Source organism: Muscardinus avellanarius, assembly GCF_963383645.1.
Source record: "Muscardinus avellanarius genome assembly, chromosome: X".
In the NCBI taxonomy this organism is placed as follows: Eukaryota; Metazoa; Chordata; class Mammalia; order Rodentia; family Gliridae; genus Muscardinus; species Muscardinus avellanarius.
In genome coordinates this window covers 96,776,011-96,920,189 of record NC_137792.1, presented here as the reverse complement: position 1 = coordinate 96,920,189, position 144,179 = coordinate 96,776,011, and the positions used below count along the sequence as shown (strand labels likewise).

The 144,179-nt window shown below is 38.8% G+C and overlaps 1 protein-coding gene across 1 annotated transcript; it reads right to left on the bottom strand.

Moving 5' to 3' along the window:
* Positions 1–38,185: 38,185 nt before the first annotated feature.
* Positions 38,186–136,100, bottom strand: GUCY2F (guanylate cyclase 2F, retinal; the record flags this gene model as incomplete). The annotated part of the gene is made up of 18 exons (XM_080718965.1): positions 38,186–38,273; positions 38,363–38,451; positions 44,013–44,107; positions 47,884–47,982; positions 55,266–55,440; positions 58,789–58,981; positions 59,751–59,914; positions 62,172–62,320; positions 66,218–66,367; positions 71,819–71,975; positions 74,492–74,668; positions 87,763–87,852; positions 95,770–95,901; positions 101,786–101,882; positions 105,701–105,785; positions 107,389–107,743; positions 122,835–123,136; positions 135,404–136,100. The coding sequence occupies 18 exons, from the start codon at positions 136,098–136,100 to the stop codon at positions 38,186–38,188; spliced, it is 3,294 nt and encodes a 1,097-aa protein (XP_080575091.1).
* Between the last annotated feature and the right edge of the window lie 8,079 nt (positions 136,101–144,179).

Below are 144,179 nucleotides of genomic sequence, written 5' to 3'. Positions count from 1 at the left end.
TCCTCTCAAACTAGTGATCCCAACTGAGGGATCATTGGAATAAGCTGGAGTTGTCTTATTACAATAAGCTTTCCCATGAATTCATCAGTAGATGCTACTAGCTTGCAACTACTTCATGTATTTATTCAATAAGTATATAATATGTATTGAGTATCCACTATGTGTGCATCATAATGCTAGAAAATAGTCATACTCAGGAAAAGTGTTGGTGTGGGATTAGGAAAGGCTTATTGAAGTTGGTATAGAAGTTGGGGAAAGATGTTCTGGGCAAAGAGAATAACTTCTGTCAATTTTTCTTTGCATCATTCTGTGCTATTTTTTCCTATTGACTTACTCATAGACATTAAAACTGGTTGTACATATCTCTAACTGCTAGCACCTCTGTAGCTGTGACATCACTGTGAGTGTCACCTTTAACCTAGGAGACCATGATATATGTCAAGATACAATATCTAGTTCTAGCTGGGCATGGTGGCACACGCTTGTAATCCCTGGGCGTGGTGGCGCACGCTTATACTCCCTACCCTTGGGAGGCAGAGACAGGAGGATCGTGCTGGTTCGAAGCCAGCCCCCCTGGCTTAAGAGACCCTGTTTCCAAAAATAAAAAAAAGTATAAAATAGGTGTGGGAGTATAACCCGGAGGTAGAAGGGCTTCCAGGAATTCCAGTACTACAAAAAAATAGTTCTACTCTATCATACATAATAGAGGTGATTGGCCCATTCAGAGGTAGGCTATTTGCCATGTGGGCCCTCTGAGTGATAGGGGAGGCTCTTTGTTTTACAAGGGGTTTCCTGTGAGCTCCAAGGGTGGTCTTGAATTCAGGAAACCATTAGGCCATATTTCTGCCCATGCTTTTATTTGTTCATCCTCTAAGTACAAATCTTTGCATGACCTAAGAATAGCTGTTCCTCAGCCCCTCACCAGGCATGGGCTCTGTGGGAGGTCTCTAGCTAAGCACAGAATTTGTTTCCCAAGATGGAATTTAGGGGACTCTGTGAGTGAAAGATGGAAGTCTGGAGAAATGTAAAATCTAATAAATATATTAGATTTAGTCTAAAATATCTGGCCATGTGATATGTGAGTCACGAGGAAAAATCCTAAGTCCCCAAATAGTTCACCATTGAATTATGCCATTAAGATCCATTTTTTTGAATTAAGCATGACTCTCTTGCCCTTTTTTAGAGTGGTGGGGGAAATGCTCTTAAAACATACAGTTAAGATGATTAGAAGGGAGTATGTAGGAGTGCTAGAAGCTTGGGAGACAGCCAGAAAATGTAAGTTTGGGTCAATGAGGTCAAAACTCCAAACTCTGGGAAGGGCAAGCTCAGAGCTTTCTTTCTTGTTTGTTTTCTGTATTCAGTGTGAGAGCTTGGGCCAGAGAGCATCTGTCAGCCTCAAGAAAGAATAGAATCATGAGTGCCCTTGCACTTGTATTTGTAGGATAAAGATGAATATTTGTTGAACAGGAAGCAGCTGGACACATAGGAAGAAGTGATGTGAGAGTCCATTGAGGGAAGAAGACGAGGTTTGGGTAAGCCATGGGCTTGTGCTAGTGTAAATTGCAAGTATCTTTGGGCTTTTAGCACTTGTGAAAAGAAGGAGCTCTAGAGAGAAGACTGAGGGGAAAAAGTGGAGATCATATGTTGTTAATTAGGAAAAAAGGAATGAGAAGAATGCTAAGTGTTAGCTTAAGCTCCTTTCGTAGGTTGATGACAAGCCACAAGTAACATTTAAGATGGGTATTTTTGAACTCATCTTTCTGCCCCTCTGGGGCAGCGCCAGCTGTATGGTAAGGAAGCAGATGTGGCAAAAGAACAGGATGTTTCAGGCTTTGAGTTTCAAAAGGCCAAATGGAAGTGGAGATCTGGTCCTTTGGTCTTCCAATCACTGAAGATTGAAGGGTTTGTGACTCTCTTGGGCTGTATTTCTCACCCTGAGTAGGGGCCCCTGTTTTTTCAGGTGTGAATACAAGAGGAAAGAAAAAAGATCAGTCAAGTTGAGTAAGCCCTGTGAGGAGAGACTATGGGATTTCTCAGGTACAATTGCAGAGATAAGTGGCCACATTGGGGTCTGCTAAGAATCCTTTGGTATTTTACTGAAATTGTCACTCAAGGATCCATTGAGACAATCTGTAGGTCTCCAAGCAGGGAGAAGGTATCTTCCTTGGACTGAAGGCTTCTAGATACCTAGCTCTCACATAGATGGAAAGAAGAGAGACGCCTGACTGGGTATGCCTCCGCCTAGGGAGAATATAAGGAATTTTAATGATTTCCTGTGTAAAGTCTTGAGGGCCCTTTGGTATCCAGTATAAACAGAAGGCATTTCAGTTGATTGGATTTATGTTCCTGAAATCAGAAAAAGAGGCCAACATGGTCCTCTGTTTAGCTCCATTCCATGGGATTAGAAGTTGGAATGCAAGGAGTTGCTGCCTCGGGTTTCATCCTACAATCAATGGCTATTCTTTTTGGCTGTTGTCTCAGCTACTCATGTGTGTGTGTGTGTGTGTGTGTGTGTGTGTGTGTACACATTTGTGGCATGTATGTTTGTAATAGCTGCCTCAATTCTTGGAGAGATTAATGGCTGAAAGAAAGTCTGTGTTCCATGGTTCGGATGAGTCACACAAGAACTTCCTTCAACCCTGCGATAATATTTCTGTTATATATAAGGATTTGGATTATATGGGTTTGGACATCCATTTCAGAAAATCTTTTGCATAAGAAGTACAAAGGGCATCCACAACCTTCTGATTATTATTATTATTATTATTATTATTTTCAGTACTGGAAATGGAACTCAGGGGCATTGTACCTCCGAGCTATATTCCCAGCCCCATTTTTCATTCTTTATTTTGAAACAGGGTCTCACTGAACTGTAAAGGGCCTCACTAAGTAGTAGCTGAGGCTGTCTGCCAACTGTGATCCTCCTGTCTTAGCCTCCCAAATGCTGGGATTACAAGCATGTGTCACTACACCTGGCTCTTCTGCTTTCTATTTGAAGTTCAAGCCTGTAGAGTGTAGATCACTTTATCTCATGCTCAGTTTTACCTTGTCTTATGCAAAGAACTTGAAGGCCCTAGAATCTTACTGGGCCAGTCAACCAATTAGTTGTATAAGCTAAACAATTCAAATCAGAGAGCCAACACTTGAGTAAGTGTGTATTTACTAGGTCTGCCATACACATGATGTCTTACACAAGGAATCATATTTTATCCTTATACAACCCTGGAGGTAGGGAATGTTTATTAACCTCATTTGAAGTTCTGTTCCTCATTTGAAGAAAGTTTAGTCATTGACTCAAGATAAATGCTAATTAGTGGTAAAATCCAAATAGGAATTCAAAATTCTCTCCAAAGCTCATGACCCTAAACGTTATTTGAACTGCCTCTGCATGGATACTTTTTTACTCTGATCCCTGGATCTTCACAAAATAGGAAAAGTACCTTGAATGATATTTAGTCTGCTTTCTTTAGCAGGATGTTTCAAGGACAAAATGAGAGGATAGCTAATCCATTCCATGAACATTGGTGGGCGAGGCATTGTTCTAGAGTCTGGGTATTCAAAAAGAAAGAAGATGAGGTTCCTTCCATCCAGGAGATTACCATCTGGGGAATCTGCCTTGAAATTTTACCATCTGCAAAACTCACTTGAAAAAATAAAGCACTATACAAGTGCCTATTTCCTATGATACAGTTTTATTGCATGTACAGAGAAGGAAAACTAACAGCTATAGGTATAGAACAAGCTGGAGGAAAATCCCACATGGCTTTCAGCTGCTCCCTACAAAACTTGGCAGCCAGCTGTTGCCAATCCCCATTGAGAATGAAAGGAGAGGAAACAGGCAATAATTTGAAGTGTGACCATAATGTAATGTGACTGCTGCTTTTCGCAATCATATTAGGATGTGCACATCCAAGGGAGTGGTGTCCCCTTCAGACTAGCACCTTGGGAGGCTAAATCCCTGTACATTTATTGCAACGGCATTGCCATTGCTCAAAATGTTTTTTGGAACTCCTCTTTAGTAATTGAGTTCAGAGCCTGCGGCACATTCTTTTGAATATCCTCAGTGGCGATAAATCTTTGTCCTTTGAGGATAGATTCGATTTTAGCAAATAGCCAAAAGTCATTCAGAGCCAAGTCCAGAGAATAAGGTGAGTGATCGAGCATGGCAATCGAGTTTTTAATTAAAAAAACCTCACTTCCTGTCTTCTTTCCTTCCTCCCTCTCTCTCAATCTCTCTCTCTCTCTCTCTCTCTCTCTCTCTCTCTCTCTCTCTCTCTCTCTGTGTGTGTGTGTGTTTATGCGCCATGAAGACTACTTTTCTTGTGTAACTACATAACTCAATGCAAACAGAGCTTAAATGACTCCTACCTAGCCAGGTGTGGTGGTGCATGTCTGTAATTCCAGTACTTGGGAACATGAGACTGGAGGATTGCAGGTTTGAGGCCAGTCTCAGCAACTTAGTGAGATCCCCAGCAACTTAATGAGATCCTGTTTCAAAGTAAAAAACAAAATAGGGCTGGGAGTGTATCTCAAAGGGAAAACACCCCTGAGTACAATTTCTAGTATCAAAAAAAAAAAAAGACTACTGCCCAAGGTCACGAGACTAGGTAAGAGGTGAGCTAGGATTAGGAACTATGTTTTCTGTAAATCGCAGCATGAGAAACTTCAGCTAACAGAAACTTCATGATAACAAAGGGACCTAAATAATTGAAAGAGAAAAGCAAAGGACTATAGGTTCTTTATCCTCAAAGGTCTTTATGTACCCCTCCCAGAAGACATAAGTACAGATATTAGCAGAAATGCCCTGTGACTTGGTACTTTTTTCCAGACAAATCCAAATGGGAATAGGCCAATATCTCTGAAAACTGCCTTTCCAACTAGGTTATAAGTAGGAGATAAGAACTCTCCTATTCTCTACTCACTCTAGAAACAAAACAGTGAGACTATAAGCGATTCAGGGTGAGCAAAATCGTAAAGCAATGAAATGTGTATCTTTGGCAACCTAGAGATCTGCCCTTCTACACTCGTTACCACCTTTTCCCTACTTCCCTATTCTTCAGGTAAGGAGAACAGTATCTGTTTAATGAATTCACATTAAGGAGTTACATAGTCGCTCTCCATTTTATAAAGAGGACACAAGACTGTAATTAATCTAAAAGGAAAAAGACTGGACTAGCAGAGGATCTTGACATATCCATGAATAAGATACTTTGAGAAAAGGCAAGGGTATGCCAAATTACCCAAGACAAGTAACATCCACCTTTTTTTTTTGGTATGAAGATATTATAGGCTGCTTTCCCTCTAATGTTCTTTTCTGGGGGAAGGTTGTTTTGCTTTGTTTTATCAGATTGTTAAGGTGTCTATTCCTTAGCCCAAACATGCAGCTCTACTTTTTAAATAATACTTTTATTGGTACATTGTAATTATGCATCATAGCTTGATTCAAAGTGATATATTCATACATGCACACATCACTTGTGCTTCCCTCCATATCCCACCTGTCCCCCTCCCTGTACATGTTAGTGTAACTGCATTGGTAACTGCATATATGAACATAACATTATTTGAACTGCTTCCTTCCTTAATTCTCTTTTTACCCTTCCTATCTCACTTCTAACTCCTTTCCCACTATTCCACTGGTTTCTATTTTAAAAAGTGGACTTTGGCTGGGCGTGGTGGCACACATTTGTAATCTCAGGGTTTGGGAGGCTGAGACAGGAGGATTGTGCAGATTCAAAGCCAGCCTCAGCTACTTAGTGAGGCTCTCAGCAACTTAGTGGGACCCTGTTTCCAAATAAATTATAAAAAAGGGCTGGGAATGTAGCCCGGAGGTAGAAAGCCTCTGTGTCCCACCCCCAGTACCACACACACAAAAAAGAAGTAGACTTTGGACTACAGAATTTTCAGAAGTGTCAAAATTTCCCGTAATAGGAGGAAAACATTGCCTCATTTTTAAAAATGGAGTTTAGGGTTGGTGTGAGAGACAAACAGGGGGTGGAGTAGCCTGCTCCCATATGACCCAAGGAATTAATAGCCCTGTTCAAGCTAGACCCCACGTCCCTGGCTTCCCACTACACTGGGTCTCTTTTCTCCAGGTCAGCAGTTGTTTTCAGAAATGCCCAGCTTCAAAGGCTTTTTGAAGTAGGTCAGAGTTTGCATGTTAGTCTCTATTGATACTAGAAGTTCTTGTATTTATCAAGGAAGGAGGCAATGAGAGAAATGTCAGAATCCTATGCCACTTCCAGAGTCCCAGCATTTTCTCTCTTGAGGACAGTCTCCTTGGGAACCCAGGAACACTCTTTTTGAGACCGGACACACAGCATCTCTTCCACAGCAACTTGAGATTGTATTTGTTATGGAATCCTCCATGTCCATTATTGGAGAAAGTTTTCCACCAATTATATTTCCACAGGGCTCATAGCACATGGTCTTGATTAGAAGCAAGAGCAAAGCAGAGTTCCCCCTGTGAAGATCTAAAAGCCACTTGAGATGCAGCCAATACTGTTCCAGCAGCCAGTGCCTGCCTTCCAGCTGCTGCTTGGTTGAAATTCAAAGCTCAAGGAGATGACACTTAGAGAGCTAGATAAAGGTACAGAAAACTCACCTGGGAAAGAGAGCCCCAGGAGGACCTGAGTTAAAAAAATGGTTGGTTGTGGCTTCCTTCAGATTCTGTCCATCCCAACTCCAAACTCCAATACATCTAGGCAGAACGGATTGCCAGCCCATGCCATTCTGGGGCTCCATGGTGAGACTCGTTGGACTCAACTTCTACCTCATGTTCAAAATCTTTCCAGATGACTTTAGCTCACCAGCATGCCTCCATGGCTTCTGAGCTCTTTCTATAAAAATATAGTTGCTCACAATTAAGTGCGCTTCTCCACTATTATACATAATTTTTTCAATTTCAACCAGTGAAGTAGCTTCTTTCTCCTCAGCTATATTATAAATTATTTAGGTCAGAACCTATCTCCTCCTTCAATACCATACTCAGGAAAGGACATATGGGTGACAAGCACATAGAAGAACCTGGACAGGACTTAAAACTACAAATGGGTTCCGCTTGGTGTTTGCTGGCTTTTTTTCATCCAGATTACCTCTCTGACGTACGCATCCATGATGGACAAGAAAAACTGCAGGAATGGCCAGCCCCTGAAGAATCCATCAGAGGTAAGGCAGTTTGAGAATAAATGAATCCTTTATGGGGTGTAGCAATGAGACCAGATAAGTTGGGCACAGGGCAGGGAGACAGGCTGTAAGAGAAGAAAGGAAATGCCTCTGCCCATTTTCATCTGGGTATTTCCTTGACTGGAGGAATATCTGTTGGAAGAGGGTAGTTAAGAATAATCTAACTGCTTTAATCCTAGTGCATGCTAAATTCCAGATTTGGGTCTTATAGTTTTATATTTTTATTTATTTTTTGGTACTGAAGATTGAACTCAAGGTTAATCTGCCTCTGAGCTGCATCCCCCAGCCTTTCTGCTTTTTATTTTGAAACATGGTCTTACTAAGTTTCTGAGGCTGGCCTTGAACCTGTTATCCTCCTGTCTCAAGTTCCCAAGTGCAGGGATTACAGGCATGTGCTACCACATCTGGTTTCTATATTTCTTATCTGGGAATATGTAGGCAGCCAACTTTTGCTGTTGTGACTTTTTATGTGAATGTGAGGTGGGAGGGGGATAGGAAAGAAAGGTGAAAAGATCCAAGACATTTACAGGAACGTGTGTGTGTATTTATATATTTGTACTTTAACTTTCACACTGTGTCCCAGATTGTATGCTACTAGACAAAGTAGTGCCCCTGTTGCCCCTTCTCTGAAATGTCAGTAACATATCCTAATCTATAGAGTTTCCACCACCAATAAAATGGCCTAAGAATAGTCAACTGCCATATACTAAATGGAACCACATGACCTATCAATCAGATAGGAATCAGGTTGTTTTTTCTCTGAGATGCAGAGCATGAGTAGAAAAAGAGCCTAAGCTATATGCTGAGAACTGGAAGTAGGCTGTCTACACACAAGCTGGAGAAAGAAGCTGGTTCCTGTTTTTTTGTTTTTGTTTTATTTATTTTTTAATGTCTTGAGTCTTTAAAACATGTAGAAAATTAAGAAGTGTTCTGATTCTTGAGGGTTTCTGCAGGACTACTAGGAAACAGCTCAGACAAAGATTTTTTAGGCAAGTGGCACACACCTCAGTGGAATTTCCTTGCTATTTTCATTCGCCTGGCTTGTCTAGGCCAGCAGCTTGTATTATGTCCTTCCCTCAGGCTGAGGCTCTGAAATGTCCAAACTACATTCAGGTTCTCTATAAAGCATTATTAGAAATCTTGGAGGCCTGAACCTGTCTCTGCCTCCATTAGAGAACACACAGTGTCTCATGTAAGACTGCCTATTGATCATGGCCTACATCAGCTGCAAACCAAGAAGCAATGGGCTTGTAGCAGTATGGTGGATAGAAGTCAGATAGCAGGGAGGACTTTCAAACAATAATTAAGGGCATTTTCTCAATAAATTTAAATGTTCAAATGAGGGTGCTGTAGCATCTCTCTGGGGTGGTTTAAACTGTTTCTCAAAGTCCATTCTTGCCCTGGGATTTTTGTCATCTCAAAGCACCTTTCTCTTAGAGGCCCAGAGGGAAAGCATCATTAAGCCAGGAGACCTGACCCCACCTGTCATGGCCCGCCCAGATCCCTGTGTACTTTAGATGCATGTTTCAACCCTGATGACTTTGTTAAAACACATAGCTGCTTGTCAAATGTGGAAGGTAATTTCAGGAGTAATTTCAAGTGTGGGCTGGTAGGTGCCCTGGTGTCAAAGATTCCTGAAATCTCTCTCTCCTCTCCTCTCCTCTCCTCTCCTCTCCTCTCCTCTCCTCTCCTCTCCTCTCCTCTCCTCTCCTCTCCTCTCCTCTCCTCTCCTCTCCTTTCTTCTTCTTCTTCTTCTTCTTCTTCTTCTTCTTCTTCTTCTTCTTCTTCTTCTCTCTCTCTCTCTCTCTCTCTCTCTCTCTCTCTCTCTCGGAATTGAACCATCTAGGGGCATTTCACTTTTGAGTTATACCTCCGGTTTTATTTTATTTTCAAACAGATATCACTAAGTTGCTGAGACTGGCCTCAAACCCATGATCCTCCTGTCTCAGCCTCCCAAGTGCTAGTATTATAGGCATGTGCCACCACACTAAGCTCTATTGGTATCTTTTTTCTTTTAATAGTTACACACACACATACACACACACACACACACACACACACACACACACACACACACACACTTTCCAAACAGAATACTACAAAGAAGCTGATGATAGAACTACGCCTTATCACTGAGGGCAAAAGGTAACGGGAGACAAGTTTAATGTTTTCTAAATAAAATAGTTTCCAGATGACAGTACTAATTACATAATCTTGTAGTTCTGAAATAAACAGAACTTTTATTTCTTTTCTGTCCCTTAAAGATGTATCTGTTATATCCTTCAGTGTCACGAGAATCAACATGATTCCTTCTGACTTCCTGAATGTCTCCTGGATGTATGGAGTGTAATGGGTCTCCACTGCTAGTTTGTGACATTTTACCTAAAACCGTAATGAGTTACAAAGACCCAGAAATCTGCTGGTGGAAGTCTCCAGCTGGCTCTGAAATTGAGCCAGGTAGCAGTTTTATCTAATAGGTAACACAGTAGGATTTAAGAAATTCAGTAGTGTGTCTCCCTTCGGGTCACTGAGTTGCATAAAGGAAATTACCTAAACACTTGTGCAAATCTGCTTGAGTGGTATTACTTCATCTGCTTTGCTTTCTTGGAATTGTCCTCAAGTCCTTTTGGAATATGTTTAGAGAGAAGGATAAGGCATCCCAGGGCAGAAAGGGCCTCCTGCTTCAAAAGTTCCTGGCAAAATTCCAGTGCACTGAACATCAGACATAGTCATTCTGGATGTTTGACTGAATGAAATATGATCATGACATGGCTTACACTCCGAAGCAATGGTTGCTCCCTTTTATTTCTCCTCCCTCTCTCCTTCTCCCTTTACTCTTATTCAGCCCTTTCCTTCCGTTGTTCATCCTTTCGTTCTATTTCTTTTCAACACCTCATTTAGGATCAGGAACCAAAGACAGTTCTTGGAAATCTGTGCTGCACCCGGCATAGCTGGGTGAAAACAAGTGTGCTTGCTTGGCTGCAGAGACTCAACTCATGCATGGCATGGAGCAGCCTAGCCTTGAGGCCTGGCTAGGCCTGCCTGACTTGTCTGCTCAGGGAAAGCCTGCTGTTCTTCCACTCTGTCCTTCACAGTTCTGGCACCGCTCAAGGCAGAGCGTAGCAGCTGGCCCCGTGTTCTTTGGCAAGGTAGTACTGTTGTAATAGGCCACAATGAGGTTTTCCTCAAGCCACTATACAGTACCCTGGGAAACTGTGTATGGCCCAACCTAGCTGAGAATTTACTTCCTCTTCAGACTTCATCAAGAAGTTGTAAAATATTCAATGACTTCATTAGAAACTGGAAGCAGTACAACTGCTGTCAGGCCTAGAATACTTACCATAGGAAGCTTTCCAAACAGGAAAAATTTCCTAGGTTAATGAATGGCAGTAAGCTCAGCAGTTTAGGGAGGAAGCAAAGCTGGGAAGAGGCAGTTAGTCAGGATGGGTAATAGGCATTCCCAGTTTCTACTGACAACAGTGCCACAGGAAGTGTCCTTAAAATGCAACATGCCCAGGAATAGTGATGCACACTGATAGCCCTGATACTTGGGAGGCTGAGAGGAGTATCACAGTTTTGAGGCCAGTCTCAGCAGTTTAGCTAGTGAGGCTCTCAGCAACTTAGTGAGACATTTTTGCAAATAAAAATAATAAGTCTGGGGGGTTAGCTCAGTAGTAGAACACTCCTGGGTTCAATCCCTAGTAACACACACTCACACATACATACAACCACACACACACACACACACACACACACACACACACACTGAAGAATGTGAACATTAGGGAAACATTATGGGACAGTCTTGGTTGCCTGCAGGTGGTATTCTGGGTTTAGAGGAAGACAAAAGCATGAGAGTGGATGTTTGGCAGGTTGAGAGATAAATGCTCATCTGTTGTGTAGAGGACAGTGACCATTCTTCCATATTACATTTGGTGCCTCAGATCAACAGGGGAACCTGAATTGGTCAGGCTATGATACCTAGCAAGAAGGAACTATTCTTAGGGTAGAAAGTAGGAAAATTACATTCTACTATGAAAGATCTGAGGACAAATAAACTCAATGATCTGCAAAATTGCTCTGTCTCAAAGGGTCGCTGAATATTAGCATGTGTTTAACCTGGGAGGAATTAATACATGAGCTTGATCTTACAAAGCACAACTGTTCTCTCCCAAAGTTGCTCTATCCTTCTAGATGGGAGAGCCAATTCAACGAGCGCTAAAATTGATGTTTTTTCTCACCTGAAACAGGAAGCATAGAGTGCCAGACATCAGCATGTTGTTCTGATCATCCGACCACAAGCCCGTCCTATATTCATCATATCCATTTTACTACTCATTTATTTTTCTACACTTAACTTCAAAACCGTCTTCTATGCCATCTGTCTCTCTTTAAAGGTATGTCTGTACTTCTAACCATTTGTGAATGGTACATGTACTAGTCAGAATAAGATATGCCATGCTACAATAACAAACAGACCCTTAAATCGCAGTGATTTGACACATATAAAGGTTCTTTTATATACACATGACATCTGATGAAGGTCATCAGGGATCTCTTATACCTTTAGGAATGTGGGAATCTGAGATCTTTCCATTCTGTGATGACACCTTCTTAATATAAGGCTACAGAATGGAAGGATCCCAGATTCCCAATTTGCTCAGTGTAGAAGAAAGCTCTGATGACCTTCTTAAATGTCACGTGTATATAAAGAATCTCTATTTGTGCCAAATCACTGAGCTTTAAGGGTCTGTTTGCTATTGTAGCATAGTATATTTTATTCTGTTTTTTTTTCTTTTTTTTGCGGGTCTGGGGATGGAACCCAGGGGCACTTGACCTCCGAGCTACACCCCCTGCCCCATTTTTTATTCTTTATTTTGAAACTGGGTCTCACTGAGTTGCAGAGGGCCTCACTAAGTAGCTGAGGCTGTCCGCGAACCGCGATCCTCTGGTCTCAGCCTCCTGAATGTTGGGATTACAAGCATGCACCACCACGCCCGGCTTATTCTGGTTTTAAAGACCAGGCCAGAAAGTAGCTTGCATCATTTCTTCCACATCCATTTGGCAAGGATGCAGTCACATGAGCCTCATATAACTGTGAGGAAGAGTAGGAAATACAACATTATTGTAAGCCCAAGTAGAGATAAAAGCAGAACTTAGTGAATATATAACAATGTTTTTACCAAAGTGTATGTCTGTGGTTTTTGCCAAACTTTATTTTTGTTCTACTTCTGAGCCCTATTTTATGTTTTATTTTGAAACAGGGTCTTACTAAATTGCTGGTGCTAGCTGCAAACCTACAGTCATCCTTTCCTGTCACAGCATTCCAAGTACTAGGATTAAAAATGTGCACCACTATGCCTAGCTTTGTGCCTAACTTTTGCATCTTGGGTAGGTCTCTTGGAGGAGCACATTGTTCCTAATCCTCATTCACAGAAGGATAGGTATAACTAGATAGCAGTGGACATAAATATCACCTAAGAACTAAACTAATTAATAAAGAGTGGCATCTCCAAGGCCACGATAGTATATGTAATCTGTGCCTCTTTCTCTAATGATAAAATGAGGATGTAATGATTCTCTTGTGGTGATGTCAAAAATAGAAATCCCATATGCCTGAGACAGGTGTAAAAGGTGGGGGACACCATGAGGAAAGTCTTCGCTTTGAACTTTAAGGATTCTGGACCCCAGGCTGGACCCAGAAGCCTTCAGGCTGACTTCTCAGGTAGTCCCTGATATAAGGGCTAAAAATAGCTTCCTGGGTATCACTGTCAGTCTGAGTGTATGTATTTTCCTCCTCAGAGGACACTGGATTTATTTCTGGGGCTGGAACCCAGGGGCATTCTACCTCTGAGCTACACCCCCTTCCCTATTTTTTATTCTTTATTTTGAAACTGAGTCTCACTGAGTTGCAGAGGGCCTCACTAAGTAGCTGAGGCTGTCCGCGAACCGCGATCCTCCGGTCTCAGCCTCCCAAATGCTGGGATTACAAGCGTGCGCTACCACACCCGGCTTGATCTTATTTCTAATAGGCTTGGATAAATGGGATAATGACCCAGCTCTTCCCAGCAAAACAATAAGTGCTTCATTATATAGCCATTGAGAGCTCTGCAAAGCTGTTTTTTTAAAATATTTTATTTTGGTGGTACTGGGGATGGAACAGAGACTTTCTAACTTTGGGCTACTCCCAGCCCTATTTTATACTTTATTTGGAAGCAAGGTCTCACTAAGTTGCCAAGAGCCTCACTATGTAGCTGAGGCTGGCTTTGAACCTGTGTGATACTCCTGTCTCAGCCTCCCAAGCGCTGGGAATACAAGCATGCGCCACCATGCGCGGCTTGCAAAACTTTTTTTAAGGGACTGCAATAGCTAATACTTATTGAATATTTTCAATATGTTAATTGCCTTACATTCATATCCCTATCTAATCTGCATAAAAATCCTCCCAACTTTATTAGTTGGGAAATTAAGCTCAGAGAAGTTAAGATGTTTGCCCATGATGGCACAGATGATAATTGATAGAGCTGGAGCATAAAATCAGGTCCCTCTGGCCTATGATGTTTATCTAGGATATAGAGTGTGAGGAAAGGAATAATTGCAAGAGTAGGCTCTTTTACTTTTAATGCATTTTTCCCTTGCTCTGTTCCAGCTCCCCCCTCTATTTGAATTCTCCCTTCTCTCTACTCTTCTTTTGATAGCACAGTTACAGCAATGCCTAATGAAAGACACCAATTTGGTTTCAAAGCAACCTGCACACCATAGTAACACCCACACAGAGACAGTTTCTGGGCCAAAGGTAATCTTGGATATAACAAACAGGCAAATTGGTCTATTAGAACAATGGAATATATCTAGAGAGCCACGGGCAATTAGTGAAGTGACTTCGGGTTCTCAGCTAACAGATCCCAACATGAGCCACTCTTTTGATGATATAACACACACAACTATGGAAAAGTGCAATCCTGAGCTTATCTTGCACCATGTAAAAAGGAAGAACAAGGGGAAGAGGACCCTGTTGCCAATCCGGCAGGGATCATATAGGAAACACGCTAGTAAGCAAGGAATGGGCTGCCAGGGAAACTTCCATTTGCCTCAAATCAAGCAACAGCCAGTGAATAAACTAAGGTCAGTTCAGGAGAGGGTTGTGTTGTTTTGGGGAGGATATCAGAGCTACATGGGGCTGTGGATAAGTCAAGTCCAGCTCACTCATAGTACCAAGGAGGAGACTAAGGCTCAAAGAGGGGAGGGAAATTGCCAGAAAGCGCTCATCTGAATAGGGTTACAACCAGGACTCAGACTTGGAGAGTTGGATTCTAAGAAGTTTCTTTTTACCTAGTCAATGCATGATGTGGGAAACTATTACTAGGAAAAGGAGGGATGTTCTATGTATGTCTGCACATTTGGAGGGATGGGGAAGGAACTATATTTAGGGGAGTTTACTGGTGCTATCGTGCTCTGTCCAGAAGCTGTACCAAGTTGTTGCTGGTGAACTCTCTATTTGTCTATGCATTAGACACTCCTGATTTTAGCATAGCTTCATACCTCAGAAGGATAATGGAAAGAACCAGCCTTTCATTTTCTTGCCCTTTTCAATCTGGAGTTTAGCCTTATTTCTTGCTGTTCTTTTGGAACACTGACGAGCATCACCCCAGACCAACCTGTAGGTGCCTTTATAAGGTTGACATTGTCACGTGTCATGCAGGCCAGAACATTCTGAAAGTTAGCATGAATACCATTTCCAATCTGCAACCATGTTTATACTGGTCTTAGTTGAAAAGACGATATTGCAATATGTTTTTATAAATTAAATTTACTCTAAATCTATTCTGTTCTTCCTAATTTTTTGGAGTCAAAGTGTCCCTTGTAAATGAAAGGGTAGAAAATTTCATTTGGAAAAGGTTTCTGTTTATTTTATAGAATAAAAGCTGGCCATCCTAGGCTATCCTCAAATTTAGTCATTTTTCCTCTTCCATAAAACTCTGAACTCCGAGGAGCATTGGAGTAATGTACCCATCATGTTTCCACCAATTTATCTGCCCCCTTGCTGGACCTTATTATCTCTATTTGATGCTTATTTTCTCAACTTTGCTTCTTTTTCTGAAAGGTAAATCTTCAGATCCACTGTCAGATATTAGTGATGCTAATGCTAATCACTGCTCTGTTAAATGCTTAATGTGGTGCCTAGGGGAAGGCGCACACACTATGCATGCTTATTAATGTAATTGTGGGTAGCCATAGTACTATTAATAAGTTAATTGTCTCATGATGTGAATCTCTATGCCCCATCCCCCATCTGTCTAGTCATTGGCAAGATGAAAAGAAAAAATTTTTACATTGGGAAATGTAAATACCCCAAGGGAATTTTATAGCGGTAAAGAGGGTGTTAGAAAGCTACTCAAGTATATCAGAATATCATGTTGAATACCTAAAATTTAAAAAATATCTAATATATCTTTTAAAAATAAAGGTGCTCAGGGATTTAACTGTATAAAGTTAATTTCCTTCAGATTCAAGCTAGCAAGTAAGACAAATACAAAACCCATAGAAGCCGGGCGTGGTGGCGCACGCTTGTAATCCCCGCGCTTAGGAGGCAGAGACAGGAGGATCGCGCAGGTTCGAAGCCAGCCGCGCTGGCTTAGGAGACCCTGTTTCCAAATAAAAATATAAAATAGGTCTGGGAGTGTAGCCCAGAGATAGAAGGGTTTCCAGGAACCCCAATACCACCAAAAAAAAAAAAACACATAGAAGACTATAAACATGAAAGTTATAAGGCTAAAAGACCAGTCACATGACCCAAAACCATCTGAGCAGCTGTAAAGAGGACAAATGGCATGTCCATGGTCTAATGAGATAGAAACTGGCATATGCCTTAATGTTTCCTGAGCTAGGATAAAGTTCATGTAGGGGTGACTATAAAATTTTTATTTCCTTCTAGTTCTGTAATTCTGCGGGTCTATCCATCATAGAATATCAGCTACAGTGATATTTAGAACTTCTGTTTAGGCAAGTGCCTTTTTAACAACATGTTTCTTAAACCAGTGAACTTTATAAATTTCTGAGTTCTAAAAACCCTAAACACAACCTTACAGGGGTGTTTGGTAACCATTCAGTTTCAAGAAATAGGTGTAATATTTTTTTTACAAGGACTACTTCTTATTGTACAGGAGTTTGTTGTGGCTGTTGTTTGATTGATCTGGTTTGGTGTCGAGGGCCAAAGTCAGAGGAATTCAACATCTTAGCTACATTCCAAGCCATTTTACTTTTTAATTTTGTTAGTAATGGATTCTAGGGAAGCTGCAAATAAAAACTCACGAAATCAAAAGTAACTTGGCAAGATAATTTACTTCGACAGGATGGTGTACAACCAACATAAAGCCTGGTAAGCAAGCACACTGAGCAGGCAGTCCACTCAATTTTCATCCCTAACTTAATCCTGCCTCTTTCTCTGGTTGGCTTGGGTTCACAAATGCAGAATTGGCTATTTTTCTAAGACAGACAAGAATCTAAAGCAAAGTTTGGCAAAGAAAGTACAACTCTGCAGTGATTTGGCTTATTTCTATGACAGGAAGAAGTTTTGAAGCAAAATTTAACATTCTAGAATATCCCTGGTTAATTAAAGATTATATGAACTAAGATGCTAACTAACACTCAGGAAGACTTGGAAAGCAGAACATAAAGACATGTGTACACAGTTACAGAGTGAAAATGAATGCCTAACCTATAGTAACAAAATGAAAAATAGTACACCTGCATGTAATTTTACTGTTTCAATAGAAAAGATTATTTTTATTCCTAATGTTTTGAAGCAGGGTCTGGCTTAATTTCTGAGGGTCTTGCCAAGTTACTGAGGCTGGCCTTAAACCCATACTCCTCCTGTCTCAACCTCCCACATACTGAGATCACAGGTGTATACCACCAGGCCCAGCTCTGTGTAGGAGTTTTAAAGTAGGATACAAAAGCTAAGATACTTTGCTTTCTCAGATTCTCAGTAAAATAAGACAAAGAATCAAAGAGTGAATACTTGCAAACATACTAAAAATCGGACTCTAGTGACCCTAGTTCTGAAAAGCAGACATCAGTGAGTAAAATTCCTGTATCCTATTAGCTTTTGGGTTCTTTCTCTTACTGCTGGGGTTTCCATTGACCTTGTCACAACCAAATACCTGACCTCCACCTTTGCATTGCTTCTTCACTGACTACACAAGCAGCTTATGAACATCTGTGGGGAAATGGCAAGAAAAGATTCTCCCTGTTACAAGAATAGAGGGTGCTTTGGATGAAGGAATAAATGTAAACATATATATATATATATATATATATATATATATATATATATATATATATTTCCCATATATTTTTGACTCAGGAATCTTCATCCAAACTGCCTTGGTTAGCCAAGTTATAACCCCATCATGTGTGCATGTTATTTATCTTGGTTATAAATAAAGCTCTTCTACTAAGAACTTTCTATTGACTAACTCGACTAACTTGACAGTCTCTCATTTCTGGGAGACCAGATTAAGGCAAGTAGCAGAGTAAAATGTTATCCCAAGAAATTTAATATCTTATCATACATATTGGTCTTTTATCTTCACCAACTATGATGGTTAATCTGGATTGTCAATTTGACCAAATTCTGAAATACCTAAGATTATGTAACTTTAGGTGTGTTGATGAGATGATTGGCTTATGTAATGGCAGGTTCAAGGGGAAGTCCTGTTTAAAATGTAGGTAGAATTGTTTTGATAGGTGCAGGACCTAGAGAAAAAGGAGAAAGCTATGTGAAGACATGCATGGTTCTTCTTGAAAAACCTTGCATCTCCTCTTAGTTGGGATATCAGCAGGACTCTCACTCACATTTTTTCCAGAGAGTTTCTTGGCCTTTCCATCATGGACTGGGACTGCATTATTGGTTGCTTCTATTCTGAGGCTCCAGCTCTTGGACTTCTTGACCATCTGCTGGTTCTTATGGCTCTCTGCATTCAGGTAGCCACTTGGGACTACACTGCTTTAAACTGTAAAATATCCTTTTACTATATACATATCCTGTAAGTCCTTTTACTCTAGTGAACCCTGTCTAACACAACAAGATACCTTATCTTTCATTCTGAAATGGAGGTTTGATTTCAGTCACAACCAAGAAATAGAAAGGGAAGCTAAGAGTGTTCATTCCAAGATCAAGGCTGCTTTGGTATCATTCAGGGGTATAAATGTGCCACATACCATTTACCTAGCACCTCATTTATGGGTATGCAAAAATTTATCCAACATATCCAGTGCTACTACCCAGTATAGATCTTAAACAGCCATGAGAGCCTTTTCACCTTCCCTGATTATCTGATACTTTACAGTATCTGTCATCAGGACTCAAAATTGAATTCTCTAGAATTTTTCATGACACAGTTGAATTGCCTGAACTAAACCGTACCTACAAAATTATCTGCAACTGTATAAATCAAACCATATAAAAGAGTAAGCCCTGGGGTGAAGACTGAGAGATCAAAGGGCATCTTTCCTGCTTTAGTTCATACACATATGTATTATTGAAAATTTGTGGATAACTGCATGTCTTTGTAATTTTATTTGAATGTAGATTTTATGCCAGATTAAAATTGTTGGATAAAGGAGGCAGGCTAAGGCTGTAAGTAAGACACCTGAGAGAGTAAGCCAGAGATTGGAATGGTCAGCCTGATGCAAAGCAATGATGTCTCCTACAGGTTGGACAGGGGCTAGAAGCTGCTATTGACTCCTGGGATCACTGATGGACTTGTTTAATTATCACTGCCTCATCCTCACCACTCCTAGAAACAAAGGAGCAAAGTAATAGGTGGCCAATGAAGAGCTGGAATAGAGTAAGTTGTGAGCTGAGAGAAAGAGGAAGTCTATTTCATTTTCCCTTTCCCAATTTCAAAGCCTACTCGTGTGTGTGTGTGTGTGTGTGTGTGTGTGTGTGTGTGTGTTACTAGAGGTTTAACCCAGGGGCATTCTACCTTCAAGCTATACCCATAGCCCTGTTTTATTTTTTATTTTGAAACAAGGCCTTGCTGAGTTAGTGGGGTTCTTGCTAATTTTCTAATGCTGTCCTCAAACCTTTGATCCTCCTATCTCTACCTCCCAAATACTGGAATTAAAGGCCTGCACCAACCTTCCCAGCTAGAACTTACTCTTAAGTTATATTAGACCTGTATGTCTTAGGGACAGAGAACTCTTTATGTTGTCCTCTTTCTCTCCTTTATTCACAGTGTACTTTTAGCATTTACTTACCACAACTCTACCACCTTTAAAGCTCAGAATTCCTCTTGCATCATGGAATAGACAGTACTCTTTGTGGCATTAGCCAATGACTATGCAGTAAATTTATTTGAAATTTTGGAGAAAAGCATATTTGTTTACATATTCATCAAAGTAACCATGCCAGTGTGCAGTCCCAATAGATATTCCCAGGTCATAGATATAAAATGAATAAGAACCTTTGTACATATAGACTATAGCACTTTTCACATAAATTTAATTCAAAGACCTTATCAATAGCTTATTGTTCAGCTGTATTGGACTTGGGCTTGGGGGGAGTGCACATCCAACAGAACACCAAGGTATCTCGTGACTTCTAATGACTTGTTCAGTGTATGTTTGTAGAAAGCTAGAGAACAGTAGAACAAGACGCCTAGAAAGAGGGCGACAGCTTATTTCATGGGTCTAATAATCCTTAGGCATTAGAAAGACTGATGACTGGCAAAATCTTGAAAGCAAAGGGGGTTTTAACTTGGTTCATGAGGTAACTGAACCCACTGTGTCATCGGTCTGAATCCCTGTCTCATATGTGCAGATCAACTCCAGAAAAAAGTGCAAGTTTTGACAAGGAGAATAGAGTAAGATAAAGTTAAACAAGCTTTTTGAGCTTTAGTACATTGTGCCAAGGAGTGAGATTGGCTAGTTCCATGAACTAGTAGTTTTATTTGCTTTTGATCTCTAGGGGCTTATCTTAGTTTTGGAATAGACAACACATATTTACATGGGGTTAAGCCAGTAGAAATGGTTTACATTAGAACAACTGAACTCAGTAGTCTGGTAGGAAAGAAGCAAAAATCTATTAACTTCTTTTCCAAGGACTTTCACATACATTATTTCTTTTGAATCTTTCAACATCCCCATGAGACAGGTAAAGAAAAGGCAAATATTCTCATTTGACCAGTGAAGAAACTGAACCCCAGAGAGGTAACATGATTTGTCTCAGATCATAACAAGTTAACGACAGAGCTTGCAGTACAACCAAGATCTCCTGACTCCAAGAGCAATGCTCCTTGGACTATATCATATTATCTTCTGTCATGCTTTCTTTATTTTTTCCAAAATATTTATTGAATGTCTCTCACATTGAAATCATTATTCTATGAACCAGTGATAAGACAGTGACAAATAGCAAATGTTTTTTTTCTCTCTCAATGTTGTGTTCATACCCACATCCTGGTGCATATATGGATAGGGGAGAAAGAAAATAAGAAACTAAACATAAAAGATAATTTGTCAAGTGGTGTTTGGTCCTATAAAAAGAAAAAAAGTATTATGAGTGCTGTTTTCGATAGGGTGATTATAGGAAGAAGTATTTTCCACTGAGGTGACATTTGAGCAGAAACTTGAAAGCAGAGAGTGAACAAATAAAGTAGAAGCAAAGTATTTAAGGCAGATGGAATGGCATATACAATGATTGAGACAGGAGTGTGTGTGGTGTATTTAAAGAACAGTAAAGAAGCCAGAACACATTTTGAGTGCCATCCACATATGTCCTATTGCATTTGAAAGCAGACAACACCACCAAGCATGGTGGAGCATACCTGTAATCCTGGTACTTGGGAGGCTGAGACAAAAGGATCACGGGTTTAAGACCAACCTCAGCAACTTAGAAGGACTCTCAGCAACCTAGTGGAATCATGTTTCAAAAATAAATAAATAATTAAAAAATAAAAAGGGCTGTGAGTGTAGCTGAAAGGAAGAATGTCTTTTGGTACAATTGCAGTAGGATAAAAGAAAGAGAGAGGGAGAGGGAGAGGAAGAGAGATAGAGAGAGGAAGAAGAAGGAGGATGAAGAGGAAGAGGAGGAGAAGAAGAAAATAAAGACAACACTCTTTTGCCTTCGACTGCTATGCATGCTCTTTCAGAACATGGGTTGAATTTAGGGCTACTGTGACCCAGGGGTCTTCAGTTAGTGTAACTAAATTGCACACTCAAGGCAGAAATGGTATCTCCAAATACAGAGCAGGTCTCTAACTCTGGGATATCAGTGGCACCATCAGTCAGGGGCTGAATTGGACTGGACTACATGTATATCAACTCAATTCAGGCTTAAGATTATTTTGAAGTTATGTGTTAGTTTGAGTTCAGTCGCTTTAGAAAATACACAAGATGGGTTCCAGTCTGAATCAACTCACTGTATGTAAAGGAAAAAACCCAACAACAACAAACACTGGTTCAGGTCACAGTTCAGTGAGAATATTTGGCTTCAGTTGGTCTTGGGTTTAGCAAATGAGTCTGGCTAGTTTTAGTGTTTGATCCCTGATTCAGATCCATTCCAATCCCAGTATTCAATATCCATCATAGGCCTTCACTGCAGAAGAAGACCTTCTTAAGTTCTGATAGTATCAGCGATGTGAATCTTTTTATAAAACCTGATTCAATAGTTTGTCCTGTGTTGGATTTTTGGAAACAAAACTTCTTTATGAGGCTGAAAGTTCAGTTAACAGCAATGTGGTTTAATGGTTGATTTTTGCTTATTTTATTTTAAAATTTGAGTGAATTTATTTCCACCTACTGGATCAGACAAAAACCAGGAAGCACAGACTCCAGTGGCTAAATACACTTCCCGCCACCCACCCTTCTGTGTTCTCCGGCAGCTGCCTCATCCATCAAGTATCTATTGAACCAAATCTGAATGCTAAGAAACTGTTCCTTCAAGTGGAAAATAAATTTCCAGAATTCAGAATTCCAAATAGTCCAGTGCCTCACAAAGTCCACAGTAAAAAATGCTATATCTGTCCCCTTGGATAACATCTCATCATAGGAGTACATTTGAATGAGAACTAACATGGGAATAAAGATAAGCCTGGTTTAGATTCTACTGGTAACTTACCACCTTTGTGGTCTTGAGAAATTTGCTTAAATCATCGGAGCCTCAGTTATTTCCCTGAGTTTTGATACAATTTGGGGTTCATAATAGTACCTGCCACCCTGGACAGTTGTGAAGATAAGAAGAGATCTCATGTGTACAGTTTTGCCACATATTAGGCATATAGTGATATCTTTAATGATGATAATCAGATTTGGTATTAAAGGGAGTATATTGGTAATTTCCTGATTTGAAACTGACACATTGTGTACTAATTCTTTAGAAAACTAATGATGCCTGGCATTAATAGCCACAGTTGATATTTACTCCAAGGTTGATGGCCCTAAAAAAGAACAAAGATTTGGAAATACTATTTGATCTCTCATATATAGTCAATCCAGATCACTTTAGTATCCCTATCAAAAACAAAAATCCACTTTGGAAACTCTTTATTTTGTTTGTTTGTGTCTGTGGGTCTCATCAGCAGGGTATTTACCAGATTTCTTTGCCATATGTGTCAATTTTGCCTTCATTCTTAAGCTCTTTCCTGAGATTGAAAGAGAGGTAGAAAAGAAACTCCAACTCCTGCCAATCTGGTATTACCTCTTTGACACTTGAATCAAAGAAAAACAACTGAAGAAACTTCCACACACATGCTAGGGTTTTCCAGACTGTATGAATATTCTTTTAGTCTCATAGGATGAACATTAACCAATAAGTGGCTCTAGTGACTAACACCTTGGAAAGAATCTAGAAAACAGCTGACTGCAAATTGTCCTTTTACAGTTGGTTAGTTGGATTGTATATTAGACACTTTTGGTTAATCTTTTTCACTGATTACCATTCACTGTATTAAACTGTCTTTCTAGAAGCTAAGTTCATTTCTATGTAACTGATCAGAGAGATGAACAGGATAAACAGCTTGGACCTGTTTAGTTAATTTGAAAAGCTCTTATCTTGGAGATAGGGCAGTTCTTTGTAGAATGGTTATCCTACCAGTAACATTTCAGTCAGAAGATTTGTGTTAAAGGACTTGGAAACGAACTGGTCAATTTGTGTTAGTAAACTGATCCATAGATTGGCAATTTCAAGCACTCTTCCCATGGGATAGGAGAAAGCTGTATAAATATATTATTCACATAAGCATAATTTACTTCCTTGTAAGGTTTGAAGACTAAGTCCATTTAGAAAGTATAAGTCAGGAAATTCTTAAGAGTGTAGACTAAATAATCAAAAGTTGAGACCTTTCCTTTCTACTCTTGTGATATAACTAACCAACTGAGCTTGTCCAAAAAAGAGTTTGTGTAGCTTTTTCAATTGGTGCCAAAGAGAAAGGGAGAGAATGCAAGATCATTGAACAGGCTAGAAATGATACTGCCACACAGAGACCTAATTAATTACTAATGATTCATCAACTTCACAGCAGAGAGGGTTCAAAAGATACTGAGTGGAATTAGAGAAGTTATTAAGCATTTTCAATGGTGGATACTCTGCTAACAGCCAGTGTTTGAATTTAACAGCAACTATGCACTTGAAATAAGAAGAAATAAGTTCTAGTCCCATCTCTGCCACTAACCAGCTGTGCAAATTTGGAGAAGGTACTTTCTTCTCAGGGATTAGTTGCTCAGTGTGTGAAATAAATTGAACCAAATGATCACTTAGGCCCCTTCAAACTTAGAATTTCTATGAATCCATTTATTGGTACCATAAAAAGGAACTGCAAGATACAAAATTGAATATTTGAGGGCCTGTCATTGGGACATGTGGGTAGACGACTAAGGACATACCTCATTGTCATCAACCACTAGGCTTTTTAAACATAGATGTCAGCCTTTACTAAGTGCTTGAAACATTGTGCCAACACTACTACGAATCATAGAGTTATTCTCATCACTGTGTTTCTGCCAATTACTATATCTAGAATCAGAATGTATACCCTATCTGGTTGCAGCACCTCCCATTACTTACATGAAGCAGTAACATTACAATTACCTCTAAAGGGCTTTGCTAGTTTGTGAAGAATCCTGAAGATGTCTAGAAATTTAGATGTGGTAGTTATTTCTATTACCTTTTCTTTTATGTGTGAAGGGATATAGTACTGAACCCAGGGACATTCTACCTCTGAGCTATACCCCTAGCACTTTAAATGTTTTTGTTTGTTTTGAAACAGGGTCTCTTTAGGTTGTTGAGAGTCTCATCAATTTGCTGAGGCTGGTCTTGAACCTGAGATCCTCCTGCCTTAGGCTCCCAAGTACTAGTATTATAAGCATATGCCACTATGCTGGGCTTCTTAATTTTTTCTGTTATGCAGAGAAGTTGGCATTTCTCTAGCTCATCAGCTCATATTTTAAGGCCATACTGAGGGAATAAAGATGTCATCTTCACATATTTTATGTACTTTTCAATTTAATATTTTCTTTTAGCCAGAATTCTTATCAATAGACAAGAGTGGTATGATTGATCAGTTACGCAAATATTTTCATCATTTGGCTTCAGTATATGGGGTTGAATTTTTATTTTAAAAGGTGTTCCTAATGCGTAGGCATCTCAAACTATAAGCTAAATATTGAAGCTGCACCTTATAATACAAAGTTGGGAAGAATTGGAAAGTTTAGTTAGCCCCTCCTTGGATGCCTTTGGAAGCATATCTCAGAATGGAGCAGTCCAAAAGGAGTCTCAGCTTATCAGGTTTGCCAACTTTTCTGACCACGTTTACCACTAGGTTTTATTTTACAATTAACTATTTGTTTCTAGAGGTCTTTATTTCCAATTCTTGTAGGGAAACCTAGTCTATAAATTGGATTTTTAAAGATTATTTGGTACATTGTAATTTTACATCATATTAGGGTCGAGAGTGACAGAAAAATATGTGCTCATGATGGCCTTCCCACTGGATCACTCCTTCTTCCTTTACTCTCTTTCCCTTTGCTTGACTTTGAGATTGAAATTGGTAATTTTGTGTATATTTGTAGCATTATTTCAACTTTTCCACTCTTTATGACTTTGTCCCTTGTCCTTCTTTCACTAATCCCTGTTAGTCACTCTTTTCTCAGTTCTTCTGATTTTGCCTCGTTTTCTGAATATCTCTCTAGCTTCCACATATAAAAGCAAACACACATCTCATTTTTTGAGACTGGCTAAACTTACTTAGTATAATATTCTCAATTTACATTTATTTTCCAGCAAATGGCAAGATTTTTTAAAATTTTTTATTGGTGCATTGTATTCATACATCTTAATGGGATATAAGATGGTGGAGACACACATGCAAACATCACCCAATTAGCCCATACCCAGTTCCCACCCCATTCCTTCCCTCTCCCTCCTCATGTTTGGTTTAGTGATTGATAGTGATATGTTTGTTAAAGTACATCATGTGTATTACAGATTTTCCCTCTTCCCCCCTCCCATCCCCTCTGTTAGGCTGCCTTATTTGCTCATCTATAGAATCTCCATCTTCATCTAGAGTTCCTCCTGTGACCCATTTTCTCCCTAGCTTTTGCATATTAGGGAGAGCATCCAATTTCTTAATTTTTGTGACTGACTAATCTCATTTAGCATAATGTCATCCAGTTCCATCCATTTCACTGTAAATGAAGTAATTGTGTTTTTCTTTATGGCTAGGTAAAATCCCATTGTGAGGCAGGGTGTAGTGGCTCAAGCATGTAATCCCAGCATTTGGGAGGCTGAGACAGGAGGATCGTGGTTCAGACACAGCCTCGGCTACTTAGTGAGGTCCTTTGCAACTTAGACCCTGTTTCAAAATAAAGAATAAAAAATAGGTCTGGGAGTAGAGCTTGGAGGTAGAATGCCCCTGGGTTCCACCCCCAGTATCACATAAACACAAAAATCCATTGTGAGTATATCTTATAATTTCATTATCCATTCATCTGTTGATGGACAAACACCTTGGCTGGTTCTGTAATTTGGCTACTGTAAATTGTGTTGTTATGAATATGGACATGCAAGTATGATTATAATATTCTGATTTCAATTCCTTTGGGAAGATGCCCAGGAATACTACTGCTAAGTCATACGCTAGTTCCATTTCTCTTCTGAGAAAACTCCACATTGATCTCCATAGTGGCTGTGCTAGTTTGCAATCCCACCAACAGTATAATAGAAAGAGGAAAAATTGAAGCTAGTGATATATATCTGTAATTTCAGTATTTTGGAAGCTGAGACAGGAGGATCATAGGTTTGAGGACAGCCTCAGCAACCTAATGAGGCCCTCTAGAACTTAGTGTAACTCTGATTCAAAATAAAATAGGGCTAGGTTGTAGCTCAGAAGTAGAATGCCCTGGGTTTCTATCCCTATTACCAATGGGAGGGAGGGAAATAGGGAGAGGACAGAGAGAGAGAGAGAGAGAGAGAGAGAGAGAGAGAGAGAGAGAGAATAATGAGCTAATCAATCACAAAATGGGATGAAATTGAGTGATTCATATACTCCATCTGTCCACAGTGAAGATTTCACTGAACTTCCTGGTCATGGTGTGATGGGGTGAAGTTATCGTGCATATGTTCATGGTCTTCTTGCCTCGGTGCATCAAGGAGAAGTTAGTTTTTATTTTCTCAGATACTTACTGTTCCATTCTCTGTCTCTCTGTTTCTCTGTCTCTCTTGCTCTCTGATCCTTGGCAAAATTGACCCTTGACCTTTTGTGATGCAGAATCAAGAAGTGAAAGTGAGAACATGTGAGAGTCAGAGGGGAAAGGATTTAGGTTACAGTCCAAGACAATATGCATAATAAAGTGCTCAAAGAGACGAGATTATTGAAAAAAGTGAATTATTAGGTCTAGGAAAAGTTGGGGAGTGGTGAGGAATTAAGGAAAGAGGCACTGGAAATCGGTGAAATATGAGGGGTGGGGGAAAGCAGGAGAGGAAATGGGGCTTTAATGAGTTGTTCTGAAGCTCCTTCATGTCTTTTGATTAGTATAAGAACTCAAATTATCTTGAAATTACTTTTGATTGCTAGACCATGCCTTTGATCAAGACACTACTCTGACACTGGTCAAAGAGGGTCTTTACTCCATAAGAGTTTCATTAATTTTTTAAAACCATCTTCCTCTGAGGTTGTATGCCTTGCCCCTGTAGATATGCAATGACATTTCATAACATATCTGACAAATTGGCTTTTCCCAATAGCTAGCCACCAAAGCCCTCCCTGAGGCCTGAGCCCTGGTGAGCTGCAATCTGGTAGCAATAGCACTATCTCTCATCCCTGACATTTGGTTAGAAAGTGTAACTTTACCAGTGCATTGACATCAATTTTCTCCTCTTCCATCCTCACAGAATCTCTATGAGGTGGGGAGGACCAGAATGCATATTTCTATCAGGCTTTGCCAACAAGTAAGTAACTGGCAGAGATCACAAATCCTTGGTTCCTAATATCAACTCTCCTTGAAAATACCCTGATCAAATTAAACAATGAATTAATCCATGGCCCAAAGGATATCTTGATATAGATGATAATTAAGAGCAGATAAGAGTCATGTTAATTGTCCATTTTTCAGGTTCTCTGTGCCTGGTTCCTATAGTGTAGATCAACAAAAAGTAACTTACAGAACCATAATATCTGATATTTCTGGAAGGAAAAACGATTCTTACTTGTGCAAGACTTGATTTTTCACAATTTTTGTATCTTTTTGAAGAAGGAAAGATATTTCCACTTGAAGATGTCCGTAACTTGTAAAATCACAATTGTCCATTATGAATATAATATCTATAACCTTATAATTGAATCTATATGATAAATTCCACCTACAATTCAATGGCAGAAAAAGAAATTTGTCTAGGCAGATGAACTCACAAGCATTTTATTTTTTTACTCAACAGGGAACCATGCAGCTCATTTTTTTCTTTCCTTTTTGCTTTAACTGCCAAGAAACTCAGGATGAAATTTAGTGGTCAAATACACTGATTTATCATGCATCTGTGTGAGGCTTCCAGTTGTGTTTTTTATAATTTTTTTCTCTTTTTTGTTTGAGCTGACCTGTTTTGATAGTATCTCAACATTTGAAAAACACTTAGGTCTGTTTTAAGAAGGCATGCAAGAGAATTATAGAAGCAAAGATTCTGACTGGGAAGGGATCTTAAGAGATCACTTTTACCAACCCTACATGCAATACTTGAAATGTCATCTGCTTATTCAAATACCCCTAACAACAGGAAACTATTTCCGAGGATCAAACATTTATTTTTTTAATATACTTGTAGTTCTCTGATTTCAACCCCTTTGGAAAGATATCCCAAAGTGGTACAGATCAAATGGTGGATCCATTTCCAGTTTTCTAAGGAATCTCCACACTGATCTCCCTAGCAGCTTAACTAGTTTGCAATCCCACCAACAACGTAAAAATGTTCCTCTTTCCCCACATCCTCACCAGCATTTGTTGTTGACTTTTTGATGTTTGCCACTCTGATTGGGGTTAGATGGAATCTCAGTGTGGTTTTGATTTGCATCTTCCTGGTGGCTAATAATATTGAACATTTTTTCATGTATTTATTGGCCATTTGCATCTCTTCTTTTGTGGAATGTCTATTCAATTCAGTTGCTCATTTCTTAATTGGGTTATTTGTTTTGCAGATGAAGAGTCATTTGAGCTCTTTTTATATTCTGGACATTAGCCCTCTATCAGAATGGTGGCTGGTAAAGATCTCCCATTCTGTAGGCTTTCTCTTTAGACTGGAGGGGAAACCTCAGCAAAGCCAGAAAGGAGGGGTAGGGGAGGAAGAAGGCTGAGATTAATTAATGGAAAAGCTACATTCAAATATGTGTATACATATCAATCAGTATTCGGAGGGAGGGAAAAGGGGGAGTGGAGGGGAGGGTACCAAGTACTGTGTGAATATATGCCATTGTTAACATAAAAAATTATACTTGTAGCATCAATACCAATCTCAATAAAATTCATATGAAAGAGGAGGGAGAAGAATGGGATCAGAGGGAAATACACCAAGTACTGTGTACAGGTATGTTCCTATCACTCTAGACCTCATTTTTATGTAAAATTCATTCATTTTTGGACAGCTTTGACTATCAGAAAGTTATTTATGTTGGCCTTATGTTACCAACTTCCATCATGTGACCCAGATTCTATCTTCTGAGGCCAAATAAAATGAAGAGACCTCAGAAGAAACCTTTTAATTCATAATATATTTTTCTCTATGTCAAGAAAAACATCACATCCCCCTTTGTCTCTTGGTACCCACTTGTCTTGGCTAAGTATTATAATTCCTAAAATTGACTCACTTTGATGCCAAAAGTGAAAATCATAGGAAACAGCAAAGAGATTATATTCAGTGAATGAATGGGGACTATTTTTGTTATCAAGGTTTAGTATCCATCAGGGAAAAAAGTCAACCAATTATGACATAATAAAAACGTGCCCCAATTTGGTATTTTGGAATTTAATAGGGGAATATAAAAACACTCTGCTGCTTTTTAGAAAATGAAAAATGTAATTAACCTCCAATAACCACAACAAAATATACTTTACTTTTAAATAATAGCAATGATATATATGCATATTTAAGTATGCATACACACACCTCACACACAAATATGGCAAGAAAGAGGGTGATGGTAGATAAATGCATGATCAAAACATAGGCAAAACATTGTGTATAAAAGGAAAAAAGATAAAATATACAAAGGATCCATACACAGAAACATAGAAATATTTATTTATTCATTCAATAAATATTTGAGTGCCTCTTACATATCAGGCACTGTATAAAATATAAAGGTGAATCAAGCATAGTTGCTGCCCTCAAGAATCTTTTAACATTTGTTTTTTCTCTTAGATCAAAGTATAGTAAGGGCATCAAGACAAATATACAAACTGCTATAAAACAAATTAATATTATATAACTCTTAAATAACTACAGGCAAAATAGTAATGAGTTCAGAAATAAACACATATGATTAGAAAGAATGGAGAAGGCTTTATGGACATGTGGTAGTGGGAGGCAGAGAAGGAATTTCAGGACAAAGGAACAATGTGAATGAAGGCATGGGATTAGGAAAGGTCCAGAGAAAAGGGCAAGCTATAGGTCTTGGATAGAGAATAAACTATAAGGAAGAGGGTAGAAAAACTAGGTCGGAATCTAAGAAAATTATAAAAGTAAAGGAATGTGGAGTTTGGGAAGCAAAAATATTATAAGACCTGAATTGTAATCCCAGAGAAATATACTGAAATACAGAGAAAGAAACATAACCATCTTGTAATATACTTTTAAAATATTATCATTAAAAACCATTAAAGTAGTGTTGCACTTACAAATTATAGGCATAGATGGGGATATTTCATGTTAATATTTGTCCTGTGGGGTCAATAACTAAAAAGTCATCCCAAATCTGACACATGAGGCAGGGTCTACACACTTATAACCATTCTTACAAATGTGCTCTGACTCTAGATTGCTCCTGGACCAAGAACTGACCAAAAGAAAAAGCTGATCTAGATTCTGAACCATGCCAAAGAATCACAACTTGAGATATTGTCAGTTATGAAGAACCTAGCCTTTTTATTGCCAATACTACTTGGAACAATTGCTTTTCCTTTTATTTCTCATTTTATAAGAACTTTATGAAAAGTTCATCTGGGACTATGCCCCATGATGAGCTCTATCACTTCTGAAGCAGCTGGAGTCAGTGAGTACTGGGCAAAGTCCCTCTATGGTTAGCCTATACCCACTGGGTTTACAACTATACCCACAACTCAGGACACTTCATGGCTCCACTGGAAAAAGTTTGGTGTCAGTAAGTAGTAATTGAGTTCAATTATTTTGCTTTGATATTTTTAGGCTTGGTTCTCTACTAATTTCACTCACTACATACTGAATCTCATTTGCATCATGTATAGATTGAAAATATTCCTGATGTTCTCTCAAGTCAACCTTTTCCTTAGCTATTTCTAAGACTATATCTCCATAGAACTCAGACTATGTGCTATAAACTACAAATGAAACCAAGGGCTAAGCAGTATTAAAGGTTTTTTTTCCATCCACTTGATCCAAATAAACTTGTGAATTTATGTGGCAAAGGCAATTTATTGACAAGCAATATGCAATATCTCTCTCTCTCTCTCTCTCTCTCTCTCTCTCTCTCTCTCTCTCTCTCTCTCTCTCTCTCTCCTCCTTTCCTTTTCCTCTCCCTCTCTCCCTCTCCTTCTATCTCTTCCCTCTTCCTCTCCTTCTCTCCTTTTCCTTCTTTGTCTCTTTTTAGATTGTGATATACAGTGACCTAGTTCAAAATACCCTTAATCAGAGTATCTCTGTCAAGATAATACTTGCACATACAGGTAGAAATTTTACTCCAGGATCTCTAAGAAGGGTTCCTAAAGTTCATAGTTTACTTTTTTAACTTGGTAAAATGTGGTTGTTCATCTACTAAGTAAATGGTGACTTTAGGAAAACAACTTCTTGTTCTATGTTTTGGAATCTCATATTTTCCTCCATAACATGATAGAAATGATAGTTTCTAAAGGCCCTGATTTTGGGGGGGATTATTCACCTTTGAGGAATATTTAGTGACATCTGGAGCCACTCTGATTTTCAGTGAGCCAAATAAAATATGTAGATTAATGGTCACTTATGCTCTCAGTCTGTCTCTGAAAACAATCCATTAAATCTAAACTGGAAAAGATAAAGAAAGGCCAGTATTTCACAAACTACTCCAGGAAAAAACAAAAAAACATAAAAAATAATATGTGTGTCATGTTTTATAACAGGTTAGATACATTTGTAGTCTAGATTATCTGAGAAGAAGGTATGAACCAGAGAAAGGGTGAGAGAGAATTCTATTGCACAGACTCCATTAATTTAATGGGCTATATAATCAACCATCCAAGTGACAAATATCCTTGATTAGGTCACCCAGCTTTGGGTAGAGAATAGGTTAAAGTAAAATGGGCATATATTTCTGGCCACTCAGCTAAAATTAATGCTTACTTGACTCATTCAGTTGACTTAGTTAAATTCAATTGTTTGATGTCACCTACATGTGACTACCAAGTACATGAAATATTTGTGTGTGGCTGGTTGCCACTTTCCACTCTTTGCACCTTGATCCCATATGGATTAAGGACAAGAATTTGATGATATGAGTAGTGTAATTATAAATTTGTTTATACTTAGTCTAAGAAAGTTAGGCAGAATGAGAGTTCTTGCAACAATACTTCTTGATAGAGTAGCTTTATGTAGTAAACCAAGTTACAGGCCTTCTAATGAGGTAGGTAACCATCTGCTCCCTCCTTCTGCTTTGCGATGTTAACTAAAATAAAGAAAAAGTGGATCAATGAAGGTTTCCCACAGTCTAGACAGATTCAACTTCTATAGCCAAAAATATGAACAACATCACCAACAATGAAAATAAAAGCAAACTGAATTAATATGAGAATCTGTTGACTTAAGATATTTTAGTTTGGGTAAATGACATAATAACATGTAATAACCTATAAAGGAAATCCAACAGGAGAGATAGAATAGAAGATTTAAAGATATTTTGAGCAATTCTAACTTTCTTTGTGCCCTTCTATGTTTTCTAAATTTTCTATAATGGAGTCAGACACATTACCATTGTGCCACAAGATCATATTGCTCTTAAAATCTGTAAGAAAAAACTCTAAAGAAAAGGATTTAATTTTCTATAGGATGATGACCATTTTGTTAAGGTATGTTTGTAAAATACAGTAAAACCTCAGATAACCAAAGTCCAACTTGTAGTTCATTAGCATTTGGCTTTCTTTTCCGATAATCCATTTTGAGAAGAGTCAAATCACAAGAAACCAAGCAGATCTAAGGGATATGATAAAACTAACTTAAAATTTCAATTTAAAACATTATTTAAGTTGTTTATTTTGTCTTGTACAAAAAATAATCCATTTAAGAAAACACTGGTGAAGAAATCATTTTGGTCTCTTTACCCACCAACTCAAGCCACAATACTAGCAATAATAGACTGAGAGAAATAACCAATTGTATGTAAGAATCAAGCCGCATCCCACTAAGTCTAAAGAGAGTGAGGAGTGTCTTTCTTCCTCTCAAATAATTAAAACACCAAGGCAAATTAAAGAAAATTTAGTTTGGGTCAATGCAGAGAGCATTAATTAAAAATCCAATCATAGGTGGAATAAGATTTTATAGGAGCTCAAATCACACTCAAGTAAAGGAAGATGTGATCTTGAGCAAGGAAGGATTAGTAGGCTAGATAAGATAGATTTGGTTGACATCCTAGACTAGAGAAATACCAGGGAGGAAAATAGAGCATCAGATACAGAATAAGGGCTAGGAATCACCCTTATTTGAGTCTTATTGCTCAGTAATAGATTTTGGCTGAGGGATTCTTTTTTTTTTTTTTTTTTTCTTTTTTACAGGCACAGATCTGGGGCTCTTGTTGCTAGGGCTAAAGAACTTACCTATGTCTGGGAGAATCCTGATTTATGGGGCCTTTAACTGTAGCACCAATCTACCTCCATAGTCCCCAACACTTCCATGTTTGTACTAGAAAGCAATGCTACCTCCTCTGGGAGAATGGACAGCACTATTCCTTTGAAATCTTTCATAGGATTATGCCTTACTCTAGTGATCAGTTTTTGATTGAGACCTTGATACAAGTAGAAAGTGATATTTTATATTTCCTTCTTTTCTACCAGGCCCAGAAAAATGAATTAGAAACTCAGCTCAAGGAAGCAAAAAGGCTGCTTCAGTCTTTCAGCATGCTTTTGAGCAGCTTTCGTTTAGTAAATAGAACACCCGAGGTTGGGAGAAGTTAAGAGATAGTAGTAAAGGGTGATCTGAATAAAGCTTGCAGGAAAACTGCTGGTAAGAGATTTTGAATCTAAACTCAGATTGAAGGTGAGTTGATACTGGAAAAATTAAATATTAGTGAGAAAGGTATCAAATTATACCTTAGGCATTTCTTTCTTTAAAGAGGGTTGTTCTAAAAGAATTAACTGCTTTGCTGGCTGATATGTACAGGTTCTGCTCTTTTAATAAAGAGATTATTTTATAATAAAAGGGAAGAAAAGCTTGCTTAACTATTTTAAACATGCCTGTGACTTAAGCCTTATTGCTTTGGTCCATGTGACTGTGGCAAGCCACTGCCAATAACCCCTTGAAAGAAGAATCTGGAAAACTAAAAGCATAAAGTAAAAACAAATGTTGAGAGGGATTTATTTTAGAGGCAGTGGTAAAGGAATAAAAGGCAGGGTAAGCAGAAGGGAAGGAGAGCACAGGACTTTAAGGAAATGGCTCTGTTTAATCTATGACTTCCGTATCTTATACCCTGACAATAACTCTTGTGTGTATTCCACTATATTCAGAATATGAGCCTGAGGTCCAGTGATACCCAGCAAGGACAATGCAACCATGTTGTCCAGATTATCTTCAAGTGGGTGAGGAAAGAGTGCATGACAATTTTGGAAGAATTTTGAACAATATGCAATAAGAAAACAAAGAAACTACTTCTTAGCACCCAGTTGTACAAACAACACAATTAACCAGACTCTTTCCCTCCCCCCTCTTCCCTAGACATTCCAGTCAACTGAGGCCACAGTGGACTGGGATTCAGATGTATGTTTGCTGGAAGATTTTTTTCTGGCATTAATCTCAGAGTTTCTGAGTTATAAATTATGCTCATTAAGTACTTTCTAGATATTCAAACAAAATGATAAAGAAAACAAAGGACCTCCTACTTTTTTCTGTAAATACAGAGACCTTCTTATCTTATTCCAAGTTCAGTGGGCTATTTTGGAATGACTTAACTTAAAGGTGGCTCTCTACCCTTCCTTAGGGTTCATGCCCATTGGAGATTACATTCAAATGGATGTTTAGGTGATAGCTGGGTAGTGAGAAAAGCTAATGAGCAAAGTTACTTCCTTGGAACACCACTTATGCTGGAATTAAACTTGAATATTCCGGGAGATTGTCCATCTCTGGAGGTATTCACTAATTTCTGACCCCAGGCAGAACAATTCATTGAATTAGAGTGAGCTTCTCCATCACCTCACCAAGAAGAGATTCAAATACTGGAACACTTTACTCTTGCTTGGGAGAAAGAGAAACAGTAAACATACCTTCCCCATCTTAGGCCTTCCACAGAATTTCAATATGAATGTTTTTAAGTCCACCTATCACCACTCTACTCGAACAGCTTGCAAATTGCTAACCTTTCCTGGATCATTGAGCAAATAAACATTATTACATTTGTCAGGTTTGCATAATTAGGTGTTGCTATTTACAAGGGTTTTTACAAATTGAACAAAAAAAGAGGCATGTTAATATACAGGTGGTTGCTGACTTACTAATGAGGTGTGTCCTAAACATTTATAAGTCAATGATTTGGAACTTGGAATGCCTTTCTCCATAGAAACTGTGCTATATATGTGGTGGGCAAGTTTCTAGCCAGTCTGTAAGGGCTGATTTAACCCACATGGAGCAGAGTTATTTCAGAGCTCTGGTGAAGGTCCTGGGTCGTGAGCACAAAAGAACAAGTGTGCTTTCTTCTCATTTTCTAAGCTCAAAGGAAACTCAAAGAAAATATTTAAAAGAAGTGAACTGAAATGGACATTTCCACATTTATAGTGATTTTTACCCTTCTTCTATCTCCTAGGGACCCACTGCTCTTGTGTTCTCCCAGCCAGCCCCTGTGATCCTCCACTCTTCAAAACTGCCAGGTTCCTCATATCTCAAGTCACAGTCAAAACAAAACTGCCAAGTTTTTCTGAACAGCTAGTACAGTTAGCCTGCACTGTGATCCAAGTGGTGAATCTCCTCTTATCCTGCAAAGGGCATATCTGTGATTAAAAGAGGTGTTTTGTTAGCCTTTTATTAACCTTGGTTGGTGAAACTTAGGGAAAATAACCAGATGGAGAGGAAAGCAGGTTTGAAAAGTGGTAGATATTTGGGGACAAGAGATAAGAAGCAGGCCCTGCAGTCAGTTCATTGAAATAGTGACCTCTTTCTCAGCATCTTTTCTTCCTCCCTTCTGATCCCACAAGGCTTCCTAAAGGTTTGCTTTTTCTCCCATTATGGTGGGCAGGAAGACAGAGGCATGCTAAGGTATGGTGGGTCTTTTGTAAATTCACAGGAAGATGGAAACATTGTGGAATAATTGATGTTGCTAGGGGACATTAACACAGGACATATACTGAGGGATAAGCGAGGTGTCTGGGAGCTCCTAGGTTTAGATCCAGCCTCTGCACTTTGTCAAGAGTAATCCTGGGGATTTTTGTGATTTGCACAGGCCACCAAGGCCATCGTGGTCAATTAAAATGCTGATTAAAGCACAAGCATTAATGAGGCCAGGACCAAAGGTTGTGCTAGTGGCTTCAATGTTTTATAAAACCACAGGCCACAGAAGCTGGCTCTCTATCAAGGTGGTCCAGATGAATGAGACTACAAATGGTGTAAGCTACATCCATCTGCATGCCAGGAAAGCACTACCAACCACACAGCCAATGATGGTGAGTCAGCGGCAGTATCTTCTGCAAACTCCAACACATTTTTAGAAGTAGATGGATTCCACTATGACAGAGAAAAAATCCTTCAAGACTTTCTTAACCCTTTCCTACAGAGAGAGAGAGAGAGAGGGAGAGAGAAAGAGAGAGAGAGAGAGAGAGAGAGAGAGAGAGAGAGAGAGAGAGAGAGAGAGAATGAGAATGAATCTGTGACTGAGGGTTTTTCTGTGTTTCCCTACACACAGGAAAGAATGTTTCTAGAATTTGGATGACTTTGTGTCCTAGCTCCTTATCTGCTTGTGCTGGTTAATGGGAAAGAACAAAGCTAAGCCCCAGGTGGCAGGGCATCAGGGGTGTGGCAGGAGGCTGCAGAGAAGCTGCTTGTTCCAAATGAGGAAGTCTTTCTGAAAAAGAAATATTTATGAGCAATACAGGGATACAGGGTACCTGTGATGGTTGCAGAAATGAAAATGCACCACGGTTTTCTTAGGACAGAAACAGTCACAGAGATTTGACAGATTCTATAAGAGTGATAGAATAGGGAGTGTGTGGATGACTTTCATAGTGGCTGCTAGAATTATGACTATTCTAAAACGTGCTAGAGAATCAGGGAACAGGAAAGTATAGAGATGCCCTAATGGTTACCTTGGAATCTTATGATTTATGAGGATATATGAAGGGAGAAGTGAGCTTTAGGATCAAATTCCCATGGAAGACAGACTCTAAAATCAAGATAAAGAAGGGAAGAAATATTTAAAAGACCAAAAGAGAGCAATGGATTTTTGGAAATAAATACATGGTAAGACTATTTGCTAATTAGGTTACTATCGTTGCTTAAAAATCATTCTGCCTTGGTAGAGGAGGAAGGGACAAAAGATGGGGAAAAGCATCTTGATCCAAGCCAGGTAGTCAATGCATAGCCTCTCTTCATTTTGGTTGGCAATGCCAACCTTGGAAGGGGTCAGGGAGTACCTCCAGAGGAAATGACATAAGCATCCCCTTTAAGATATTCTTGTCAATACACCCCAGGAAAAGGACGTAGTTATAATATAGCTGTGTTGCCAAGAGAGAAGTAAGTCTCTAAAGACCTGAGGTGGCTCAGCATGTGGCTCAGGTGCTCAACATTGAAAGAGACAGGTACACTCTCCTGATAACTGGATTACAAAGTCACCCTTGGTAGCAGTCAAATGGGTTATCAGTGCAGAAGGCAGGGGTCTCTCTCAGGCCAGGGCAGCCAACTCCCCTCAGGTATAGCTCACTTTGCAACAGATCTCCCCACAACCAGGTTTCTGCCCAGCTCAGTGGAGCCTGGAAGTTCACCAGCTCCATTACACTCTGCCAACAGAATGAAGGCTGAGACTGGCATGCATGCCAAAGGGAGCCCCAGCTTTGAAAATCTGGCAAGTGCCAGTGCTCTGTTTTCCTGCTAGCTATTACCTTATGGCTTGTTTCTCACCAACTGTCTTTCTGCTTTTCTTCTTTGGAAAGCTGCAATCTCTGCTGGTTGTAGGCCATGGCCCACTTGTCTGCAGGGGAGGAAAACACCAAAATAGTACTGAAGAGAGTGCATAGATTGGGAAATAGGAAGATCTTGTGAAGTGTGAATTCCACTTACCCATCTTTGCCCACTGGTGGGGGCACAGGAAGGGGCTTTGTGAAGCCTTTTTTCCCAACCAGCCAGAAGGTCTCCTCTGCACCTTTGCCCTTATTATGGAAAATACAGAAAATTTTAGGCACACTGTAAACAATTTTCCTAAAAATATCCTTCTGAACTATAGGTTTCAAGCATTGAGTTTGGCTCAGAAATTGCCTCAGTGCTCCTCTTGTTTTCACTTCACTTTTTTCTATAAAGCTCCCTTGCCATAGGTATCTGAGGTTCAGGAAAGGTTCATAGATAGCCAGAGTAGGTAGGCAAAAAGTGACCATATCATGCTGTCATCTGGATGTTTTGTCTACCCATGACCACACAGCTCCATCCTTAGGAATGAATGGATATTTAGCTTCATAGTAATCAAATACCTGGATGCCAAATTGATGATGTTGTTGGTCACTTTCACTTTGATCTTTTGGCATTACAAAAGCTATTACCTATTCTGTATAGAGGACATGCATTTACAGTCTAGTTCTTCCCACACCCTACCATCCAATGGCTCTCAAAAAACCTTAAAAAAGAACAGAAATGGAAAACAGGCTACACAACTTTATTTTGAAGCCCAGGGCTTCCTGTTTGGGTAGTAGACTTTGGAAGTCTACATTTCCTTCTGTCAAGGGAGTCTTATAAGTAAGAAAAGAGTACAAAAAGGCCTCTGTTAATCAAAAATTATAGATCTGAGAAGAAAAAGAGGATGGAACCCAAGCTAGTCATCCCAGGGCTTAAGTGATAACCTCAAAGAAGCTGAACTTTCCACTTTTCTTCTGTCCTCCCCTCTTTCCAGTAAATCTCCATCTCAATGTGCTTCTCTCTCTTCCTTTCAACTGTCTTTTGACTGTCCTCTCATTTCCCCCAATCCATAAGAAAAATTGTGTTTACTAATACTGAAGAAAGTAATGGGATGCATTTCCAACTCATTAATCTGAAATATTGTCTCACTCTCAGCAGTTCTCATTTGCAACAGTTCTAAATTGTTTAACTTAGCAATTCCAATTAGGTTTGCTTCCTTTAAATATCAGATCCATTGTTCCCTAATTTACACCACATATATTCATCCCTTAATAATAATGACAACAGCTATAATGATAATAATTAGCACATTTAATTGCAGAGTCTCAAAGCATAGTGCAAACATTTGGTTTAAGGCTCTGAGCAAGCCCTTCATGAGACAAGTAGGAAAAGTATACAGCTATAGCCCAACTTCCATTAACCAGCAACTAACTCACCCAAAGCTTCAAATAACTGGATTATTTGGGGATACTCGGATTTCAGAAGAGTTGAAAAACTTGAAAATATATTATATTACTCATTATTGCATTTATTTCACCCTTCCTATACTAGAGCTGGAAATAGAGATAGATGGCTCTATTCTTAAGAAGCTCATGATATCATTAAACAAAAACAACTATTAGGTCAACTCTTTAATTCTAAACACAGTAAACCCCATTCATCTGCCTCCAAAGCTTGCTTCTGTTTCTCACAGTACCTTTTGAGATAACTTATACTGATACTTGTTCAGTAAACAATCAGATTGTCCTGTTAACTGTAATTTCAACCCTTGATCATTTGGAATACTCAAGGCTCATCTGGTCTCACTTTGGTAAAACATACACTTATAGTTTCTTTTACATTTTTTGTGATACTGAGGAATGAACTCAGGTGCATTCTACTTCTGAGCTGTATCCCCAGTCCTATTTTTTTTATTCCTTATTTGAAACAGGGTCTCAATAATTTGCAGAGGGCCTAAGTAAGTAAGGCTGGCTGTGAACCTGTGATTCTCTTGTCTCAGGCTCCCAAGTACCAGAATCACAAGTGTGCACTACTACACTCAGCTTATATTTCTTTTTAAAAATACTTTTATTAGTGCATTATAGCCTCACATCATAATGTAAATCATAGTGGTAATATACAACATGCACATAGCACTTAATGGGCTTTCCCCCAGCTCCCTCTCCATTCTCCTCTCCTCTTTCCCCATACAGGGCATTGAGACTGACATTGGTATTCTAGCATATGTGCATACAGTCAACATAAGTAATTTTTATATTGATCCTCTTGCTCCCCCTCTCCCTTCCCCTTCTCCTAAAATACACTTTTAAAACACCAACTTGGCTAGTCATGGAAGCCCATACCTGTAATCCCAGTACTTGGTGTGGTGGCGCACACTTGTAATCCCAGCATTTGGGAGGCTAAGACAGGAAGATCATGTAGGTTCGAAGCCAGCCTCAGCTACTTAGTGAGGCCTTTGCAACTTAGTGAGACCCTGTTTCAAAATAAAGAATAAAAAAAATAGGGCTAGGGGTGTAGCTCGGAGGTAGAATGGCTCTGGGTTCCAACCCCAGTACCACACACACACACACACACACACACACACACACACACACAAAACAACTTGGGAAGCTGATATAGGAAGGCCACATCAACTTAGCAAGACTCTCAGAAACCTAGCAAGGCCCTGTTTCAGAATTTTAAAAAGTGCTGGGGCTGTAGCTCAGAAGTAGAAAACCCCTGAGTTCAATCCATAACATCAAAATAAATAAATAAATAACACCAACTTGAGGTCCCCAGACATATTTGACTGTTTGTCTTGAGATCTAGAGGCTACTGGAATGACATGCCAATTTCGAAGGGGAGCTTTGTAAATGCCAAGATTATCCAGAGATTTGGGTGGGTCCTGGGACACACTGGGGTGCCAAAACTAATGGTTGCAAAAGAGGATAGGAGTGTTATGAGCTCAGGCACATTTCCAAATCAAAGACTATGCAGGGGTGCTCCAGGGGCTTTCTGGGGTTTTGGAACTCATCCAGGAGAATTCTTAGAAGCCTAGCACTCTGTTTACCCTCCCCACTTCTATAATTCTGCTGAAGACAGGAAAAGAGGGAAAACAAATATGGCAACAACTAAAGCCTAATGCAAACTCTTTGACCCAGTATCAATCACTGGGCAGTCCCAGAGGTCTCCCAAATAATGACGTCTTGCTTTGGCATGAAAATTTTAAGACACTTTGTCATCTCCTGTCTTACTTAATACTACTCACAGAAATTGTGGAAGATCATTTTATTATTAATCCCATTCTGCAAATGGGGATGTTGAGATTCATGAAAATTTAATGACTTATAAGTATTAGCTGGGACTTGAACTCAGTCTTCTAAAGTATAAATTTATTTAAAATTATTTTTTTTAATTTTTCAAACAGGGTGTTACTAGATTGCTGAGGGCTTTGCTAAATTGCAGAGGCTGGCCTTAAACCTGCCATCTTCCTGTCTCAGCCTCCCAAGTACTGGATTAGAGGTGTGTCCCACCATGCCTGACTAGACTGCAAATTTTAAATTTTCTTCCCAGCTGAGTGTCGTGCACGCTTGTAATCTCAGTACCTGGGTGACTGAGACAGGAGGATTGCACAGGTTTGAAGCCAGCCTCAGCTACATAGTGAGGCTCTCAGCAACTTGGTGATATCCTGTTTCCAAATAAAATATAAAATAGGTCTGAGGGTATAGCCTGGAGGTAGAAGGTCTCTGGGTTCCATCCTCAGTACCACAATAAATAAATAAATAAATAAATACTCCTCCGTTCACATCACATAGCTTCCGCTACACACTGGGGTCAAGGTGCAGATCTAGAAACCAAAAAGCAACTGTTGGAAATTTTAAAAGTTGTGAAATTAGTGAGCTTCCTGATGATCACAGTTTGGAAGAGGCTTCTATGTAGACAAACAGAAACATGGAGAGGATGAAATTACTTGTCAAATGTCACACACTAAGAAATTCATGAGGCAAGAATTAGAGATCAGACTTGATCTTCTGAATCAATATCACCTCTTTATATTAGCTAAAGTATTGGTGTGTGTATGTGTTTTAGGTATTGAGTGTAGGAGTGAAGAGATTAGGAGAAGAAAACAGTTACTAAACTAGTAATGCTTGTAGACCTGAAAGCAAATATGTGTGTGTGTGTGTGTGTGTGTGTGTGTGTGTTACTGAGGATTGAATTCAAAGGCATTCTACCACTGAGCTACATCCCTAGCCCTTTTTATTTTATTTTTTTTATTTTGAGACAGGATTTTGGCAAGTTTCCCAGGCTGGCCTTGAATTTGCAATCCTCCTGTCTCAGCCTCCCAAATAGCAAGAATTTCAGGCTCGCACCACTGTTTGGGAAAATCTTTCCTGAATGCAAATCTACCTAAAAGTTCCAGGAAAATATAACTAGTAAGTCTAGTTATACACAAATTCTCAGCAGGGAGCTTCAAACAGTGATTGAAATGGAATTCATGTAAGTGAAGAATTAGTAAAATGACTTACCAGGAAAGAAATACTGAGGAAGCATAATTGGGCAGTTAGACATTGAGAACTTGTTACTACTATAGTACAAGAGGGGGTTGCAGTTCATAGTGGGACAGCTTCCCCCAAATACCAAGCTTCTTATCTCTTAATGATGTCTTCCCTGAGCTACTTCAGTTTCCCCATTTTGGTCTCTTCCTTTGTACTCCCAACTTGCTGGATGCAAAGCTTGAGCCCAAGAGAAGAGAGTACCCAGTGATAATTATTATAAGTATCTTCTCTTCTCTTACAAAATCCAGTCCAAATCTTTCATTCCACTAAGGAAAACAACTTAGAAATTGTCACTACCATTCATCTCCCATCAGAAGTAGGAATTGCACATTGTATGGTAGGTGTTGGGGAGCAGGGAAAGTTAGTCTAACCCCAATAAGACTACATCAGCACATTTCAGAAATTCTGATTGAACATTTCCATACCTCATCCACTTTCTGCTGTTTTGAAAGCAAGAGCTATTAGGGTAGGAAAACATCTTCATGCAGCATGGTGTCATGGAAGTGAGTCATGTTTTCTGAGTGTGGGACTTCTATTTTCAATTGACTGTGTGAGACTGCTCAGATTGCTTTACCTTTATGGATCTTGACTCTTCATCAGACAATGTGGGGTTAGATAATCAGATCCCTGGAGTCTCTTACAACTAGGTCAGTCAGTGGACACAGTACTATCTTAAGATAGTACTATCAGGAGAAGCCAGTAATTATTCTAAATCTTGAATCCTATGTGAAATGGTAGCACTAACAGAGAAAATAGGTGCTATAAAATAGTTATCTTTCACAGAAACTGACTGTTTCTCCTGGTCCTTGAAAAAGCCATAAAGCTTGCCTGTAAATAGTGACTCATGATGTGAATGAAAAGTCTGAAAAGGGGGCCACTGCACAGGTGAATATAAAATCCAAATGCACCAGTACTGTGGCTTATTGAACAATGACCAGCATTGCCACAGAGTAAACAAATTGAGAGTTAGCAAATGAAAATAACAGTGTAGCTCCTTTGCAAAGCCAAATTCTGTGTAGGATTTTAGGAAGCAAAGATGTAACTTATGGTCTAAAAAAAATCAGAATGAATCTCAGTGACCCTCCCCTCTTGCCACTTAAGCCATATTTTAAAGAAAAAAATGAGACAAAAGGGATCAATCTTTTGAAAACCCAAATGGGACTGGAGATTCAGGCTAAATTATAGCTCTGACTCTCAGACTCCTAGGTAAGCTCTTTCAGTAGACCATAACCTCTCTAGAAGCAGGTGTATCTAAGTGGTTTGGTTCCCAAAACAAAATGACATTATACCTTGAGCTCTGTTCTTCCTCGAAGCTCTACTTCGTAACCCTCGCTCAGACTTCGAAGGATGGTAACAGTGCTGAGACTGACATGAATGCGGTAAGCTGCAAAAAAAAAAAAGAAAAAAAAACAGGAGAGACATGACTTCAGTTCCTTTCCCACTGGTAAAATCAATGAGAAATTATCAGTGTAATAAATGGCCCCACTTCAAAGTGTACTACTAGACGCTGAGCAAAGCCCTGGGAGAGAGCATTGGTTAAGAAGGGAAGTGATGGCCTTCTCACCAGGCCCAAATAAAGCGTTAGCAGTAGCACCTATCAGCCTCCTAGACACCATCTCAAATGAAAGGCTATGCAATAGAAAGGTGTTAATTTAACTTGAAGGTAGAGATGGAGAAACAAGTTACTACCACTGTGCTCTCAGATGAAATGTGACCTCCTCTGAAGGAAATTTGGCTTCGCAGATTCTCACAGATTCTCTCACAGGCTACCACTAAAGTTGAGCTCCCAAGCGTCATATAATCTCTCAATATTGCTGTACTTAAAATAAAACACCAATTAAAAATATCACAAGACCTCTATCAACAAACTTTTTGTGAAGACTGGATATTCTTTCCTACTTGTCCTTTGGGTGGTTGCCACTAGATGATTTTTTTTTTTTTTTGAGGTACTGGGGATGGAACCCAGGGGGCATTCTACCTGGAGCCACACACCCAGCCCTATGTTTTTATTCTTCATTTTGAAACAGGGACTCACTGAGTTGAAAAGAGCCTCACTAAGTAGCTCAGCCTCCAAATGCTGGGATTACATGTGTGTGTCACCACGCCCAGCTGGGAATGTATTCTTTTGCAATTAAACTGGGGATAAGAGCTTTAGATGAGGAGTCACCACTAAAATTTTGTTTTGAACCTAAATATAATTCTTGAGTGAAGAACTATTACTTGTTAACTAACGTAAGACCCTTGACTTTCCTGGAAACAGTCACTTTATGAAGTGATACCTTTCAAGGTTCTCTTTTGTTTTTTTAATTGGTACTGGGGAATGACTCCAGGGGTGGTCTACCTCTGAGCTACACTCCCAGCCCTAATTTATTTTTTATTCAGAAACGGGGTTTTAGCTATGTTGCTGAGGCTGGCCTTGAACCTAAGATCCTCCTTCCTTCACCTTCCAAGTACTGGAATTTAAAATATGTGCCACTATGCACAGCTAAGTTTGTCTTAAATAAAAGCCCAAGACTTGCTCTCACACATGCTTGAGAAAAACATTATTTTAGAAGCTGCTTACAATCTGAGTAGGAAGGCTAAAAAGAACTGCAAAAAATTTTCTTGCTATGTATACTCACCAAGACTTTCCTTCTCTTAACATCCCAGTACTTATTGTGCCTTCCTCATTGACTCACAGTTACCCAAACTCTCTGCCCCCAAAAGGGTTTTTCCTGTGGGGGGGGGCATTCTACATCCAAGTTACACTCCCAGCTCTTTTTATTTAATTTTTTTTAAATTTTGAAACATGGTCTTGCTAAGTTGCTGAGCGTCTCACTATGTTGCTGAAGCTGTCTTTGAATTCACAATCCGCCTGTCTCTGCCTCCTATGTACTGAGATCATAGGTGTCCACCACCATGCCCAGCTGGGATGTTTCATTTTTAAAAGCCACATGCCCAGCCACTGTATCTCTTGCCAGTCCTACATGGGCTGTCCCATTCCCATCTTATCTTACATGAGCCTTTTAGTGGGGTGATCACCGGCAGGAAATGGAAGAGCTGATTCTAAGCATCATTCAGCTATGTAGTACGGAGGATCACTCTAGGGCTATGTCACTAGCCACTTCCATTCTAGACTCTCCATGGATTCAACTGAATACAAAGGAGATACTGATAAATTTGATTTTTTTTAATATACTTGTTACTTGTCTTGGTTTCATATCGAACATGAGGTTAGAGGCTACCTCTCTGCAGATATTCAGTCAGTGTGTAACTTAATCCTGTATTTGGTTCAGTCATTAGCTTTTAGAAAAGCACACTAACCAGCTCCTGTTGTGCAGAGATCACATGCATATGCTTCTTTGTGTTCCTCACAATGCCTTCCTTGCATAGCCAGTGCTTAATAAACACCTGCTGTGGGTGATTCACTCCATTTTCTTCTTTCTGCCTGATCACTGGGTAAGGTGCTGCCTAAATATCAAAATTCAATTTCTGCTTTCAACTTTATATTTGCGGTACAAAATATGTGGAGTTTTCCCCCGTGCAGGCTAGAATATGACTTCAGCCTTATACAAGCTTACATCAGTCCAGAGAACTGTGCCAGATCTGCATTGCAGCTCCATGATCGATTTCTCTTCATCTTGGGTTGCACTTCGAGAGCAAAGTCATATGCAAAGTCATATTCACACAGCGGTTCCTGGATGACTACTTCCATGGCCTCTGCCATATCTGTGGAGTTTGAAGACTTTCCCAGATGTCAGAAAATTTATTCTGACAACAGCTTCTAAGTTCCGTGCTGCCTCCTTAATCATGGCTGCACAGGCTAGATTGACTAAGACTGGACCCATTGTGTAAGCCTGTTTCTGCACATGAGTGATGGGGAGTGGGGTCAGACAGGGCACCACCCACTATGATATAGGCCACTGTATCATCAGGGACTAGTTTGGGTATACTGTTAAAGTTGGGAAAGAGCTTGTATTGCCTTGGAGCTGCCAAAGCTGGGACTGCTAAGGGATTAAGTGGTTTCTTTCTTTTTAAAATAAAATCTACTTTGTAATTTTTTGTTGTTTATACTTTCATTGGTGCATTGGTACTATACATCCAGAGAAGAGAGAGAGAGAGAGAGAGAGAGAGAGAGAGAGAGAGAGAAAGTGATACAAACATATGTGCACAAAATTTAAAAAGTAAAAATCCATAAATAAAATATATGATTTTTCAAGATTTTGTGTTCATTACCCATATTTAATAGTTTTAAAATGGTATCTGGCATGCTTTCTCGTTTTAAATAAATATTTATATGTGCATTAAAGTGAAATCCATGAAAACTGTATATAGAATTTAATGCTGTCTTTCCTATCAATGTTTTTCCTATCAATAAATGAAAATAATTAGCTTTGCTCAACCACAGTATAGGTAAAAGGCACATTGTTATTCTGACATCTCAGTAGTGGCAGTAAACAACCCAGAAAAGGGTGAGGCAGTCTCTTGCCAACCACAAGAAAAGCCGTATAATAGTTTATACAGTTTTATTCTCAGAGAAGGGAAGAAAAAGTGATATTTTTGATACCGTGCCCATTTTGATAGGAGCTAGGGATTTTCTATACAGCCAAGTTGGAATTAATTATTTCAGAATTCCAAGCTCCTTGGATTGAGGGAGTGTTGCTAGCTAAATTCTAGGGGCTATTTGATGAAGTCAGAACTCCTGGGGTCCTAACCAGTTCACAAAGAGGACTAGAGCAGCAAACAGCAGCCAGCTGGGAGGCAGCTGGTTCCAATGTGTCTTCAAAAACTAGTTGAAAAACTGAAAATGTCAATCTTTTACCTAGTTCTTTTCTCAGTATGACTCCCCCACACCCACTATGCTAGCCAATTCTTTCTTTTACCCAAAATACTTTTTTTAAGTTGTTTTGATCAAATCGACTGGCTGTTTCAGTGTCACTTGGCTACAGCTTCATTTCTGTAACAACAAAGGTACATGTTCTGTCCAACATCACCCCCTACTGGTTTGCTATTACAGACTAGGAAAACGTGTGATCAGTCTTTATCTTCTTGAATTATCTTTTATTTTTCCATAAAACATTAAAACATCAAATACCCTGCTCTCTTTCTCTTCTTTTGAAGAAGAATCACTTTCTCAATGCCAGAATGACACCATCCCATCCATCCATTACAGGTACTCACGTAACCCTGTAGATTCCATCCGAGAAGCTGTGTTCACAGTGTCTCCAAACAAGCAATATCTGGGCATGGTGAGGCCCACCACTCCAGCAACAACTGGCCCTATGGAGCAGCAGAAAGTTGGAATCACAGTCAACAAGTATGTACTTGATGCTAATCTTTAATGCAAGGGAAGGAATGTAGCTTTGTCAAACACTAAAAGTTGCCATCAAATGGCTCCAGGAATCTGAAGGAAGACATAATTAATATTTGCCCTATGCTAAAGTACATTTATAATAATGTAGACATGAATGCCTTTCTGATTTACACCTTTATTTCAATAACATTTACAACCAAGGTGCTTATATCTATCAACAAGACAAATAAGCAACAAAACCTGGGCAGGGACACAGGATCAAAATGCGTTCATTGTAAGAAAAAAAATGTGACTCTTTCTTGTGCCTTAGGGTTGGAAGGAAGAATCTCATCAGTCTACCTATGTTCCAAAGCATGCATACCAAGATAATTATTGCTAAGATATTTGGAAAATCTGAAAATAAGTGGAATTGACTTTTAATTATCTGTGTTAGGAGTATGAAAGAGTAGTATATATAAATAATCCAAAGATAGTTTATATTTGTTTTTAGAGTGATTTATGTTCTTACATTATGTGTTCAGGGTTATTGAAAGAACTTCAGCAGCCACACTGAAAAGTTAGTTTAACAGAATTTAGAAAGTTTCTTAAATTCAACTTTCTGGCCTCTGTTTTTCATATGTTTAAGTTTTTCAGCATTATCTTTTTGATATTTCCTGATTTAAAAAGTAATTAAATGAGCCAGGCATTGTGGTTCACACCTGTAATCTCAGTACTTGGAAGGCTGACACAAGAGGATTGCAGGTTGGAGGACAGTCTCAGCAACATCTTGAGACTCTCAGCAACCTAGTGAAACCCTGTTTCAAAATAGTACATATGATAGCCGGGAGTGGTGGCGCACGCTTGTAATCCCCGTGCTTGGGAGGCTGAGACAGGAGGATAGCACAGGTTTGAAGCCAGCCTCGCTTATTTTCCAAATAAAAAATATAAAGTAGGTCTGAGAGTGTAGCTCGGAGTTAGAAGGCCCCTGGGTTCCATCCCCAGTAACACAAAAACAAAGAAAGAAAAAAAAATAGTACAGATGATCATATTTGTGGTTGTGCTTCTGTTGCCTACTGCAGTGCATGATATATTATAGGGTCTTAATATGTTTTCTTAATGGGTCAATGTGTATATATATATGTATATAACTATATATAAATATATATATATATATATATAAACACATATATACATATACACATTCATTCCAGACACTGGCAAACATAAAGAATTGATTAAAATAAATGTCAAATAATTAAAATTGTACCCAAAATAATATAAATATACCTTTAAGTGTAATGACATTTTCTGTGAATGCAATTTCATCCTAATAAAACAAAGGCAGGTAATATTATTTCATGTAGAAATTTATAGATTAGGAAATGAAGCTCTCATACATATCAAGGATATAAAAATGACTTTTATGAAATATTTACATTATAGTTATTCTGTTTTATAGTCATTCTGCTGGAAGTTTTTAAAAATATTTGTTATCATCTATTAAAATAAATATATTGGTATAAAACAAAATAAAATAAAATAAGTTGTAGCTCACAGGTAGACTGCCCCTGGGTTCAATCCCCATCCCCAGTAGCAAAAAAAGAAATTAAATGCTTTGCTTCAAAAAGTTCTTTCTGCTGAGAAAAATAAGAACTACAAAATAGATTTCTCATTGTAATTCACTTCTTGTTCCTTCATAAACATCCACTGAGTACTGAGCTGGGTAGCAAAAGGAATAAAAAAGAAATGTAAGAAATGGTCTCAGTTCTCCAGGAGTTTCAAATCTAATTGCAGAAAAGAGACTAAAAACAGGAAGCAGATAAGCAACAACATGAGGTGGTATATATGAATGAAGCAAAATAAACAGTATGGGCAGAAGTGCTATAACAGTTCTAAAAATGTGGAGTGGGAAGGTGCTTATTAGGACATGACTTAATCAAGAAGGATCCAATGTCAAAGGTAAAATTAGATTTGAGTTTTGATAGGTGGATTTGAATAGGCAAAAATGGACATAAATCAAAAGTTTGCTTTTGGAATTGAACATATATGGGATTTTGAGAAGCTATTAAGAAAGCAGTCTATGAATTCGGGCAGATGGGGAGAAACTGGAAATAGGGTTGTATTACATGGTTTGTATAAAATAGAGGAAGACCTTGAATCACTAGAGGATTTAGAGCAGGGAATGAAATAATGAAAAAAAAATTCTCAGTTTCTGTTTTCTCTCAGATCAGTATATAGAATACACTGTAAAACAGGGCTAACCTGTTAAGATGGCCATTGCAATAATTCAAGCTCAAGGTATTAAAAAGGAAGTGATGATGAGAAGTGAGTGGTTGGAAAGGGCTGTTAAAAGAGAGACACCATGAAAAGAGAACCAACAGACATGCTAGCTCTCTGACTGATGACCATGAGAAAACTGGCATGGGTTCATGAGTTTATACTGATTTGGGGGAGAAGTTGATTTGAAGTTTTAAATATGTCAAATTTTAAATAATGAATTGTTCAAGGAGAGGTATGCTGACAGGGGTTAGAGATATAAAACTGGAGTCGAAATGAAAGATGAGGGATTGTCTTTGAAAGAAATATTCTGAACACTTCCTATGTGTTAAGCACTCAGGATACAAATATGAATAAGACATAATTCTTAGCTGGGCCTGATGACAACACCTGCAATCTCAATACTTATGAGTCTGACACAGGAGGATCACAGGTTTGAGGTCAGTTTAGCAATTTAATGAGACTCTAAGCAACTTAGCAAAACCCTATTTCACAATTAAAAATAAAATAGGACTGAGGTTGTAGCTCAGAAGTAGAATATTCCTGGGTTTAATCCCCACCCCTCCAAAGAAAGATATAGTTCTTACCTTCAAGGAGCTTAAACTCTAATAGAAGAACAGATAAGAAAACATAGATTGTGCTGATTCCTATGAGAAGAATGGCTGGGAAGAGGCAAGTATGGATGCAAAATGATACTATTGCAGTGATCCAGGGAGGAGAATGCTGGTGGCCTGGACTTGGGAACTGAGAGTCAATTAGAGATTCAAGAAATGTTTCACTCTTGTGGGGACTTCCGGGAAGATGGCGACCGAGAAAAGCGGGGCTTAAGAGCCCCGCTAACAACCAATCTCCATTACCACAAAATCAGCGCCTTTCATAGCCAGAAAACACCATCACCAGTGAAACAAAAAATCACCAGGCTCCAGAGAGAAAGCGGACTGAGAACAGCGCCACAGAGGAGATAACCGGCCTCACGCCCGAGGACGCGGCAGACGCGGCAGCAGTGCCACACTGCCGGAGGCACCGGCTAACTCACGGGACGGCTACAGCAAGCTGAGGTGAGCCACTGCGGAACAGCCAGGCGGGATTTCTCCACGCAGAGAGCATCTAAAGCTCCCAGTGGCCGAGCTCAGCACACGCTGCAGGGATTCAGAGTGGAAATCAAAACCAAGAAAAAAAACTCCAGCCCCACAGCCAAGGGCGTAGCAGCGGCGCCATATTGCCACCGGCGGCAGCAGCAGCGAATTCAGCGATGCCAGTACAGCTACATCTGCGTACTCAAGAACAGTGAGTCAAATTGCGGGCCACAGAGGAGAAATCCCAGTACTGTACTCCCTGGGACGGACTCTGTGATACAACCCAGTAAAGGAGTAGTGGGGTCTGAGATACTACTGACTCAAGATCCAGAACACCTTAAGTGAAGTCATAGTGACCCAAGGGAAGAACCCAGAGAAGGCACAAACATCCGAAATCATGGGAATGAGGAATAATACTGGAGCAATAAATGCCCACAACACCACAACATCAGAACCCGATAAAACAGAAAATCAGAGATTTCTAGAAGATCAAATCAGGAAAATAACTGTAGAAATAATAGAGGTGCTTCGAAAAGAACTCAGAGAGAGCCAAAAAGAGATAAAGGATGCAATTAATGAAGTAAAGGCCTCAATTCAAAGCACAAACAACCGATTAGAACACATGGAGAACAGAATCTCGCTCTTAGAAGATGAGCAATCCAAAAATGAACACATAGTTTCTAATCTAGAAAAAAATATCCGACAGCAGGAATCTGATATTGAAGAAATATGCGCCCATTTTAAGAGAGCTAACCTAAGAATAATTGGAATAGAGGAGGGAAAAGAAAGTGAAACCAAAGGGATCAACAATCTCTTCAAGGAAGTAATAGCAGAAAATTTTCCAGACATAGAGCAAGAGGTCGATACACAGGTCCAGGAAACTTATAGAACTCCCTTTAGACAGGATCGGAGAAGAGGATTCCCACGCCACATAATTGTCAAAATGACCAATGTGGAAGCCAAGCAGAGAATCTTAAAGGCAACAAAAGCAAAGGGCCAAGTGGCATTCAGAGGCAAACCAATTAGAATCACTCCAGACTTCCCAAACCAAGTCATGAGAGCCAGAAGGGCTTGGAGTAAAATATTCCAAACTCTGAAAGAAAACAACTTCCAGCCAAAAATTTCCTACCCAGCAAAACTTTCTATCAAATTAGATGGAAAAATAAGAAGCTTCCATGACAAACAGAAACTGAAGGAATTTATGTCTTCAAAACCAGCACTAGAGAAAATACTCAAAGAGATTAACTACAAAGAAGAAATAGGTAACACACACCAGAACCAGAGAAACAAGATTTTCCATCCAACAGACAACTAAGATTGGTTATCTGTGGAGATTCATTATTTATGTTAGTCTTTTACCTATCTGTAAAGGGTATTGTTTGCCTTTATTGTTGTTAATTTTTAGGATTTCTAGTTGGAATATTAATATACCTTCAGATATAGCATTTGGAAATATTTTATCCCATTCTATTAGTAACTGTTAACTCTATTTACATTGTCTTTGGATATACAATTTTTTTTTATTTTTTAGGGAGTTTGTATACTCCTCTGTTGCCTGTGCCACTGAAATTATAACCAAGAAATAACTGCCAATTTCAATGTTGTGAGGTTTAATGACCCAGATTTTCTCCTAAAAGTTTATAGTCTTAAGATAAGATTTATATTTAGGTCTATTATCTATGTTGAGTTAATATTTGTATATGGGATTAGGTAAGGGTCCAATTTTATTCTTTTCCATGTAATTATTATTTTTTAACAATATTTAGTTAAAAGATTAATATTTCCACCACCAAATGTTCGTGGAAACCTTGTCAAAAATAACTTGACAATATAGGGAAGAATTTAGCTCTAGGCTTTTATTTAACTCCAATGGTTTATATATCTGCCTTTAGAATAGTACTACACTGTTTCAATTATTGTAGCTTTATATGGTTTGAAATCAGAAAATATACATCTTCTAGCTTTGTTCTTTTTCAAGATCGTTTTGGGTACCTAGACTCCATATTCCATATTAGGATAGATTTTTTTTCTGAAAAATAAATATATAAATATATGATAGTTTCACCTAAAAAATAGAAAAAAAAATATTCTCTGGTAAGAAAGAAAGCAAAAAGAAATATTGAAATGTTATCTTTAAGTCATCAAAAGCTTGGTATCAGACAAATGAAACTGTTATGTGAGATTATCATTTTTAATTTTAGATAAATTGCCATAATACTAGATGTCAACTACTAAGCCAAGCATGGGAGGGAGGAATAGGGAGAGAATGGGGTGGGGATTGGGTAGGGGCTGACTGGGAAAAGTGTGCATGTATGTCTACAAAATATGTATCCTACAATGATGTATGAATACAGTGCACCAATAAAAATAAATAAATAAATTTAAAAAAAGAAATGTTTGTAAAATATTCAAAACTCAGAAACTGGTTGAAGGTCAAAGGTCAGAGCAAGGGAGGAGTTGAGGATGGCTTTCAAGACTAATTGGAGCTATTGAGTCAAAGGTACTAATACCAAATGTGATAGAGAATACAGGAAGAGGAAGAATTTTACAAGAAGAAAGTCATTCTATTTTCGACATGTTAAGTCTGAGGACCAGGAAGAACATTCAGGTGGAAATGCCAGCAGGAAGTCTGATGTACAAGGCTGAAGCTTAAGGGAGATGATTGCCCTGAAGAGTTGGCGTTAAAAGCCATCAGCATACAAGTGGTAGTTATCCATAGACAAAAACGAGATTGCCCAGGGGAGTATGAAAAGAAACCACAACAACAAAAAAAAAAAGAATAAGGGGAAAATACCAATATTTAAGGAACAGATAGAAACAAAAGAAATTATCAGCCAGTTGTAGAACATGTAAGTCAGGCTGGAGTAGTAGAAAATGAAAACCTGGCTCTGTGGTCAGAGTCAGGTTCAGAAATAAATTAGAGGATTGAATTTGTAGAAAGCAGGGCTATCGACACATTGAAAACTGCAAAAATGGTCAAGAATAGAAAGAGCAAAGGAAGCCAGTATAGGATGCACAGAAGCATGTTGCAATAGCCATGTGAGGGAACTTTTAAGGAAGATTGACGAGATGGGGCAAAAGCTGGGTGGGGGAGTGGTGAGGGATAAAGGGAAGATTTAAGATAGCAAAGGGGATAAGGAAAGACTACCCAGACTCTTCACTATGGAAAAGTGAGTGCCATTCATTCTTCTAAGTTTGATAGAAGAGACAAAAAGAAGGGGTGAGGGAACAAAAGGAGCCTAAAAGAAAAGAGCTAAGAATGAAGGGGAGCATACACAGACAAGCAAGAGTGCCTGTTAGGACATATGCATGACATCAAGTGAGATGTCTTTCAAGGGAAATGTAAAGGATATGATGAAGAGGGAGAGCTTGAAAATATTCAAGCAAGTGGATGAGTGTGGGAGAAAAGTCCTTCATCAGTTGATATTTCAATTAATTAATTATCCTAAATGCACCACATATTTGGGTGTAGCATTGTCAAAAAGGAAAAATTTTGATTCTAAGTCAAAAGGGTCGACTGAAAGCGGGTTTTTAAAATTTTTTTTTTCTTTTTTGCGGAAACAGAGATTGAACCCAGAGACATTCAAACTCCAAGCTATACCTCCAGCCCTTTTTACTTTTATTTTTGAAACAGGGTCTCACTAACTTGCTGAGGGCCTTGCTAAGTTGCTGAGGCTGGTCTCAAACCTATGATCCTCTCGTTTCAGCCTCCTAAGTACTGAAAGAGTTTAATGGCTGAAACAAAGGCTGCTACCAACTGTGTTCTTGAGGGTAAACTTGGTTAGGTCTAAAGGAATTACACATCCCGGGACAGCTGGATAATCCAGAAATCAGAGAGCTCCCTTTGCTCCATACTTCTCTAGCCTTCCTCAAAGCACACAAGAATGTTTTCTCTTGCTTTAACTGGTTGTTGTTACCTGAGTGCAGACCCATTCGAATCCGAACTGGCACTTCTGGCATGTGTCGCATCTTGAAGGTGCCCACCGAGCTCAAGATATCCAGGGACATGTTTGCAATCTCAGCTGCATGCCTACTGCCATTTCTCTTTGGGAGGCCTGAGGCCACCATGTAGGCGTCTCCAATGGTCTCTACCTAGGAATCGGGGGAAGTATAATGATCACACAAAAATAATATCTGTGGTATTTTCACAGTTTCAGGGATAGGATGGAGGCTAAGTGGATATTCTTGTAAAGTGAGGAATGCTGTCAAAAGTTCATAGGCCTGGCTACAAATTGTAATCACTTAAGGAGATTTATTAAGAGGACTGATGCCTAGGCTCCACATCTAGAGATTCTGGAATACATGTAGCAACTTCACAGGAACTCTGAATAATCCTAAAAAATATGAGGCTCCTAGAAATTAAGAGTGGGGAGAGAAAGGCGAGATTTATGAGGTGGTCCCTAGGATGTTCTTTGGGGAGAACTATAGGAGGAGATGCCTAAGATATTTCCCCAGCATGCATTTCTCTATATGATTGCGGGTAAATAAACTAGGGGAGCCAAGGATGTAAATATAGGAAAAGGGAAAGAAAGGGGGCCTGTTCGCTCTTCTTTGCCTTACTGATAAGATGGAGTTAGTTTTGCAGCAATATTGGGTATGAGAACTGAGTCTTTCCTCACCACTTACCTCCTCCTCTCCTACTGATACCTCCTGGAGGGTAGCAATACTGGCCCACAATTGCTCTGCAGGGACCAGTTTGAGCTGAACATTTGGAAATGAAGGCAAATTTGTGTTCTTCATCTTCTCCCACAGTAGTGTGCCCACTCCTTTAGACAACCAGTAAATTGAAGCTTTTCAGGTAAATCCAAAAGATAAGTAAGCTGAAAGGATTTCTGTGAAATGTGCCAGTCAGGCTGGGCTACTGCAAGTTAGGATCTGGCTACAATCCATGTTTTCCTACAGAATCCCACTCACAGTAGGCCATAATTAAGAGCATGAAACTCTGAAGTCATGCTGCCTTTGTTAGATCCCAGAATCACCACTTTCAAATCTGAGGCAAGTCACTTATCTCTCCATTATTCAGTTTCCTTGTCTGTAATATAAGAATAATGAAAATACTTACCCCATAGTGTATTCTAAGGACTAAGTAATATATGTCAAAGCACTTAAAACCTGGCTGATAAATGACAGTGGATAGTAAGTGCAAGCTATCACCAACATCACCACCAAATAGGCATATCTTAAAATCAGCCTCAGGACTCTGGCTATGATTCAGCTCCAGAGAAAGACATTTAGTAATCCGTAAGAGATTCATGAACATAACTTTCTGTATAGCCAATAACAAAGGTCATTTGCAGCTGGGCGTGGTGGCGCAGGCTTGTAATCCCCGTGCTTGGGAGGCGGAGACGGGAGGATCGCACAGGTTCAAAGCCAGCCTCAGCTACTTAGTGAGGCTCTCAGCAACTTAGTGAGGCCCTGTTTCAAAATAAAATATAAAATAGAGCTGGGAGTATAGCCTGGAGGTAGAAAGCCTCTGGGTTCCACCCCCAGTACCACAAAATAAATAAATAAAAATAAATAAGCAAAGGACATTTGCATCACTGGGGCTTTGTACCTCAAAATATTCCATCCAGGGTTTTCCTAAGCTGGTACTGTTTGAAGAGAAGACCCCTGCCTCCAAATACTCACGCCTCCCTGAACATAGGAAGGAAGGGTTACAATAGAAATGGTATATGGGAGTGGAAACTCAATTTTGCTGGCAATTATCAGAGCTTGGTAGTTGACCCTTCAATTTTGGTAAATCAATTATCCATGAGGCCACAGTAGTATAGATGAGGGATTAGAAGAGCAGGGAGCCTGTGTACTGAGGGGCTTCGATGTGTTATATCAGCCAGCATAGAGGATGCTAGAAGAGAAGGAAAGGGAAAATATAGAAAAGAATCTGCAGGAACTTTCTCCCTTCCATTTCTCTTTCAAATATCGGGGGGTGCTTCCAATTTTTGCAGGTAAGAAAAACAAAAATACCAACAAGTTTGGTGATTCATCACTAGTTCAATTTTTATTTCCATTGCACTTTGCTGCTTTTAATAAACAGAAGCAAAAACTAGATTCTGTTTTTGGATCCATGTGACCCTGCTCTGTCCTGGGAGCATCCCACTAACTCCCTACTGCAGTCACAAAGTACCAAAATAATTAATGGTCTCATCTCTAAGACCCCCAACAATTGTCTCAACAGAATCAGCTGGATTGATTAAACAGTGGCTGTATTACTGCCCACACTGAATCATCTTTGATTTTAGTTTCAACTGAATTAGCTTTCTGTGATTTGTTTTTCTCTTCAGGCTTCTTGAGTTCAACAAGTTAAGACAGGTAGTCTGATTCCATGGATTTTTCCTCCACCGTGGTTTCCATGTGTGCTTCTTGATTAGCTTGCAGCTCCTGCTGATTGACAGGTCTGATGTCTATTTATGAGCCCTATTTAGGTGGTTTGGCCTAGCCCCAAGGCTCTCTACCTGACCTGAAAGGGCCCTGTCTAATCTGAGATAAACACACTGCCCTGTGTGAGATTTGAAAGCTGGAACATTTTGGAGTGCTATGAAGGATTCAATGAATGGGGTTACTCATTCTCCAGCTCTACCTTGGTTCCTGGGACAGAGGAGCTGTCTGAACTCTGGGATGCCTGGGGCATCTTTCTCCATCAATAAGACAAGTATCTATGTTGCAGACAATGTGAAAATGTCCCAGCACAGCTATAAGGTTTTTAGTCATGCTCTGCCTAGAGACAAGATGACACATAAAAACAAGGGTAAAGAGGCATAGCACCCAAACAAGTGAATGTGCTCATCTGTTCTCATCTTCTGCAACCTTTGACAGAAAGAGTGGAAATCAGTAGGCTGAAGAAGTAAAAGAAGGTGGAAGCAGGGGCTTGCAACAGTACAATTAATCACTTCCCCAGACCTCCAACAAACAGGTGGGCTTTTGGTTACCCTGTAGAAATCCCAGAAATGTCAAGTTCATTCCTGAATAAAAGCAGTATGTAAAGTAAGAAACCAAATTTTATAGCACATATTAGGTCTATAGACACTTTACCAGCATGAGTTCTGTGGCAGGCACCAGTAAGTGGTGAAATACCAATACCTTTTCTATGTCCCCTTTAGTGCCTAGCATGATCTTGCCTACACTGTGGAATTCAGGCACTAAAATGCAATAACTCTCCTGGTATCAACTTCTTCTTAGTCCTAATTCTAAAATTAGGCCAACCAAATCTGCCCGGCAATCCCTTGCTTGATTGAGAGTTGTTATTTTGTAAAGTGGGAAATGATGTGCATTCTGTCTGGCCTTTATTTTCAATGAAATACCAAGGGAAGGGGTTTACTACTTAACTTTTCATTCCTAAACAGCACCATTCTATAAAATTACATTCTTTGGTTTTGGAATACATGTAGAAAGCCTTATATAAAATTTTCACACTGGAATGTATTTTTCTGCTAATTGCCATACCTTGTAGACATCATGACTGCCAATGATCGCATCGAAGAGTGTGTACAGGTCATTCAGAAGATCTACCACCTCGATAGGCTCACTCATGGCTGAGATGGTGGTGAAGCCCACAATGTCACTGAAGTACAAGGTGACCAAGTCAAAGCCCTCAGGTTCAACTGTGCAGCCCTTTTTGAGGGATTCAGCAACTGATCTGAAAAGCAGACATAGCTGTTCCTAAGAAGACACCAGCCTTCCTCTATGACATACATATGTTCTAGAATACATTTTCTCAGAATCACTGCCAACTAAATGATAAGAAATAAACTCTCACTTGGATAAAAACAATCCATTCACTTATCCTACAAAAATATAGCAAGTGCTTATGATGGGTCAGGTACTGTGCCAGGTGCTCAAATATAATGCTGAACACACAAGACCTGCTTGGTGCCTTCTGCCAGCATAGAGAAACAAGGTGTCTTCCAAGCTCTCAATACTTCTACCACCCCTCTTTGGGAGTATACCCAGGTGGTTGCCTTTCCATGAGACTACTTTCCCTAAATATGCCCTAGAAGACCATGTTTCAACATAAGGTGCTTGGGAAATTTTGGAAATTACAGCAACTGATAAGGCTTTTGACTGAAGGAGGAAAAATTGGGAAAATAACCCTGTTACTTTTCTTCAGGAGCTCAAAGGGCCTTTTAATCTACCTCCTGGCAACATAATGAAGTAACATATAGAAACATCAAGGCACCAAAAACTTAAGTGACCAGCATGATCCACAAGTAGTGAAAAATTATGATGTGTGCTCTGCTCCCTTGGTTTCCAATTCTCCTTTGATTTGAAGGTGTGACTCAAACCCACTAGGAGTAGAGAGGGTATAGGCCAAGAGGAGGGAGCAGTTAGTTGATGGGTAATTTCTTCTCCTTTTTAATGGAACACTCTATTACATGGATTCACACTCCTCAGGTGTTCACACATACGGTGGTAGCATCTGTGTTAGAAGCTTTTCCGTTTTCTGTTTTTCAATTTCCAGCTCTTCAGTCCGTTCCCGGATCAAATCTTCCAAGTTGCTAGAGTACTGTTCTAACATTCGAAGCATAGAATCAATGATATTGGTCTTCTTCCCTTTATTGAAAGTTTTAAACTGGAGGTAAAACAGAAAGAGGAGCCAAGGAATGTTTACCCCCCCCTCCTGAATGCCAAAGATAGGGAACAGGCCCCCTTATCACAAATAATTTCCTCTAAAGTGCAAGAGAAATGAGCCCCCATATGAATAGGAAAGTCACTACCCACCCTTGCCACCCTGGCCCATTCACAGGGCTCTTTTTTCCCACAAGTAGTTCTTTCCCTACCCTTCTGATTCTTTCAAGTCTGAACAAATGTGTTCTGGGAAAGCTCCTTCAGTTCTGAAATGCTACGGCAAGAACAGTAACCACTTCAAAGGTAAAAGGATTTGGTCTTTAGCCCAGGCCCGTTTCGGGTGAGGTAAGGTGAAAGAGGGCAGGAAGTGACCTTTTACCCTGCTAGATTATTAGCCTACTAAATCATACTATCCTCAAATGCTAATGCTGACAGTTCATGGACAGTGGAAGGGTCCATGACCACTTAAAGAGAGCTCAAGAGTGACATGGTAAGATCTATCCCTATTTCTTACCATGGAGTCCAAGAATAATGGTGTCCCCTAGCACCTACCCTTCAGGTCAGTTGGGGTCATATAGAAATTCAGCTGCTTCTGCCCTGTCCCATACTTGATCCCTTAGAGGTAGATGCATGCTACAAGTGTTCCGTATACCCTCTAGGCACCTTGTCCATGTACAAGGAATTTGGTATAGCATTATAATTATGAGGGGCAGCCCGCTCTCTACAGCTATATTGAGCAAACACATAGTTGTGTTCACAACAATAAAATACGAGTGGTTTATTTGCTGAGTAGACTTCTAGCCCTCTGTTACAATGAACCTTCTTATGCAGCTGGGTCACACATGCTCCACATAGCACTCACTGTCCCAAGGAAAACACAGGAGTTTGCTTCTGAGCCTAGTCCACATCTGTATGTCCACCAAGATCCTGAGGGGATAGCCTCAGCAGCCAATTCAGATCCTTTAGCTTCCCCTTGTTGCCAAACTTAAGGAGCCTGCCTCTCTTATTAAAATGTTATTAACTTCAGGAAGAGACTTGGGAGGCTATTCTTGTAGTCAAACAAACTAAACTTCCACTGGAGCATTTTAGTGAGGGTAGCCCCAGAAATGTCATATGTGAAAGTTGTGTGATGTATATTCCTCCTACCTATCTCCAGCTTCAGTCTAGCCTTCTGAAATAACATCTCTAGCATCAACACAAGGGCAAAATGCTTTTGTGCCTGCCTCATGGTACGAATTTTAGAAATTTGACCTTTATGGTCTTTTGCTTTTTTTCCATACTATTTAACACCTGTTTGAGTGTTCTTGAGAAACCCAGCCAGACTAATGGAGGCATTGTTAGCTGGGGACATGGATGACTTCATAAGCAGCGCCCCTCGGGCTTTCAATATTACTCTTTCTCTTTTTCGCCTCAGATATCTGTCACTCATAAAGCATCTCAGTGCTGTACTCTAGCCAGGCTCAAAAGCCTCTCTGCCAGAGCCGACACAGCACTCCTAAAGAGCACACTCAGCTTCAGTGTCCTGTAATTTCAATCAGTCTCTACACTTCATGCTTCAACAGAGGAACTTCGCCCAAGCATTCTTAGTTGGATGCTCTCTTTCCTTTCCTCCATCCCGCCTTCTGATATCCACCTCTAGAGACAGAATTAACCTCTTTAGAAATTCAGTATCTTAAGAAGAGGGTTTGGTACTTTTCATGTACTGGTTGCCTCAAGTAGCTCCATGTGAATCAAAGTAATCTAATTTTGCATTTCACTTTTGTTCTTTCTTCCATCTCCAACACCCTTCTAAAACACTATGCAGTATTCCTGAACTTCCAAAATCAATCCAGCATCTTCTACATAATAGTCTAAATAATACTCAAAGTTCCCTGAGATCTCCAAGGCAAAATATCTCTGTGAAGAGCCCCATGTATTCCATGATATCTACCTTCCAACAGTCTCAATGTCAAGCATTGCAAATGTCTGGTGGTCGAATCGATTATTGAAAGGTTGCTTAGGCCAGTTTGTGAATGGTCAAGGATGGATATTCAGACACAGAAGAGCACCAGAACCAAGTCTTGGACTCTTAGAGGATATGTTGATGATGCTCTAGCAAAAAGGTCCTCAGAGTAGCCATCTCCAGGCTACTCATTCAAGAGGAGTACCTTTTCCCCTTGCAAGTTCTTTCCACAATACAAAGAGGACCTAATGGGTTACCCTTGGATAGGTGGGCTTTGGCATGGCTTTTGGGGCAGTGATAAGATCCACAGAATCCTTACCTGGCTAAATATTTCATCAAAAGTTGGTCGTTGTTCTGCAGCCTCAGACCAGCACTGCTTCATCAGCTGTAGGCATTCTGGAGGTGCATACTCAGGAGAAACCACTGGTCTATACACAGGAGGAGGCTTCTTAAGTCTGTCTATGATTTCTACCCAGATGTAAGAGAAGAAAGGTTTATAAATCATGGAAAAATACTAAGATTCAATAATAATAACTGAATTTTAGCCAAGAAAGGGGTTTATAAAAAAATTAAAAAAAAACCCACAGGATCATCTCCTTTTTTTTCTCCTTAGGTGACCTGAACATTGATTCTGAAAAGAGGTTGTTATCAGATCTTTGAAAAGGGGGCAATAAACCAATTAACTGAACTATTGGGATTATTTAGACCCAGCTTTATCTTGCTTGTGTTAGGTTTCTGATATCAATTCTAATTCCATAAATTTAATAACCTGGCTCCACTTACCCACCCCAAATCACCTAAGCCTTACCCAAAAGACAGCCATGTAGAATCCCAGGCCCAGCCGAGATTCAAGACTTGGGCCCCAGCTGGCCTCTGGTCACTGATTATTGAACTCCACTTTCAGTGGAAGGTTTACTACATATCAGAATATGGACTGAGCATTCTGTATACATTATTTCATTGAATTCTTCTCACAAAAAATGAAGCACACACTCTTATTTTCATTTTAAAGATGGAAAAACTGAGACACAGGCAGAGTAAGTAACTTGCCCAAAGTCACATGGCTAGTAAGTGATAGAGTTCAAACCTGAACCCAGGTAATCTCAATCTACCACACTCCCCTGCTTCCAGACACCTCAGATCTTGAATCCCTATCCAGACCCAAAAGTCATTAATGATCAAAAGTCTAGATCATTCAGACTGACCTTTCAACAAAGGGATAAAACTTTCTCATAGCAAGAGAAAACCATTAGCCATCAATGTCCTCATCAACCTATACTAGTACGAAAACCAATCTCTGCTTGAAGCCTAGACTTCTCCAAACCTTTCCTAAAACACAAATTCAGCCACAAAACTCTGACTTTAAAAATCCCTTCAAGCCTCCCATTACCTACAGAATAAAATCCAAGCTCTTTAACACTGACCTTGAAAACTTCCCCGGGCTCATTTCTCATCCCTCCCCACCAGCCTTGACTCTTAACCTCTGTACTGTCAACTGAACCTTGTGTGCCCCTTCCGTGGCCCTTCCCACCCCTATACTGCTCCTAATACTCTAAGAGTGCTGCCTGTCACCCTAGTGAGTGCCCCTTCTCTCCATAAAAGAAGCTCAACTCTTGCCTCTGACTTCTCAGCACCTCATGACTCCACTCATTTTGCTCCTTCTACCCAAAGCAGCCTGTGTTGGTAATGGGTTTTCCATTGTAGCCTCTTCTTTTCAGTACAATAGAGTCATGGGAATGAACCCCTCAGGAAGCAACTGCCCCATCTACTCTTTCTCAGAATACCATCCAGTTGAATGGATTGCATCTCTGTTTAGGTCTAGCATGATTTATGCCCTTGAGAATCTCATAGTCCAATCGCGATAAACAACAGCATGCTATATGAGTGCTTTAGCAGAGATAGGTATGGGTAAGCACAGAATGAAGAAATCCAAGAGGCCTCCCAGAGGAGGTGACATGACTTAGTCTAGGCACAGTGGAGAGAAGGTGGACACAAATTCCAGGTACTATGAATAGCCTGTGCAAAGGCACAGAGGTGGGGCATGTAGCTGGAGTATGGGCAATGGGCAGTGACAGACGATAAGCCTGGAGACGTAGAAAGTGGACAGAATATGAATGCTTCTTTTATGTTGTGTGAGGAGGCGGGGCTTCATGTAACTAGTGATGGGGAACAGTTGAAGGGCTTTAAGTAAATGGGTGATGTAGGACCCTGACTGCGGAAATGGAAAGCTTTTTCACTTTTTTTTTTTTTTTTGCGGGTCTGGGGATGGAACCCAGAGACATTTGTCCTCCAAGCTACACCCCCTGCCCTATTTTTTATTCTTTATTTTGAAACCGGGTCTCACTAAGTTGCAGAGGGCCTCACTAAGTAGCTGAGGCTGTCCGAGAACCACCATCATCCAGTCTCAGCCTCCTGAATGCTGGGATTACAAGCGTGCGCCACCACGCCCGGCTTGCTTCTTCACTTTTAAAACCATCTATTTTAAAATAAATTTAGACTTCCAGAAATGTTGTAAAAAATAGGGGAAGCTTGCCAAGTGCATATATGTCAGTTTCACTCTGAACTACATTATGATGTGAGACTACAATGCACCAATAAAAGTATATAAAATAGTATGATTGCCTTACACGCTTCACTATGTGATTTACCCTAATGTTACTAACTTATGTGACCACAGAATGAAGAAAATTCGTATTTGTACAATAGTATTATTAGAGACCATTTTAATTTCATTAGTTTCATAATGTGATTTTTCTGTTCCATGATCCAATTCCAGACCTACCTCCCCCCCCCTCTCTCTCCCCTCATCTGGGAATGGAACCCAGGGACATTCTACCTCTGAGCTATACCCTCAGCCCTATTTCTTATTCCTTACTTTGAAACAGGTTCTCACTGAGTTGCAAAGGGCCTCACTAAGTAGCTGAGGCTGTCTATGAACAGCGATCCTCCTGTCTCAGCCTCCCAAATGCTGGTATTTCAAGCGTGTGCCACCACGCTCAGGTCAGATCTCTTTTTTCTTTCTTTCTCCCTCTTCCTCTCTCTGTTCATTCTCTCTCTTCTTCTTCTATCTCTCTCTCTCTTTTTTCTGTTTTGTTGTTGTGGTGGTGGTGGTTGTAGTACTGAGGATTGAATCCAAGGGCATTCTACCTTTGAGCTACACCCAGCCTTTTTAAACAAGGTCTTCCTACATTTCTGAGGGTCTCACAAGTTACTGAGGCTGGTCTAATACCTATGATCCTCCTGTCTCAGCCTCCCAAGTACTGGGATTACAGGCATGTGACACTACACCTGGCCCGATTACAAATCCCTTATTGTGTGTAATTATGTCTTGGTTTCCTCCAGTCAGTGACACATCCTCGTTCTTTTCCTGTCTTTGATGATTTAAACACTTGTGATAAGTGCTGGCTATTTATTTATTTATTTTTGGTGGTACAGGGGGGTGGAACCCAGGGCCTTTTCTACCTCCCGGCTATACTCCCAGCCCTATTTTATATTTTATTTGGAAACAGGGTCTCACTAAGTTGCTGAGAGTCTCACTAAGTAGCTGAGGCTGGCTTTGAACCTGTGCAATCCTCCTGTCTCAGCCTCCCAAGCGCAGGTATTACAAGCGTGTGCCACCACGCCTGGCTGGCCATTTATTTTATAGAATGTCTCTCGACGGGGGTTTGTCTGAACTTTTCTCATGATTAAATTGAGATTATACATTTTTGTCAAGAATGCCTAGAAGTGATGTCATGCCCTTCCTATAGCATCATGTCAGGGTAACATGTTGTTGATGTGCCTCATTATTGGTGTAATAACACTGATCACTTGATTAAGGTGGTGTATGCAGTAGCCTCCACTTATAAACTTACTATGTTTCATTTGTAATTAGTATCTTGTGGGTTCACATTTTGAAAATATGTGAATAGCCTTTTTCCCCCTCAAACTTGCACCCTCTGATTTTGCCATCTATTGATGGATCTTGCCTTCTGGCTCTGTGTTCTGATAGGAGTTCGGGATGAAAACCACTGGCATGTTACAAGGAAAGATTGACATCTGGGAGCATAATATGGGATATGGAAATACTTGCCAAGAAGTGTACACATGGAGCAGAAGGGACTGAAAATAAAAGGATTGAGGTAGTTCCTATAGGCCTCTGGCTTATTTCATAGTTTGAAAAAGGACAAGCTTCCTGGATGGGACATTTCTTCCAGATGCCTAAAACTGTATGGTTCCATGTCACACCTGCATACAACACAGGCTGCTTGCAGACTAGCAAGCTGTTAGCACAAACACTCTTCTGGCCAGTCATGACAGTGTGGGTTGGTCTGGTGATCTGGGTCATGGTAGGCCCCCAGTGCCTTTTTCTCATCTCCAGCTTACCTTTGGCAGGCAGATCCATCATGCAGAATGGGGTGCCCCGGACCATCACTTCTTGCATGATAATGGCAAAGCTATAGACATCTCCTGCAAAAGAACCTAATCTGCTGTCCCTTGGGGCTCTCAAAAGTTCAGGGGCTGTCCACAACAACTCTGCAAAGAAAGCAGTGTGTAATAAATACATGGAGGATTAACTGACATCTGCAATATCCTCAAGGGCTCTAAGGATGCTGTTTTATTGATTGCTTTAAATTTTGATTAGATACACAGACATGCTAGTGCCCCCCTCATCTGAATCTATTAATATAAGGAATTATGCACATAGAAAGCATACTGCTCTCTCTACCCCAGGACCATGCAGGTAGACACAGCAGAGGTGTGAGGAAGAACAAGAAGCGTGAGTTGGACACGATCTGGTGCTTGCTTTCTTGTTCTCTTGAGCCTCCAACTAGTAGTCGGCAGGTTTCCAGGGAAAGGCAAATGTATTGCCAGGCTGGTTGCCATGGATTTTCTGTTTGCTAAAATCTATATGTGTTTGGTAATTTGATTGTGCCAGGGCTCAAGGATTCAAAAGTTGCTTTCTCCAGATCTTCTCTAAAAGGATTAGAGGAGCCTCCCAAGCCTTGTCTGTTTTTTGCAAAGCAAAAAGGTGCAGCAGTTACTTTAACTCAGTACTGCAAATATTTATTGGGAGTCTAAATGTACTAGGCACTGTTTCAGGTACAGAGGCAGTACTAGAGATGAATCAAACCATGCCTTTGCCCTTGAGTACAGAGACAAGTGGGTAACATAGTCATGTGTACCCCTAACTGTAATACAAGAGAGAGGGTGATGAAGGTCATTATATAGCACAAGGAAATTAATCTACTAAAACCATATTTGAATACCCACTGTATGTTCTGCTGCATTTCAGACCCAATGGGGGAAAATAATACTGTTTTCAGAGTTTGTCACAATATTCAAAGAAAATTGGAAATTTTTATAAGGGGAAACTTAAACAATACAAAAAGCTACATAGTTTTAAAATTTATTTTTAAAAGTTCAGAGTGGGAGGGATATACGTGCACATAGCATTTGGTGAGTTTCCCCCCTTGGCTCCACTACTCCCTCCTGTTCCCCATATATGACATTGAGATTGGCATTGATAATTTCATATATGTACATAATATCAGTAAAACTCTTTCCTTCATTAATTTTCCCTCATCTCCACCCTTCCCTACACCCACTCCATCATTCCACTGGGGTTTCTCCTCCTTTATCAAAAGTCTCTCTGGAGTCTGTTTGGTGGCACATACTTGTAACCCCAGTATTTGGGAGGCTGAGATAGGAGGATCGGAGGTTTGTGGCCAGCCTCAGATTCTTAGTGAGGCCCTCCACAACTTAGTGAGATTCTGTTTCAAAATAATGAATAAAAAATAAGACTGAGGGCAGAGATCAGAGGTAGAATGCCCCTGAGTTCAATCCCCGGTACTGCAAAAAAAAAAAAAAAGTTCCTCTTGGAAATACACATGCTTTGATAATATAAAAATAGTCAATTGACAGAGGGGTATGTTTTACATCAAACTACGTAAAATTTCCATTTCTGTTTGTTGAAATCAACAAACAGTTGTATTTTGGCGACTCCATCTGATTCAAACGAATGAAACACTGAGCTGTTAATATTAATCCAGGAAGGCTTCCTGGAAAAGTTAAATCTTCCATGTGTTTGTTCGCTGGTTAAGAAGGTCAAGGATGCAGCTTTCTGGAACTGAGAGGGTAAGGGCTTTGCAGAGAAAGAACAGTATGTGCAAAAGAACAAGAGGCCAAAAGGAGCAAATTGCGGGTGGTGGGAGGGTGGTAAGCAGATTAGTTTGGCTGAAGAGAAGGGCTCTGTTAAGGAATAATGAGAAAGGAGAAATGGGGTTGATGAAGTGGGGGAGGGAGGAGGGCTTGAAGAATGGGGGCAGAAGGTGAGAGGCCCTGAGAGCCAAATGAAGGCATTTGGAGTGAATACAAAAGGCAGTAGGGGTGCCGGAGCTTGGAGAGGGATTTGATGAAAGCCTTGTTGGGAAGATTAATCTGGCAACCTGAGCAAGCTGGATTGCAAGAGAGGGACTGGAGTCAGGGAGACCAACAAGGAAGTTATTACAGTGAGAGGTGGTGGTGAGGAGAAGGGGGCCCGAAAGGGGGTGGGGATGGTAGCAGCAGAATGGGGAATCTGACCGGTGAAAGGCTACAACTACAATGGAGAAGGAAGAGACAGGAACAGGGGACAGTGACACTTTGCTGTGTGAAAGGGAGAGGGTTGAATTAAAAAAAAAACAGGTTGACATTCAGATAGGAAGGTTAGAGAAAAATGTGTGTTAAAGATGGAGGGTGTTCAAAAAAAGTGATGGATATAGGCAGGGAACATTGGGGACAAGTTCCTTCCTATGAAGCAAGAAGAAAGGTGAAAGGTTAGGGACTATTTTGGTTTTTTAGTGAAATCCGGGAAAGAGAAACTCACCCTAGAAATTCTTATTTTCAGCCAACCCTGATCAAAATGGTGGAAAAAGAATATCTAGCCTTATTGCTAATCATGTACTTATCTTCTCTCTTTGCTCTCCAGGTGGCCCCAGCCTTTGTTTCCCTTCCAGGCACCTCTGACTTTCCTCCCACCATCCACCCCCATGAAAATCTCCAATACACTCTCTATGGCTGTTTTTTTCTTATGTCTCCCTGCCGAAGAGGAATGATATTTACAAATGCATCCAAAAAGACTGAATGATGCTTTAGTCAAAGGAATACATTTCTGACTCTGGGATTTTAGGCATCATGGTTTGGAGAGAGGTCGGGGGTGGATATTTGAGAGCATGGAAAATGATATGAGGCTGCTTCTTCCTGGCATCCCCTCTCTCCCTGCGCATTTAAAAGCACAAGAAGGGAAGAGAGGGCAAAACTCTCTGGTAAAAAGCTGAGTGATTAAATACAATTATTACCAAACAGTATTTTCAGAGAGCACTGACATGTATGTTGTTAATGGCTAAAATGAGGCTTTATCTGCACTATACTTACATAGTTGAGAGAGGCTAGTAATGAATACACTTACAACCAACCCCCATTTCCTCACCCCCACTCCAGAACCAAGTAAGAGCCACTAGCTACCATTAGATCATACTCTCAGCAAAACCAGAAAAATTACTTGGCTTATTATGTACCAGCTGGAGCCAGCAAAACTCTGAGCCCTGCTATGGTGATAAAATCACTTTAGAGAACCAGTGTAGTATAGCATAAAAAACATAGAACCCTGTCAATAGACCTAGGTTCAAAGTCTCAGCTTGGCCACTAATTAGCTCACCTTTCTGAACCTCACTCCCTCCATCTGTAAAATAAAATTTGAGCCAAATGACCTCTGAATGCATTTCAGTTACAACACTCTATTAGCCTTGTCATCTTAGGCAGGGAGACCAGTTTCTTCATTTAATTTTATTTCATTGATTCATTGATTCGACAAATATTTATTCTGCCAGGTATCATGAAGGTATAGAGGGGGAGCAAAGCTGTTCTTGGTTTCACAGAGCTTAGAGTTTGGGTGGAGGGAGAAGACAACTAATTCAATGAGTGATGCTAACAATGTGTGGTATCACAACCAAGTCCAGGATCCTAAAGAATCATCAAGTGGGTAATCTAGATGAGTGTAGGGGCTCCTGGAAGACCTCCTGATATAGTGGTATGTAAGTTGTGTCCTACAGAAGGGGCAGGATTTAGCCAGACCCAACTGGGTATATGACAAAATGAGAAGGGAAGAATGTCCCAGGCTGAAGGCACAGCATGTGTGAAGGTCTGGAATTAAGAAAGAACCTGTTGTAAATAAACAACAGGAAGTTCAGCCCAGCTGGAGTATAGAGACAGAGTATGAGTGGTTGAGTGTGAGACATCAGCAAGGTGGAGACCAGGCAGAATACACAAGCCATGTCAAGGAATTTAAACTTCATCCTAAGAGATAGGAATTCGATGGAATTAGGCATAGTTGTAACATGATCAGATTTGCAGTTTATAAAGCTCTAACGACAGTATGTTAACAATAGACTAATTCAGAGGGTGAAGTGAAATAAGAGTGAGACAGCACACACACAGAGATGCAGCATACATGTGCACAAAGCACACCAAAGGATCCTTTACTCTAAAATCAGATGTCCTCAAGTTTGGAAATCTCCAGTCTGAATAAAATGGAACTCTTGGAAGCTAGGTATTGTGTTTTACCATTTATAGGTGTCTAGTTTTGACAGAAATCTAAGTACTTATGACCTTTGTAATTGTTGCCGCAGCATCCTATCTTAAAGCTGACCAAAAGCATCTATTCCAAGTTTTCAAACTAGAATTAGCCAAATAATAGTCACACAACTAAGTTAGGAATAAGAACATATCCAGAGAGAGAGAGAGAGAGAGAGAGAGGAATAATATCACATGCTTTTCACTGTGATTATTAGAAGCTTCAACAGTTCCAAAGCATAAATAGACAAAAGGAAGAGGAAATTCTAAATTTTCATTTGGCTGAGCATAGGGACTAGGCTTCGGGAAGTTTAAGTTGCTAAGTAGCTGCAAGATTTGGAAAAATGATGAGCCTCAATGAGGTCATCTGTAAAATGAGAGAGTTGGACTACACGACTTCCTAAAGTCTTGTAAAGAGTAGAGATGATGCCAACAAGGATGGGATCTAGGGTCTCTGTGTGTCTTTTATTCTTCCTTCTCTCCTATGTAGTAAAGGCAGCAGTGTGAAACTTTATAATGCCAAAGATCCTCTTAATAGTATGAATATCCATTGTAATTTGGTATCTCTCCCTCTGTCCTTTTGGGGTTTCTCTGTTTCTGTGGGGTTTTGTGTCACTGTGTTTTTTCTTCACCCTCTCAATTTGTTAAAATTTTAATGCCCATGTTTCCTATAGATATTTAGTCCTATCGTTGTCATCTTATTTAGCCTCTCTTTTCCTTTTTTTCTCTTTATTCTTTCCTGTTTTCTGTCAGTTCATTATCCTTTGGTTCTCAGGCCCCACCCCATCCTAGCTGCTCCTAGTTCTTTGACCTGTTATGACCCCTACAGGCATCACTTAGTACTAGTGCACTGGATAAAAAACAAAAACACAAAGTGGACATTAGGGGCATGACTATTTATTTACTTGTAAGCCAAAGTTCTGTCTGAAGCCATCTCATACAAACCAGAGAGCATTTATTTGCTGGAGACCCCTCCTTGTTTCTTCATCTTTGACAGACACAATGCTGGTATACTCTAGTGACATCCCATTCTAGAATGTACTTTGTAGGGGTCCAGCTTCCAAATTATCCTCCATTCATTCTGACAAGTATTTATTGAGCACCTACTGTGTGCCTAGCATTCAGCAAGATTCTCCAGGGACTGCTGGGGTCTCTAAACAATACAGCCTAATCCTACCACAGCAGGAAGTGAACATTATTGCCCCGGCTTTGTTTGGAAGGCTGGGATGGGCTGAGTTTACTGCATGCAGACTTCATTCACATGAGGCTGGATTTGCAACAAAAGTGGGGAGTTGAAATCAGCCTGAGGCTTTAATTCAGTGCATATTTTCATTTGAACTTTGGACTTGTCAAAAGGATACAATTCCTGCTTACCTTCTGCAGAAGGTTCCTCTTCAGAGAGTCTCAGCATTTCTAAGATGTCCTTAAAGCCATAATCTGTCACTTTTAGTACAAAACGTCCATCCACCACACAGTTCCGAGACTTTAGCCTCCCATGAATGAACTCTCTGTGGTGTAAGTACTTCATGCCCTACAGATGATGCAGCAGAATTTAACAATTTATTTAACTATTTTATGCTTTTAGAGCCATTTTATAAGATTGTTAATGGCATGAGCTATTATGATCCAGAATTCAGCCTCGTTCTCTCATAAGCAAGCAAAGCAAACCCTTTTAGAACCTTTCCAGCTCTAAAATTATACGCTTTGATGAAGAATCGTATATCTTCTATGAATGGAAAATGATGTATTGCTGGGAGACTTATTGGCATTTCAGAAAAGGGATGGATACATATATACATAATTGCCAGAAATTTTGAGATTCTTGTTTTCTCCAATACATCTAATGCAACACATCTATTATTGACAGGAGTAAAGCCTGCTGTAAGTTTTTGGGTAAGCAATTTAGCAACAGCTGTAAAAATTTAAAATATGCATACCCTGTGTCTCAGGGATTTTATTTCTCCTCCAGAGAAATGCTTATATATATATATGTACAAAGACAGAAGAATTATCATTGCAGCTTTCTTTTTATAATTGGCTACACTTGGTGGCATATACCTGTAATCTCATTACTTGGGAAGCAGACAGGAGAATCGCTGTTTCAAGACCAGCCGTGGTAATTTAGTGAGGTCTTCAGCAATTTAGTGAGACCCTGTTCCAAAATAAAAAAATAAAATAGCTCTGGAGATGTAGTTCGAGATAGAATAGTCCTGAGTACAATATCTAGTACCAAAAGAAGTATATACTTATATATAATAAGAATATACTAAATGTCAATAATCAATAAAGGATGGGCTAGATTTATGGCGTATCCTTGAATATTGTGCAGTGCTTAGAATAACATAGGTCTGTATTACAACTCTAAGCCACAAACTAAAAAATACTTGCAGAACTGTGACAGCACATTTATTTGAAAACAAATAAAAACATCTATAATATATAAATGTACATGAAATTAATTACAAATCTAAATATCAAATTGTTAGCAGTAGTTAACTTTGAGATTTATGAAGAAAGAGGAATGAGCAAATGTCAGACTTTTCCCATATATATTTATACTATTTTATTGTATATGTGTATGTACTGGGTATTGAACCCATTCCACCTCTGAGATACACCTCCAGCCCTATTATTCTTTTGAAACAGGGTCTCATTAAGTTTCAGATGGCCTCACTAAGTTTCTGAGGCTAGCTGGAAACATTCTATCCTCCTGTCTCAGCCTCCCAAATATTAGGATTACAAGTATGCACCACCATGCCTGATATCATTTAATTTTAAATGTTAATGTATTATGTTATTTTGTAATAAAATAGACAATGAAAAGGAAAAATTGAGTATCATTTGTCTCTCTGCTTCATTGGCAGTCTTTACATGACATTCAAATGTGATCTACCAGGTCTCATTCTTGGATGAATTTAATCATTCTGCTTTTAAATACCTCCATTTCGTAGTACAGTCATCCCATAACTGTTAAAGCCAAGAGCACTTTTAGATATCTGGCTCTGTTTTGCAGCATGACACTCCTTTGTATTTAGATGCTTCCTATCTCGTGATCTCAGAAAGTCTGCACTCTCCAGTACTTCCCAGCAGGGTCTACAACAGGCAAGATTTTCCCCAGGTTGTCTAATGTTTGGGTTTCATTCATCACAGGCTTGAGAGGACTGTCATTTAGAGGCCTCCCTCTTAACATACTGGGCTTTACTTACAGGATGAGCAGAAAGTGCACTAGAATACTAATGAAGAGATTTGGATTCTATTATCAGTTCTGCCACTTAATAGTTACCTGATAAATATTTATTAAGTACCTACTATGTGGGCCAGACAATGCATAACAAAATGTATCTCGTTTAGAATCTCTGAGCTTCTGTAAAAGAAAGCTAATTACCATCTTACATAGAATGAGAATGAGATGTCTTTCCCTTTCAAGCCCCGTTGAAAAGGTTTAAGCCATCATACAAAAGCCAAGCCTGTGATCAATGTGCAAGAAGCTCAACAGGTAATCAATTATCCAGATCAGTCCCACAAATCTACACATATCATAATATGCATGTCATTTAATGGAGTTCACAGGCTCCACAGAACCCCCCTAGCCTAGGCTATTAGCAGCTCTTGGCACAGAGAATGGAGATGCAGCCTTATAGAACCAATAGTCTTTTGGCTTTCCAGTGTCACGGAGTTCTCCATCCGCACCTATGACATGCAAAGACTTACTGAGCCCACCTAAAAGGTGAGAATGAATACATTCCTACACCCACAGAGCAGAGAAACTGAATAAAAAAAGGATTGTTTGAGGCAGAAGAGTACTTGATGGAAAACAAGAAAGTAAAGAAAAATGTGGTCCTCAAATTGAGGAGGGTGCCAGAAAACTGCTTTCTGTGCCAGTATAACAAATATGGACAAAATGACTGTGAGAAAGGGGGGTAGACCTTTGGAAGAAAGGTGAAGGGATGAAATGATCACAGTGATCTGAGGAAAAGAAAACATCCCAAAATATTAAAATTCGAATCTACAGAGAAATCCAAGGTTTCCTTCATTTTTTCCATTAACCTTAATGAGATCCAGAAGGAGTGATGATTTAAACATCCAGTCAAGTTTCACATCTTCATTTATTAATATATCTTCTAGGCTCCTCCGGGAACAAAATTCGGTCACAATGGCAAACATTCCAGAATCATAGAAGAAGCCCAATAAAGGGTTAACATTCTCATGACGCAGGTCTTTCATCTAGAAACAGAAGGAAAAGAAAAGAGTCACAGCTGCCTTGTCTCATTTGGGGATCAGAACTGAGGGCACATAACCTTCTCTTCATTCTTCTGATTGGTGGGTATAATAGGCAGAATTTTTGTAACCATGAACTCCAACCCCTAGCAATATTTTGTTATTGTGTTGTGTCATATGGCATAAAGAAGACTAACAGGGTAGGCCTAATCTAATCATGTGAGCACATAAAAGCAGAAGAGGAAGGCAGAAGAAGTCCCAGAGATTCAAAGTATGAGGACTCAATGTGCCAATATTGATTCTGAAGATGGAGGAAGTAGGTTTTGAGCAGAGGAATGCCTATAGTCTCTACAAGCTGGGAACCACCCTCAGCCAATGGCCAGTGAACAAATGGGGACTTTAGTCCTACAAATGTACTGAACAGAATTCCACTGACAACCTGGATGTTGGGTCTGGAATGTTGCCACAAAGCTCATGTGTTGAAAGCATGGTCCCCAATATAGCAAGGTTCAGAGGCCGGGCCTGTTGGCAATGATTAAATCCTGAAGACTGTGACATCAACAATGGATTCATTCATTGTCTAGGGATAACTAGATGGACTACTGGAAGGTGGGAACTATTTGCAGGAAGCAGTAGGTTCATGGAGACATGTTTGGGAAGGATTCATCTTCTTTGTTCTCCCTACCTCTGCTGCCTGGCTGCAATGAGCTCAGTAGCTTGCTTCTTCCATGCCCTCTGTCATGATATTTTTCCTCACTTCAGGCCCAGAGCAATGGAACTGCCCAGCCATGTAATGAGACCTCTGAAATTGTGAGTCCAAACAAACTTGTCCTCCTCTAGGTTGTCCTTATCAGGTGTTTTGGTCCTCAAAATGCAAAGCCAAGAATCTGAACAAGCCTGGAAATGGGTTAACCATCAGGCATGCAGATAAAAACTCAGCACAACCAACACCTTGACTTCAGACTTGTGAGATATTGAATGGAATGCCTGGCTAAGTGTGCCTAGACTTGACACACAAGACTGTGATATAATAAATTGGTGGTGTTTTTAGCCAGTAAATTTGTGCTAACTTGTTATAGAAGCAGTAAAAAAAAATGAATTCAGTAGCCAAAGAAGGAAATTTCTGAGAGAGGTCGCTTTCAGCATATTTATAAGTAAACACTAGAACAGGGAATTTCTATATGATTTCTTTGGGATTCTCAGTAATGAAGTTCAGTGATCCAAGAGGGTTAGTATAGTGAAAGATAAAATAAGTTGTATTTTTATGAATATATATATATATATATATATATATATATATATATATTCAGCACCTATTTAATTATTTCCCTAATATAAACATCACACTGGAACTTACAAAATTTATTTCAGAAAAAACTTAAAATTCTGGCTACATTTTCTGTTAATATTTGGTCCCTCTTTTCCACTAATGTGAGAAGCTTTTAGTGTGTGCAAACACCACACAAGGCAAAGAACTGCATGCTAGGCAAGCAGAAATAAACAAGATGCAATCACTGTCCTGAAAGAGCTCACATTCAATGAAGGGTAATAGCCAAATAATTGGACAATTGTAGTTCACTGCAAAATGAGTTCTGAAGGAAGAAGACATGGGATGCTGGAAGAGCACAAATGGTAAATAGCAAATTCAGCCCTGAGAGCCAAAGAACACCTCCAGAGAGAGGTAATATCTAGAATATATTGAAGGACAAGAAAGAGTTGACCAAGTGAATATGACATGACAGAGGGCCAAGAGCAACAGCATGTTGTGTTAAACTGTGCCAGGTTTAGTGTGCCCAGAGTAGAGTACAAGAGAGGATATGAAATCCAAGCTGTAGAAGTAGACAGGAGCCACATCCTATGGGGATTGAAGAACCATGCCATGGAATTTAAAATTTGTATTATATGAACTTGATAATTGTCATTTATTATTATTCCTACTGAATGGGGGGGTAAGCAAGGGAAAAGAAACGAAACTACCTCCAGATTTCTACTTGGATTCTGGAGTAGATGGTAGAATTGTACATGGATACAAGAGATTCAGGGATGTTATAGTGGATTGTTGATGCCCACTCCTATGTTTTTATCATGCATCCCCCAGAAGTTACCCCATTCTCAGGAAAACTGTCCTATGGCCCAAGGCAGGGGTGAATCATTTTCCCTAAGAAGCACGGCTCTAGCCAAAAGCCCTTAGGCAATGATTGGCAGGGGGCAGTCAAATCTAGATCCGTGGTCTCAAGGTGGGACTCATAGTATGATGTGTGCCCTCGCCTTTCACTATGAGTTCAGACTGTCACTAGTCTCCAGCCAAGATCAAATATTTGATTAGCCTTTTTCTCTGACTTATCTTACTTCTTTCACTTGGATTATCTCAATAAGTAATTTGAACAAGAGTCTTATCATAGGCTCAGCTTTTAGAGAATTTGACCTAAGACAGAAAAGCAAATTTGATGGTGTAGAAGGCTTTTAAATTTGGCTTGGGATATATTGAAATGAGGTACCTATGAAACATCAAGACGGAACTATTTCACAAAGTTGAACAGTCAGGGCATGGAGATCTGAAAAGAGGTCTGATCTGGATAAATTGTTGTATTGTAAGAATGTAAATGATAGATAAAATCAATGGGAATGTATGAGATACCCAAGGAAGTATATGAAATAAAAAGAGAAAAAATAAAAAGAATGGGAATGTATGAGATACCCAAGGAAGTATATGAGATAAAAAGAGAAAAAAGAAAACGAAACGTACTAACATTTAAATGATGAAATACATTCTATATGAAGACTTAGAACAGAGGCTAAAGAAATGAAGAAAAACCTATTTAGAACAACATCATAACACCATAGGGCAATTTTCAGGAAAGTGAGCTAAATGCCAGAATTTCAGGATAGTGTAATAAATACTAGAGAGGTCAGGTAACACAAAGGAAAATATCTGGTAAGTTGGCCATTAAGAAATGATTAATTATATAAAATCATCATGCAAATATAATTACAAAGATACATACATACTAGGCTCTATGTATTCATGGGTTCTGTATCTGCATATCCAAACAGGCACAGATCAAAGACATTTTAAAATAATTTTCCTACACAATACAGAATAACAACTATTTACATAGTATGTACATTGTATTAGGTATTAAAAGAAATTTGGAGGTAAAGCATATAGGAGAATATGCATAGGCGGTGTGGGAACAACTCTTCTACTTATATAAGGACTTGACCACCAGTGGATTTTGGTATCTGGGAGGATCTTGAAATCAATCTCCTGTGGATACTGAGGGACAACTGATTGTGTCACACATATTCAAGTGTGCGCGCACACACACACACATACATACACCCACAAGTTTAGAATAGGAGAAATGTGAATGAACAGAAGCAGGCATATTGGAGATGTATTTTAGAGCTGAAAATCACATGACTTGGTGTGGGCAGTGAAAAAAAGTACAAAATTAAGAATTATTCTATTTTGAGCATTGAAAAGATGGTGGGCCATTTATTGAGATGCAATGCACTTGGGGACTTTGAACATGGGCTTGCTTCTCTAACAAGGTGACCCAAGCCAATGTTAGATTACCAATGGCAGCTATTGACTATCAAAAATGCCCACTAAGCATAAAAATTTGGCATCCATGACAATTCCTTTTGTCCAATGTAACCTAAACTAGATAAAGCAGATGTAGAAACTCAACCCACACATAAAATAGACAACTTTCTTCTAGGATTTCATTCTCTTATAAAGCAAGCAGCCAACACTGCAGGGCTCTGGAACTATTTTTAGAATAAAGAGAGCAAAAGTAGTTATGCCAGAGGCTGCTAGATATTCAACACATATCTGTTTCCTGTTCTTATTGACCAAAGAGCTCATCCACATTTCCAGCCTCTCTTGGAGCTAAGTGTTGTCATATGACTTAATTATAAGAAATGGACTGTAAGAAGAAGTGATATGTGAGATTTCTAGGCTTTTAAGAAGCAAATATACTCCTTCCACATTATTTTCTAATTTCTATGGATAAATACAGATACTGGCAAGGCCCTAAGATATAGAAAATCATAAGATGGTCATATCCTGGATTCCTGAATCACCATGTTAGAGGAGAGTCATCTGCCAACCAAGAATACCTATTTCATACTATTAGTTGGATGATAATTAAACTTCTGCTGTGCTTAAGACATTAAGGGACTGGAAATTTAGGGACTGGGAGTATAGCTCAGTAGGAGATTATGTGCTCAGCATGCACAAGAACCTGGGTTCAATCTTCAGCCCTACAAAATAAAAATAGATGAATAAAAATATTGGGAGGTATATTTGTTATAGCATCTTGCATTGTTCTAGCAGTCCTAACATTATAAAATTTTAGGCCTACATCTTTGACAGATCTTTACAATAATCTGTCCTCAGCTATAACCACTAGAGATCCCATATATGAAGCATGTAAATAACTATATTAAGACATATTCTGTCAAGATTCAGGAGAACCCCAAGATGTAGAGACTATCTGGAACATTACTTTAGCAAAAAAAAAATCTTCTGAATTTAATTCACCTCTTCAAGCATCATCAAATGTTCAAGGGTTGGATGTATCTAGTATCCTTGGATTTTTGTTAGCCTCATGTTTGACATAAAACCTTTAAGCAAACAACTATCAGAGACAACTGCCCCTGAGTGAAAACTGTCTTAGATTGTTATTATTTTTTTTGTACTGGGGATAGAATCCATGGGCTTTCTACCTCTGGGCTACACTCCCAGACCTATTTTTATATTTTATTTGGAAATAGGGTCTCACTAAGTTGCTGAGAGCCTCAGTAAGTAGTTGATGCTGGTTTCAAACCTGCATGATCCTCCTGTCTCAGCCTCCCAAGTACTGGGATTACAAGTATGTGCCATCATGCCCGGCTTTAGACTCATTTAATCATCTAAAACTATTCCTGGGGAATCATAATGCCAAAAATTATCCCTACTTGCCCTTCTTCCACAGCAGGTACAAGACTACTCTAGGAGTAGGTATGAACACTCTTTTTTGTTATTTTTGTTGTACTGGGGATAAAACCCAGGGTTTCTCTACCTCTGAGCTATAACCCACCCCAGCCCTATTTTATGCTTTTTGGTGTGGTACTGGGGTTCCTGGAAACCCTTCTACCTCCAGGCTACTCTCCCAGACCTACTATACATATATATTAAATTTGGAAACAGGGTCTCTTAAGCCAGTGTGGCTGGCTTTGAATCTGCATGATCCTCCTGTCTCCGCCTCCCAAGTGTGGGGATTACAAGCATGCACAACAGGATCTTGCTAAGTTGCAGAGGGACTCTTTGTACCTTGCTGAAACTGTCTTCCAAACCTGTAATCTTCCTGTCTCAGGATCCCAAGTACTGGGATTGCAAGCATGTCCCACCATACCTAGCATGGTATGAACATTAAAAAAAAATATTCTCCACATCAGTGCCAATCCTCACATACTACAACCATTGATATCTACTTTTTGGCAGCAAGACTTACTACCTCCATGATCTAATTAGCTATTCCTGTCTGCTACTTTTGTCTTGTTTTGTTAGAAAGAGCTATTGTTTGAGATCTCCTATCTTTATACTAATATATCCATTGTCTACAACCCAGAGGTCAATGATCACTAGAGAGCATTAACTAGATACTACCAGAAGACTTTTGACGCTATATTTCTCACCAATAATACTTTATTCATTCCACAAACATTTATTGAATATCTACTATATGTCAGGCCCTGAGCCAAGCAGCTAAAGACACATGATGAACACAATGCATGACCTCTTGATTATGTAATTATACTAATAAACATAAACTCATAACTCTGATAGGTATTAAGGAACAGAGGTGCATGCTGAGAGTGATTGGACATTGCCCAATCATAAAAGATGAGTGTTCCTAGGAAAAGACAATTGAGCTAGAAGTTAAGAGATGCAAAGTTAACCATGCAAAGTTAACCATGCAAAGTTAACCATGCAAAGAAGGGAGAGCAAAGTAATTTAAAGATTGGAATACCTGTACTGGTAGCATGTGACAATGCAGGGACTAAATAAAATTCAGTGAGTTTGAAGCAAGGGAGTACAGCTCAGTACCAGAGCATGTTTTTAGCACATACAAGACCCTGGGTGCAATCTCTAGCACATGTGGGCATGTGCATGCATACACACACACACACACACACACACACACACACCCCAAATATTTGAGGGTATATTTCTTACAACATCTAGCATTATGCTAGCAGTTTTAACTGGACTGGAAGAAAATATGCTGATAAGATTGAAGAGGCAGGGAAGACCTAGAGCATGCAAGATCTAATAGGCTATTTATATTTAAGTAGACTTTTATTTATATTAGAAGTGATTACAAGGATACCAAATGTCATGGCAGGCCAACATTATTGAGGACAGTCTCAGCAACTTAGTGAGACCCTGTTTTGAAAGTTAAAAATATAAAATAAAATAGGGTTGGGGCTGTAGTCCTTCTAGTAGGCTGAGCCCAACCTTCAGCATGTGCTAAGAATCATATTTGCTTATCTAAGAAGAGCTATTGCTTTCACATCTCCTCAGTAATTTTTAAAAGGTGAAAATTAAAGCCAGGCGTGGTGGCGCATGCTTGTAATCCCCGTGCTTGGGAGGCAGAGACAGGAGGATCACGCAGGTTCGAAGCCAGCCGCGTGTGCTGGTTTAGGAGACCCTGTTTCCAAATAAAAATGTAAAAATAGGTCTGGGAGTGTAGCCCGGAGATAGAAGGGCTTCCAGGAACCCCAGTACCACCAAAAAAAAAAAAGGTGAAAATTAGAAATGCTTTGGGCAATTATGGAGAACTGGTATCACAATGAATAAATTTTGGGAGACTTGATGCTGAGCTGGTTTTCTTCTCAAGTGTATTTTATGAGTTGGCGTACTACAGAGGAGACTGGAAAACGTTTCTAAGATGGACTGAAATATATAGTTTCCCAGTATTTAGGGGACAAATCTTCACTAAATAAATGGTTGGTCTCTTCCTGAAGGTATCTGACAAATTTGGAAGCAGCATAGGTTGAGAGTAGAAATGAAAGAGTAAATTTGATAGGCTGTTTTAAAGCAAAGGAAACTCTTATAACTTACATATAGGAAAGCAAAATGGGAAAAGTTTGATATCATTTTATAAAGTGAAATTTACACTCTCTTTTAACCTACAACAAAGCTCTTATCCAAGAGAAATTAAAATATTTGTCCATAAAAACACTTATAAAAGAATGTTCATAGCACCTTTATTTCTAATAGCCAAAAAAGAATTGTGTTATATTCATAAGATGGAATACTACACAGCAATGGAAACACTTATTTATACATGCAGTAATATGGATGACTAGCAGCCTTTCTGTTACATGGTTCCACTTATATGTGAATCAAGAACAAGAGAAATTAATATAAAATAAATATAGAAACAACAGTTGTTGCCCGTGGTTGGGAGAAGCATAAATATACTAAGAGACACACAAGTGAACTTTTTGTAGAGAAAGAATTGTTTTATATCAGGGGTCAGCAATCTCTTTCTGTGAAAGTACAGAGAGAAATTAGTTTAGTCACATGCTGGTAATTGGGAGAGACAGCAAAATCACAGCTTCAAGGCCATCCTCAGCAATTTAGCGAAACCCTCAGCAATTTATCAAGACTTTGTTTCAAAATAAAGCATAAAAAGTGGTGTAGCTCAGAGTGTAGCTCAAAGGTAGAATGCTCCTGGGTTCAATCCTCAGTACTAGAAAAATATTTTAGGCTTTATAGACCATGTATGGTTTCTGTTGCAACATCCTTTTGTTTTTATAACACTTTAAAAAATGTAAAGTATATTCTTTGCTTCCAGTCTGTAAAAAGTATGCCATGGGCTAAAATCTGCGAATTCCTATTGTATATCATGATAGAAATATGGATTATATAGTCATGTCCCTTTATCATAATGTTAGAGAAATTATATGAGCATTTCAAAATTCAAGACTAAAAAATATAATAACCATCAAATTAGGAATGTAGGTAATGCTTAAATGTATAAATAAAATAATAATGATAGAAGATTAATAATCATTGAAGGTCAGTGTTGGGCACATGGATGTTTCTGTATTATTTTGTTTATTTTGTATACATTTATATTTTATATTATTTTTATCATTTTTTGTGGTACTGGGAATTAAACCCAGGGGCATTCTATCTCCAAGGTACACTCCCAGCCTGATTTTTTATTCTTTATTTTAAAACAAGGTCTCACTAAGTTGTGGAGAGCCTCACTAAGTAGCTGAGGCTGGCCACGAACCTGAATCCTCCTATCTCAGCTTCCCAAGTCCTGGGATTACAAACATGCACCACCATGCCTGACTTACATTTATAGTTTAAATAATAAAAATATGTTAAAGGCACTGCTGAAACAGTGCTTAAATAGAATTTTCTAACTATAGGTGACTATTATAAAATAAGAAATATTAAAATCAATGATCAAACCTTTCAATTCAAAAAAACTAAAAATGAGCACCAAATTAAATATAAGGAAAGAAGGACAGAAAATAAAATGTTAACATTTTCAATCTTAAAAAAGAAAACAAGAAGGGAATAATACGAATACAAGTCAATGAAAGAGAAAGCAATCATAATATAGAAAAATCAACAAAGTCAGTATAAGGAATGCAAAGGCAGCCATCACTACAGATCCTAATGATATCTAAAAGAGAGCATGAGCATATTTTGTACGACTTTATGCCAACAAATTTGAAAGAAATGGATGCTAGACGGAGTACTAAAACAGAATTGCATTGGTTTCAAATGGGTGCCTGCATGCATGTGTGCCTGCATGCCTCAAAATACAACTCCATTATGTGACCCTGAAGTTCTGAAGCATAATTACAGCAACCACTGGAGAAGAAATGTCTATGAGGAAGATGATATCTTTAGTAGGGGCTCTAAATTGACCTAAAATATTTTTTTTCTTTTTATATTTCTCTCTCTCTCTCTCTCTCTCTCTCTCTCTCTCTCTCTCTCTCTCTCTCCTGTCTCTGTCTAAGATTGAACCCAGGAAAACTCTACAATTGAGCTATATCCCCAGCCCTTTTTTTTTTAAATTTGAGGCAGGTTTTTGCTAAGTTTTCCAGGTTAGTTTCAAACCTGCAACCCTCTTATCTCAGCCTCCCAAGTTCCTGGGATTATAGGCATATGCTACCATGCCCAGCCCAAAACATTTTTTTTCCCAGAGTAAACACTTTGTTTCACAGGAAACACTGTTTTCATATTCCTTTTCACATTCCTTGATTAGAGAAAACCTGAAAAAACTGAGAAATTCACAGAAAGAGCTGAAGGATGTTTTACATTTGTCTTAGGAAAAGTACAGGGAACATTTCAATCAGTTCCAGCTGACAGAGAAGAACATGAGACTGGGATATACATCTAGATTTCCCTGCATATACTTTTGAAAAAGATGGCATGCTAAAAGACATTGACAGTTCACAGCTCTTTGGCTTTCTGACTCCAGTTGTTTGCTTTTCAAAAACATCTATTCCATGGAGCCCTGCTTACATCTACACCTGTTTCATCCAGTCTAGACCCTGGTACCCATTCCCAGTGTTTGAAGATCATGAATGCGCATACGTAGTCAAGGCAGTGCTGGATTCACAGTGATCAGCATGATAAGATTTACCTTCTGTTAAATAAAAACAATAGAAAAAATTAGGGCCTTCTACATGATGAATTCTGGAAAATTCTGGCTTTCTTCCTAGGGTTGAGTTATTGTCTGTACCTGACATGACCAACAAATGAGTGAAGGGAATACATCAAATTATCTAATTAGGATAATAGGAAGCAATTTTCTCATTGTTGAAGGAAATTACAAATACTGAAAAAGAATATAAAAACAGAATGAACACTCCAGCCTTAAATTATAATTATGAACTTTATTATTATTATATTATTATAATTATTATTAATATGATCTTATAGTTGTTTTTTGTGATACTGGAGAGGGAACCCAGGGGCATTCTACCTCTGAGCTACACCCCTAATTTTATTCTTTATTTTGAAACAAGGTCTCACTGAGTTGCAAAGGGCCTCACTAAGTAGCTGAGGCTGTCCACAAATCTGGGATCCTCCTGTCTCAGCCTCCCAAATGCTGGGATTACAAGTTTGCATCACCACACCTGGCTTGAACTTATGGTTATAAGTAGATATTTGAACAGTATTAGAGATCTGAACCAACTGAATAAAATAAAAACCCAGACATGCATTCTGATATAACTATATACATAGGGGCAAATAGAAAGCTCTTCCTTATAAAAAAAATGGCAATCAGTAATTTGAAAGGTGTAATTTGAAAAATGCTAGAATTAGAAAATCATCAATAGATGCTAAAATTAGTAAGTAAAACATTAATGAAGAACAAGAAATGTACTTAGCCTCAAAGTATCACCCCATGAATTGTGTATTAGTTACAATTAAAAATAATAGAAACTCTCTCAGTGAAGAAACTTGGTAGACACCACGTCAACCAAATAATCAAAGTTAACATGACTGATAAGGTATACTAGAAAGGATGCAACATCACTTTTGGAATATTCTGGTTAAATATGCAAAACCTAAATCTAAACATAAAGAACACTCAAAAACCCAGAGTTAACAACAATCGGCCAAATAACTGAAATGAATTATTTAAAAATATTAAGATGAGGCTCTGTCCATTTTCATTAGAAAGAGATTGAGATTTTATTTTATTTTTATTTTTGTGGTACTGGGGGTGGAACCCAGAGGCTTTCTACTTCCCGGCTATACTCCCAGACCTATTTTATATTTTATTTGGAAACAGGGTCTCTCTAAGTTGCCGAGAGCCTCACTAAGTAGCTGAGGGTGGCTTTGAACCTGTGTGATCCTCCTGTCTCAGCCTCCCAAGCGTGGGGATTACAAGCATGCGCCACCACGCCTGGCTCGATATTGAGATTTTAAAGAAAGTGTTCATATGTCTCACTTAAAAAAAAGACAGTACTGTATCAGGCTGTCTGCCTGCAGACTTTATGATAGAGTGTTGGAGAGTCCAACACTTTTGCCAATTATGAAAGAAGCCTTAATATGCTTTTGTGAGGTTGTGGCCAACATAAAAATAATAATGAGCAATTAAACAAAACTAGTGAAAATTTTGCAGTAGACCTCAACTTTTCTTTACAGTAAATTTTAGTTTTGGGGGGTCAACCAACTAGAATGTGAGAACTTAGATGGGAAATTGACCTGGGGGTAAATTAGGTATTTTGACTAAAATCACTGACAAAATTAGAATGTGCATAGTACTTAGATAATAGTATAGTATTAATGTTAATTTGTTGAATTGTGATCACACCGTAGTTATGTGTAAGGAATGTCTTTGGTTTCGAGAAATATACACTAAAGTATTTCAAAGGAAAAGGGCATAGTTTCTACAACTCACTTTCAAATGATTCAGAATTTATTTTTATAAATAGATAAGAAAAACCAGGCGTAATCCCTGCGTTGGGAGGCGGAGACAGGAGGATCACGCAGGTTCGAAGCCGGCCACGCTGGCTTAAAAGACCCTGTTTCGAAATAAAAATATAAAATAGGTTTGGGAGTATATCCTGGAGGTAGAAGAGTTTCCAGGAACCCCAGTACCACCAAAAACAAACAAACAAACAAATAAATAAATAAGAAAAACATCTCTAACAGTTGTAAAATCTGAGTATTGTATACAGAGGTCCCTTTAAGTATTCTTGAAGCTTTTCTATAAGTTTGAAATCATAGCAAAATGAAAAGTTACCCCAAAAAAGATGTCATGGTAACTAACACTCTACCTATATAATTATTTCCATACTTCTAGTTTATTAGCTTCCCCAGGTTTGGCCCTTTTGGGGCTCAGTATTTTAGATACAGTTTTCTTTAGGTATCCTGGGTCATCAAGATACTGAAATTGCCTGCTTTATTTGACTTTGGTCCCTCTTCTGGACTTTTCTCTCATTTATTTTTAAGCTCCAAGTACCAAAAGCACATGTCAGTGAAATATCAAATCATAACATCTCATAGTAACCCCTAGGGTACATTCTGTTCCCCATGAACCACCTACTTCTGTTTCCTTTGCTTTGGTACTTGTGCCATGCTCTGGATGTAGCAGGCATCTCATTCAGATCTGTTCAAGTGTCTTGAAATTGCCTGCTTCATAAAAGTGGAGAAATCCATGATTACATTCTAAAAGCTCACTCTCAAGAGTATGAAGGAACCTAAGACAATATCCACAAATCTTCTGTGGACTCAAAGTTTAAGAGTCTAGATTTTAAATGGCTTATAAGGAATCATCCCTACCTTACCTATAGGCTGCTTCCTTAAGTAAACCACCCAAGGACTCTTTGAACATAATTCATAAAGTTAGGGATATAACCATTTTTAAGCAGAAATTAGCAGTTGACTTTCATGGTATGGAATATGGAAATTTGGATAATTATGGAATATTTAATTAATAATCAAAACAGCTATAATTTTACAAAGAACGTATGTGCCAGGAAATGTGCAAAAACTTTCTATGTGTTTTCTTTTTTAGTTCTCATCTAAACCTAGTAAGGAAGTAGAAAATAGACATTAACGTGCTCTTTTTAAAAATAAGAAATGAAGGTCTAGGAGCTTAGGTGACTTGCCTGAGTTATTAATATAGCTCTTAAATAATTTAACTGGGCTTTAACTCCATATTTCTTGATTCCAGAGCCTACAATTTTGCCCCTACAGCGCATTATCATATCAAGCTAATAACAACTGTGCAGTTTTCTTACACTAATTTATCTTTCTTCTTTCTTTCTTCCTTTATTTCAGTCCTGGGGATTGAACCCAGAGGCACTATATCTCTGAGCTACAACCCTAGCCCTACTTTATTTTTTCTTTTAAAACAGGGTCTCATTAAGTTCCTGAGACTGTCCTCAGACCTGCAATCCTCCTGTCTTAGCCTCCCAAGTATTGGAAATATAGGCATGGGCTACAAAACTGGGCCTGCACCTATTTCTTAAGGGATACTCCTAAGGAGCTGGTGTTAGTTATTTTGGACAAAGGATTGATTTCAGTAGAAATGTGTAAGAATGAAGATTTCTCATACCATTTCAAACATATCACTTGCACTTGATTTGATGGATTTAATGTCTCCAAAATCTCCAGGGGGGATCTTTTTCAGCCACACCCAATCACCCTGGAAAGGAAAGATAGAATAGTGATGAAAGTTGCCAGCAGCTTTCCAGCAATGTCCCTTCCACATAAAGTGTTTATAGTTATACTACCAACCCAAACGGACTTTTTTCTCCTCTGCCTCACTTTACCCCATGGAAATTCTGTATTCTGAGCTTTATAAAAAGAGGTCATTCAATGAAGTTAAATTTAAAATTGCCAGCTAACTCTAGACAGAAAAACAATTGTAAGTATGCAGATCTCAGAAAAGAAATGATGCCACTTTGGCAATGCCTCTCTTAACTAACTGCAGAAAGTGATAGATCATTTCACTTATTCATAGCTAAGTGATATAGCACCAGGTTTCTTAGATTAATGGTGATGGTTGGCGGTTGCAATCCTCACTGCCTTGAGGCGTCTATAGCAGGAGACATAGGGCAGGAGACGTAGTTCAGTAAATGTTTCCTGCATTTTCCTTGATCCATTTTTCTCTTATGGTACAGACCATTTTAAAGCTTTTATGCCTTAATCATAAGCCAGCTGATTTAAATGTAGATTAAACTTTTTATTTCAATGCACAAATTCACTAACCTAGTAATATAAATAATCTAGACTTTTTGAAAAGTCTATTTCTGACTCTTTTCATTCATTATTATTTTATTTTATTTATTTTTTACTTTAATATGTTTATTTTTCAAAATTTCATCTAGATGTTATTGTTACAAAATAAACAGAATTTCCAAATCAAAGCTTTAGGAATCTCCTGAATCCTTAAAACAAAGGACATAAATAATGTTAATATTTCATTTTTTCCTGGAAAGAGGTCTCTCATTCTATGGTAGAGTCCATGACTGAAGAATTTTAGTATGTTTCTCTTCTTTTTGTTCCTTTTTTATCAGCCAATAACGGAAATAATTATGTTGACACTTGTAGCCTTTTTGTATGTTGATGTTATTTTTAATTTTACATATTTATGACCATAGTGTAATAATTCAACACCTGTATACTATTTGTAATAATCTAATCCCCATAATTAGCATTTATTCTTGACTTTAAAAGTACAAAACTGCTATTTCTAAAGCTACTGTCAAGTCAAAAGCAACAATTATTTTATTGTCTTCACTTCAACACCAGTGCCTGCTGGATACTTTTTTCTATAGGCATAGCTTCAAGGATTCATCCATCATCAAGCCCTATTTAGTTCTGTCCAACCCAAATTTTTTAAAAAGCAATACAGATATAGATTCCTTTTGCTTGGCAATAATAATAATAATGCCTTGCATTTGCACAACACTCTTTAGTCTTCCAAGTGCTTTCACATCTATTACCTATAGCCTGGAGATTCCATTTCAGGCTGCACCAACTTGTCATCAAGTAGAGATAATAAAGCAGTGAGCTCCGTGCAATCAAATTCTGAGAATAAAAGAGTGTGACCACTCTCTTATTAAGGAGTAAATTCAACTGTAGCAGCACATCTGGGAGCCTGCCAGAGGCAAAGGTTAATGGGAGCTGCAGGCACCTGAATTACTTGTCTGCACTTTGTGTTCAAAAGAATCTTTTAGCCAAGGAGCTCAAAGCCCTTTAACTAGGGTATGGCTCCAGGAGCTCTTCAGCAGCTGGACCAAACCATACCAACCATGTTCATTGCACAGAGAGTTCAGTAGTGTAGCCCAGGTGACTAGTGCCAGCCTGAAGCAGAATGGTCAAAGCATCTGACCAAGCAGTTCTCCAAGTAAGACTGACCTTGAATGAGCAGTGTTAGTATTGCCTGGGAATTGGTTAGAAAGGCCAGTTCTAAAACTCTGTCTAATACTTACAAAATCATAAATTGTGGCATTGAGGCTAGCAGTCTGCATTCTCTCAAACCCTCCACATATTTGTGATACATGTTAAAATTTGTGACCTACTGCCCCAGCCTTTTCCTTTGCTTCATCTCTGCGGTAGCCCCCTCATTCAGACCCTCCCCACTTACCTCTTGCTAGGTTTTTCTCATTAACATCTGCTTTCAGCCTGGAACCTAGAACTCATTCATAGAAGTCAGGAGGGCCTGACATAAGCTTAACATTTTACCCTTCAGAAGACTTAGCCCTCTAGAGAAATCAAAGGCTAGGACTTAAGCTGAAAGAATAAGCCTCTAACTGGTATTTTACAAAATTGGTCAATGTGTGGGATACACTAGTAGATAAAAAAAAGCCTCAGCACCTTTGTAGCTGTGATATTTGGCCCCGAGTCAATACCATTCACTACAACTCTTTTGTGCAAATTAGAAAAGGTGGTTTTCTCTCAAATGCAAAGATTAATTATGTAAATATATTATTATCCAGCCCATAGCCACCCTGTGATATGAGGCTGTGTTATCCAGCTGCACACAAACATCCAGGTTCTGTACTCACATTTCCTCACTCTACCTCAGACATGGGTGAACTCATTCCACTGGCAACATGGATATTCTGCATATCACCAAGCCTTGCCTGTCAGGTGAGGCCTTTTTGTCAGGCACCAAATTCCAGGACTAGACTGTGAGGTCAGAATCTCTGTACCTACTTCTGCAGTATTCTCATATGTTTGTATCTATCTTTCCTATGAATAGAAACCTCTTAGTTGTGATGCCCATATGCAGTGTGCAACCTGAGCATCAGTACTAGTAGCACTGACCTGGCCTTACAGCTGGTACCTGATAATCTCTTCTTAGGAGTTAGCAGACATTAGTTGACCATCTATCCAATTTAATAACTGCCACAAGCAGTAGGCATAGATGTTTTTTTCTGCCAAATCACTAAATTTGCGAGCTGGAAGAGGACTTAGTTATGCCTGCCCCATCTCTTCATAGTTAATAAGACACTGAAGCCTAAGAGATTGATTTGCCTAGTTAGAAGACTAAAAAATAAGTCAAATGTAAATTTAGAGCTTCCATCTCCTACTTCGTGGCTCTTTCCCCTTCTTGGGCTTCCTTTGTTTGGGGGATTTGCGTGTGTTTGAGATTTAAATAATTCTCACAAACTGCAGGCCAACTTTTATTGAGTCTGTGTGCATTCCACTTCATGAATAATGAGGAAAAGGGAGGATATGGGCAGGTTTTCTCTTCAACACATGTGCACCATGTGTTTGGTTTTATTCTAAAAGGGAGAATGATAAAATACTTCACTCATCACTCACTTTTTAATTAAGAGCAAGTAACATCAAATTCTATTCACTAAAGTTTTTAAGAAGTAATTTAAAGTCCATCAGTTCTGTGTTTAGGCCATGGTGTGTTAACTTAGAAGCAGCGAACAGGTTCCTCAAACTGGCTCTGCTTCAAACTCAAGGGTGGCCATGGCACAGTCATGTAATCAGCTGAGCTTCAGTTTTCCCATCTATAGATCTGGACTTATTAGACAATTTCTTAGGCTATTTTGAACTTTGATGATCTATGATTTTATGAGGAGATTTTATGGTTGGTAGAAGAAAGAAATGGAAATGGAAAGAGAGAGAGAAAGAGAGAGAGAGAGAGAGAGAGAGAGAGAGAGAGAGAGAGATCGGTCCATAAGGGTTATAGAAGTTGGGAAGACAGAAAAAGGCTTAAAGCCAGGCTCAGGTCTGTAATCCCAGTACTTGAAAGGCTGAGTCAGAAGGATCGCAGGTTTGAGGCCAGCCTCAGCAATTTAGTGAGGCCCTCAGAGACTTAGTCAGGCCCTGTTTTAAAATAAAAGATAAGAAGGGCTTGGGGTTGTAGCTCAGAAGTAGAACATTTGTGGGTTCAATTCCCAGTAATGTATACACAAAAGATTCTACAAAGGGATATTAATGGGAAGAGACAGAAAGGTTTTCAAAGAGGAAAAAAAATAGAGAGATTGGGAGGCAGAAGGAGTAGGAAAATGAAGAGGAAATATGGATTCTGTAGGTTCTTCCTGAATGTCAAGAGTATACTGCTTCCTACCTCAGCCCTACCCTTTTAAATTATGTCTACTACAGGAGATCAGGACATGTCATTGCTACCTCTACCACTCACAGAGCTTTCTGCCCAGCAGTCAGCTCACCTGGCTTTCATTTCCACATGTGTAATGGTATCTTTGAAATAAGGGCAACGTTACTGTGAAATTCTGAAGGTTATACATCTATGAATGTTTGAAGTATGAATGTATGTCAATGTAATGCAATGTTGTGGTGTATCCTAGAGAAGCGTGTCCTTTGCTGCTAGATATCTGCTATGCCTAACATTGTCTGGCACATTATCAGGAAATTCTAGAACTTTAAATAAAAATGTATTATGAAAATTTGGTTTATTTTCAACAGAATCTAGATAATGAGTCTTCTTTAAAAGACTACTAATTGAAGATCATTTCAGAAGACACAATGGACTTCTTGTTTGATCTGTTGATTTAGTTGACCAAGCTCCTACCCAGAGGACTCTTTACCCCTAGCCAAAGAAATTTCTAGTCTCAGTTATCTTACTTTACAGGCTGGCATTTACTTAATCTTCACTCCACTGTGTGACATTATTCTCACTAACATTCTCCTTTTGTAAATTTGAAGGTCCCCTACTCATGATCCTACTAACCAACAGTCATTCTTAAAACTGAACCAGCTCCCCACCTCCTTCCAAAATGAGGAAATATCAGCCGGGTGTGGTGGCACATGCTTGTAATCCCTGCGCTTGGGAGGCTGAGACAGGAGGATTGCACGGGTTCGAAGCCAGCCTCAGCTACTTAGTGAGGCTCTCAGCAACTTAGTGAGACCCTGTTTCCAAATAAAATATAAAATGGATCTGGGAGTATAGCCCAGAGGTAGAAAAGCTCCTGGATTCCACCCCCAGTACCACCAAAATGAGGAAATATCTGACAGTCTTAAAGGCCAGTTACATAAAGTTTGTTTTTCCCTTCTCAATTCTATACCATAACATTCCAACCCCATCAAATAAAACATATTACACAATTCAAAACATACATTTTTCAAAAGAATCAAAGAATCAGCATATACATTTCAGAAAAGGCCTTAGAAGTCTCTCAGTCCAGCAATTATCAACCTGGGCTGCACATATAAAAAATTTAAAAATGCCAATCTCTAGTTCCCATTCTATACCAACTGAATCAGAACTGCTAGGGGCAAAGGCCTAGCCCTAAGTATTTTTTTTAGTTTCCCAAGGACATTCTAATGAGCAGTCAGGATTAAGAAGCCAGTTTAGCCAGGTGTGGTGAGGCAGGCCTGGCATCCCAGTACTTAATGGGTAGAGACAGGAGGAAGGTTGAGATTACCCTCACCAACTTAGCAAGACCCTTAGCAACAATAAAAAAATGAGAAGAGTTAGTGGTGTAACTCAGAGGTAGAATGCCCCTGAGGTCAATTTCCAGTATTAAAAAGAAAAAAAGAAAATGACTTGGTTTATCCCCTTATTTTGCAAATGAAAAACCAAGGTTATTAAGATTTACTTCTGAAATTTACATGTGTCTATATACTTGTAAAGCCATCATCCCATTCCATTTGATATTCAAAAGCTATCTCATTCACCTATCTTTATTTTTTGAAAGAACAGAACTACCAATTCTGCAATACTCCAGTTTTTTCCCTTAGAAAATTTATTCTTTTGTATATTTTATTAATGAACTGTACTTGTACATGATAGTGAGGTTCACAGTGATATATTCATAATGCACATATCATTATTTGGTATGCTTCTTTCCCCATATCTCTCTTCCCTTCCAATTCAAAATTACATGTGAAACAAATTTTCTCTTTGATTAAATTAAGCCCACAGTAACATTCAGAGGTTTCCTGCTATTAATTTAAATCAAAGCCCTCAAGTATATTAAAAGAGCTTATACTATGCCAATATTGGCAGCATAGGCCTATATTGGTCCATTTGTGAGGCTGGATAATTTATAAAGAATAGAAATTTATTTCTGGAGGCTAGTGTCCAAGATCAAGGCACAGTAGGTTTCATTATTTGCTAGGGGTGCTTTCTTCCAAGATGGGGTCTTGTTGCTGCATTCTCTAGTGGAAAGGGATCTTGTGTCCTCACATGGCAGAAGTAGAAGGGTGAGATCCCCAAGTACTGCATGGAGCTTCTTTTATAAATGTTTGAATCTCATTTATGAGGGTCTAATTGCCTTTTAAGAGCCTATCTTTTAATATCGTCACAATGACCATTAAATTTTCACACCTGAATTCTGAAGGGGAGACATTCTAACCATGGCAAGGCCCCTATGAATGATTTATCCAATGGAGTAAACACTCACTTGGAAAATACAATGTGTCTGATAATCTAAAAGCTCATTCTTTCTTGGTTTAGACTTTCTTTGTACTTACTGTTGAAGTTGAGGGTGTTTGCTGCTCTTGGGAATATCTTCAAACAAAACAAGGAAACCACACTGGGAAGGCCTCACTTAGGAGGAACAGAAGGATAGTCTAGTTTCCTTTTTGCCCCCTGCTTAACTTTTTCCTGCTGAGAAGAAACAATTTATCTCTCCAACTGATGCAAGATTTGTTCTTTTTGCCAAATTCCAGCATCTTAGAACAAGAGATACGGAATAGTCTCTTAAATCTTGAAAGATAGAAACTTCAGTGAAATAAAAATGAATTCTTTGTTGCATACAACAGAATGTGACTTGTTATTCAAAGAGAGGTTGTATGGGCTAAGAAAAGGAAATGAACAGATGTGTGTGTGTGTGTGTGTGTGTGTGTGTGTGTGTGTGTGTGTGTGCACATGTGTATAGTACTAGGGATGGAACTGAAGATATTCTAAGTCTGACCTACCCCCAATGATACTTATTTTCTTTTGAAACAGGGTCTCACTAAGTTGCTGAATCTGGTTGTGAACCTGCAGTCCTCCTGTTTCAGCCTCCCAAGAACTAGAGTTAAAAGCATGTGCCACCACACCTGGCTGAATGAATATTTTTAACTATCAAAATATCAAAGAATAACAAGTATAGGAAGAAAAACTATAAATTTGAAAGAGGAGTAGCCCATGTATGTCTCTAGACATCATATTCTAACCAGTAGGCTCAGGATGTCATTTTTTCTATTAGTATAGTATTCTATTTCTTTCATTAATACAGTCCTTTGGGATGAGTAACATATTAAAGTGTTTTAGTTTCAAGGTCTTTTTTCTACATATATAGTAAATACATGGAGAATAAATATCTATGAAGTTAAGAAGATTAGTCACTAAAGAAAATCATTGTCAAAAATGTCGACTAATACTGGGCATGGTGGCACATGCTTATAATCCCAGCATTTGGGAGGTTGAGACAGGAGGATCGCAGTTCATAGCCAACCTTAGCTATTGAGTAAGGCCCTGTTTCAAAATAAAGAATAAAATATAGGGTTAGAGGGTGTGGCTAATGGTACAGTGTCTCTGGGTTCCATCCCCAGAACTGCAAAAAAAAAAAAAAAAAAAAAAAAAAACCAAAATCAACCAATCTCGTATTTGGGTGGCTAATACAGAAGGGTAGCTAACTGAAGATCAACAATTTAGAGAGACTTTTAGCAACCTATCAAGACCCTTTTTCAAAACAAGAACTAAATAAATATATAAATACATAAATGAATTAATACATAAGTAAATAATTAAATAGGGTTCAGGGTATAACTTGGAGGTACAATGCTTCTGGGTTCAATCCCCAGAACATAAAAATGTTAGGCAAGTTGGGAATGGTGGTACATACCTGTAATCCTAGTCCTTGGGAGACAGGAGGATTTTAGGTTGGAGACTAGCCTCGGCAACTTGGTAAGACCCTCAGCAACTTAGTGAAATCCTGTTTAAAAAATGTAACTCAAAGGTAGAATGATCCTGGATTCAACCCCAAGAACTAAAAACATGACAACCAAACAAATCCACAAGTGGACACAGATTAAAAAAACAAACAGAATTTCCAAAAGCCTTAATGGTTTTATTCAAACACTGCTTCCTAAATCTCTGTCTCATTCCTAAAAATGTAGCATATTAGGTAGTGATTGGACGTCCTACCTCATAAATTGCTATATTGGAGTTTTCATATGTAGCTGGAGTGAGACTCCCTGAAGAAAAGGAGAGCCTTGGGGACCTCCCACTTTGAACTTCTGAGATGATCTGGAAGCTTACACTGGCACGACTTCCTCTCTGTGAAAGGATTAGAAGAGAGAGGTTATGAACAAAAGTCTCATGATTTAAGACAGAACACTTAGCTATGGTATAGATACTATATTTACCTATTTTCTCCATAAGAAAGTAACTATATGAGTTTAACTCTGTAAACATGAGATTAATTTTTCCTATCTTTCAGAACTCTTATTCTTTATTTCAGGGTTGGTACTTCACTTAACTTTACAACCAAGAGAGGTGAAGGTTTTCAGGTGCTTCTGTTTCCCAGAGATAATTTAAATCATAGACATTGACATTGGTAACAACAAAGAATATTAGTCATAATTCAAGCCAGGACCCAACTTCATGCATTCTATAGATAAGACATTAAATCTAAAAAATGTGAAATGGGTTTCCCAGTATTATGTATTCACTGATTTACTTGCAAGAAGTGTTATTTATAAAAACCTAACATTAGCAAGTGTGTATGTATATATATATATATATATATATATATATATATATATATATTTACGATGGACTAATTCTGACTCAAGATAGCCTCTTTCTGTTATACCATACCAAGTGGCATCCTTTGTATAGATATGATTGATGGTAGTGTACATCCCAGAAAGTAGTAAAATGGTAGAAAGTGGGTAGATCATCTCATGATTATGAGTCTGCTGTTTAAGCCAAACTTACTATTTGTTTTTGTGTTGACTTGTACACATAAATCTGATAAGAGAGGGCTGGGAACTTAACAGGCAAATGACAAGACAAAGATGTATCTCCAATCAGTGTTAAGCTTTATAATTGAATTTCTACATCTTCAACTGCATCAAGAAACTTATTTCATATGAAGACATAATAAATTGGCAGGTTCCTTCATATTCTTTTCCATATCTTCAAATGTATCTTTCTTAGAATCATAGCAATTCAGAACTAGCAGATATATTTGGTAATGTCTATGCTAGCCTCCACCTCCAACTCCATTACTCTGATTTTTTAAAAAAAAATTTATTGTTGTATTGTAGTCATACATCTCAATGTATGACTAGAGACATAATGTATGGTAGAGATATAATGCACACATCACTCATTTATCCCTTCCCTAATTCCCAACCTATTCCCTTCTTCTCATGTTTGGCTTAGTGACTGACTTTGATATGTTTGTGAATGCACATCATATACTTTGGGAAAATTTCCTTTTCCCCCTCTCATCACCTCCAATTAGGTCTCCTTATTTTCTCATCTATGAAAATGAGGAAACAGAGAGTAAGAGAGGGATATAGAGGCTGGAACAAGATTGAAGATGTTATGTGTCCCAATCCTGTGCTCCTCCTACTATGCCATGCTTTATATCACTCTTGCTTGCCATTAAAAATTTATCTTAAGGACTTCTCAACACTCTGATCTTCATGGTCTTTGATCGACTGAAGATAACTTAGCTCTAAGTTAAGCTCCTTTTTTTTTTTTTTTTGGTGGTACTGGGGGTGGAACCCAGAGGCTTTCTACCTCCGCGTTATACTCCCAGACCTTTTTTACATTTTATTTGGAAACAGGGTCTCACAAAGTTGCTGAAAGCCTCACTAAGTAGCTGAGGCTGGCTTCGAACCCATGCAATCCTCCTGTCTCAGCCTCCCAAGCGCGGGGATTACAAGCGTGCGCCACCACGCCCGGCTAAGCTCCTTCTATACTAAAACTGCAACAGTCAAATTTCCAAGATAAAAAGTATACTAAGTCCTCAGTGTTCTGAAGTCCCAACATCTCAAGATTCAGGCTTGACTCTTCACATAACCCTTGCATCAACCTAAACTCTCCCCAACAGAGTAAGGCTAGGAAAGAATCTACTTCCCTTTCATTCTTTATTTTCATATCTCAGTAGGAGGACCTAGATCTGTATGTTGAGACATAGACCTCTCCATGAAGGGCAAAGGAGAAAGTGATATTGTCTGCCAAAATCCACATACATTTGGACTTGAGCTTCACTTACTTCTAAAAACTTCCTTTCCTAACCTGACTTCTCCTGACCTGCCAATTTTTCTAGACTGAATTAATTTTATATTCTCCAGGAGTTTACACTTTCAGACATTCCATTTGGATGGAATCCTTGGCTTGGCTTCTTGACTGATTAGACACAGCCAGCTGCAAGTTTGTGACTACACAGCAATTAAGGAAAATGTATGCTTCCCCTATCTTTTTCCATCAGAATCCCTTCTACGAGCCAAAAGCCAAAAGGGATCTAGAGGCCAAGAGCTATATTCTTCTAGGATAATGCCATCCTTTTCCACCTGGGCCCAAATAGTAAAATGAGAAAACAAACAAAAGTGTTCCTTCTAAAGCTATCAATCCTCATTGTTATACAATTTTCTCACTTGCATGGTGAAAAGTGGTGATGATTTTTTTTTGTTTTTATTTTCATTATGAAATATGAATGCATAAATGATATGAGATTTTAAAACTCTAGGCACTCTGTTCACCTAAAGGTAACGCTACCTTGATATCTTGGATGATTTTGTAAGAACACGTACGCATGCTTTAGTCACCAAATAGTCTTTATGTCCTAGTAAAACAGAGAGGAGGCATAGGTGGAGTTTTCATATACTTTGTTAGACTATTGTAAGAACTATACAAGGAAAATGATAATTCAGTCCAAAATTAAGCTATATTTATTGTTTTGACACTTTAGAACCAAACATCTAGGCAATTGTCATTTTGATGTGAATAATAACTAATCAGTAAATATTTTAAAAATAAGTTTATTTCTTTTGACCCAAATTTTACTATATTTTACGGCACTTAGGCAATGTTTTCCATTACTGACCACTCATTTCTGGATAAAATATCTTGTCACGGAATCAAATACTGATTTCTTAGTACTGAGTTATATAGGGATTGCTTCAGAGCTTGTACTTTAGCATCTACAATTTCTACTACTCAAGCTAACTTTATAGAGGGAATATCAAGTATATACCAAAGCCAAAAAATTCCACCACCATCAGTTTCAAAAATGGAGAATAACATCAATAAGTTTTTCTGGCATAAAGGTAGAGTATAGCTTTCAGCCTCAGTGATAATTTTGGCTTTCCGCAATACATTTTTGAGAACATGATTTCAACCTTACAAAAGCACCTGATGATTTAAACAAGTAAGAGTTAAGGTTGTAAATGAGAATTAAATCAAACAGGCAAACAATTCATTTGACTCTAACTGCACAGGACATTGTCATACGAATCTATTCTCACCCAACTAACTGAGTAAATACACGTTTCAGGGTCACATTTTCAGCAATGACCAGTTTGGTCACAGATAAATTAATTCTCAAATCTGGGACACTAGTGTAGCAATAGTAAATGGCACGTGGAAAAGATATGATGTGTTTGCATTCTAGCCTTACATCCTGCCACCACCATACTAGGATTTTAAAGATTAGTGTCATTATTGGAGCCACATAAACTGCTATGTGGACACACACTTGCTACCTTTGGAGAAAGTCTTCCCTACCTATTATCTTCTCTGAGTTTCTACTTATGAAGTTTTCTCTTCTGGAATGTTTATAGGGGCCAGGAAGGTAATAAAATACATGAAATCATTTGAGTATAAGACTATATAGACTGAGGGAAACTACCAAACTGTAGAGAGCATAACTCTTCCAAAAAGGGCAATTATCACAGTATTTGGCCAGTTGCCATGATGAGACCCAAGATTGATAGATCTTCCAGCTTTTAAAAAAAAGATTTATTGATAGATAATAGGTGTACATCTTTATGGGCTATGGTGTGATGTCTCTGTATATTTATACATTGTGTATGGATCAACTCAAGGTGCATGGGTTATTCATCATCTCAAATATTTATCATTTCCTTGTGATGAGAGTATTCAAAATATTCTCTTCTAGCTCTTTTGGACTATACAATACAATATTATTATCTATGGTAACCTGTGTGTAATAGAATACCAATACTTAAAATCCAACACTTATATCCCAAAAAAGAAATCCCAGAGATCCATATTTTTATGTGTAATTTCACAATTTCAAAATTCTGACTACTATTTTTAGAACTGTGGGGAACCAACAAAAGTGAAAACCATTTTGTAATTTGTGACCTAGTCAAATTCCATCCATTATTTTGAATAGTCAGCTTTGGTTCTAGATCTCTGAAAATCCTCTTTCTACTGATCTATGTCCTCTGGGGCTCTACTGTATTTCTGGTTTCTTTTGTGCAATGTGGCACCTATAGAATCTCTTGTGTGACATGATTTGTCTAAGTGGTCTTTAATCCCCTTGAAGGCAAGGACTACATATTATTTCTTACAAAGCCCAAGCCTGGGTTAGGACACAGTAGCAGGCCCTTAATGATTATCACCTATTACAATCACAGTATGAACTCCTAGTAAAACTCAACTTTCTTTTAATGATTTATTAATTTGCCAAACTTTTAGAAGCACCTGCTATAAGCACCATCTCAGGTGCTATGAATGTACCTGTGCCACTGAGAAATTAACAATCAGATATTGACTTCAAATATACAAAAAAGGCTTATATAAAGTTGGAGCTATCTATTGGCCAAAGTGCACTACATATACTTCTATAACACTGCTCTGTCAAAACAATCTAATTGAAATCTAACTTGAGCCACACATGTAGTTTTTAACTGATACTCATTATATATATATTTCTGGGATATAGTGTAATAAGTTGATGCATATGATAAATAGTGATCACATTATGGTAATTAGTATTTCATCTCATTAATTATCTACCATTTCTTTATATTGGGAAACTTGAACTCCAATCCTCTGTTTCTTTATAAAATATGTAATAAGTTATTGTAAATTATAGTACTCACTGTGCTGTAGAATGCTAGCACTTACTCCTCCTATCTAACTATGTTTTGGTACTGGTTATTTGGCCTCCACCTATCACTTTGCCCCCTATACCTCTTAACCTCAAGTGGCCACCATTCAACTTTTAACTTCTATGAGATAAGCTTTTTGGTTTCCATATATGAGTGAGAAGATGTGGTATTTGTCTTTCTGTGCCTGGCTTATTTCACTTCACATAATGCCCTCCCCCCAGTTCTATCTATGTTACCACAAATGATAGGATTTCATTCTTTTGTGACTGAATAATATTCTATGCCATATATATAATTTTAAGGATTCTATCATTCATACTAAAGAACATAAAAAGCCAGGCACTGTGGCCCATGCCTGTAACCCCAATTTCTAAGAATCTGTGATAGGATGATAACAGGATTGAGGCCAGCATGTGGTAATTTAGTGAGGCTCTGTTTCAAAAATAAAAAAATAAATAGGGCTGAGGGTGTAGGTTAGGAGTAAAATGTCCCTGAGTTCAGTCCCTAGTACCACAAAAAATAAAAGTGAGAACTGGGCGTGATGGTGCACGCTTGTAATCCCAATACTTGGGAGGCTGAGACAGGAGGATTGCAGGTTCATGGTCAATCTCAGCTACATAGTGAGGTCCTCCACAACTTAGTGAGACCCTGTTTCAAAATAAAGAAAAAAATAGGGCTGGGGATATAGCTCGGAGGTAGAATGTCCCTGGTTTCCATCCCCAGCAGCACAAAATAAATAAATAAATAAATACAAATAAAAATAATAATTTAACATTTGATATTAATAATGTACTTAACAAAACATAATTTTGATATATAATCAATTTTTGTCTCTTAATATTTACTATTTCATTTTACTTTTTATTTATACTTTGTGGTGCATTTATAGTCTCACATTATAATGTAGTTTATAATAATTAACATGTTTTATATAAAATATTCTAAATCAAATGTGTTTACTTTTAAAGCACATCGTAATCTAGACAAGGCACATGTCAAGTGCTCACTAGTTACTTGTGGGTACCATATTAGACAGCACAAAAAGAGAAGGGACTACATCTTACCTTACTGCCAAAGTGGGGATTAATAAAGGTTACATCCTCCAAAGTCAGTAGAATTCTGTTGGGTCCTTTAATCAACTGAATTTTATTTATACGACGCCTGAAAGAAACATGAAATCAGAAGGTCTCAAGGGAGCGGATGATTTGCAAAACCAGGGTTGATTTGCCCTAACATAGTAGTTAAAGAATATACACAATATGGGAAGAAAACCACACCTGGATCTTGACCATAATGCCCATATCAAAGGGAAGCAATAACCTCGGCCCTCACAACTTGAAAAGTTACAAAGACCAAAAAAGAAACATTCAAATGCTCTTGTTGTGGTATCAAAAGAGAGCAGTGAGAGGGCTGCATGGGCATGGTGCCTCAAACTAATAAAATAGTGATCTCCCCTAAAGGCACAGTCAAAACAACGCCTCTGAATACTTTTAAAGAACTCAATGCACTGTTTTACATGCCATAGTATTTATCCTAATGTAGGGGCCAAGAATCATTAATTTCCATTTTATAGTCAAGAAAACATTAAGGAAACAAAACAACATTAAGCAAATTGTATGAGATCCCCTAGCCTTAGGCAGAGCTGGAACTTGAATCCTTGGTCGCTGGCTGTGGGCCCAGATTTCTGCCCATAAGACCACTTGTCTTACAAAGTTGCATCTATGCGTTGCCAAAGCAACAGGTTGAAAAGTGGAAAAATTCAATCAGTCGGTTGCTTTGTCTACACGATTCTAAACAAGTGGGCTGACTGGTGCCCCCCTTTTACTGAATTGGACTCTTGTTTGAGCATTACAGAGACACAGTTTAAACATGATTCTCTCCAAACATGCCCATTAATCTGTGGTGAATGTAATTATTTTCTACCAACCAATTACTATGATGACTACCCACACAGATAGATCTGGCCAGGCAACTCTAGGATCTGGAGGGGAACTGCATTAGGTGGCATGATTGCTTTCTTCTACTTTGTCTCAGGTACTCTGATAGCTACATTTTGGCTTTCTTTCTTTCATAACCTCCCATAATGGCAAGTAACTCTGTGGAATGTCTTAAAGCCAAGAACCAAAGTAGGGAAAATAACCACTGAATCAGTACACTTTGGCTTTGTCCAGTTGCTCTAAGAAGTTTACAATGTCACTGTAGCTTTAAGTACCAGCAACGAGTCGATTTTTCTCAGTGACTTCACTGGTTTGTAAACAAACAATTAATGTGTTTCTAATTGTCTGCCAACAAATATGTCCCTTATCACAGTGGGAGTTGCTGCCCTGCAGAGAAAATTAAAAGAGCCTGTAGTGAATTCTTGGGTAGAGCACATGAATCTTTTGGCAACGTAAAACATTACTCCCTAACTTATCTATTTCATATGTGTAGTGAATTGTCTTAAAACAGGCACACCTGTAAAAATAGGCACGCTACAGAATATGCTCTAATAGAAAGTGAAATGGACTCCCAAATTAAAGATGTGATCTGGGGAGTATACACTCGGTCATTAATTAGCCAGGTGCAGGTGACCTTGGATAAATAATTTAACCTCTTCATGCCTCAGTGTCTCTTATCTAGCAGGATAATAGTCCTTGCATTACCCGCTTTATAGAGTTGTTTTGAAAATCAAATGAGATAATGTATGTGAAAGTGCTCTGAAAAGCGTGAAGCACTATGAAAGTATAAGGGCTCATTATTATCATTATCATCATTAGTATTACAAAGCACGGAAGAGCTTTATAGAAAAGCAATGCAATCTGGTTCGGAGGAGTAGGGAGAAAAGAGGAGTTCAAAGAATCCTTTGTTTTGGGGTGGCTGGGTTCTTTGCACGTCTTTCTTTTTGAAGAAAAAAAAACTTAAACAATCAAAACACACAGAAAAGGAAGGAACAGAGAGTCACTCTCCTGCAAGTAATCACCATCTATTACAGAAACTCATCAGCCGCTCGGCTCTTCTGATTGCAGCCGTGGTGGGCAGAGAGAGGGAGGAAGGCAGAAAAGAGGGGGCATCTTTTGTGCTTTGTTAGCTGAAGAACTGAGGACCAAGTGACTCTGGGAAATGATGTGCCTCTCTTCTATCTCTGAGTTTTCTGTGTCCACTTGAAGTACCAATTGTCTCAAACTCATTTTCCTTTCCAATCATTTTCCTCTCTAATCATGTCCCTCTCCAATCATTTTCCTCTCCAGTCTTCTTTGCCCTTCAGCCCACTGCTCCAAACAAACCCCCCACCCCAAAGGGAATTTTTTTCTTTTTTCCTTCCCTTCCCAAGAATTGCAGGCTATGCTCACTCAAAGCCCAAAGAACCAGTTCATTCAGTAGGGAAGACCAGCAACAATTATCATTTGGGGGATTGACAAGTAACATAAGCAGCTGAGTGTGGCTCCATTTTCTGCTTTGCCATGGGTTGTTTTGGCATCAGATAGACAGTCTATTACTCCTCAGATCTCTCCAGAGGGGGCACCTTTTTGGTTGGCTGCCATTTAGTTTTGCTACATATCCAAGGATGTTAATTAAATGCTTTATTCTTTGGCAGCAGCTAAATTAAAGATATTATATGTCTATTCTAACCAGGGATATGTTACAGTCACAGAAATTAGAAGAGAAACTTGTTTTTAACTAATGTCTTTACCAAGTGTGTTTGAACAATTTGTAAGCTACCTACTACTTTGTATGGCTTTATTATTTTTCTAATACTTGGGAGATTGGACAATAACAGTGTTGTTTTTACAGTGATTCCAACAAATTAAAAACTAAGAGTAACACCTCTTATGGTTTTTGATCTGGCATTTCACAGCTTGTTAAAATATCAGAGTTGGAAGGGTTCTTAAACATTATCTAACCAAATTCCTTCAGAATTCTAATGAGAAAATTCTGGCCAAGAGAGGTTAAGTGGCTTGCCCAAGGTCACACAGCTAGTTAATACAGTCTAGACATTTCCCCCCTTAGAACTCACCAAAATAACTCCATTTCCTGCTAGTCCTCACCATACTATTGTCAGGACTATCCATCCAAAGAGATACCAAAAGTATGGTCTTCAAGGTGTAAGGGGAAAAATAGGATTGTGATTGATTTCACTTTTTACTTTCCTTGAGTTATTCTAATATTGAGAGGGCCCAACTATTTAAATGCAAAGACAACAAGAAAAGGGTGCTATTTAAATAATCTTTAGTCACTTATCTCTGATCTTGAAATAGCTTATTAGATTAGTTGGTCACCTATTAAGGATCTGAGAGAAGGAGAAAAAAAACTTGATCATAATGATGCTGATGATTGGACAGGATAGCTTTTATTCCAGGAAGAAAGGCAGGAGAAATCTGGATTGTGATATTCTAGACAAAAAGCATGGATGTCAAAGTGAAACTTCGAAGCAGTTAGGAAGAGAGTCCCATGTGTCTGATAAGGGGTTGACTTCATTTACTGAGCACCTACTGTAAGTCAGCAACTGTTCTAAGTGTTTTACTTACTTTAGTTTATTTAATCCCACCTACAATCCCATGAGTTTGTATCACTATTCCTAAAAGAGTCTAGCCAAAGTTTTCTTAAGTCCTGGAACTCATCAAAATGTCCCAAGTGCATTCCCTACCATGCCATTTGGGGAAGGAGATGGTTCTAGGAGACACTGCAGGGGTTGGGGGAAGCATAGATTGGGAGTGGACAGGCCTTAATGTACTAGTTCTCTGATTTCACCATTGTGTTGAGAACCAGATCTACTCACAGGCAACCACACTGACCACACAGCTGAGGAAGTTATTCTTGGCATCATGAAAACACTTCACTCTAAATGGGGCTGGTAGGGATGGTAAATCACTATGGAAAAAAGAAAATCAGTGGGTCATGTAATGAGGCAATTGTACTGAAACATGGCTTCCTGGAAATCAATATTAACAAAGCTATTATGGTCTTGTATTTTGTGTATACAAAAAGAACAAAAAATGTACCTTATGAAGTAAGCAAATCCATTAATAGACAGCAGGGCTACGAGCAAAGCGAGGCAGACCATCATGGCAAAGGTGGGGTCAATGCCTGCAGAGAGCAAGAGGAAGAATGGCATTATCAGAGAGAGGCAGTAAATAAAGGGCACCACAGAACGACTTCTTGTGCTTTCTGGTGACTCTAAAATCACACCGCATCTACCTAACCTAATTCCATTTTTTCTATGGCACAGTCTGTCTTGTTGACTTTATGGACACAGAAAGCAATTTCACTGTTCTGAAGCAAAACCACTCACTACTCTGACAATAACAAATCACATGAATTAAGGCTGACCGGGGTGTTTCTTTGGAGGAAAAGTCCACGAATGGAAAACTTTGAGTACCTTAATTTAAGTTAGACAGTAACACAGTTTTTGAGAATAAATATGTTTTCTCACCTGTGAAGGGTAAGTATTATATTGCTTCATAAAATAAAAGACCTTTTTAATTCACCCAAACCCACAGACCTTATGGGTTATAGAAGAAAAACAGTACTCATCCTTCAGGGGTGAGAATGAACCTGGTTTGGATAGTGTTTTTGTCACCAGGTAAGTTGGCCTCTGTAAAATCTAAATATGTGAGCAGAATTACTAATTTTTCAGAGGAAAATATAGGATGTAGTGAGTGAAGAGGTAGTTGGTTATGTCATGCTAGAGCAAAATAGAAATCAAAAGCTATTTCAAATAAATGCATTTGGTTTTGAATGAGTGTAGTGTACACTCACGTAAGAATAATATAGGTCTTCCAAAGTTCCCCTCTGGCTTACAGAGAATCAATGAAGTTATCTTGCACAAGCTCGAAGAGTCCTACTAGTCAATCAAACTGCAAGAATTTAATAGATGCCTACTGTGCTGGTCACTTGGAGGGCAGAAGAATTATTAGCCATGGTCCCTGCTCTCAAGGAACAGTATATTCAGGAAGTGGAGAAACACAACCAATACATGAGCTACCACCAAAAAGTAATTTTGTGCTAAGCTGTGCAGTATAGATTCTGTGTAAAGGGAGTTAAGGAGGGAGAGGCTGTAGATATGTTTTTCTGTGGCAGGACCTGATTGGTAAGATTTGAATACATCAAGGGACAGGCAGGCAATCATACTAGCAGGGGAGTCAATCCCAGGTCACAGGCTACAAAAGACCAAGGAGAAGGTAAATGCCTTCTTCTTATTAAAGTAACCTCTTTGGGAAAGAGTAGGATCCTTTTAAAAATGAATGATGGAGAGGCTTTTCAATTGTGGATGATTACTCAAGGCTGGAAAGTATCTCTTATTCTTCTTTCTTTGTGGTGCTGGAGATTGAACTCAAGGGGGCATTCTACCTCCAAGCTACATCACCAGCCTTTTTTTAATTTTTTTTAAATTTTGAAACAGGGTCTCATAAAGTTGCTAAGGGTGTCACTAAGTTGCTGAGGGTATCTTTGAACCTGCAATCCTTCTCCCTCAGCCTTCCAAGTACTGGAATTACAGGCATGTCCCACCATCCCCAGGTCCTCTTGTTCTTATCAGTTTAAATTAAGTAGATATGAGTGTCAATACATTATGTATCAAGAATATAAATGACTGTCTCGGTTTCAGTATTAAATATGCCTCATCCTAAAGAGGTTTTCTTGTAACCCAAGGTAAGATAAATCAACCACCAGTGAATTTTCCATTCCTTACCTCCTTGGCAGATCTTCCCTTCTATAAACCAGCATTTTGCATCTGCTCTAGGGGGCCTGCCACCAGGGAAGTGAATAGGGGTCCCTCCAAACCGCAGCAGCTCCGTTTCCATGTCCACAGTGTAGGTGCTACGCAGTTCCCATTCTTTCCAGGTGGTGTCCAGGATTACATATTCTGAAATTCCGTTTCCATTTGCATCTGTCCTTATCAGCTGGTTGAATCCATAGAACTGCATGTTTCTGGAATGCTGAACCAGGCTGGCAGCATTAGCCTGTCCGTTTTCTTTCACAGCATTATTCATGGCTTGTGCAATAAAGTAAATTGAATTGTAGATGGTTCCAAACAATGGTGAAACCTATTTTAAAAATTACAATTATCTTGAGCCCTAGTCGCCCTAGAGCCATCTCAGAGTATTTCCCAAGCCCATGTTCATTATTATGTGCTGCACGTCTGAGTGGAGCAGAGCTATGAAGACCCAGAGGGAAAAAAAATTTTTTCTTAGGACTTGCCTGCTTTCTCCTCTGAATTTTTTTTGTTTTTCTCCCCCAGGCCTTCACGTCTTTAAATATATCAAATATGACAATTTTATGAGCAAACCAAGTCATACAAAATATATTTTATACTCCTAAACTAAGAAAGTGATTTAGGGTTGTAAAAGTCACTAACAAACAAGTATGGAATCAACAAGGGGAGTTCAAAAGAAATTTACCAGGTTAACTACTGGTGCATTATGCATGGAAAAATCATTTGGCTAGCACTATTACAGTGGTAGGTGCGTGTGAAAAGACTGTAAATAATGTGACTCCATAGTCCATATTGTGCCTCATCTTAGTTCGGACTGGCTATTCTCCTAGACACATGTCCCCAGAGAAAGTGAATACTAGAATCCAATTTTGAACATATATCTACAGCCACACATCCATGGAGGCACATGTTTAGAAATGCTGATCTAGAAGCCCTATTTAATCAAGAATATATATATATATATTCTATTGGGGAGAAGCCACTGTAAACTGGTAAGGCTACTACAGTATGACTATGCCTGCTAAATAAATATGGTTAAAATTGTAATGTTTGTATACTTTGTCCGATTAACCTCATAAGTTTATTTATGGAACAAACCTTTTATCTCCCCCCAAAAGGGAGAAAGAACGAGCAATCTCAACCCTTTATGTATCCCCATCACACACACACACATACAGCCATGGCTTCATGGTTTCCCATAACATTTCACTTCTAGGATAGAGTTCAAGAAAGCTATGGTCATGTCATTTTATCAAGCTTCAGGGAAAGCTGATACTTGCTACTTTGGTTTCACAAGGCCTAGAAAGCTAAACTTCTGTAACAACATTAATCTGAAAAAAACAGGGTTTAAAATGGTGTGAATCACTGTTATGTTGGAAATGCTAGTCAAGATGCAGAGAGGGTGTGACCAACAAGACACTGCCATGCCTTGTCAATGTGGAGTAAGGGTTTCACATTAGAATTACCTGATTATCAAAATACCAATACTTAACCCATCCCAGACCAATAAAATGAGACACGTTATGTTTGGGACCCAGTAATCAGCATCATTAAAATCTTTCTAGGGAGCAGGGTTTGGTGGTACATACTTGTAATCCCCGCATTTGTAAGGCTGAGGCAGGGGTGATCATTGTTTGAGGACAGCCTCAGCTACTTAGTGAGGCCCTTTGCAATTCGGTGAGACCCTGTTTCAAAATAAAGAATAAAATAGAGCTAGGGGTATAGCTCGCAGGTAAAATGTCCCTGGGTTCCATCCCCAATACCAAAAAAAAAAATTAGAGGGATTTTGGTATACACACAAGAATTAAAAACTAACAGTATAGAAGATGGCACATTGGCGTTGGTCTGTTCCTAATGTCAGAATGGGCAAATCAGTTATTGCCTTTCTATTGGTTTCAGTCTCTTCCTCTGTAAAAATGAGGATACAAAAGTATGAATGCCTAAGCCATTCAAGTCATCTAATATAGCTATCTTACTTTATAGGCAGAAAAAGGAGATCTGGATACCAGGCGTGATGATGCACGCTTGTACTCCCAGCATTTGAGAGGTAGCCTCCGCTACTTAGTGAGGCCCTCTGCAACTCAGTGAGACCTCGTTTCAAAATAAAGAATAAAAAATAGGGAAGGGGGTGTAGCTCAGAGGTCCAATGCCCCTGGGTTCCATCCCCAGACCCGCAAAAGAAAAATAAAAAGGAGATCTTGAGACATCAAGCGGTCTATAAAATTTACTCATCTCAGCATAAAGCCAGGAGTAGAACCTAGGGCTCTTGTTTCTTAGTTTAGCACTATTTTTTGTTTGTTTTTTTTTTTTTTTTGCTTTTTGTTTTTAGTTTTTTAAAGTGGTGCAGTATAGTCATACATCTTAATGGAGTACCAGATGGGTAGCATTCTTTTTTTTTTTTTTTTTGGTGGTACTGGGGTTCCTAGAAACCCTTCTACCTCCAGGCTACACTCCCAGACCTAATATATATATATATATATATATATATATATATATATATATATATATATATATATATATTTTTTTTTTTTTTTTTTAACTTGGAAACAGGGTCTCCTGAGCCATCAAGGCTGGCTTCGAACTTTCGAGATCCTACTGTCTCCACCTCCCAAGCGCGGGTATTACAAGCATGCGCCACCACGCCCGGCTTCAGATGGGTAGCATTCTTGATTGAAGTATATGTGTTCTATGGTCCCTTTTGGTTTCGAACTTCTACAAAAATTTCCAACTCTTGATCTAGTCCAGGGACCAAATGTACTGTGCTGACATTTTATTTGTTGCCTGTATCTGGGTATTTCTTCACTTCTGTGATCTCTTAATACTGGAATGCCCAAAAGCTCAATCCCTTATCTTTTTCTCTATCTATACTCTCTTTCTTGGTAGTATCTTTTGATCTCATAGTTTTTTTAAGTTTTTTTTATATTTTTTGTATCATATTGAAAATGGCATACGTTCAAACTGTGCTTGGTGCCCTCTCCCCCTACACTTTCTCTTCCCCCCTCCCAACAATTAGTGTCCAGGTTAACCATGCTACATTTATACTTTTACACATGGTTTTAAATGCCATAACTCTCATTCTTCTAGTTCGGACCTCTCTTCTATATTCCAGACCTATGTAGTTGACTGTCTACTTTGATATTGACACTTGGATGTTACATTTCAACATAACCAAATTGATCTTCACCTTAGATCCTCCTGTTCCATCTACAAGGAGACTTCCCATTTTTTAAATAGTTCTTCCATTCTTTCAGTTGTTCAGACCAAAAACTTTGCCCCAAATTACAGAGATAACTACTCACAGAGCCAAAATCAGTACCTATGTCTCCCAAGTTTTACTCCAGTGACCTCCCTTCCCCACTCTCCTTCAACAAAATCTCTGTAGAAATAGATCATAAATGGATAATATGTGCTGCCACCAAGACATCCACACTTAGTTGCCTAGAACACACTGAGATCCCTTAAGAGGGATTCACTAATTTCTAATATTCTTGGATGCTCCATTTGATTGTCTGAGGATTTCTTCAAGAGCCTGACTTCTTTACGGGGTTTTAGTAGGTTATAACAATAAGTGAGGCATAAAAGGTGAAGTATAAAATCAATACTAGTAAAACTAATGAATTTTTAAAAACCACAGGGAAGCAAGATCCTGAAAGCAGAGAAAAAGAAAATGCTAGTGTTCTCTTTTGAAAGACACAGAGCCTTCTGGGAAAGAGACTGCATCTACCTACTGTGAAAAGCAAAAATTGAAACTCTAAAGAACAAATCTCTGCCCCTGAGCTCTGGGTTTTCAGCTGGCCAGGCTGCACTGATGTTTGTGTTCTCAGATTAACCCCTTTTAGAACATATCACTAGGATGACTGAAGCTTGAATGCTCTTCTTCAAGATTCCTTTATCTCTCTCTGTATCACACACACACACACACACACACACACACACACACACACACACAAACTCACAGCCATAAAAGTTAGAATGATCTGAAGCTAATGGAAAGAACATACCTATAATAATAGTATTTAGTTGTAAAATATGGACTGTCACAATTGCACACTCTTATTGTGAGAACTTAGGTTTGTATTCTAGTTGTTTTGAGTTCCTATTTAACCCATTCTTCCCTTCAGCGATGGGAATTTCCTCTTCCAGTAACGTGGAAGCATCCCCTGTTAGCATTAATCATGAAAGCTTTCTAGTTGCACTTGTTGCAAATAATGAAGAGAAGAGGTAGAGAATGGAACAAGGGAAGAAAAAATATATATAGCCTCATGTCCTGGCTTCCAAAGAAGTAAAAAAAAAAAAAAAAGAAAAAAAGAAAAACAGGTAGAAACTCCTGTCAGAGAGATGAACTTGTTGGCATCACAGACTAGAATGGTGAGACCACTGATCATTCAATTTATTGTTTTGCCTACTATATAGACTTGAATCTAAATAATTGAATAAATTATGAAAAAATGAATGATAATTGAAATGTACCATTGATTTTTATTTAATAACTTTAAATAACTCTAACTTAGGATTTTTAGAGTTTTAAAATAAGAGACTAAGGTCTAGGTTAAGAGCCAGGATATTTGAACTTTCTCAGTTTAATGATTAATGCTGTTCTTAAGTTATTATTAAAATTTACTGTGCTAAGCCAGGCGTGGTGGCTCATGCTTGTAATCCCAGCATTTGGGAGGCTGAGACAGGAGGATTGCACAGGTTTGAAGCCAGTCTCAGCTACTTAGTGAGGCCCTTTGCAACTGATTGAGACCCTGTTTCCAAATAAAGAATAAAAAATAGGGCTGGGGGTGTCACTCAGAAGTAGAATGTCCCTGGATTCCATTCCCAGTACTGCAAAAAAATTTAATATGCTTATAAAAAATAAAACTGGCTTTCAATGAATTCTATCTTCTGAAGTATATATAAAAACATGGAAAGACAAAATGGGAACATCACTTTTGAACAAAAAGCCATGCACTTTCAGAGATCAAAGGGTAATTGAATTCATATTATTTAAAATGGCCAACAAATATATGAAAAAAATGTTTGACATCATTAGCAATCAGAGAAATGCAAATCAAAACTATAATGAGATTTCATCTCATTCCAGTTAGAATGTTAATCAAGAATACAAAAAATTTTAAATACTGATGAGGAGTGTAAGAAAAGGAATAATTATATATTGTTGGTGGGGTTCTATATGAGTACAACTATGAAGATCAGTGTGAAGGTTCTTCAAAAGAATAAAAATGGCACCACCATATAGCTCAGGGTATTTATCCAAAAGAATTAAAGTCAGCATACTATATTCATACATACAGATTCCACTCTTTTGCATCTTTCTTAAAGAATTGAGGTTTTTGAAGTGGCTCATAACAAATAAAGCCTTTTGTTTACTGAACAGTCATAAATATTTGAAGAAGTAAGAGAAGTCATGGATAGATGATATGTTCTAGGGAATTGAGGCAGCTTGGAGGATTTCATTTGTTTTTTGCAGTGCAGCTAGTTGCTGTCAGTAAGGTAAATTTCTGAAATAACTCAGGTTTAATTAGCTGTGTGCCAGGAATTACTTTTACTTGATACATGTAGCCTCTCCTTAAATTCATTATTTTTAAAGAATGTCAAAAGCACTGACTATTTTCATACAAAAAGACAAGAGATTTTTCATTTGGTATAAAGGATCTTTTGACCTCTTAAGATATAAGATCAAGACTACATAAAATTAAAACTATTTGTTGGCAAAAAAAGAATTGAGGTTAGAATATGACAATGATACATCTGTGCCCATGTTTGTAAAACCACAATTCATAATAGACAAGTTATGAAACTAGATGAGGTGTCCATCAAAAGATGTATGAATAAAGAAAATGTGGGCCAGGCATAGTGGCGCACGCTTGTAATCCCTGCGCTTGGGAGGTGGAGACAGGAGGATCGGGCAGCTTCAAAGCGAGCTGCCCTGGCTTAAGAGACCCTGTTTCCAAATAAAAAGTATAAAATAGGTCTGGGAGTGTATCCTGGAAGTAGAAGGCTTTCCAGGAGCCCCAGTACCACACACACGCACTAAATAAATAAATAAATAAAAGGAAAAGAAAATGTCATTTGCTGGGTTCAGTGGTACATGCCTGTAATCCCAGCACTTGAGAAGCTGAGACAGAAGAACATCAGGTGAAGCCAGCTTCAGAAACTTAATGAAACTCTATTTTAAAAAATTCAAGAGTTGGGCATGGTAGTGCACACTTGTAATCCCCGCGCTTAGGATGTGGAGACAGGAGGATCACACAGGTTTGAAGCCAGCTGTGCTGGCTTAAGAGCCCCTGTTGCCAAATATAAAAAGTATAAAATAGGTCTGGGAGTGTAGCCCGGAGGTAGAAGGGCTTTCAGAAACCCCAGTACCATGAAAAAAAATCAAGAGTTGGTAGGGGTATATCTTAGAAGTAGAATGCCTTTGGGTTCAATTCCAAGTGTAAAAAAAGCAAAAAGGAAAATAAAATGTGGTCTATATACACAATGGAATTTTAAAGAAAAAATTGTCAGCCGGGCGTGGTGGCACACACTTGTAATCCTAGCGCTTGGGAGGCTGAGACAGGAGGATCGCACAGGTTTGAAGCCAGCCTCACCTATTTAGTGAGGTTCTCAGCACCCTGTTTCCAAATAAAGTATAAAAAAAAAGGTCTGGGAGTATAGACCAGAGGTAGAAAAGCCCCCTGGGTTCCACCCCAGGTACCATACACAAAAAAAACTGTCATTTGCAGAAAAATAAATAGAACTGGAGAACGTCATGCTACGTGAAATAAATGAAGGGTTATGTGTTTTTTTCATATATGAAATATAGCAGAAAAAAGGGGAAAAGATCTCATTAAAGTATAACGGAACCAGCCAAGATGTCCATCAAGAGATGAATGGATTACAAAACTATGAGATATGTACACAATGGAATTTTACTCAGCCATAAAGAAAAACACAATTATGTCATTTACAGGGAAGTGGATGGAACTGGAGAATATTATGCTAAGTGAGATTAGTGAGTCACAAAAAATAAAAAATCAGATGTTCTCCCTAATATGCGAAAGCTAGGGATAAAATGGGTCATAGGAGGAACTTTAGATGAAGAAGGGGATACTATAGATGAGCAATTAAGGCGACCTAACTGAGGGGATGGAAGGGGGGAAGAGGGAAATTCTCTAATGTTCCTGATGTACATTAACAAACATATCAAAGTCAATCACTAAGCCAAACATTAGAAGGAAGGAGGGGGAAAGAATGGGGTGGAAATTGGGTAAGGGCTAATTGGGTGATGTGTGCATGTGTGCCTCTACCATCTTGTGCTCTATTAAATATGTATGACTACAGTGCACCAATAAAATGTCTTTTAAAAAGTAGAAGGGAGACAAGTAGAATAGAGAATGAGGATCAGGGTTGAGAAGAAGGGAGGGATAGAAGAGGTACTGGGTAATGAAACTGACCAAAATATATTATATGCATATATAAATATAAAATAATGAATTCTATTATTTTATTAAATTATAACAAACTAATAAAAATGATACCTCCAATAGTGTATGTTCTCAAACCTTGAAATTGGCCAAGTGATAGATAATAGATCTACCTGTGTGATATGATGCTACTTAACACAGTACCCTTATATTGTATAAAGCAGGAACAGACAATTGTAGCCTCTATGAACTTTGGGTAACCTTTCTGACAACTTCCTCTTCCTGGAATTCTCCAGTCCTAACTACTTCCCCTTCCATCTAGCAGCCAACTGCCAGGCACCTACAGTAGTAAACAATAGGTGTAAGGAGCATGAGGTCCCCCAGGCTTCTAAGAAACCCAGAAAAAAACAATGAAAAGGAAGAATACAGACATAAAAACTTAATTTCAGAAGTCTGTTGTGTGTCAGAGTATAAAAGGACAATGCCCAATCATACTGAGACCAACTTAGGAAGTTTGTCACAGATTTCCCATCTCCCTCTAATGTAATTTACTATTCTTTTTTCACAGATCTTCATAAAGTCCTAGTGCCTACTACCTATATCAGAGGAAAAAAATCCAATAAGCCTATTGAAATCAAAGTATTAATCATTTAATAATATTCCCTTGTTCGAATAAAGCATCAGCATCAGAGAGTATTACCACAGTATAATAAAACACAACAAAAAGCCTAATATGTAGTTAATAGATATAGTGGTCTCTGGGAAATTAAAAATATGATAGCTAAATTTTTAAATGGCAAAAGATTGAGAGCACAAACTTAAAAAAGCTTGGGAAGAAAAACTGAAAACAAAGATATGAACCATATAAGAGAAATAATAAGACAATTAAAAGAAAAACCTAGGAAGTCTTATATCTAACTACTACTATTTCCAGAAAGAACAAGGACTCAGACATCACTATAATATTTCATAGCACCAGAAATAAAGAGAACATCTTAAAAGATTCTGGGGAAATGGAAAAGAACAAAACCAGGTTGCATTAAAAATTAGGAATAAGAATTATATTGGTGTTATAAGTACCAACAATAGAAACTAGAATACAATGTGCCATGTCTTCAAAGGACTGAGAAGAAATGATTTTTTTACCTAGACTTATATACTCAGCCAAAATATGAATCAATAGTGAAAAGAGAATAATGACTATTCTGACATGCAAAATCTCAAAAATTTACCTTCCATATTCCTTTCTAAGATGTTACATTAGATGTGCCACACACACACACACACACACACACACACACACACACACACACACACACAGAATATGGGAGTCATGAACTTCATGAAATAGTGGATCCAACACAGAAGAGAGAGAAATAAAGTTTCCAGGATGATGAAAATAAAACAGCAAGTAAGTTAGATTGCAATAGGAGGGCAGAGAGCCTTAACAAAAACAAATAAAATTAGTAATGTATTTAATGGGTTTTACCATGTAAAAATTATTTTGAAGAGATTTTTACAGCTTTATCAGAAAGTATGGGCAGATTTAGGAATTCCAATTAATGCCAGCAAATTTTTAAAGAAGCAATTATTAACTTCTGTAAAAATAAAAAATCATTAACGGGAGGACAATATGCGAAGTGAGATTAGTCACAAAAAAATAAGAAATTTGATGCTTTCCCTAATATGTGAAAACTAGGGAGAAATGGGTGACAGGAAGAACTCTAGATGAATAAGGAGGTTCTATAGATGAGCAAATAAGGCGACCTAACTGAGGGGATGGGAGGGGGAAGACGGAAACTCTCTAAAGCACATGATGTACTTAAGCAAACATATCAAAGTCAATCACTAAGCCAAGCATGGGAAAGAGGAAAGGGGAGAGAATGGGGCGGGAATTGGATAAGGGCTAATAGCACGTGATGTGTGCATGAATGTCTCCACCATCTTTTATCCCATTAAAATGTATGAATACAATACACCAATAAAAATTTAAAAATAAAAATAAAAAATCAGCTGGGGGTGGTGGTGCACATTTATAGCCCCTGAATTTGGGACACTGAAACAGAAGGATCCAGGTTCGCAGCCAGCAGCAGCTACTTAATGAAGCCTTCCACAACTTAGTGAGAATTTGTTTGAAAAATAAAGAATAAAAAATTGGGCTGGGGGTGTAACTCAGAGGTAGAATGCCCCTGGGTTCAATCCCTAATGCCACAAAAAAACCATATGTGACATGAATTATAACCACAGTATAACACATGTATCAAAACTGGATAATATTTAGATGAATACTAGGTTAAAATACTAAATATAGATTTAACTAAAACTGGGATATAATCATCATGAAGGTTTAAAGAAAGATAAGGAAGTCAAAAAGGGCTAACAATCCCCCTCAATTTTAATAGGAATGCAAAATATGTCCAACATTAATCAAGAAACACCAACAAATAGCTGTATGGTATTTTAAAATATTAGGTAAAAGCCCAAATGCTTCTGATGAAGGGTAGGAGGGAAGCCTATAGGCTCCTTTGTCACTGACAGAAATCTTTCAGCATTGCTTGGCATTTAAAACTCTGTGGCTCAAACTTGTAATCCCAGCACTTGTGAGGCCGAGACAGGAAGATCACGGGTTTTAGGCCAGTCTTAGCACTGTTTCAAAATCAAACTTCAGCAAAAGATCTGAGGATATAGCTTAAAGGTCGAATGTCCCTGGGTTCAATAACTAGTAACACACACACACACACACACACACACACACACACACACACACACACACCCCGCAAGGATATGAATTAAGAAAGGTTGCAGCCAGGGGTGATGGCACATGCTTGTAATCCCAGTACTTGGTTTTTTGGGGGTTTTATTGTTTTGTTTTGTTTTTTGGTAGTACTGGGGGTGGAACTCAGAGGCTTTCTACCTCCAGGCTATACTCCCAGACCTATTTTATACTTTGTTTGGAAACAGGGTCTCACTAAGTTGCTGAGAGCCTCACTCAGTAGCTGCAGCTGGCTTCAGACCTGCGCGATCCTCCTGTCTCAGCCTCCCAAGCGTGGGGATTACAAGCGTGCGCCACCATGCCGGGCCAATCCCAGTACTTGGGAGGCTGAGATAGGAGGATTGAGGTTCGTGGCCAGCCTCAGCTACTTAGAGACCCTGTTTCAAATAAAGAATAAAAAATAGGGCTAGGGTATTGCTGGGAGGTAGAATAGCCCTAGTTTCCATACTCAGTATAGAAAATTAAGAGAGGTTGCAAACCACAGCTATAGGTAATGAAGCACATATTACAGGGGATCTTTTGGAGCAATAGAGTAATACAGCCATCTTGGTGCATTTGCTTATTTATTTATTATCTATATCTCTGACTAAAATTTAAGCTGTGTATATTAATTTCATCACAAGATGTTCTTTATTCATGAGTAGTCCCTTCTTTAGGATTAAAAACTAGCCAGGCGTGGTGGCGCACGCTTGTAATCCCAGCATTCGGGAGGCTGAGACCTGGAGGATCGTGGTTCGCAGACAGCCTCAGCTACTTAGTGAGGCCCTCTGCAACTCAGTGAGACCTGGTTTCAGAATAAAGAATAAAAAATAGGGCAGGAGGTGTAGCTGGGTTCCATCCCCAGACCCACAAAAAAAAAAAAAAAAACCCAACATCAGGGCAAGAACATGTGATATCTACATACATGTTTCACAATGGTTCTATAGAAAAAGGAAAAGAGCTTTTTTGGTAGCATTTGCCAGTTTCTATACTGTGAATATTTCTACGTACTGAATTCAAGCTACCAAGGTAATATCACTGAACAGAGTTGATAAAAGATACACCCACTTGGCTTTTATGAACTGCCTCCAATACACCACTGACAGAAAACTTGTAGGTCTTTTTTACTATTGTCTCTGGAATTCAGCATAGTGTTTAGCACATGACAGCTGCTCTCTAAATAGTTGTTTCCTGAATAGGAAAAAACAATGGAAGCTCAGGGGTAGGCAAACATTGAATGCCATAAGTTAATCTAAGAAAATACCATTTAAAAGTGTGAAAAGGAAGGGCTAAATGAGTGATGTGTCCATGTATGCTTCTACCATCTCATACCCCATTACGATGTATGACTACACTGTATCAATAAAAAATAATAATAATTTTTAAACCTGGAAATATTGAGAGATCCTCTGCCTGTAATTTAAAAACTTCAAAAGTGTAGGAAGTAAAAGTCAAATTGTAATTTAGATGCTGTGTTACAACTAACCAATGAAGTCTTTCTAGCCTAAAAAGGAAGAAAAAATGCAAAAGAATGGAGCTGTGATCAAGGCACAGTTAGTCACCTTATACATAATACTTTGTTTAATCTTCCTAATAATCCTAGATAAGATAGTTGTCCATTTTACAGATGAAGAAACTGGAAATCAAAATCTCCAAGCAACTTAACCCAGCCTAGTAAGAATTAGAGTTGGGATTTGTTTTTTCTTAAATTATTTTTTGTGGTACTAGGGATGGAACCCTTCTACCTCTAGGCTACACTCCCAGACCTATTTTATATTTTATTTGGGTCTCTTAAGCCAGCAAGGCTGGCTTCGAACCTGCGCGATCCTCCTGTCTCTGCCTCCCAAGCGTGGGGATTACAAGCATACACCACCACGTCCGGCTTTCTTAAATTATTTTTAACTGATACATAAAAACATAAATAGTACTGGTTAATGCAGGTACTGTTGGATGTTTTGATACATGTATATGTTTTATGTTTTAAAAATGTTTAAATGAGGTTAAACATATTCATATCCTCAATAGTTATTAACAAATAATAAAAACATTCAAAATCTTTCCCTCTGATTTTTGAAATACACAGTACATTTTTGTTATCTTAGCCATCCTATTGTATAATAATTCATCAGAATTTCTTATTTTTATCTAATTTAATATATATGGATCAATCTTTCCCTAGAGAGCTGGGATTTAAACTTAACTTTGCCTAACCTCTATCATATGCTTTCTGCTATGCCAGCTGCCTTCAAAACTACCTTTGAGGGAAAAAAATTACCTTTGAGCAGAATAATTAAGAAAAATGGGGGTTTTGTTCATCAGAGACACGAAGATAATTGACTCACCTTCTATCATTCTTTGGTTAGGAAGGTCTAGCCTAGGCACCTGCAAAGTGGGGGTGGAATGCATCCAAGCAGGCTTTTAAAAAAAAATAAGCTCGGTATTCTTTGTTGTAGTGCTCTCTCTCTATTTTCTTCTCTAAAGCGGAGTGCAGGCTGCCTAGCAACCAAGCTAATGGCGTCTTTTTTTTTTTGCCTTAATTACCTTATGTTCCACAAGCTCAAAGGGATTGAATCAAATATGAAGAGTACAAGGTCTGAGTTTCTTATAGCAATATATCCGTTTATACATATGTATACCACACACCACACACACATACACACACACACACACACACACACACACACACACAAACATCTACCTCCTTCCCTCAATCTTATGATTAAAGCAAAGAGATGACTTACATTATATTTATGTGATACCATATCATTGGCTAAAAGGTACAAAAATTCACCTGATTGCTTCCCTGTAAATACAGTACCAAACAATTGGCTTGCCCAACCATTTTTTTTAGCAACTAGAGGTATCCTTGTGATTCTCTACTGAATTGACCAGTTGTTTTCAGCTATATATGGATATAAATCCTATAACAAAGAGATTTATTTATTAAGACATATTAGAAATAGTAAAGTCCAAATACAGTGCTGTTAATATCTCTGCTAGCCATGTTTCTTATTAGAACAAGAATCAGAAAAATCTTCACTATTGGGGCAGGAACGGACATGCAAATCTAAGTTTCATCTGAATCACTTATTCAGAGAGATAAGCAGTCCACAGGATAAAGAAATAAAGGAGAAAAACAAGAATGTTTGTAAAATGTATTAGACATAATCCACTACTTACCTGACAGCCTTCTTCCTTGCTAACAGAATCTCAATTTTGTTCACACATTTCTGGAAGCAATAAGGCTAATCACAATGATCTTATTCCTCTTTCCAGATTATTGGTATAGGCATGGTTATAAAACACACTCAAGATCAAGAAAATGTGGGGAGAAGTTTGCTTGGGGAACTTCTAGACATAAAGAGGAGGACATTCCCACTTTAATCTCTGACATTTCCACCTGCATGTAATGTCAGGATCTGTAGTAGCCATCTTGGGACCGTAAGTGGCCAGTTTATGTTGAGCTTTCTATCACAGACAGGATGGATAGGACTAACACAGCATGCTAACAAATATGTAAACATTTAAACTTATTTATGTACCATTCTAAATACTTCTGATAATGCCTACTCGGCATTTTTGTTTGTTTTTGTTTTTGTGATACTGGGGATTAAACCCAGGGGCATTCGATCTCTGAGCTACACCCCCAGCCCTATTATATTTATTTATTTATTTATTTATTTATTTATTTATTTATTTATTTATTTTGAAAAAGGGTCTCACTAGGTTGAAGAGAGTCTCATTATTTGCTGAGGCTGTCCTTGTCTCAGCCTCCCAGGTACTGGGATTACAAGTATGCATCACTATGCCCGGCTTTAATGCCTACTATTTACATTTGACCTCCAACCTATGAAACCTTTATACTTTTTTTAGTCTGTTTTCTTTTGCCTTTCTAGCTTCCTCTCATTTTCCTTGCTTTCTCTCTCTTTTTTCTTTGCTCTTCATTCTTTGCTCTAGTTTCTTCCTCTCCCCACTCCTTTTTCTTTCTCAGGACATTAGATAGCTACATTTTAAACCTTAAATATGCCTATGTATAGAGAGGCATAAATATTATATCTGCTATATTACAAGAGAGGATTTCTTTCCCATTCCAAATTATTTCTGTCATATAAAGATAGCTCTAACAGCAAAATACTCCAGCCTCTCTTCATCCCCTTACTCAATTTTCCCTACAAATGAGGAGTAATTGGTTTGCTTGAAAGAAAGCTAAGAATATGTATTTCAGCCCCAGCTATCTTCTTTCTCTTGAGAGGATACCTACAAGAAGTATGTTTCTCCAAACGATACATTTTACAAAAGGCCTGCAACTCATGGATCCAATGGTCCAGAAATGCTAGTCTCTATGTAGAGGAGTCTGTTTAATTCTCAGGTTCAGAAATGGGTAGTTCAAATGCCTACAGATAGAAGCCATATTCTCCAACACTAGCATTACAAATAATAAAGATCATATTTTATTATATACCAACATTTTTTCTTAATGTTAAATTGGTTTAGAACTTAGGTCACAAATAATATCCAATTAAATAACTTAATTATTTCCCCTTGGACAGCACTGACACATATTAAATTTTGTTTCTCTGCCCTTAAATACAACTTTTTCATTGATTGTATGCACTCATTATAGTTTGCTCAAATTTGGAAAAAATAATCCAACCCAGGCATAGTGTTGCACAATTGTGATCCCGGTACCTGAGAGGCTGAGACAGGAGAACCAATAGGTTCAAGACCAGTGTGCAGTAACATAGCAAGACCCCATCTCAAAATTTAAAAGGGTCTGGGGTATCCAAGTGTTTTGGTGTATTCCTGTAATCCAGTACTTAGGAGACTGAGACAGAAGAATAGAAGGTTGGTGGCCAGCCTTAGCAACTTAGAGAAGCCCTTCGCAACTTAGTAAGACCTTGTTTAAAAATAAAATAGGGCTGGGTGTGTAGCTCAGAGGTAGATTACCCCAGGGTTTAAGTGCCAGTATCACATACATACACACACACACATACACACACACACACACACACACACACACACACACACATTCGTGCATGTGCATGTATGCGGATTGGGATGTAGCTCAATACCACACACAAAAATTTCAACAGTGTGTCTTTGTTCCATGTTTTCTACAAAGAAAAGGTGTTTTAAATTTGTATGTCTTTGCCTGCTATTGATTAGATTTCCTGTGGAATAGAGGATTTTGATAGGAAAAACATTTATTTCCCCAATGTTTAAGGTTCTTAGCTCATGATAACTTGTGAGTCTTCACTTACTTGATCTAATTCCAGCTTCTCAGGAATTTCACCCCTAGCTGCTGCTTCTGTATAGGCTTGATAGAAGGTCTTTTCTTGGGACTCCACTGTAATGGTCAACACAGCATCATAAGCTTTCTGGAGCTTTGGGTTGTTCCTCAGAACCTGGTAGGGAGTATGCTTATAAGGTAAACTGTAGAGCAGGGCATCATAGGGAACAAAGACATAAGTTCCATCGGTCATTTTCAGATCATGAGCCCATTCCAAGAAGTGCATCTGGGTCTCTCCCCCGATCAAGGCCGAATGCATACACATGATGATTACTGAAACCAACAAAGCAAGGATGTTATGGAATCAGTGTCTTAGTAAAAATAGTGCAGTAAACTATAGATGGGACAAATAAATGAATGAATGTGTACTATACAATTTATAAATGATTTCTTTTTATGCCTAAAAGATAGCAAGATACTGAAGTTCTAAGCCAATGTATATTCAGGAACTTTGAATTGGGAATAGGGACAAGAAAGACTTACCTTCAAGCTGCAAATTCTGATACTAGACAGCAACATAAACTAATATAACAAATGGGAGCTACTATAACAAGGACATTTTACAGCTGGAAGGGTTAGGTTTATATCCTAACACCACCAGTTATTAGCTATATAACCTTGGGTAATTTACTTAACCTCTCTCTATCACCCTTAAATAGATGTAAAAATATGTACTTCATGAAGAGGTAGTGATTATTGATGGTGACAATTTATATGATAGGTTTAGTACATAGTACATGATAAACAGTAGCTATATTCAAATTTAAAAACAAGAAGCAATCATTCAAAACAACAACAAATACTGGCGAAAATGTGGAGAACTGGGAACTCTAATACATTGTCAATGGGACTGCAAATTAGTGCAACCACTGTGGAAACCAGTATGCCAATCCTCAGAAGAGTGGGAATGAACTTACCATATGATCCAGCAACACCACTTCTGGGTATCTATCCAAAAGTATGTAAACCAAACTACCAAACTAATGCATGCATACAGCTGCACAATTCACAGGTGCCAAACTATGGAACCAGCCAAGTTGTCCAGCAACAGACGAATGGATTACAAAACTGTGGGTTATGCACATAAATGGAATTTTACTCAGCTATAACAAAAAACATAATTATGTCATTTACAGGAAAATGGATGGAACTGGAGAACATTATGCTAAGTGAGATTAGTCAGTCACAAAAAAATAAGAAATCAGATGCTCTCCTTAATATGCGGAAGCTAGAGGGAAAATGGGTCATAGGAGGAACTCTAGATGAAGAAGGACATACTATAGATAAGCAAATAAGGTGACCTAACTGAGGGGGATTGGGAGGAAGAGAGAAATACCCTAATGTACATTATGTACATTAGCAAACATATCAAAGTCAATCACTAAGCCAAACAGAAGGAGGAAGGGGGAGGAAATGGGTTGGAATTGGGTAAGGGCTATTTGAGTGGTGTGTGCATGTATGCCTATACCATCTTGTACTCCACTAAAATGTATGACTACAATGAACCAATAAATTTTTTTTAAAAATGATAAAACAAAAAATAAAAACAAGAAGGCTAGAAGGAGATGAAGAGAAATATTCCCATAGTCACTGTTGCTTTCTATTGTCCACCTCATACAAACATGCACTGCAATACAATTTGAGCAACTGTTATCACCCGTATTAAGGCCATTATAGACAATGAATGGTGCTAACCCATACTCATCTATAAATGCTACTAATGCTATGGATGATATGTTCAACTTTTGAAAACTAACGTCCCTGTAATTGGAATTACTTTGCACTCAATTTAATTCTTTCTAGATTTATGAAACTATGTTGTTTGGCAAGGATATGCTAGAATAGAGTGGATTAGTGGGGGCCACGGTTGAAGAATGGCATAGCTAGATCGTGAGACATATCCAATTTCATCATTGGCATGCTAAATGAGTTTAGTTTAAGCCCACTTGTGCTTCAATGCCCACATCTTTAAAATGTAGAAACCAATGCATTTCACAGGTACATTGAGTCGTTTAATTAGATAATGCCTGGCAAGTATTCTGAGCTCCTTGAAGAAAGGCAAAAGTCCTATTGCCACTAGTAAATATTAATTATACATGCTTATGCGGAACCTTTAATCCCAGGAACTAAGTGTGCTTAACTAAGTACAATGACTGGTCTTTGGCATTTATATATTGCTACGCCTATTTTAAGAAACCTTCTTTACAGTTGTTAAATACTCCCAGGAAGTTTCCCCTTTGAGCTACAGTTGGTATCCTTCATTTCTAAAAAGTGTAACTAGTAAGTTATAAAATGGATTTATACAACACACACACACACACACACACACACACACACACACAATACAACATAACTTGAGTTTTCAAATGCTCCTTCTAAGTAATAACCCTAAGGTTTCACATGTACTCTGGTGCTCAGATCCTTTTTAGAATTCTCTAAAGATATCTTTGAAGCTATTTTATGGGCCACACAAGGAATTTGGCCTCAGTTGTTCATAATCACACATGGTAAAATGGTAAGATGCGGTGCCATAGAGATTTGACATTGCTAGATTCAGATGTAAGCCAGGCATGGTGCACACCTATAATATTAAGTACCTAGGAGGCTGAGACAGGAGGATTGCAGGTTCAAAGCCAGCCTCAGAAACTTAGTGAGATCCTGTTTCAAGAGAAAAATAAGAAGGGCTAGGGGTGCAGCTTGGAGGTCGAATGCCCCTGGGTTAAATCCCCAGTACCAAAGAGAATATTTGGATGCAGATTGGGAAACTAAAACCAAAACATCATCCTCTCTATTTTTGGCTACACCATTAAACATGAATCTGCTGGGTCAAGTTAGTCCACTCACAGGTCTATTGAGGAGGATAAATAAGCTAAATTGTGTGCTTCACTTAGTTGGCCAGCTCATCCAACAATATTTTTGGCAGAGTAAGTCAGTATTAGCATCTTTCTTCTACAAAGGCAGAGATTAAATGATCTGATCAAGGTTACTCAATACAATTCCATTTAATTTCCTTAAGGGATATTAAATTTACTTTGCTGCATGGAAAATGTTAACTAGAACAAAGTGTTTTTGTGCTTGTTGAAATATATCAAATATTTCAGAGGGTGCTATTATGATGTAATCTCCATATACACACTTCAGGACTGAAACACTCCCTCCCCTAGTTGCTCGGAATGTTAGCAACTAATAGCTAATACCTTGCTGAAAATCACCCTCAGTGAGGACAACCATCTCTTCCAAGGTCACATCCCTTCAGCAACGTGTTGCAGCTGGCTTGGGCTGATTCATAAGAACCTCTGGTTAACTTTTCAGAGATCCTGAAAGAAAGTTAACTTCCTCTTGGTAGCTTGAAATTGGCCATAGTCGGAGTGATTCTACTATGGAAGTCAACAAACACTATAAATCAGGGCTTTTCTTCCCCAGGGAAGATGGCTGTCAATTAGTATCACACTATATTCCAACTAATGACTGGTCAACATGAAACTAGAAAGACCCAGAATCCTTATCTCAATTTTGGACAACAGGGAAGGATCATCCCAGATCCAGAGGTCCCCATAGGACTACATGAAGCTTGTGATATGACCACATGTGGTTCAAGTCTCTCTGCCCAATCCCACTACTTTCTTTCCCTTCAAGTGTTATAGTTGAATGTACTTATCCAGCTTCCTACACTCAAAGCTCCACCTGACAGACAGTTTTCTAGGGAAACTGACTTGTAACACTGGCTAAGACCTTCACTGTGCCCTGAACTGACTTCTATTGTGGCACTTACAAGATTTATTGCCCATATTAATTTATATCAACTTCTATGATGAAACTATGAGCTTCTTGAGATCAGAGACTGGGTCCTCTTTTTTTCATATCCTGGTACCTATTATGCACATGGTTAAGGGTATTTAGATCAATATTTTCATACTAACAGATTTTTTTGGCTGGAGAGGGTATACACTTGTATTTTTTGCAGATTATTTAAGATGTGAGATAAAGGCATATTTGATTTGTTAATATGGAGGATAAAAATGGAAGCGATGGTTGCTAGCCAGGTAGATACTACCAAGTTTCTATTTGTTTGTTTGTCTGTTTGTGGTTTGGGTACTAGGCATTGAACTCAGAAGCATTCTACCTGCAAGCTATACCCCCAGTCCATTTTATATTTTTTTTAAACAGGGTCTCACTAGGTTGCTGAGAATCTCACTATGTTGCTGAGGTGGGCCATCAGCCTGTGATACTCCTGTCTTGGCCTCTGAGGTACTGGGATTACACGTGTGCACTGCACCACCACACCTGGCTACTAAGCTTATCTTTAATATTGTTGCATTAACTTGCCCAAGTCCTTACTCTTCAACATGAACCTCTCCTTTTTATCCCTTGGCTTGCACTGATAAATTTCAGATGAAGGCACTTATCTGAATTTATCCAAATATTTTATAACTTAGACTTTTTGATTTTTTTTTTCGGTGGTACTGGGGTTCCTGGAAGCCCTTCTACCTCTGGGCTACACTCCCAGACATATTTTATATTTTTGAAACAGGGTCTCTTATGCTAGCACGGCTGGCTTCGAACCTGCGCGATCCTCCTGTCTCCGCCTCCCAAGTGCAGGGATTACAAGCGTGCGCCACCACGCCCGGCTACTTAAGACTTTTTAAAATCATCTAACCTAACTTCTCCCCTTCCTGTTATAGATGAAGTAATGGAGAGGAAACGATCCTCTTGAGAAGGAAAGATAACAGCCTTCTCTATTTTTTGCCACAGAACACAATTAAAGTAGAAAGCATAAATACTGAATTCAAACAACAGCCTCTTAATTTAATAGATTGATTGTCTCATGAACAGGGATTTATGGGTGCATCTGTTTTACAAGATGATTTTACTAAATAGCTTTATTATCTTGAAATTACATTCATTAAAATGGGATTTGACCTGTAAGTTGTTGTCAGGAAAGGATTAGTATACAGAAACCTTAAATCCTAGACAAGGCTTGGGTCATCAGGTGGTTACCAAGTAATACTAATTTGTAAGTTTCCATTCTGATAGTGAACAGTCTATAGCCAAAACAATGACCAGGAAATACACCCTCCTGAGATCACATCTCCCTAAGGTAATGCTTTTTAATTAATGCTTTAATTAATGTTTTTTTCCTGAACTACCAGAGCCTTACTCGTGCTGTCTAGCAGCTATGTCTTCGTACTGTGAGAATGAATGTGGCATGTTGTCTAGGACCCTCTTTTACTCTCAATGCAACCAGCAGGAAATATCAGGAAACTCTTGGAGATCTAATTCCCAAGTGAATCAATTCCTATATCTCTTCCTATAATGAAGTACTCTACCCAATATTTTCTTAATAGAAAGACAGGATATGTTGTTTTCCAAAACAGAAATCTCATTTCATCTCTCACTGGTTACTGGCTATGTAGTCCTCTATGGAGGAAACTGGGCCTCATCTCATACTTTGGGAGGTGAAAATGTTTCCACTAATTAGTGCACAAGAAGTCCTTAGAAGTCACATTTTTATTTGTGAGATCTTGCTGTTTTTCCCAATGTACATACCTCCCCATCCAACTGCCTTCACCCTTCATTTGAAACATTTTGTGATATTTCCTGCCACTGACATATCTATTTCATTTTAACAATTGTTGAGAGAGAGGAGGAAAATCAGAGGAGGAAGGCACCTACAGATGAATTCCAAGTCTCACATCCCCCCAGGATTCCCCCCAATCTGCACATATTGCTCCAGAATATGATTGTTTTCCAGCCCTAGCCCCCAGGAACGATTCTGTGCAGCAAGCCTCACCTCCAAGTGTGATTTACAATACATATAAATATGTTACATATAAATACAAAATACATATGTTGGTATTAGGGATTGAACACAGGGGCATTCTACCTCTGAGCTACAACCCCTGCCCTATTATATTTATTTTGAAGTAGGGTCTCAATAGATTGATGTAAGTCTTACTACTTCTGAGGCTGTCCTCAAACCTGCAACCCTCCTGTCTCAGCCTCCCAAGCACTGGAATTACAAGCGTGTGCCACCATGCCTGGCTTTTACTACAATTTTAGAATACTACACTAAGTGATGTATACTGTGTTCATAAGTTGAGAGAACTCCACATGTTTTTCTGCCTTAAGTCCTGAGACCACCACTTAGCTGCCAACAGTGTATAACTGGTCCAAGTAGCTCAGGATGAAGGAAGACACATATATGTTCAATGTCTATTCTGTCTACATCAGACTGTGGGTCTTGTCATACCCAATTAAACTGATATTGCAAGTGTATTCATTGCTTTAACATTGCTGCCCAGCATGAGATAAGTATTTTTTTAATATTTTCTACTCTTTGCAGAATATATTTTCTCCAGTTCTTTCTAAATTGCTCTATTGGTAAGGCATCTCAAATGCAGGAAACCTAGATGCTTAGAGGTTTTCCTCTTGTGCCGAGTTTTCAATAATTTGATCATTACTGGTAGTAGACTCATCCATGAAAACAAGTTGTCCTTTTACCATTTGTATTTGCTTACATTTACGTATTACAACTCCTATAACAAATTTCCTACCAGCACAAAGGCCCTTGGTCATTGTATCTTCAGGAGTACTGTTGTTGTTCTTATAGGAAAATAGTTCAAAAACCTGGTATACCTTGAGGCAGTTAAAAGAATGTATCAACCAGGTGCAGTGACACACACCTATAATCCCAGTACTTGGAAGGCTAAGACAGGAATACAGCAGGTTCAAGGCCAGCCTCAAAACTTAGTGATAACCTATTTCAAATAAAAATAAAACTGGCTGGTGATGTAGCTTGGAGATAGAACACCCCTGAGTTCAATGCTCAGTACCAAAAAAGAAAAAGAAAAGAAAAGAAATTTCATCAGTGATGATAAGTGGGCCCAGAAGTTAAGAAACACAGGAGTGAATTATATGCCATACACGGAACTCAACAACTCAAGTGGGTTTGGTTTAGGAGCATACTTCAAGTGGAGTCAGTAGAGCATAGAACTTTCATTAAAACCAGTTCTCAAATGTGGTTCTGGACCAGCAGCATCTGTATTACTTGGGAACTTGTTGAAAGTGCATATTCTGGACCCTCTCTCCGGCCTTCTTGAATCAGAAACTCTGGGAAAGGGAGCCAGGAATCTTGTTATAACAAGACCTTCAGGGGATTCTGGAGCACACTCAGATTTGAGAGTCAACATGAGTATAAATCTTGGCTTTCCAATTCACCTTCTGGGGGCTATGGGGCAAGTTTTAGAACCTCCTCAGCCTTACAGTTCTTATCCATAGAAATTGGTAAATACTAACTGACATTACTTTATAGGAGTGGTGCAAGAATTAAGTGAAATAATTCATACAAAGTCCTTGAAAAATTATTAGTATGTAAAAAACTTTTAATAAGTTTATATAAACAATAAATACTAGCAATCATTGTCATTTTTATTGTTATTGTTATTTTATGTACATGAATCTTTGATATATGGAAAGAAGCTAGAGAAGTAACAAAGACAGCAATAAGGTATCTAATTTTGGAGGAACAAGAGAAGGCCTGTGTCATATTGTAAGGAAGTATTCTCAATTTGGAAAGATTTAAAGGATGACTAAAATGGCCCAACAGTAGGGTAAGCTCAAATTGAAAGGATTTCACAATCAGTCACACAGAGGGCTGATAGGAATAAGGAGAAGACAGAAGGATTTGAAATAGGCATTTGAAAAGTTCTCTAAAGAGCTGTAGGTGGGGCCTTTTGCTACCTTTGTAGAAATGAGGAATAGAACCCTTCTTAAGTGAATGCAATCTCACAGGTATTCTGCTTGGTGACTGAATGTTCTTTTGTGCCTTTAGACAAAAACCTCCAACAGGGCTCAGGGTTGGAGGAACAGAAAGTAGACTGCATTGGGGCTCATTCAGCTAGGTACCCTTGTGAAGGGAATCTACATAATCTCACACAATGCTCCTGACTATAAATTAAAGCCTTTCCCTTTTATTAATATCTCTCCTATGACTTTGTCAGAAATAAAGATAATTATCAAGCATTCCCAAGGCTTAAGGGAGATTAGTTGAGCATCTAGAAGATGATGAATCTACCTTCTTTGAGATTTTATTTACTCCATTATTTGATATTAATAATGTCTATGTATATCTACTTATTTCTGTAAGACTCATGTGTGTTGTGAAACTTGAGGGGAACCCTACTTCCTGAATAATTTTGAGATATAGATGATATGATGTATGTTCAAATGTTTTATAAACTTATAAAATACTGTTTACATGTAAAGTAATGCTAGGTTGCTTTTTTGTCTCTATGGCAGTATTTCATGATACCTCTGTGGTTTCCTCTCCCAAGAGCCTATAGCTATTATTGTTACTATTACTTTACTGTTAAATTTATCATTACCTTGGTACTATAAAAACATGACTCTGACCTGTGTCTGTGAAGGATACTTCCTCTAAACCCAGTATGATACCAGTGATATTTCCTAATTGGAAACATTAATTTATAACAACCAGAAGGGTCATATAAGCCAGTGGTAGTCAACTCTTATTCTCTGTTTTTATATTACTCTTACTGCCACTGTCACTTAAGGGTGTCATCACTATTACAGTGAACAGACCAGAGAGAACCAACCTTCCAACTATTCTTGTTATTTTCAAATATTGCCAAGCCCCACCAAAGGAAGTCTTTTTCCACCGACTGTATTTTGTATGTCACAAAGAGTTCTTATCTAAAGATTTGCTTGGGGGTCTACTGTAAGTAGCTATATAGCCAGAAAATAGAGAAGATAGGCCCTGCCTTCCTCAATCCTTCTTAGCTGAGGTCTCACAAAAACCCCAAAGCCTTTTTAGTTCTTCTCAGTCAAGACAGATAATAGCAGGCTCTGTTCCACTAGTTGAGATGAGCTGGAAAATTAGCTAAAGATTTGGTCTGTTAAGTGCTGTGCCTGTTATGTCCCAACATTCCTCACTGTGATGTTAGCTGCATCCATACTCACTGGCTTCTGGAAGTTTTTTACCTGATCTCCAATTTTCTTCTCTCCTTCCTTCTTTTTCTTTTTTCTTTTTCATTTTTTTTGTAGTATTGGGATTGAACGCAGGGAAATTCTACATCTGAACTACACTCTAGGCCTATTTTATTTTTTATTTTGAAATAGGGTCTTGCTAAGTTGCTGAGTATCGCACTAAATTGCTAATGCTATCCTCCAATCTGCAGTCCTCCTGTCTCAGCCTGCAAGTACAGGGATTACAGACATGCACCACCACACCCAGTTTGATCTCCTGTTTTCTAATGGGATCAGCAGTATTCCTTGAATTCTAGGCTAGGGACCTTGATACTTTCGTTCATTCTCTGGATTGTGTTTCTCCTGCTCCCACTGGCTAGAGCACTATCCTCAATGAATGACCAAATGGCCAACAAGGTCAAAGCAAAGCTTATTTTACTTTAATACTCAGTCCCCCTCCACAGTTCCTACTGTCACAAGTTGACCACTGATTGACATACCTTTAGAGACCAACACCTGGCTGTAAAGATTGTGGATATCACAAACTCCTTTGGGCACTATACACTGAGCTTCCTGAGGCCATGCTCAGTCCATAGCCTATCCTGAAGCTCAATTTCTCTTTCCCCACCCCTACTCACATTCTGATTCATGTCATTCAGGTCTCCATATGCCTTATCTGACTCTACCTTTTTTTGTAGGAAAACAGAGGTAAAAAAATCCTGGAGCATAGAACTTTACTCCTTTTTATCTGTCTTTTTTTTTAATTCCTCCTCCATGTTCTGTTGTTGTGCTTATATTTTCTTTGCTCCATAACCATTCTTTCTGGGGTCCTCCCCCAATCTCTAACTTCCCATTCCCTTTGTGGACGTATCCATACTGTTACAAAGAAAACAATCTACCTAAAGAAAGTCATGTTAAGATGGAAATGACTGGTCACTTCCAGTTAGGAACACTTGTTAGCATTAACTTAAAACAATGGTTCTTGATTATGGCCTCACTTTACAAACACCTGAGAAGCTGTTTAAAATATTTATGCTGGGGCCCCACCACAAGACAATTCAGTGAGAATCTCTGGAGATGGCAGTCTGGCACTATTTTGTAAATTCTGAGTAATTCTAGATGCAGCCAGAGAAAACTTAAAGAAATGGATATCTAGCTGGGTGTGGTGGCACATGCCTATAATCCCAGTACTTGAGTTGAGGCAGGACGATCACATGTTCAAGTATAGCCTCAGCAGCATAGCAAGACTCTCAGCAACCTAGAGAGACCCTTTTTCAAATTAAAAAGTTTAAAAGGCCTGTGGTGTAGCTCAGAGATAGAATACTCCTGAGTTCAATACCCAGTACCACAAGAGAAAGAAAAGAAATAGATCTCTAATAGTAGGACAATAATATATACATTTATTACTTCCCTGCCTCAAGAGATTTGGCATCGTGAGCACTCAATCCTAATGCCTCTCAGTCTGACAACCCAAAGAGTTTCAGGGCCTGGATTTATTTAACATTTCATGGCAGAGGCCAAAATGCCATTTTAAATATACTATTTAGAATGAGTTCTATGTGAATTCGATGCGAAACATTCATGGGATGTAAACGCGCCAGAGACATTGCACTTCATGAAGCTTTGTAACATATTATAAAGTTATGATACCAAATATTTTAGCCTGTTTCTGGAATGATTCCTCCCTGGAATAATTCTAGCCGGGCGTGGTGGCGCACGCTTGTAATCCCAGCATTCGGGAGGCTGAGACCAGAGGATCGCAGTTGGCAGACAGCCTCAGCTACTTAGTGAGGTCCTCTGCAACTCAGTGAGACTCAGTTTCAAAATAAAGAATAAAAGAAATAGGGCAGGGGGTGCAGCTCGGAGGTCGGATGACCCTGGGTTCCATCCCCAGACCTGCAAAAAAAGAATAATTCTGTGCATTGCTTTGAAAATATCAAGGCCCATTATAAACTAACCAGGGCCTTGCTGATTGCTTAACATTATAGGATCTTGTAGACTGGAGCTGGAAGCAGACTACTCTAGTTCTGGAACTGAAAACTCCTGCCCTCATCCTTCCATAATGATCATAATTAAGGTCCTATACTGGAGACATTTGAAACTTAAAATGGGTTTCCGGTCATAAGCCAGGCCTAAGCTGGACCATTCTCTAACAAGTCCACTGTTATGTTAAGGAAATGACTGGGACCAGGACTAATCTTAGAAGTAATCAGTTTGACAAGTAGTTTCTAAGCTATCTGTCCTAAAGTGGTGGTGTGGCTGCGATAGGAGAATGGGCAGTGTCCCCATGAGTCACTGCCACTTCCAGAGGAAGGTAAAGACTAAAAACTGGAATAGGAAAAAAAAAAGAGATGAAAACCGAATGTCACAAGGGCTTTTTGTAAGTGCACCTAGAAGAGATCTGATTCCAGAGGACCAGGAAGGGCCCAAGTTCTGTTCAACTCCCTTTGTGACAGTAGCTTCTTTGGTGAGTCAAGTCTTTGGCTTCAAGCTTTGCCTATCAACTCTGCGAGAATCATTTTTGAACCTAAAACTTTCCTTACAAGGGGAAGCATGTTACTCTTTTGGCAGCCTTCTCATTTGGATATGCTTTCCATTATCAGCCAGGTGTCTCTGTCTCATGTAGCTGCATGCTTCAGGGATAAAAGCCTTGTCTGGGAGGGAAGAGGAGAGGGAAGAATTTGGGAATCTAGAGAAGACAAGTACTGAGTGAAGTGCCATGATACAGGGCACTGGATACTTCTGAAAGAAAGTGCCCAGAAGGGGATCAAATGTTAATCTGCCCTCAGTGACTTAGAACAGACAAAAAGAAGCCAGAGCAAGTACCTGCTTTGGCTGCTCTGAAAATCTCATGGTCCTAAGTACAGAGAGGATGTGTGGCTACAACAGTTTTTTATGTGTAGTGGTAGGGATTGAACCCAGGCAGGTTCTACCTCTGAGCTACATCCTCAGGCCTATTTTACTTTTATTTTGAAACAGGGTTTCACTAAGTTACTGTACTCTGGCCCAGTACTTGGGACCCTCCTGTTTCAGCCTCCCAAGTACCAGGGTTACAGGCATGCACCACCACACAAGGCTATGAATATAGTAATCATTTTTTCTTTCTTTTCTTTCTTATTTTTTATGTAGTAGATCAAACCCAAAGACCTTTAAGCTAAATCCTCAAACCTAGTTTTATTTTTTCTAGAAAAACAGGCTCTTGCTAAGTTGCTGAGAGTCTCACCAAACTGCTGTGGCTGGCTGCGAACCTGCCACCATCTTGTATGTACAGTACATTCTTGGTGCCATTCTTCCTACCCCGAGTGCTGACAGCAGACACCAACACCCAAATAAATGCCACTGAGCAACAGAGTTCTCAGATCCTCTGTCGAATCTGTAAGGTAAGCTCTGTTCAAACAGGAGTCTTGGAGCCTGAGTGTGAGTGGAAGAGGGCAAACACATCAAGAAATAGGGTGGTATATGCTAGCCTAGGCTAAGAACGCAAAAAAGCTTGTGGAGAACGTCCTATCGTCCCCTGAAGCCATGTTCAAACCTCAGCGGGGAGAGAGCACTCACTGCGAATTCGGTCTGCTTGGTGAATCCGCTGGAGAGCTTTTCGAATGCTTTGGCTGTCTTGTCCTGTGCTCAGGACGACCCCTACAGGCAGGCCATGGCTCCGAAGAGCACTTGCGACTTGATTGGCTGTGTGCACCCAAACGTCTTCATCTGAGGAAATGACTCCCGCGTGAGCCCACTGGAAATATTTCATGACAGCTACCAGCACCCGGATGGGAGAAGGGAGCGTCCGAGAAAAGGCCGGGTAGTTGTTTTTATTGTCTAACTCGTGATTCACACAAGCCCAAGAAAAAATCCCTTTGTTCCAGCTGTTTCCCAAGAGCGAGGCTCCCTCGCAGTAGCCTGGATTGGCAGGTCCAATAAATCCTGAGGCCATCTGGTGGTGGGAAATGAAACTGGAGAGGGCCCTCGAAGTCTGGCAGTCTTCATTGAGAACCACGTATTCAAAGGAGTAACCCAGATCTAATGAGGGGTCCTGGTTGATTCGTTCAATTGCTAATCGCGCGGCGACCTCGGGCAGGGCCTTTGAGAACAATGGATCACAAGTCCAAGGGCCTACCACTCCTATCTTGTAGGGGAGTCCCCACACCTGGTGGAAGAGAGACCTAAGGACCAGGAGGCACAAATACCACTGGAGCTTGGAAAGTGCAACGTCATGCTGTCCTGACAGTCTTCTGGGAACCGCGAGGCAGAGCATAAGGCGAGAAAAAGGCCAGGGTCCCAGGGACATTGCTCTCCTGCTTCCAGCAAGCTAAGGATGAGGTTCTGGGAGGCTATTGTGTTCTCCGGAGAAGGTCGGTAGAACTTCTAAATGCCTGTAAATCAGAGGAAAAGGTTTGTTACTATAATTACTTCTGAAGCTTCTGGAAATATCAATTATAAAAGAATGGCAGCCCCCAAAATTGAAAGTAACCTTTCTCCACCTAACCAAAACTCCTCTTCCTGCACTCTTTATTCTCCTCCACTGGTTGCCCACTTGCGTCAGTGTAAAATCTTGGAATTACTACACCTCCTGCTTTCATATTCAATCCATCACCAAACTCCTTTGATTGGACTTCAGTAAAAGCTGCCCACCTCACAATGCCTTGTGAAGATTACCTGAATTAACATGTGCTTATAACAGGACCTTTATAACAAGACCTACCAGGTCATTAGCATTATATTAGTCGTATTATTATCATTATTACAGTTTGAAATATGTCTATTTTCACCCTCATACTGCTCTCCTCTAGAGAAACAGATGCAAACAGATAATAGTAATGCAGACTCAAAAGTACTATAATTGAGAAAGCCCAGATAGAAGAAGAACTGCCCAAAGCAATATTTGAGAAGAGAGAAGGGAGTAAACAGAAGTTCTCTCTAGGAAGAATATTTAAAAAAAGTCAGCCAGGTGAATGTGATTGCCAAGCCTAGGATTTGGAAAATGCCATTCACTATGCCTGGAAACCTTTCTCCTTCTTCCCCTCCCCCTCCATTTCAGGTTTTTCTGATGAACTCTACCTTCAAGACCCAATCAAAGTGTTCCCAGCTGGGTATGGTGGCATATGCTTGTGATCCTAATACTTGGGAAACAGACAGGAGTATTACAGGTTAATGGCCAGCCTCAGCAACATAGTGAGATGGTTTAAAAAAAGTTAGTGTTGGGGGTGTAGCTCAGAAGTAGAATGACTTTAGACTTAATCTTCAGTGCCAAAAACGTGCCCCCTACTCTGTGCAGCCAGAGTTAGCACCCCAAATTGAGATCATTGTTTCTCCATCTGTGCCTTTGTATGTATGTACATTAGTGAAGGTATCAATCTGATTATAAACCATCTCTATTTCTAGACTATGTTGTGACAAGGACGCAGACTGCTTGAAATCAATGTATTTATAGGACCTCATACTTTCAACTAGAAGGAGTGAGCAACAATGTGGACAACTCTCTATGGAGTACAGAATACATAGGACTGCAAGCTTCTAGAGCCTCCGTTTACAGCCCTAGCATCTAGACAGGTACCCAACACATTGTAGGTACCAGATAAATGGTATTGGAATTTATAAAAAAAAAAACACATGCAGGTAGACCTAAGGTCAAGAATATCTTTAGTATGCATAACAAGAAGAATTAATTGTTTGGGAGAGATGTTAATGTGGAAAATCCTTAGAAATCCTTAATTCTAATCAAATACAAAAATAATGACAAAGCCCTATTCAGGATCAATAATCACTTCTGGTGTGTACTGGCCAGGCATGGATGGGTGTTTATTGTCAACAACAGTTCTGCCAGGGCACTGTAAGAGCAGCCCCTTCTTGGAGTAGCATGAGAGAGGCCCCTGTTTCTGGTCTATATTATGACAGGAATATTGAATTGTATGTCTTTGTCCTTACAGGACCTCACTCTGTTCACTTACAGGAGTAGATGCCAATAATGGCAATGCCATATGAGGAATAGAAAACTATTTCCAGCAAGGCAAGAAAGTTTCTGTAGCCTGGTTGTGGCTTATGCCTGCCAAAATTCATGCTGAGGCTTGGTCCCCAACAAAATAGTGTTAAGAGGCAGTGGGAACATTAAGGAGTGATTAGGCCTTTAAGAGGGATTAATGCTTTTTTCAAGGGAATGAGTTCCACAGGAATTAATTAGTTCTCAAGTGGGTGTGTTCTTATAAAGTGAGCCTGGCACCTCTCCTCAATCTCTCTTGCCATATGACCTTTCTTATATATACACCCACTCATTACCCTTGCATGTATTCCTACCCTCTGATGCCATCTACCATGTTAGGATGCAGTATGATGCCCTCACTTGATGTAGCTTGCTGATTTGAACTTCTTTGCCTCAAAAACTGGAGCTAAATAAGCATCTTTCTTTGTAAAGCACCAAGCCTCTGGCATTTTGTTATAACAACACAAATGGACTAAGACAGAAACCAATCAACTTCCTATTATCCCCCAAACACACCAGTATAATGGGCTCCTTCTCAAAATCTGTACAGTTAAGTTCAAAATTAGCACTTAGAATAACAAATAGGTAGAATAACAAAGGCTAAGCTCAGCGTGGTGGCGCACGCTTGTAATCCCTGTGCTTGGGAGGCGGAGACAGGTGGATTGCGCAGGTTTGAAGCCAGCGAGGCTGGCTAATAGACCCTGTTTCCAAATAAAAATACAAAATGGATCTGAGCGTGTAGCCCAAAGGTAGAAGGGTTTTCAGTAACCCCAGCACCCAGCACCACCAAAAAAAAATAGCAAAGGCTAAAATTTACTGAGTTCTTACTGTGTCAAACACTGGGCTACATGTTTTGCATGTATTATCTTAATTTTGTGTGTATGTGATACTGAGGATTGAACCCAGGGGCATTCTACCTCTAAGCTACTCCTCCAGCCCCCCCCCCTTTTATTCTGAAACAGGGTCTCACTAAGTTGCTGAGAACCTCACTACTTGCTGATGCTGTCCTCCTGTATCTGCTTCTCAAGTACTGAAAATACAGACATGTACCACCATGCCTGGCTGTATTATCTTATATTTAAAACATAATTTAAAAACTCATGCCAGGTGTGGTGGTACACACATGTAGTCCCAGCATTTGGGAGGCTGAGACCAAAGGATGGTGGTTCACGGACAGCCTCAGCTACGTAACGAGGCCATTTACAACTCATTGAAACGCTGTTTCCAAATTTAAAAAGACTAAAAAAACAGGGCTGAGGGTATAGCTTGGAGGTACAATGTCCTTGGGTTCCATCCCCAGTATCACAAAAAAAAAACCCTCATTATAGCACTTAAAGGTAGATATTTTCACCATTATTTATAGATGGACAAAGTAATATTTAGAAAAAAATAAATAACTTTTCTAAGGATTTGCACCTCAGTTGATTGAGCACTGCACTAGACTTAACAGACAGCTCCTAATCCATGTCATTGAGCCCACCATCATTATATCTTCTATGTTACTCAAATTGAGTTTGAACAAGTCACTTGTGGTTTTAAAATATTCTATAGCCCCTTATGAAAGAATAAATCCAGTAAGAAAGGGAAAAGACAGAATAAATTTAGAAGAGCAACCAGAGATTTACTATCCAACTGAAAGGAATTTGCCACTAGTGTTTAATCCCAGCTCTGGGCTAGTCCACTTACCCTTGACTTAAGGTGTAATGCTATACAACTGAGGATGGAGGGCACTAGTCATATTGTGTTTAGTATAAAAGTAACCCTAGTCTTTGAGAATGGAAGTCTTGTGAGTATACCTCCAGGAATAATAGCTCCAATTCTTAATTTCCTCATCTGGAATATTGGGTATAGTCACAGAAAATGAAGATATATACATTTTTGCTTATATGCAGAAGCTATAAATTAATGGGGATATCAGGGGGATTTCAAATAATGAAGGAGAAATCTCAGTGGAGTGAAGGTGGTGGTTTAGGGGAAAGTGTTATATGAGAGGGAGAATTAATGAAGGAAGCACTTCCATTGCCTTTTATACATATGTGAGATTACCAATGCTGATCTCAATATCACTTTTGTGGAAGGGGAGAGTGGGGAGAAAATTAGGGGAAAGCCCACCAAGTTCTGTGTATATGGACATCACTACCACTATGAAGTATATTATGATGTGAGACCAAATGCACCAATAAAAATATTTTTCAAAATAAAGGGGATTTCCATATGGTAACTGAGGAAAACAGCACATCTCAGTCCTGCTGACATTTAGTCTCTATCACCATGAAAATAGCATTTTGACAAGAGATTAAAAAAAAAACAGCATATGGGCCATATAATGGAGGAGAAACCTCAGCAAAGCCAGAGAAAAAGGGGTAGGGGAGGAAGAAAGCTGAGGTTAATCAATGAAAAAGCTACATTTGAATATGTGTATGCATGTGAATATAACATTGTTAAGCTGGACACTCAGTATTGGGAGGGAGGAAAAAGGGAAAGTGGTGGTGGGGGATGGCACCAAGTACTCTGTGAAAATATGCCATTGCCAACATGATCCACATTGTGATGTGAAACTATAGTGCACCAATAAAATAAAATAAATAATAAATTAAAAAATAGCATAGCTAGGTGTGGTGGTGCACGCTTGTAATCCCTGCGCTTGGGAGGCTGAGACAGAAGGATTGTACGGGTTCGAAGCCAGCCTCAGCTACTGAGTGAGGCTCTTAGCAACTTAGTGAGACTCTGTTTCCAAATAAAATATAAAATATGCCTGGGAGTATGGCCCAGAGGTAGAAAGTCCTGGGTTCCACCCCCAGTACCACAAATTTTTTTTTTTAAAAAACAGCATAAACTGAACAGAGCACCGAAAATTGAAAGGTGGCAGAAACAAGGCTAGAAGGCAGAACAGAGGGAAGAAAAGCACCCACTCCCAATGGCTGCAGTCCTGGGGGCCACAGCAGAGCCATCTTGCCTCACCATTCCAGCACTTCCAGCCCTGTAGCCACCAGCTCTTCACCTTCATTTTGTGAGTATCTATACTTGTAAGGTATGTTTCTTACAGACAACATATAGATGGATTCTGGTTTTTAATCCATTACAACTATTTATTAGGTAGTTGAGGCCATTATGTTCATCTTAATTATTGAGAGATGCTTTTTAATTCCTAACATTTTGAGTTTTAACTTCTATTTGTACTGGGGTTCCTGGAAACCCTTCTACCTCTGGGCTACACTCCCAGACACCCATTTTTTATATTTTTATTTGGAAACAGGGTCTCTTAAATCAGTGAGGCTGGCATCGAACCTACACGATCCTCCTGTCTCTGCCTCCCAATCACGGGGATTACAAGCGTGTGCTACCACACCCTGCGTTTTTCTCTAGTTTTTGTTTGGAAGACATAAATTCTTTCAGTTTTTATTTGTCGTGGAATATTTTTATTTTCCCATCGAATTTGAGAGATATTTTTGCTGGGTAAGAAATTTCGGGCTGCAAGTTGTTTTCTTTCAGAGTTTGGAACATGTTACCCCAGGCCTTCCTGGCATTCATGACTTTTTTGGGGAAGGCTGGAGTGATTCTAATTGGTTTGCCCCTGTGAATATCTCTTGGTCTTTTTTTGCCTTTAAGATTTTCTTCTTGGCCTCTACATTAGTCAGTTTGACTATTATGTGGCATGAGGAGCCTTTTCTCTGTTCTTGTTTAAAGGGGCTCTTATATGATTCCTGTACCTGTGTATCAGCCTCTTTTTCTATGTTTGGAAAACAATAATATTACTTTGCAAATATTGTTGATCCTTTGGTTTCACATTCTATTCCTATCATTCTTAGGTGGAATGATCATCTTCTAAGGGTAAAATTCTATTTTCCATGTGTTCTAGTACAATATTTATAATTTGTATTGATGCCTTTACTCTAAAGATTATATCTTTCACTTCCTTCAGAGCTTCTTTCTGACTCATATTCAGCACATCAGATTCTTTGTTTATTTGTTCTTTTCTTTCAGGCTTTCTCCAATTTTTTTAAAACCTTGTATCATTTCTACTATTTTTTGTGGTACTAGGGATGTACCCAAAAGGTTTCTACCTCTGGGCTACACTCCCAGACCTATTTTATATTTTATTTGGAAACAGGGTCTCACTAAGTTACTGAGAGCCTCATTAAGTAGCTGAGACTGGCTTCAAACCTGTGTGATCCTCCTGGTCAGCCTCCCAAGTACTTTTTCAATGTTTTACAATTTTTCCTTGTAGAGGTGTTTTACCTTCTTGATTAGGTTTATTCCTAAGTAATTTATTTTTCTATGAGTTGTCCTGAGTGGAAATGTTTCTGGATTTCTTTTTCAGTGGATTTATGGTTGGTATCAGGAAAACTTAAGATTGATTTTGTATCCAGACACTTTGCTGACTTTGTTGATCAGTCCTATATAAGCTTTTTGGTTCAGTTTATGGGGCCTTGTAGATATAGTATCATGCCATCTGCAAATAGGGATAATTTTAGGTCTTCTCTTCCTATTTGTACTCATTTGATTTTCTTCTCTTATTTTATTGCTCTGGCTAGAACCTTGAGTACTATATTGAAAAGAAGTGGTGATAATGGACATCCTTGTTTTTTCCTGTTTTTAGGAGAAATACTTGCAGTTTTTTCCCATTTAATATGATCTGGGTGTATTGTATATTGCCTGTATGATTTTAAGATTTGTTCCTTCTATTTCATTTCTCTGCAGTCCTTTTAGCATAAATGGGTGTTGGATTTTGTTGAGTGCTTTTTCAGCATCTATTGAAATAATCATGTGATTTTTGGCTTTGTTTCTGTTTATGTGATGAATTACATAGATTGTTTTTCATACGCTGACCCAGCATTGCATCCCTGGGATGAAGCCTAATTGGTCATAATATAAGATTTTATTGATATGGATTTGAATGCGTGTTGCTAGTATTTTGTTTAGCAGTTTTGTGTCTAAGTTCATCAATGATATAAGCTTATAGTTTTCTTGAGCTGTCTTTATTTGATTTTAGTATTAATGTGATGTTGGCTTTGTAGAATGTATTTGAGAGAGTTCGGGTTCTTTCTATCTCATGGAATAGATTGAGGAGTACTGGGATTAGCTCTTTCATAAATGTCTTATAAAATTCACTTAGGAAAACATCTGGTCCTGGCCTTATATTTGATGGTAGGCTCTTTATTGCTGCTTCGATTTCTTTTATTGCAATTGGTCGGTTTAACTTTTCTATATCATCTTGACTCAGTTAAGGAAGTTTGTATATATCTAGAATTTTGTCAATTTCTTCTAGATTTTTTATGTTTTGGAGTATAGCTTTTCAAAGTAGTATCTGATAATCCTTTGCATTTCTATGTTCTCAGTGGTAATAGTTCCTCTTTCATCTCTTATTTTAGTAATTTGGACTGATTCTTTGGTTAGATTGGGTAGTGGTTAATCTATCTGGTTAATTTTTTTGAGAAACTATCTTTTTGCTTTATTGATATTCTAAATTTTTCTCTACTTTATAGATTTCTGCTGATTTTAATAATTTCCTGTCTTCTACTGGCTTTGGGGTTAGACTGTTCCTGTTTTTCAAGATCTTTGAGGTGTGTTATTATGTTATTTATTTGGTGATTTTCTGTTTTCCTCTTAATACTGCCTTCAAGGTTTCCTAGAATTTTTGATATGTTGTGTCTCTATTTTCATTTGTTTCTAAGAATTTCTTAATTTCACCCCTTACTTCTTTTATGACACATTCATTGTTCAACAGTGTGGTGATTAATCTGCACGTGTTTATGCGATCACTCTAGATCTTCTTATATTTGATTTCTATATTTGATTTCATTCCACTGTAGTCTGAAAAGACGCAGGGGAATATGTAACACAGGGGGATATGTGACTTTTTTTGAATTTTCTAGGCTCACTTTGTGGAGGAAAATGTGGTCTATTTTGGAGAAGGTTCTGTGAGCAGCTGAGAAAAAAATGTGAACTCTGCTGTAGTTGAGTTGAATATTCTTTATGTGTCTAATAGTCCATTTGGTTTACGGTGTTCTTTAAGTCTGAGGCATCTTTACTGACATTTTGTTTAGAAGATTGATGTAGTGATGTGAGGGGAGTGTTGAATTCTACCAGTATTTGGATTTATGTGGGACTTAATGTCACAAAGAGTTTGGTTTATTGAAGTGGCTGCACCTATTTTGGGGGCATATATGTTGACTATTGTTATTTCCTTTTGATGCATTGTTATTTTTTATCAGTAAAAAAATGACCTGCTTTATGCCAGCTGTGGTAGCGCATGCTTGTAATTCCCACGCTTGGGAGGCGTAGATAGGAGGATTGAGCAGGTTCGAAGCTAGCCTTGCTGGCTTAAGAGACCCTGTTTCAAAAAAAAAAGTATAA